General features: G+C 45.0%; 1 protein-coding gene across 4 annotated transcripts; it reads left to right on the top strand.

Annotated features, from left to right (window-relative positions):
• Positions 1-23,505: 23,505 nt before the first annotated feature.
• Tet3 (tet methylcytosine dioxygenase 3) lies at positions 23,506-124,846 on the top strand. 4 transcript variants are annotated; one of them, XM_046432192.2, is made up of 12 exons: positions 23,506-23,637; positions 25,621-26,359; positions 39,909-39,965; positions 76,702-78,949; positions 96,174-96,264; positions 102,361-102,454; positions 108,003-108,211; positions 109,446-109,596; positions 111,491-111,580; positions 112,090-112,227; positions 116,204-116,540; positions 117,163-124,846. In XM_046432192.2, the coding sequence occupies exons 2-12, from the start codon at positions 26,057-26,059 to the stop codon at positions 118,947-118,949; spliced, it is 5,505 nt and encodes a 1,834-aa protein (XP_046288148.1). In that variant the 5' UTR covers positions 23,506-23,637; positions 25,621-26,056; the 3' UTR covers positions 118,950-124,846. The 4 variants fall into 4 exon arrangements, with proteins under 4 accessions (XP_046288148.1, XP_046288147.1, XP_046288149.1 ...); XM_046432191.2 differs by lacking the exon at positions 23,506-23,637 and adding an exon at positions 24,704-24,836; XM_046432193.2 differs by lacking the exon at positions 23,506-23,637 and adding an exon at positions 25,175-25,312.
• The last annotated feature ends 2,598 nt before the right edge of the window (positions 124,847-127,444 follow it).

Raw genomic sequence — 127,444 nt, 5'->3', positions numbered from 1 at the left:
ACTAAAGTTTGGGAATACTCTCCTCTTTCAAATTTTGAGTCTTGAATCAAGCATTTATCTATCTATCTATTTATCTATTTTTCTACTGGGGATTTAACCCAAGGCCACTTAACCATTGAGCTCCATCCCCAGCCCTTTTGTTTTTTATTCTGAGACCAGGTTTTGCTAAGTTGCTTAGGGCCTCACTAAGTTGCTGAGGCTGGTTTTGAACTTGCAAACCTCCTGCCCGGGCCTCTTGAGTTTCCTAGTGCTAGGATTGCAGACAGGTGCCACCATGCTCAGCCAAATTCAGTATTTCCTTCTGTAAGCATTACCTTTTAGAATGTCAGTGTCCTCTAGGATAGTCAGCATCAACAGTCTCACTTGGGTGAAATAATTTGTTGTTTGCAAATTGGTAGTAGATCATTTGGAGATAAGCAGTAATTTTGAATTATAAGCATGGAGAAGAGGGGAAGATCTGAGTGGAACCCTAAAATATGGGGAGAACTGCATGGAGACAGGCTAAAACCTTCAAGCACCTCAAAGATTAAAAGGGGTTCCTGGGGATTGTAAATTGCACTGGAATAGACAGAATCTGCTAGCATTTTACCTAATGGTCTCTACACTGTCAGGTCAGCCTGAGTGGCTGTTCTCACTCTTGATTTGGACTATCCCCCAGAGTCAAGTAACTTGGATTAACACATAAAAATAGCTGCATTTTTTTTTTCTGGCTTATAATGTGGCAAAACCTGCTGTTCTAGAACCTGTGGTTTATAAGGTGGATCAAGGTTGTGAAAGTTCTAAGTGAGGCAGAAGGTGATAGTTTCTGGTGAAAGAGACTGTTTGTTAAATGCAAATGCTAGAATCATGGGGAGTGGGGGTGGGGACTTAAAATGCACTTTAAAATGTAAAAACTGTTCAACCTCCTTCAGCCTTCTCTTTAAATAGTAAGCAGTTTAAATACTCTGGCCCACTTTCTCCTTGCAACCTTTTCTGTTTGTTGATATCTTTGACTCTTCTACCTCCCTTTCTGTCTCCTGGGCTGACATCTTTTTCTCTCCTTTGAAGTGTTGTGTCCCCAAGGCACCCTTGGTCATTTCTGACTTTACTCACTCCCCTCAGTGATTATATTAGCTTTCCATGACTGACAAAATTCATGGGAGAAACAATGTAAAGTTTTTTTGTGTGTTTTTTTTTTTTTTTTGCAGGGGGGGCGGGGGGAGGGTGCTGGTGCATATTTTGGCTCATGTTTTTAGGTTTCCATGGTCATTTAACTGTTATTTCTAAGCCTATGGTGAGGCAGAGCATAAGGGCAGAGTGCATGTAGGAGGAAAGCTGCACATCTCTTAGCAGCTTGGAAGTAAAGAAGCAGAGAGGGGCCCAGGGACAAGATATAGCCTTCAAAAGCATGCTACTAAGGACTTAACTTCCTCCAACTAGACACTGCCTCCTCTAAGTTTCCACTACTTCCTAATAGCCCATTAAATTATAAACCCATCAATGGATTAATCCATTGATGAGGTTAGAGCCCTCATGACCCAATCACCTTCCAAATGCCCCACCTCTGAACATAGCTGCCTTGGGGACAAGCCTATAACACATGAGCTTTGGGGGGATACTTTAGATACAAACAATAACAGTGATCTTACAGTAGTTTTTGTTGTTGCCACATCAAATGCATAGATACACAAGCATAAAGCAGCACAAATTTATAACCTTTCAGTTCTCTAGATCAGAACTTTGGCATGGGTCTCAGTGGTCAAAAATCAAAAGTTATCAGTAGGGCTGCTTTCTTCCTGGATGGTCATTTCCTTACCTTTTCTGTTCTCTACAGGCTGCCTGCATCCTTGGCCCGTTCCTTCATTCTCAAAGCCGATAACATTGCATCTCTGACCATAGTCAGGAAAGTTTCTCTGTAAGGACCCATGTGACTACATTGGGCCCACCCCAATAATCCAGCCTAATCTCCCCTCTTCAAGGTCTTAGCCTTCACTACATCTGTGAAGTACCTTTTGCTTTATAAAGCAATGTATTCACAGGTTCCAGGGATTAGGATTTTGGTTTGGGTGTAGGGATTGCTATTCTACCTTTTCCAGATCTCAAACACTCCCATGGCTTCTACCGTTAGCATGGAGTAGGCCTTTTTAAAAACTTGAAAATGTTATTGGAAATGTATAAATGACTAAGGAATTAGCATAAAACATTCCTGTATCACTATTACCCTAGCCTGTGAGCACCAGGAAGAAACTTGAACTTTGACAAAGGCAGATTTATTAACTTGAAGGAGGAAAAGCTTTTCATCCCACCCACGCTGAGGCACCTCACCAATCAGAAACAGTTGTAGGGTTTTGAGGTAGGGTAGATTAAACAGCAGTGTTTTAATAGATACAGAGCAAAGCAGGACTGTATAAAAAGAATCAACAGCTTGTTCCTACGTGCCAAGCAGACCCATGTTTTTTAGAAAACAAAGTTAAGAAAAATGTGGAATATTATGTCCAGAAGCCCCTTCTCTGGGCCTCTGAAACTGGGTTGGAAATCAAGACCATTTCTTTATGTCAAAGTGACTTAGATCCTCCTGTGATGCTTTATTTTTACTGATAAAACTTCAGTCAGTGATAGTCTCCCATTTTATTTTATTTTTTCCATTACTAGGAATTGAACTCAGAGAGCTCTACCACTGAACAACATCCCCCATCCTTTATTTTGACACAAGGTCTGTCTAAGTTGCCCAGTCTGGCCTTGAACTTGTGATCTCCTGCCTCAGCCTCCCAAATCACTGGGATTATAAGCGTGTTCCACCACAGCCAGATCTTGTTATGACATTTCACCCCTACTGCATGTCCTGAGGAGAACTACTATTTCATAGTAACTCTGTAGCTGGCTCTACCTCTGTCTCTCCCCATAGCCTGATGAGTGGCAGGGCAACTTTTGACTTAGTATGAGCTAATTAATTTCCTACCTACTTCAATTATTTACTCAACCAACTTTGATTCACCTGTAGCCTGCCTTCCACGCTCAGCTTATTTTGAAGCAAACCCCAGACAGGAAGATGACTTTTACAACGAGAGCCTCACAGAACTCTAGATGCCATAACCCAAATCCTTTGTGCTCAATGAGCACAAAACAAGTTTCCATAAACCAGGCGTCGTGGCGCCTGTAATCCCAGCAATTTGGGAGGCTGGGACAGGAGGATTGAAAGTTCAAAGTCAGCCTCAGCAACTTAGCAAGGCCATAAGCAACCTAGCGAGACCCTGTCTCTAAATAAAAAAAAATTTAAAAAGGGCTGAGGATGTGGCTCAGTGGTTAAGCGCCCCTGGGTTCAATCCCCAGTTTAAAAAAAAAATGTATAGAAATAGCAGAATGACGATTACAAGGAGATGAGGGAGGGAGAAGAGTTCTTGTTCAGTGAGCGTAAAGTCACAGTGAGATGAGTATGTTCCAGAGATCCACTGTACAACAGAGTATCTTTAGTTAACTATGAAGTATTATGCACTTAAACATTGTTTAAAAAGTAGACCATGTTATGTTCTTAGCACCAAAAAGGATAGGAGGAGACACAAGAAACTTGGAGGTGATGGATGTATTTGTTTCTTGAGTTGTAGTAAAACAGGTACATATATATGTTCAAACTCAGCCATTTATTTGCAATAGCCATGCACAGTCTTATATACCACTTACACTTTAATAAAGCTGAGATAAAGGTAAAAAATTAAAAAAGTTTTCATCCCCACCCACACACCTACCACCACACCTACCCAGCCGAGCCAACAAAACCATTTATTCTGTTTCCCAGTTCACCTAAATGACATTAGAAACCTTGGTGCTGTCTTTACCCCTCCTACTCTTTTCTAATACCCATTCTCACCAAATTCTGACCATTCATCTCTGAAATCTTCTCTGCACATCAATTTCTTTCTCTCTTTGAAGGTGTACTGGACACTGTAATTGACCTCCCAACATTCATTCATTCCACCTCTCTTTTTTTAGCAGTCATGTGGCTTTTGCAGCTGTGACCATGCCTTGGAGCAGCTAGAAGCCCACTGTCCCCCTGCCTCCACATTCACTACTACCCCAAGCTAAACAGCATGCAAACTAAACAGCATGCAAAAAGAACTGTGGTTGCTATGCAGAAGCACAGGTTCAAGACTGTTCTTCTGCCCTTCAGCTCCACCTGTGTGGAAATGCTAGAGTCACCATGTATTTAGAACTTTATCTCCCACACAAACCCCACAAGAGGCCAAGAGCAGTGGTGCATACATATAATTTTAGCAACTTGGGAAGCTGAGGTAAGAGGCCAGCCTCAGCAACTTAGCAAGACCCTATCTCAAAAAATAAAAAGGTTGGGGGATGTAGCTCAGTGGTAAAGCACCTCTGGGCTCAATGCTCATGAAGAAGAAGAAGAAGAGGAGGAGGAAGAGACACACTATTAAAATTCTGTCAAATCTGTTGATTTGTTTGGAGCATCTCTTTGATGTCCTTGGCTTTGACCTTCTCAACACAGTTCATGTCTTGGTCATTTGGCACATTTATTTTTTTGATATTTATTTATTTATTTATTTTTAGAAAGAGAGAGAGAGAGAGAATTTTAATATTTATTTTTTAGTTTTTGGCGGACACAACATCTTTGTTTGTATGTGGTGCTGAGGATCGAACCCGGGCCACATCCCCAGCCCCTTTTTTTTTTTTTGATATTTAGTAAATGCCTTCTGTGTGCTAAGAACTGTAAGGATATGCAAAAAAAAAAAAAAATGTTCAACATCTTTAGCAATTAGAGAAATGCAAATCCAAGCTACTTTCATCTCACCCCAGTCAGAATAGCAATTATCAAGAATAGCAATTATCAACAACAATAAATGTTGGCAAGGATGTGGGGGAAAAGGTACACTCATACATTGCTGGTGGGGCTGAAAATTGGTGCAACCACTATGGAAAGCAGTATGGAGATTCGTTAAGAAACTTGGAATAGAACCACCATTTGACTCAGCTATCCCACTTCTTGGTTTTTGCCCAAAGGACTTAAAATCAGCATATTACAGTGATGCAGTCACATCAATGTTTATAGCAGCTCAATTCACAATAGTTAAACTATGGATCCAATCTAGGTGCCCTTCAATAGATGAATGGATTTTAAAAATGTGATACACACACACACACACACACATATACATACATATACATATAAATAAACAATGAAATATTATTTAGCCTTAAAGAAGAATGAACTTATGGCATTTGTCAGTAAATGGATAGAGCTGGAGAATAGCATGCTAAGTGAAATAAACCAATCCCCCAAAAAACAAAGACTGAATGTTTTCTCTGATATGCAGATGCTAATTCACAATGGGGGGTGGGCTAGGGAAGAATAGAGTTACTTTAAATTAGGTAGAGGGGAATGAAGGGAGAGGAGGGGGTATGGGGGTAGGAAGGATAGTAGAATGAATCAGACATTATTACCCTATGTACAGATATAACTATATGACCAGTGGGATTCTACATTATATATAACCAGAAGAATAAGAAATTATACTCCATTATATATGATGTATCAAAGTGCATTCTACTGTCATGTAGAACTAATTTTTAAAACAAGTTTTAAAACCAAAGGAAAAAAAAAAAAGGTTTGTATGCACATGCAAAGTGGCCTATTGGATTGAATTCCTGAACAGAAAAAGGACATTGTGGAAAAACTAGTGAATCCCAAATCAGGTCTGGAATTTAGTTAATAGTAACATATCAGGGTGGGCTTCTTAGTGTTTGGGTTTTGTCTTTTTTTTTTTTTTTTTTGGTATCTGGGTTGAGCCCAGAGACACTTTACCATGGAGCCACATCCCCAGCCCTTTTTATATTTTTTATTTTTGAGACAGGGTCTCCCTAAGTTGCTTAGAGTCTCACTAAGTTGCTGAGGCTGGCTTTGAACTCGCAGTCCTCTTGCCTCAGCCTCCCAAGCTGCTGAGATTATAGACACACACCATTACACCCAAGTCTTGACATGTGTACCTTGTAACTTAAGATGTGAGCATTAAGGGAAACTGGGTGAGGGTATATAGATACTGTGCCATCTGTGCAACTTTCTATAAATCCAAAATTATTTCAAAATAAAAGTCCATTTAAAAATGGTATCCCAAAGCTGGGGATATAGCTCAGTGGTAGAGTGCTTGCTAACATGTTCAAGAATCTGGATTCAATCTCCAGTACTGAAGGAGGAGGAGGAGGAGCCTCTCAAGATGACTAGCTCCATTACCTGGGCTTTTGGAGTCTCCAGTCCTATCTTCCTCTCTCTATGAAAGAAGCATCTGTTCTAGCTAAATGATTTTACTTGTCCTTTGAACAAAGTCCTCTGTCACCAAAGAATCAGTCATGGTCCTTTCTTGCAAATTGCAAATAGATGCAAGTTACTCTGACCCTAATAAGCTTAATTTTCAGAGCCTGTCACTTGCAAGGCCCCAGGAGGGCCCACCATGGCTGTTATGAGAATGTGATCTCTCTGCAACTATTGCTGCTGTCACAGGAAGTTCCTGATGGACCAAAACTCTAGTACATATATCTGGTTTGCAAAGCCTAGTCTTCGTGCCCTTGACATATCAAGGGAGTCCAGGAAGGACTATCTAACTCTCCATATTTCCTGTGGGATGTGGGCTCCGCCTCCAACCAAGGTGAATCAGTCCCCAAATATAGGAAGGAGATTTATTCACTGTTTCTCCCCAAAGAATGGCAGGTGTTGACTATGGATGAGTTTTCCAGAGCCAGGGTTTCCACTAGGCTCCATCAGGCTCAGGTGACATGTATGTACTCCAGTTGATTTGAACTGTGTTCCTTTGATTCTCTAGACTAGGGTCAAGGGGACTTCATCTCCAGAGGGCACGTTACTTCAAATCCTTAACATGAAAAGAGCCCATGTCATGCCTTTAGGACCAATCATGCAAAATTGAAGCACAAGGAGGTTATATTCTGTGAAGCTGGGGGTATTTCCAAGGCAAGAAAGTGCTGGGTGGTTGGGAGAAGACCCTGTATTCTCTATGTCAGTGGTCATCCCATCCAATCCCTCCAATCACCCCACCTAAAAAACAGAGCCTCTCACTTCTCTCTCTCTCATCCCCACATCCAGGCCATTATCTGGTGCTACCAATTTCCCTTAGGATTCTCAGACCTGCCAGCTCTCCCGCTCCTCTCCTGAGTCAGGTTCCCATGCATCGCTACCTGACTTCTCCTAGATCCCTGCTCCACACAGCAGCCATACCGCTCTCAAGAACACCGACTTTGTGGGGCCATTGGCTGTCTCCAGAACGTGCCTTTGGGTCCCCTGAGTTGGTGAGTAGGCATAAGTCCAACCCAACCCTCCTCTGCTCCAGTTTACATCAAATGGTCATTGTTCCCCTGTGCTCCATTCTACTCAAATTGTATTTGTCACTCATTCTGGAATGGCTTCATCCTCTAACCCTGCCTTCAGTGGCCATCTTCAGGTAGCCTCCATTGACTCCCTCCCCAGCTGGCTCAGGTACTCCATCTTTGAGTTCCAGTTGAGTGCATTTACCTCACTGTTGCACTGACCAAATAGCATTAAAATGATCTCTTTCTAGACTGGGAGTGGGTTCAGTGGTAGAGCACTGGCTAGCATGTGTGAGGCCCTGGGTTAGAGCCCTGGGGTGGGGAGGATTTCTTGTCTCTCTCTTAGAGCATGGAATAATCTTATCTCTGTTTATATAGAACTACAACATGGCCCTTAACTTCTTAAGACTCCCACCTCCCCCAGTATTGGGAACTGAACCCAGGGCGCTTTACCATCGAGGGACATCCCTAGCTTTTTTTTTTTTTTTTTTTTTGGTACTGGGGATTGAAATCAGGGGCACTCGATCACTGAGCCATATCCCCAGCCCTATTTTGTATTTTAGTTAGAGATAGGGTCTCACTGGGTTGCTTAGTGCCTCACTTTTGCTAAGGCTGGCTTTGAACTTGGGATCCTCCTGTCTCAGCCTCCCGAGCAGCTGGTTCTTTTGTTTGTTTGTTTGTTTTGTTTTTTTGGTACTGGGGATTTAACTCAGGGGCACTCGACCACTGAGCCACACCCCCAGCCCTGTTTTATATTTTATTTAGAGACAAAGTCCCAATGAGTTGCTTAGTGCCTCGCCTTGCTGTTGCTGAGGCTGGCTTTGAACTTGTGATTCTCCTGTCTCAACCTCCTGAGTCTCTAGGATTACAGGTGTGTGCCACTGTACCTGGCCACTGGTTCTTTTTGTTTTTATTTATTTATTTATTTATTTAGAGAGAGTGAGTTAGAGTTTTTTTAAATATTTATTTTTTAGTTTTCGGTGGACACAACATCGGTATTTTATTTTTATGTGGTGTTGAGGATCGAACCCAGCTCCCCGTGCATGCCAGGGATCCTCCGAGCGCGTTACCACTTGAGCCACATCGCCAGCCCTCTTTTTATTTTTTATTTTGAGACAAGGTCTCCCTAAGTTGTTGAGGCTGGCTTTGAAATTGCCATCCTCCTGCCTCAGCCTCTGGTGTGACTGAGATTACAAGCATGCACCATTGCACTCAGCTCTTCAGACTTCTTGCACATGAGAAAGCTGTAACCGTTGTTTAGGGTTTCTTCACTGTCTACAGCTGAGCTAATATATCCTGTGGCTTTGAGCTGTGGCAATATTCTCTCTTGCCTAATTTGAGGCCCTACTCGAAGTGTGCCAGATGGCTTACAACTAGAACCCAAGGCAAATGTCCCTGGTACTGGGAGTCTCTGCAAATGATAGGTGTGCCTGGGCCACCAGGGCTGGCATGTAGGAGAAACCAGGTAAAAGGATTGGGAGAAATTATATCACCTTGGGCAAATCAGTAGGCCTCCACTGTCCTTGCTTTGAAAACAAGAAAGATGATCTTCAAAGTCCTCACTGTCTTATGCTCAAAATGTTTGCTTTTAACTGATGTGAATCTGCAATCTGTGTATGGGGTGAAGGTGGGAGTTCATAACCCACTAGAATCAAAGTGTGGAATATGATATGTCAAGAGATTTGTAATGTTTTGAACAACCCACAATAAAAAATTAAAAAAAAAAAAAAAAAAAAAAGAAATATATTGAAAAAACAAAAAAAAAAAAAAATAAATAAATGAATAAGTAGCATGAATGGATGGAGAACTTGAGTTTGGGCATCAGAACAACCTAGATACAAATCCTGGCTGGGCCCCTAGCCAGTGGTGTAACTTGGACAAGTTCCTTCACTTCTTAGAGCTTTGGGTTTTGGTTTTTTGTTTGTTTGTTGTGGTACTGGTGATTGAACCCAGGGGCACTTTATCACTGAGCTATATCCCCAGCCCTTTTTATTTTTATTTTAAGATGGTCTCACTAAGTTGTTTAGGGTCTTGTTAATTTGCTGAGGCTGGCCTCAAACCTGTGATCCTCCTGCCTCAGCCTCCTAAGTTGATGAAAATACAGGCATTCCCCACTATGCCCAGCTAGCTTCTGTTTTCTTTAAGCTGAAACTAAAACTAGTTTTGTACTAATTTTCAGCATTGTTCCAAGGATTAGAAACACTGTAGACCAGAGATATGCTTCAGTGGTCGAGTGTGTTCTCAGCCTGCTTAGAGGCCTGAGTTCAGTCCCCAACACCAAAAGAGAAAACAAATGATATTGTAAATAAACTTGGACACAGAGTAGCACAGTAGTTCCATTCAGTAAATGGAATTGATAGGTATGGGTGAGTGGAAAGATGAGAGAGTTGGACAGTTCTTCACTGAGTCTCTTTGAGCTGAGCTTTGGAAGCTGAGGTGAGGAATGTTCTGGCAGTCAGTAGGAAGGACATTCTAGGTAGGTATGGAGCTTGGACAAAGGAGGGACTACACATGATGTGATGGGGGAGTGGAGGGGCACCATGGTCACACTTGGGGAGACTGCACACCCCTGGGTGGGATGCACAGTGGACTGGAACACGTGCTGCTTCCAACTAAGGCATCTTCATGGATCACACAGCATTTGAACTGGGCATCAAGTGACAGCAGGATTTTTGGAGCAAGAGTTGAGGTGCAGATGGTTTGGAGTAGACACCATGAGAAAGGCAGGGAGCTAAGAAAGGGGTCTAGGTGTCTGGGGACCGGGAGGCAGAGAGGCTGGAGTGGGCAGCAGACATGAATGAGAAATATGCGAATGTTTTAAATAAACTGACTTGGTCTTCATTGCTGTTCTATTACCTGCCTCTTTCAGTGACTCTGGGCAGGCTGTCTTTGAGACCAGTCAGAATGCCTGGGTCTAGAAAGAGCCTGTGAGGTCTCTTGGGTGACCGGGCAAAGGAGCGGGTGTGGGACTTCTTCTGCTAGGAAGGTGGAGGCCTGGGCAAGCAGACAGGCATTCACTGCGGCTTCCTTCCCGCCTGGTGGCTGGCTGCAAGCCCTGAACTCGACCTTAGATGACCTGTGTGTTGGAAACCGTTCCATGGCCAGAAGCAGTTGGGCTTCATCTTCGACTTTTTTTGTCCTTCAAATAGGGACTCTGTCTCAGCTCCAACTGGCTTCTGCTGCTCTGAAAGTCTCCCTGTTCCCTGGCAGGACCTTGCTTTCTTTAGCACTTGCCAGTGGGGTGTCTACTGTTAGCAACCTGCTGTCTTTGACTCTTTTCAATTTAGAATGTCTCACTATTCTGGTGCTAAATCATTGCATAGATAAGGAAATCAAGACCCTAGGGGCTGTGTTCTGTTTTCTCCAAGGTGGCACAGCTAGTTAACAGCAGTGCCAAACAACCCACGTGTTGCTTGGGTTGGTGATTCTTGCTCTCCTGCTGTGAGCTGCTTAACCTGTACACCTCAAACGCATCAAGGCCCATATACCTCAGCTCCTTTTGCATGTCTGGATTAATGTCAGTGTCTTGAAATCCTCATGTGAAAAAATGAGTTCTGCCAGGTGCTGTGGCGCACACCTGTAATCCCAGCAGCTCCAGAGGCTGAGGCAGCAGGATCGAATGTTCAAAGCCAGCCTCAGCATCTTAGCAAGGCTCTAAGCAACTCAGTGAGACTGTGCCTCAAAATCAATCAATCAATCAATCAATCAATCAATCAATAAATAGATAAATAAATAAATAAATAAAAAGGGCTGGGGGATGTTGCTCAGTGGTTAAGCATGGCAGGGTTCAATCCTGGTTACCACCTCCCTCCCAAAATGAGTTATGATCTGGTGTTGTTGTTATTAACAATACCATGTTCAGATGTTCTGTGGATTGAGTTGACATAAAAAAAAATAACTCCCTAAATGCCTAGATTTGTCCAGTGTCACTGACTAGTGGTTGCCTTAGGAAAGAAAATCCAGCTATAGCTTCAGTAAGGTAGCGGGAACTATATTTTCTGCTGGGTCAAATGCTTAAGATAGAGATGTAGCATATTTAAAAAAATTTTTTTAGTTGTAGATGGACACAATATCTTTATTTTATTTATTTTTATGTGGTGCCAAGGGTCAAACCTGGTGCCTCATACTTGCAAGTTAAGCACTCTACTACTGACCTACAACCCCAGCCCCAAGATGTAGCACATTAATCAAGGAAAGGGATTGACTAGAATTTATTAGTCCCAAACTGTTGCTCAGAGACCTTGTCAGAGTTACCTTTGGAGCCAGTTTGTGGGTCACAATAGAACGAGGTTCTGTTCACCGTTCAACAAGGACATGTTGAGCATCTGTCTGCCCAGTACCAGGAGTATGGGTAGCAAGACACACACATGTGTGCTTCCAAGTGACCTCTTCACTTTAGAAAATAAAATGTCTTACCTAATGGAACACTACCTTAATCATCAGGTTTGGTTCTGAAAGATATTTTTGGCTGCTTTCTAAAATTAAGCTCCTCTTTGAAAGATGGAGAATGAATTCACTGGTTGAAAATATTCAGAAAAAAAATTATGTAGCTTAGACAAAGGCAATCTCAAAAGAGGTATTCCCAAGACATTTTAAGCTATAGAAAGACAATCTCCCAAGGAAGCAATTTACATAAGAATTTTTATTTGGAACTAGACATTGTGAAGTGTTTGTTTCAAATGCAGAGGCAGATTTTCATGAGAAGGAGGTTTTGGCTCCTGGACGAGAGCCACTTAAAAGCAGGAATGACCAACTGGTCTGAATCAACCCAGATCTATTGGCTCTTGTCCACTATATGAGCCCTCTGGCTAGGGCTGCCCCAAGCACCTACATTTGACAGCACCTGCCTACTATAGGCATTCCAAATCAAATGAAATCACAAGGTGGATACAGTTTTCAAACAGACCTGCTTATTTGCATGTTACCAAGGATATTCCAATGAGCAAAGATAATTGTTATGTGAGTGGCAGACTCTAACAAGAATACTTTTTTTTTGGGGGGGGGGGTACCAGCGATTGAATTCAGGAGCACTCAACCACTGACCACATCCCTAGCCCTATTTTGTATTTGTATTTAGAGACAGGATCTCACTGAGTTATTTAGCACCTCAATTTTGCTGAGGCTGGCTTTGAACTCATGATCTTCTTGCCTCAGCTTCCTGAGATGCTGGAATTACAGGCATGTGCCACTGTGCCTGGCTACAAGAATACATCTGTGTTTCACATAGTGCTTCCTCCTATCCTCTCCTTGAGGCCACAACACAAGCAATAGGCATTAAATATTCCCATTCTATGGATAGACAAACTGAGGTTCAGTTAAGCAAGTTATCTAAATCACACAGCTATAGAGAACCACCTGTGTAGCCAGAAAACAGGTCTTGCAGTTGCTCCTCCAAGGCCCTCTCCATCAGACCACAGGGACCTAAATGCTGAACTCAACTTCTGGTCACTCCTGCAGGCAGTGGTTCCCAGCCTGGTTGCACTTTAGAGCATGTCTCACAAACCTAGAATATGACTGGATGTTGTCAAAGACACCCTGAGGTGGGACATCCCAGTCCTTTCAACCAGAGTCTTTGGGAGTGAGGTCAGGGCATCAGTATTCCTCAAGTTCTCCAGGTAATTTCCATGTGTAAAGTGTTCATCACTCCATTAGAGAGTAATCAGAGTTTGCTTTTTTCCCTCTCAAGGACCTATTTAAAGTTATTCATGGCCAGGCATGGGGGGGTCACACCTGTAATACCAGCTACTCTGGAGGCTGAGGCAGGAGGATTATAAATTCAATGCCAGTTCTACAGTTTAGTGAAAACTTGTCTCAAAATAAAACAAAAAGTCTGGGAATGTAGCTAAATGGTAGAGCATTTGCCTAGCTTTTGTGAGGCTCTGGGTTGGATCTCCACTACCACGAAAAATAAATAAGAGCTGCTGGGTGTGGTGGTGCATGCCTGTAATCCCCGCCCCCCACTGGCTTGGGAGACTGAAGCAGGAAGGTTTTTTTTTTTTTTTTTTTTTTTGGTGGTGCTGGGGAACCCTAACCCTTTTGCATGGTAAGCAAGCACTCTACCAACTGAGCTATATCCCCAGCCCCAGGAAGATTGCAAGTTTGAGGCCAGCCTCAGCAATTTAGTGAGATCCTGTCTCAAAAAAAAAAAAAGCTACAGAAGATATGGCTCAGTACCAAAATAAAGAAGTGTTGATGCTTCATTTCTCTCTCTCTGTCTCTCTCTGTCTCTCTCTGTCTCTCTGTCTCTCTGTCTCTCTCTCTCTCTCTCTCTCTCTCTCTCTGTGTGTGTGTGTGTGTGTGTGTGTGTTACTTTTTATCTTTTAAATTTTGAGACAGGGTTTCCCTAAATTGCCATTTGGCCTTGAACTTTGCCTCAGACTTCCAAATTGCTGGAATTACAGGTGTATACCACCAAGCCTAGCTTCATTTCACAAATTTTTGTTAATACTTCCGTAATTTTTTTCATTTGATTTCATATGTTCAATATTTTCCAATGTTAGCAAATGTTTTAAACATTTTAATATTAAAACATTTAAAATGTTTTTGATAATGGTCTACTACAAACAGTGATTGTCATTGGACTACAGATTCTTTTTAGATTTTTCCTTTTGCTTATTTCTATAATTATCCAGATTTGCTTAATTTTATTTTTTGTGGTTCTGGGGATCAAACCCAGGACCTTTGCACATGCTAGGCAAGGGTTCCTTCACTGAGCTACATCCCCAGCCTTAATTTTTTTAAATATATTTTTAGTTGTCAAAGGGCCTTTATTTTACTTATTTACATGTGGTGCTGAGAATTGAACCTACTGCCTCATATATGCTAGGCAAGTGCTCTACCACTGAGTTATAATCCCAGCTTCTCCCATCCTTAATTTTTAAATTAATAAAATTATTATAATGATTATATCATATTTCAATGTGCTTATATTCTATGAGATTATTTAATTGTTCTTTAATGTTGAACATTGAGGTATTTTCTTTTTTTTTCTGTTATAAATTAGTCTTTCATGAGGATACTTGTACCAAGTTTTTTTTATTTTTTATTTTTGGTACTGGGGATTAAACCCAAGGGTGCTCTACCACTGAGGGACATCCCCAGCATTTTTTTATTCTTTATTTTAAGTCAAGGTCTCCTTAAGTTTTTAAGGCTAGCCTTGAACTTGTGATCCTCCTGTTTCATCTTTCCTGTGCCATTTATACCCAGATTTTTACGTACTACTTTTCTAGAAGTGCAATCATTTAATCAGAAGATATAAAATATTTTAAGGTTATTGATAAGCATTGCTAATTTTCTTCCCAGAAAGAAATACAAATTTATGGTTCTATCAGTGGCATATCTTGGAAAAGAAAAATGGTCCAGTCTTTGCTAAACTTTGTATTTTCATTTTATAATCTGTCAATTTATTATAATTAATGAGGCTGACCTTTATATATCTTTATTAGTCATTTGTGTTTTTTCTTTGGTGAATGTTCACCTATTGGGCCTTTTTTCTCTCCTGGTGGGTGTTAATTTTCTTTCTTATGTATTAAGTAGATAACATTTTTATGTTCATTTATTTTGTAAATATTTTACAATTTGGTTTGTTGACATACAGAAGAATTTTATTTTATGCTTGGAAATATTTTTGATCAGGTAAATAGTTACATCATTTTCTTTTGCAGGTCCCAATGAATAAATGCCTGCTTACCAAGCAGCAATTTATCTAGTCAAGCAGGATCATGTTGTTTTGGACAGAGAAATAGTTCATCTCCTACTGGAACCCAACTTGGAATGATCAAAATTACATTACTGTATAGTGTACATTCCTTAAACTACCCCATCTGATGCAGAATAATATGAAAAACATGTTGGTAGTTCCCACCTTTGCAGGGCAAAACATTTTACAAAGCAAACAATATAGCATGGCCTCTCACAAAAGATTGTCCCACCCCTAAACTAACATTGCCCAACCACATTTCCGTCCTAAGTTCAAAAATAGGGTGGGTGTTAGGTTAATACTGCTGGTTCTCTCCAGCCCATGTGGAGACTTGCATTCAACCCAAATTTCTCCTGGTCCACTGCCTTGGGGTCAGACTGATCCTGAGCAGAGGGACTCTGGCATGTAATATTTGGTGCATATGCATACTAAGAAATTATTTGCGGTGTATCTGACATTCAAATTCAACTGGAAGTCTTGTATTTCTATTTGCTAAATATGGCAACCCTAATCCTGAGGTTTTTCTCTGTGTTGATGTTGGTGACCAAGTCCCAGGAGTGCCCACGTCCCAGAAGTACTCACAGGAGAGCAGACTTCTGGCATCCCACATCAAGGATTTTACCTGCCTGCTTCCAAGAGGTCCCTGGAGCCAAGGAACAGCCTCGTCCTTGAACCCAAGAAACATTTTGAAAACCCCGACTGCATTACCTATTGCACAGATGAGCATATACTTAGAGACTAAATTCTTCAGCCAGGCCTCATGGTTTTTTCCCAGATTCCTGCACCTCTTTCTTCCTTTTTCTAACAGACAAAACTCCTCCCAGGCCTGTGGGCTTAGGCAGGCCCTGTTGAGTGCCCACCAATGCCTGGCTCAATACCCTGAGTCCACCACACATTCCTATTTGAATGGCTAATTTGTTAGTTTCCTCTTTCGGCCTTTGACACCAGTTTTCTGTCATACAAATTTTTGATTAGTTAATAATTAGATTAATTTTCTTGAAGCTGATGTTCAAATTCAAGTCTGTGGTTTGAGATGACCAAATGTCACCTGGATGTGGGTCATAGCCTAGTTGTGTCACCATTAGGACAATCCTGTGGAATGACAAGAAAACAGAGATATTCCCTCCCTTGCTTAAGCTGATAGAGAATACAATGCTGGGAATACAATGTATCTCCCCAGGAACAATGTTAGAGTGACCTCATATGACTCTATGACTCTGAATCCAGGTATTCCCTGCCAGCTCCACGAGGGATGCCTATGTGCTTTTTATCTCTACCCTAACTAGCCCTGTTCCCAAAAGGCTTCTAAAGCAGAGCTTCTTCTTCACTAGGGGGCCAATGAATCACCTGGAGGTCTCGTTAAACCAGCTTCTGATCAGTAGTTCTGGGACCTGCTGAGATACTGCCGTTCTTCAGACTCTCAGTGTTCCCACTGCTGGAAGCCCATGGCCGACACTCTGAGTAGCAAGAGTCTGAAACTGTAATTCCTGATTGGTTGCAGGAAGGCCTAGGTGTCCCATCAATTTGCTTCCAAGACATTGGTGGGACTGCTCATTCCCAGGAAGTCAGAATCAAAGGCAGTGTAATTCTTGTCAGTGAGAAAGGAGACCACAGGAGAAGGGAGGTAGGCTGGAGTGGTGAGTGCAGGAACCCTAAGAGAGGAGTTGAGCAAGACAGATTAAAATGGAGCTCACAGAATGTAGCATTGATTGAATGTAAAGGGAGGAAGGTGGTTAGTGAACTAGGGTCTACAACTGGGAAGGCTGAATGGGGCTCTTACTCAGTGCCACACCTCATGCTGGGCATGACACCATTATATCCCTTTACCTTATGTAACCTATAGTGTCCTCATGATTATTGTGTATATTTTAACTCTGGTTGTCATGGTTACATATAGTTAAAGTATTATAAGATCATTTCTTCTGTGAAGTGGGAAGAGGAATCAAAGGATTGGGTGGGAATGGAAGAATGGGACAGTTGGAGCACCTACTGTATACCCAGGACTGAGATAGGACTTTACCATAAAGTGGCTCATTTGATCCTTCTGCAAAGGAAGTAGCATTAGTCCCATCTTTACGAAGGATGCAGAGTGGATGGGCCTTATGTCACCCACAGTCACAAACTAGTACATGGATGGGCTGAAATTGGAACTTAGGCATCCAGAGGAAGTATTTCAGTGTACAGGAGAAGGGGAGATGTCATGGGTGGGGGACATAATGTCCAAGTGGGAAGCATATGGTTTGTTGTGAAGGCTCAGAGGATGGATACCTTTGCATTGGGAGGTTTCTACAAATGAGGCTCAAAAGGATATGGGGAGGCCTGTCGCGGTGGCACATGCCTGTAATCCCAGCAGTTTGGGAGGCTGCAGCAGGAGGATCATGAATGCAAAGCCAGCCTCAGCAACTTAGCAAGGCCCTAAGCAACTCAGTGAGACCCTGTCTCTAAATAATAAAAAAAAAAAAAGTATGGGGGACAGGACTGGGGATATGACTCAGTGGTTGAGTGTCCCTGGGTTCAATCCCCAAAATTTTAAAAAAAAAGGATACGGAGAGGGGGAGCCTCAAAATATAAAAGAGGTTGATACATTCAAGTCTCAGATGGGGCAAGCAGATTTTTCTGCTCAGCAGGATATGGGACAGAAGCAATGTGGAAAGCAGATCATGGAATAAACCAGTGAAGCTGAACAATTTTTAGGGATGTGCATTCAGTTCATTCTATAAAGTCCATTCAATGTACTGAATGAATGGATTCTTGTGGGAGACTTAACTGAGTTTCCTCCCTGGCTGGGTGTGAGGCGCTCAGTCACTTTTAATGTGGCAGAGTTTCCCCACCCTTCTTGGCTTTGAGAGCTTGTCCGTGTGGAGGCTTGTCTCACCACTGCCCCAAAGATCCAATCATTGCACCTAACCTTGCCACATTGCCCCCCTTGACCTTCATTGGATGGGATTTTCCCCAGAATTCTTTATTCCCCAATAAATGCCCCCTCCCTAGCATGCTCGCTCTCTTGCTAGCCTCTTCAGTAAAACCTCACTGTCCCCCTGGGGAGCTTGAGGCTGAGGAGCCGTCCAGGAGCTGGTTTAAAGGTAAAATGGTGTCTGTGTCTTTAACTTAAACTCCCTGAGGATTTTCCCACGTGACTGAACTGTTCACACCGTCTGCGCTGGCCACGGACTAAAGATTCTTAGGAATTTATAGTTCAGAAATGTCACCATTTTTTTTTTGCTACATATATTTTTCTCTGCCCCCCCCCATTCCAACCCCCCCCCCTCCTTTTTTGGGCAAGTCTCTTTGAAAATGGAGGATTCAATGTTGAAGTTTAACCAAGAGGCAAATCATAGGATCTGGTCCCAGTTCATTTCTCCCACCTGAACCTCAGGCCCCTCCGATGCTGCTTCCTGGATCTCTCTTTGTGAGCATGTCCCATAGGCATTTTAAGGGGAAATGTGTCTTAGCTGACCTCATCAAATTATCTCTGGGCCCCTGGGCGCCACTATTCACCCTGTTGCTCTTCCAGAAAACTCCTTCCCTTTTCTCTTGTCCAATCAGCTCTCATCCTGTTGATATGACTCCCTAAATATTTACTCATACTTCTCTCCATTCTCATCTCCACCACCCCAGTGGAGACTATGTCCTCCCCATCTTGATTTCTGCAACAGCTTTCTGGTTGGTCTCTGCTTCCATTCCAACACTCTACTTTAGTATAGTCCCATGCAGAAGCCAGCACAAGGAGTCGTCCCTGTCCACAGCCCAGTGGATGGGACAGAGCCAGGCACCACTACGATGTAAAAAAAAAGTGGTGGGTCCCTTACCCAGTCTTGAGAATCATCAAAGGCTTCCTGAAGTATCATGAGTTAACCAGGGAGGATGAGTGGGAGTTAATGGCAGGAAATGCCTCTGCCAAGGCTTGCTGTTTTAGGAGTTTTAGCAGGTAAGCCTAGGTATCACATATACCTTTGCTAGATATCTTTCTGTGTTTATAAATTACTTTCCACTGAGCTTGTCCCACAACCACTCACCTCCTCTTCCATGCTTCCCTCAACTTAGATTTCTTTCACCATCATTAAATCTCTGAGTCTGCCCTAGTGCAAAGAATGATAGTCTATTAGAGTGGGAATCTCTATTATGTGTCCCCAGGAGGGAGAAACACCCTGGAAACGGACAGAATCATTTGCACTTACACATAACTCAAATGTACATACACATGTTTCCTGTGTATTAGTTAATACTGTTAGCCAAGAAGTTTCACTTCTCTCTCTTCCAGGCACATGGCAAGATTGTACTTATTGTACTTTCTTGTCCCCTTGTGACTTTCTTTGGCCAGTGGGATGAGAGCAAAAGTGATGTGTGTCATTTCCAGGTAAAAGCTGTAATAATCAGTGCTTGATTTGTTCCATCCTGCCTTCCTGGCTTCCAAGTCGAGGAGATACATGTCCATCTGCAGCAGCCTGGGTTCCTGAGCTGGTTGCCAGAACTCCTCTTAACCCCAGGCCCGGTGGTACGTGCCTGTAATACCAGTGGCTTGGAAGGCTGAGGCAGGAGGATTGAGAGTTCAAAGCCAGCCTCAGCAAAAGTGAGGTGCTAAGCAGCTCAGTGAGACTCTATCTCTAAATAAAATACAAAATAGGGCTGGGATGTGGCTCAGTGGTGGAGTAGCCCTGAATTCAATACCCAGTACCTGCCCCCTACAAAAAAAGAAAAAAAATCAAACAAATCTCCCTACAATGGCCGTGTTTTGTAATTGAGAAACACAATTTTGTTATGTTAACCCATTGAGGACTGGGGATTGTTTACTATGGTAGCATGACATCACTGATCCTGATTGATTCATCCTGCCAACCAAAGTTTAGGGACACTCAGGTCTTTATCCCTGTTGGGCATTCAGCAATTTGAGTCTCTGAATCAAGCAAATCTTCTAACTTCCTGCCCAGTCTCACTAGATTGGAAGATTTCCAATATTTTACCTCTTTGCTATTATGATGGGTTCCCTTGCATATCCTTTGCTAGTAATAGAGACTATTTGTTTCAATCTAAATCCAAAATGCATTTTCCATAAAAATAGTTATAAAACACAAAGGCATTTGGGCTAGGGTTGTGGCTTAGCGGTAGAGCGGTTGTCTAGCATGTGTGAGGCCCTGGGTTTGATCCTCAGCACCATATAAAAATAAATAAATAAAATAAAGGTATATTTTTTAAAAAACTGTTTAAAAAAACCCCACAAAGGCATTTGCTGAGCTACTCAGAAACATACACATACCCCACACACTCATGCATTGTCCAAAAGCAAGTCACTAATGAATCTCTTTGTCCCCAAGAGCAAAATGCCAGTGTCTGCTCTGTATCAGCCCTAGCAAAATTAGTAGGCCCATTTCAGGGTCTTAGATTGTAGGCCTCATTCTGCCACTCAGTAGTGAGTGACTTGGGCAAATTACCTCTCTGAGTCCCAATTCCTTTCTCTGCAAAATGGTGATGATGATAATAAGAACTATGTCACAGAAAAGGAAAGTAACATTTGCACAATTGCCATCTCTGTGCAGATAGAACGATGTGTATGGAAGTGCTTTGAAATGGGAAAGCTCCATGCAAATGTCTACTGAGTGTATTTTTAATATATATGTGACGAAAGAAATAACATATCCAAAAAAATCAAATAAATCTCCCAATGTCTTCAGTCTTTAAAATCAAACCCAGGTGCATATTTACATTTCTGCAAAAAGACACTTACTACAAATCTCATTCTTCACACAGGGACACAGCGCTTATTAGCTGAAGTCAAGGAGTGGGGTCAAGTACCTCAGAGGAGGTTAGTCACATTCAATCATTTGCAGGTTCAGCAAACACCCAGCAGTGTTGGTTCCAGGCATCAATTCCCCAAGAAGAACATGTGACACACATCCAATAATGCTGCTTGTCCTTTTCCTTTGCCCACTGCTGAATCAACTTTAGTTCATCAGTGGAGTTGTAAAACCTCCTTGTTGCTCAGCCCCATTTCTATCCTTAACCCTATCCAGGGAAATGCCCCCTCTCTCACCCCTGTCATAGGCGTAGTGCTTCGTCCTTCCTTCCCTCAAGAGGGCAGTTTCTTTTCTAATGTCCTTGGGGTAGCAGCGCAGCCAGGTTTGACCTCCCTGATGCGCAGTTGCCTGCACAAGGCTCAGTCCCCAGCCGCTGGGGGTAGGCCCGCCAAGCCTGCTTACAAAAGGCACAGATGTAGCTGTCTACACTAAGCGCCTCGGGGCCTGACCCTGGCCTCAGCAGAGGCGCTGAACTTGCTTCCCGCAGCTTCCTCTAGTCCAGTGCTTCTCAAACTTGACTTCGGCTAAAGGGCTTGTTAAAACAGACTGCTGGGCCCCACCCCCTAAGTTTCTGATTCAATAGGATGGACCGGGAGCGTGACATCTCACTAGTTCCCAGGTGACATGATGCTGTTGATCCGGGGACGCACTTAACGGGAACCGCTGCGGCTTTCTTCTAAAGCTGCTCGGAGATAAAGGATCATTCTCCCGCTGCACGTCCTTCCCAGCCGCTCTCCTGTCCTGAGCACCGTGTGACTACGGAATAACCCCTCAGCACTGGAAGTCGGAGACTAGAAGGCAGGAGGGTTTGTGCTGGTCGGACAGTCGGCAGAAAGAAACTTGGAAGCCTACGGGTCTTGGGTGTTAATGGGGTATTTAACTGATCGGGCTCTGATGACCTGTTTTTTTTTTTTTTTTTTTTTTTTTTTTTTCATTCAACACACCATGATCGGGTGTTAGGTCTAGGGTTTCAATGGTAAAAAGACCGAAACGTCCTAGCTGCCCCGGAGTTCGATACTGGGAGGGAACTATGCAAACGATTTCAAGGCCCTTAACTGTTCTCTGGAGGGAGCATCTAACTTTGGTGCAGGGTGGGTGGGGCTCTGGAATTTGTGAGAGAAGCTGGAGGTATCATGAAAGAATTGGCATTTATGCACAGACCTGCAGTACTTTTGGGAATTTGGCAGGTGGATGTAGGAAGGATTTTCCCCAAGCAGAAAGAATAAGCAATAGGACTGCCCAAGGGTGAGGTTCCAGGGGCAGTGACTAGGAAGCTTGCATAATCAAGCTCTCCAGCGCAGCCTGGTTTCTCCTACCTCTCTAGTGGCTAGTCTGTGTCTCCTCAGCTGTTCCTTGTGAGCTGATGTTCCCCAGGCCTGGTCCTGGAGACCTTTCCTTCTGCTCTCCTTGTTCACTTCCCTGTGAGCTCCTTCATACCTGAGGCCTCACTTACTCCTTGCTCATGAATAGAGTCCATGTCTGTCTCCAGTCGGGGCCTCATCTCACACAGATGTCCCCAGGCATATTTCCTCCTATACTGTCCCAGTGAATGGAACCAGCATCCACTTACCTAACTTATTCTGAGAGCTTTATGAAATGACCTTCTCATAAGTTACTGATGGAGAGTAACCTGGTCCAATATTTTGCTGGTGCTATTTATAAGGCAGAAAATAGGAGGAAAAATGCTTGGCTCACATTTTTGAGTCCACAAAATCCTGACTGAGTGAGCTTGGACAAGTTACTTCTATTTTTAATCTGTAAAATGGGTCTGAGAATACCTACCTCACATGGCTGTTCTATGGATTAAACAATAATAATCGTCATTTATTGGGCCCTATGTTAAGTACTTCTCTCAGGTTGTGAGTACCTAGGTCAAGGAAACACTGTTAAAAAGTACTGAGCCCAGTCTAGAACCCAGAGTTCTCTGGTTCTTAAACCATCTTCACCTCATTGTCACACTATCTTTCCAGAGATTTTATACCAAATAGGAAAATATATATGATATAATGTTAAGTGAAAAGGGGACCATAAATTGCATAATCAGTATGAGTACAACTATGTTAGGGGAAAAAAGAGAAACTAAGCTACAACTAGAAAAGGCTAGCAGGAAATATAGCAGATCATTAAATACAGGTTGTACTGGGGTGATTTAAAAAAAACTTGTAATTTCCTATACTTTCCACATTTTCTTTAATATTTAAAACACTAACAATTTATTACATTGAAAGCTACAAGCCCACAACTTTCCATGTTTGAAAATAACACTTTAGTGGCATTTCCTCTCAATTCTAGTCTTACTTCCCTGAACAGAAACTCTTTGGTCTTTCCAAAGGCCATGCATGGTAGGAAATAGGTATTTCAACCATGTTCACAACCCACCTGACAGCTGACAACCTAGCCACTGGAGCCAGCTGTCAAAATCAGGCCTGTGAGAGGGAAGTTCCAGACAGAATGGGGGCCGCTTCTACCGCCTAGGGCTTTCTGGATAGCGCTACTTGAGATCTGTTACTTTTTTTCCCTTCTAAATAGCCAGCCAAATGCTCTTTTTCCAGTTCTGACTGAGTAGTTTGCTTCAGCGGGCGGGGACCGCTGCAAGGTACCTGGCTTGGTGAGCACCGCCCAAACTGGTCAGGCTAGTCCGCTCCGTGGCTGTTTCTGCCAGGACTTGCCCGTGTGTGTGTGTGTGTGTGTGTGTGTGTGTGTGTGTGTGTGTGTTAGAGACCCACCCTTCTCCACAGCAACCCAGGTAGGTGGAAGGCAGCTGCGGGCACCAGTCTGGCAGTCAGGCCAGATGGGTGGAGCTGAATCTAACCTGGAATTTCAACTTGGCCTGCACAACAGGTGAGGGGAAGAAAGCAGCAGAGAGAATGGTTAGTTTGGCAACTTGGAAGTATTCTTGCGGCTTTGCCCCTTACCCCCTACGTGGAACATAGCCCAGGGTGACTTTTTAAAGTCACCTGTTTGCTCCAGGTTTTAGGGCTTGGTCGCTCCAAGGTCTCTCGGAGGCTAACCAAGCCCCTCCTGAACCCTGTCCTCCTCTGTTACCCTCCGCGACGCGCCCGTTCCCCCTCCTCTGGGAGGCAGGGCGGGGGTATCGGATTAGTCTTTGTTTTCGACGCGAAAGAGCCGAGCGCCGCTTGGGGGAGGCTTGCGATGGCAGGGCCCTGGGTCCGCCTGGGCAGGGCGCTCGGTTGTGACCCCCGCGAGGGTGCTCCGCAGCCGGTCCACGGCCTCTGCCTTCGGGCACCCTCTTCTTGCCGCCCGGGCTGACTCGGTACGCAAACGCGCGATGTCCCCTATTGTCCTGCCTCAGAATGAGAGAGGCAGCCGGGGAAAAGGGGGTCAGTCTGGTCCACAGCTCAGGGTTCAGAGGGGCGCTGAGGCTGTCCCGGACCGCTCGAGCCAATAGGGAGTGGCAGGAAGTGGGGACACCAAGGCCCGTTCGGCCGAGGGCCTAGGTTGGGAGGTCCGCGTGCCCCACCCCGCCTCGCCAGCCTCGGCAGTAGTACCGCCGGAGGGCAGGAGCGGTCAGTCCGAGGGGGACGGCCGAGTACCGGGAGGGCCGGCCAAGGCGCTGGGGAGGTACTGCAGGTGCAAAGAAGCGGCGGCCGGGCCTGGCCCTGCCCCCACCCGCTAGCCGCCTGCCCTCTCCCATTCCTCTCCACCGCGGGAACTCCCCTCTCGCGCGGCCCCGGGCCCGGCGGCGGGCCCGGCGGGGCTCGGCGGGGCCGCACGTGCGCGCCCTCCCGGGCGGGGGAGTCCCCGGGCGAGCACGTGCCGCGGCGCGCGGGGGGCGGGGAGTCCCGCGGACGCCTTCATTGCTGCTGCTGCTGCCGCCGCGGCCGCCGCTGCCTCTTCCTTCCTCCTGCGCCGTCTCCTCCTCGGCCCGGGCGGGGGGCTCCGCGCGTCGAGCGCTGCCGGGCCGGGCGCTTCGGGAGGCGGATGCCCCAGGCGGCGGCGGCGGCCGCGACGGTGGTGGCGGTGGCGCGGGCCGAGAAACTTTGCCCCTTTGTGCGCTCCGCCCCGGAGGCGGCGGGCAGGTCGGTGCAGTCGGTGCCTTTCCGGCTCCGGGGTGGGGGAGGGGAGGCGTGGGGGACCGACCCGGGGGGAGGGGACGGCCCGGGACCAGCGGGAGAGCCGCTACTTTGTTGCGGGGGTGCTGCGGGTCACAGTGTAGCTGAACCGGGTGGGGGCGGCGGGGCGGGGGCTGCGGAGCCACCGGAGCCCAGCGGCCGAGGCCCCAGAACAAAGGAGCCCGAGCGGCGGCGCGCGCGCAGCCCGGCCCTCGCCCCGAGCGCGCCCCCCTCCCCGCGCCCCCTCGGCTGCGCGGGCCACCCTCCCCCTTGGGGCCAGGCTTTGGCCGCAGGCGCGGCGGCCGGCGCGGGCTACCCGCGGGCGCGCCCCCACCTCCAGGCCGCTTCCGTGCAGGGGGCGCTGGGCAGCTTGGAGGAGCGAGGCTCTCAGCAAACTTTATTTTGAAAGCTTTGCTCTCTTGGGGAGGGCCCTGCGGCCTCTGGTGAGGGGGTGTGGGGGAATTTTGGTGAAACTCTCACAAGCCCGCGGGGGGAGGGGCTCAGAGGACAACTTTCTCAGAAATCCCCCCTTGACCACCCCCTTTAAATTCGTCGTCCAGGCACCCCCTAGTCCCCGGTCTGGCCATAGGCCACCTCCCTGGTGCGTCCCGCCTAAGGTTCTGGGCAGGACTTCATTTGAGCAAGCCCCTCTCTTCCCCCATTTTCTCTCTTCCCAGAAGCAGGAAGAGGTAACACGTGAAAGTTGTCCATGAGCCCCGAGTGATGCGCTTCCCCTTTCTGTCTCTTTCAGGCAGCGCAGCAATCTCCATCATCCTGATCCTGGAGGAGAAATACCCGAAGGAGACACCTCACACTGCTGTCCCACCACACACCCATCTGCTCACCTCATGCCCGGGTCCTGGGTGGGTGAGGGTGAAGGACCCACCCAGCCAAGATGATCCCTTCCCTGGGGGCTGCTGCTGCTGTCCTCCCCCAGATCCTGGGCCCCAGCAGGTGGGAGAGTGGCCCCAGAAGGAACCCTGTCAGACTGCTGCAGAGGAGGTGAAGAGGGCTTGAGAAGAGGCACCCATCCCAGAGACGGAAGCTCCTTGTCTTCACCCTTGTAGACTTCTTCACTGTTTTAGGAGAGAAGAACCAGTTGGTGGCCTTTGCAGGAAGCAGGAAACTGGACTGTGGTTCTGCTCCGCACCTATGCCCCCACCTCTGGCAGCATCAGCATCAGCGTCATGAGCCAATTTCAGGTGCCCCTGGCGGTTCAGCCGGACCTGCCAGGCCTTTATGACTTTCCTCAGGGCCAGGTGATGGTAGGGGGTTTCCAGGGGCCTGGGCTGCCCTTGGCCGGGAGTGAGGCCCAGCTGCGATCTGGTGGAGATGGGCGGAAGAAAAGGAAACGGTGTGGTACTTGCGAGCCCTGCCGGAGACTGGAAAACTGTGGGGCTTGCACCAGCTGCACCAACCGCCGCACCCACCAGATCTGCAAACTCCGCAAGTGTGAGGTGCTAAAGAAAAAAGTGGGGCTTCTCAAGGAGGTAAGCTGGACCTTGCTAGGCTCCTCATCCCTTCTTTGAGAGTGTTATAATCATGAGGATCTTGTTAATGATTTGCCCAGTTAAGCCCATTCTCCCAGTTCCCATCTCTTGGTCCAATTTTGAGTGGGGCCATGAATGGGAGCTTAACTGAGGTTGGAAGCCAGAGTGGCCTCCTTTGCTGGGCTGGGAGTTTGATATGGGAGTAACTGAATCGCAGAGGGTTGGCACCCTCATCTATGTTTGCATTTAATACAGGTCGGTGATGTCTAGCTTTATCTCCAGATGTTTCTTGTCCTGCTTGAAGCTTCATGTGTTGTATTTCTAGGTCCCATTAAGTTCTGGGTGATGTTGGCAGTGATGGGTGCCAAGTGAGGGATAAAGACTTATGGATTTGGAAAGCTGTAGAGTGACAGAGTGGTTTTATGCTACCCTGATGGAGTGGAATGTTTCTTTCCCTAAATCTTTTCTTGGGTGCCATCATTTTTCTCAGACAGCAAAAGAGCCATTTGAAACTGTTTGGGAATTTAATGGAAAGCACATGATTTGGGTTCCCCTGTGGTACTGAGTACTTCTTGAGACCAAAGACTATTTTTTAATCTGTGTTTTCAGGACCTGCCACAGTAGTACCTTGACAGGTAGTAGGCACCCAGACACTAATTCATGAATGAATGATGTACTTTTGAACCACTCTCAACCCCAAGGAGTAGTACTCCCTTTTTGGGGGGTAGGAGGATAGAGGAGTGAGGTTGATATTGGGATGAGACAACCAGGGTGAGGGTTAGGGGAGAAATGGAGGGGCAGTGACCCTGCATTGCTGTCTTTCCCTTCCATTCTGGCAGTGGACTGCCGGTTCAAGGTTGGTGGCAGCCTCAACAGCAGAGAGTTGGCAGAAGTAGAGACTAGCGAAGTTGAGCAGCTTAGGCGGAGCGATGTAGCGGCTGAGGTCGCTCCAGGCAGCGGAACTGGCGCTGGACAGAGACACAGGCCTGCGCTGTCTGTGGGGCTCCCCCAGCTCTGCCACTGATCTGTCCAAGGGCCCAGACAATTTAGGTCTCTCTGGACATGTCTTCTCCTTATGGAGGAGTTGTACCTCATGGCCTTTGAAGCTCCCCAGCTGTGTGCTCCTGAGGGTTGGGCACCTGTGGCTGTGATGGGCTGGCAGTTCACACAGGGATTTCCCTGACCGCTGAGAGCAGAGCTGAACTGCAAGCTGGTAGGGCTGTGGTCCCGTGGATAGGAAGAAGGATCCAAGTGTTGGGGGCAGAAAAGTGGGTGTTGCTGGGATGTTTCTATCACTTCTTACCTTCCCTTGTCCGTTCGCTGTGGATCCTGTATGTTAAGACCAGGAACCACAGACTTGGTGCCCTATTTACTCTGTCTCTGGTTAAAACAGACATCTGGATCACATCTGCAGTCCCCCCACCCCAGCCTGGGAGCCAGTGTCCAGTCCCTTTATATTGCTGGGTTTTGAGGGAGTTAACATCCTGCTGGTCTGTTTCCTTGCAGGTAATTTTTGAAAGTGGGCAGGATCAGGTATAGGCTTCATTTCTGGGAATGAGATTTGGTGTTTTGGTGTGAGGAGAACTTGCCCACTATACTTTGTAAAACTTGATTCCTTCACTTCCTTCTGATGTTCATTTCCTTTCCCACACCCCTGTATCTCATTCTGTTCCTCCTAGTAGCAAACCCAATGGGTGAGGAGACTTAGCTTTGTGGGCTTGATGTTCTTGGAACCAGTGGCCCTTGTAAATGATGTTAAGTGCTGCTTTTGGCAACATGGGGGCATACCTGAGTGAAAGGGTCTGGGAATGAGGCCAGGGCCGTGTCTTCCTTGTGTGTAAGCTGCTGGCCGAGGCTGCCGGGTGGTCATGGTAAAGATACTGTGGCTCTGGGTCAGCTGAGGCTCAGAGACGACCGTGCTGAGAGACATCTAGGCCCTGTGGACATTGCTGGCTGAGCCTCCAGGGTCTGGTAAACCGTGGCTTGATGGCCTGTGGAATTCCAGAACAAGGTCCACATGCTTGTTTGTGGATCAGTGCTGTCCCACAATGGCATTCTCCTAGGTTCTGGAGAAACAGTGGGCACAATGGAGTGAGGTTGGTTTTTTTTTTTTTTTTTTTTTTTTTTGTTAAAGCTAACTTTCTTTGACTTAAAGAGCAGTACTTTGTTCCAAGGATAGGTCCTTTCTGCCTTTGATATTCAAAAACATGCTTGCTTTTATGGAGGTTTAGATTTTTTTTTTAAAGCTGTCTTTGCTTAGTAAAACAAAGTGGTGTAACTAGGGTCTTTTTTTTTTTTTCATATTTATATAGTTTTTATTGGTCTGTGAAGGCTGAAGGCCTGAGAACTACCATCCAGGCAACACTGTATTTAATGGGCATATCTCTGGCACAGACACAGAGCTGAGATGTGCCAGAGAGACTCTGCCTGAGCAAAGTGTTTAGCAGCCCCAAGGGACTGCTGGGACATTAACCATTAGATTTTAGCAGGACAAAGCAGAAGGAACATGTTCCAGGACTGGGGTGGTTGTTTTGCCCGTGACTCTTCAGATGGGGCAGGACCCAGGAACTTCAGAAATTAGACCATCTACTTGTATCTCTGCTTGCTGGTATTTCCTCCTGTTAGAGTTGTGTCACTCCCTTGGGCACCCTTTCCTTACTTCATCCTGATTCCATTTCTCCCAGCTGCTTTTCGGGCTTCCTTTGAGCTGTCTGCTGACAGCTGCTTTGTATCATCCTGTAAGGGAAGAAGATTATCTTGGGTTTTCTGTCTGCCTGCCCTACTCCTCATCCTTTGTCCTAGTTGGATTTGAGGAGGAAGCTAGGAATCCCTCAACTCAGAAAAGTAGTTCCTCATTTAAGACTAGAGGATGCAGGGCTGGGATTGTAGCTCAGTTGTAGAGCTCTTGCCTAGCATGTATGAGGCACTGGGTTTGATTCTCAGCACTGCATATAAATAAACAAATTAAATAAAAGTCCATCAAGACTACAGGATACTTCCCAGGGGCAGATGGTTACTTCTCTGGGTCCTAACATGAGGTTGGGGCAGGTTGGCAGCAGCTGTAGGGTATCATACCTGAAGGGGTTCATTCTTGTACCTCTTGTTGCCTGGAGGATGACCCAACACATTTCTTCATTCTGTAAGCCAAAATCCTTCCTAGTTCCGGGAAGGATTAAAATCCTTGACAGAAGCTGTTTGACTCACGTTCTTCTTGACTGAGAGGTGACTTGACACAACAAAAACAGCTGATTAAAAAAGTAGGATTTGGTGGGAATAGAGGCACAGTAGGACTCATAGTAGGGCAACAGGGTTAATCTCTTGAGCATCAGTTTTCTCAACTGTAAAATTGGGTTAACCCGTCTTTTCAGGGTTGTTGTGAGAATTAAATGAGATGCATAAACATGCATAGTGTCTGGCACATAGTAGGTAATCAGTGCCCCATGACAAAACATTCCTAGAATGTGTAGAAAAGAATCTTTTTGCGTAAACAACTGTGCATTAGTCTGACTTGTAAACATGCAATACAAATTAAATGTTTATTTCAAGACATTCTCTAGCTTGCTCAAAGAACTATGATGCAGAACCTTGGGGCCAGGCATCAGGGTGGGAGGCAGCATACCAGGAGCAAGAAGCCACCATGGTCCTGGGCCTGACTGAAAAATTGCCCATGGGTGAGGAAAGTAAAGACCTGATTGTGTAGGAGAATGACCCTTTATGGGGGAAAAATTGGCATAGAATATATGCATCAGGTTGGAGGCATGATTGAGTATTATGGTTGAAAATTAGATAAATGAAAAAGGTGGATGGTTTGAAAACCCTTTCTAGCCCTCTGCCAAGTGGATTTCATGGCTGAAACACATCTTTCTGCTAGGGTCTTTCAACATCAGAACACCTGATGAATTCTTGCCCAGGTAACTCTTTCTTCCTGAAGATAGAGGATGTGAGGAAGGGGGCTCTCAGCAGTAAAGGGGGAATTGATCTATAAAGAGGAAGTGATGAGACCCTTTAGAAAAAGGGACCACATTTTGGCATTTGTGAGGCCTGAGAAAAGTTGACCTAAGACTTTGTCTTTCAACTGCAAGCAGAATTATGGTGAGTGAAAGAAGACCAAAAGACTGATGAAAAGCCCAGTTTTTCAGAGATTTTGGAAATTAAATGTGTTTAATGTTAATTTTTTATAGTTCTAGAACAGGCTATTTGAAAGGTGGTTTGTGAGACTTTAGAAAGTGAAGTGGTGAACTATGGGAGTCCCCATGGTTCTTTAGGAAGCAGCCCAGACAAGCTAAGTTCTGGATTTTGACAAAGAAGTCATGGTGTCTCTGGCCAGCTTTTTGACAAATCAAAGGTCCATTGTTTGACATGTCATGCTGAAGGGAGGTCACTGATATAATTGCCCTGCTCCACTATGTATATCAGGGTTTCCACACTGGGATCATGGGGAGGACGAAACAGTGCCTGGGACCCACCCCACAGGGATTCTGACTTAACTAGTCTGAGGTGGACTGATCGGTCTGGGGCTCTTTGGGTGTATCTGATGTGTGGTTAGTCTTTCATCTGCATCAGAGTCTACATGCTAAGGTGATGGGCTGCTGCCTGGACTCTGCTACTGCAGATTGAGTTCTAGGCCCTCCTGAGTGGTTGACACCTTCACTCTCATCTCACTGCTCAATAGACCCATCAGCATCACCTGGGAGTTTGTTAGAAATGCAAAATCTCTGGCCCTGTCCCAGACTTTCTGAATCAGAATATGTACTTCAACCAGATTCCCAAGTAAGAATTTGAGGGGCTAGTCTGCAGCACTTCTGTGATTAGAAGCAATGGGACATAGAAAAGGGGGCACAAATAAGTCATGAACAGGCAAAAAATTCCAGTGGCTAACCAGATACGAAGAATGACCCAACACATTTCTTCACTCTGTAAGCCAAAAAAATGCAAGAAGTCATGAGATTTACTCCTTGTTTATTCTTGTTCTTTTGGAGTTCTAGTCTTTCTGGTCTAGTAGATTATCAGTGCCTTTAAGAATGTGTGTTCTGAGAACATGTTTGCCACTCAGCAACCTGATTCAGGACATTGGTGCCCCCACAAGAGTAAAGATAGTGGTGCTTATGCAGAGGAGGAATGTGTCCATGGAATCTTGGACCTCTTAGAAGGATATGCAGGCTTATGAAGCAGAAGGGGGTGAGTGTGTGTCTGTTTCACAAGAAGTAGGTAATATGTGTGTTAGAGCCACAAGTGGGTCCTGGTAGTGAGGGTGCGGCTATTAAATTGATAGAACAAGAGGTTAGGGTGATTGGGGCAGCCTGAACAATGACATTTAATTAAGATAATGCAAAGTCCTGCATTCCTTTTTTAAAATGAAAAGAAACCTTGCTATCTAGCATGTAGAAAGAGCTGAAGTTTTGTAAGGAGTGCTGAGCGGTCATATGCAGGACAATTGAAGGAAACAGAGCTGTGCAGCTTGCAGATGAGTAACGCCGACCAGGGCTCGTCTTGTGTGGAAGAAGGAATTGGTGTCTTCACATGGAGGAGTATGGACAACTTTGGTCAGTGGGCAAAAATTATAAGCAGGCCAACTGAACTCATGTTAGAAAAAAGAATGTCTAACATTTACAGCTATTCCTACACTGAAGAGCTGGCCCTGAGAGGCACTGTTTCATGTGTCTGGATAGGGGCTAGGTGCTGACTGGTGGGGATGTTACAAGGACATCCTCTGTCAGGTGGGGGCTTCCTGGTGGGTTCTCGATAGGACTATGTAAAGTATATTCCTTAGATCTGTGTTGTAGTGAAAACATTTATTTGGGGCCACAACACTTTTGGTCAAGTTCTAGACTTACTTATTTTTGTAGTGCCAAAGATCAGATTCCAATTTTAGACTTAATCTTAGAGCTAGAGCTAGCCTCAGACCTGGGTTGGGGTATCAGCCAACTGTTATGTGAATGTATAGGGGTATGTTTTCTTAGGGGAGAAGGTCCATGGTTTTTAGAAGATTCTCAAGAATATTCATGAGCTCTCCAGATTTAAAAAGCATGCTGTACCTGAGCTGTCCAGTTTGATAGCCATAAGCTACAAGTGGCCATTTTAATTTAATTTAATTTAATTTAATAGCTCAATCACTTTATCTTTCAAATACCTGATAGCCATATGTGGCTAGTGGTTCACTATTGGATAGTGCAGATAAAGAATGTTCCTATTGGGCTGAGGCTGTAGAGCACTTGCCTAGCATGTGTGAGGCACTGGGTTCGATCCTCAGCACCAAAAATAAATAAATAAAAATAAAAATAAATAAATAAATAAAATAAAGGCACGCTATACATCTACAACTGTAAAAAAAAAAAAAAATTAAAAAAAAAGAGTATTCCTATCATTGCAGGAAAGGTCTGTTGGACAGGGATGTGGGCCAAACATATGATATCCTTTGTGGTCCCAAAGCATCTTTCTAGGCTGGGGGACTAGTTCTCTGGGTTGGCTGCTCTTTGATGAATTTTTTTTTTCCTGGTTTAGGATCATGGCCTCCATTCCAGGTAAGTGGTGAGGTCTGTGGTAACCCATGGGTAACCCACCACAAAGCTCATACTTCTTGAAGGTGTGGCCATGTTTTACTTACCTGTTATGGGGAGGGAAATAATAGTGGGAGTGAGGTGTGGCTCCCACACAACTCCCTCATGGGGAAAATGAGTTCTTTCTACCCATAATTCTGATCAGTAGCTCCAGTGAACCTTGTTCTTTTGGACTTCTAGTACCAAATGTATTTCTTCATGGGTCCTACCCAGAATTGTCCCTATGTCTTGGGTTTTCTCATTCAAGAGAAGGCAGTGTGGTGACTTGGTGGGCCAGAACATCATGTGCATGGCCTTAGGATTTGTTACCAATTCCACCCATTCCCCATCAGCACTTCTTGACATCTGCCTTGTGGAATGCTGGTAGGAAGCTCAGAGATGAGGTTGGCAAAAAAAGACACCCCTTCATCTTGCTCTTAAGCTCACTGTAGCCTAGTTGGCTGTTCTGGAAAAGTCCTTAGGGTTGCTGTGGTCCTCTGCCCATGTGCATCTATGCAGAACCAAGGCTGTTGCCATACCTGGAGTACAAAGATCCCTTGGTGGCCTTGTCTCTTGTCATTTGAATAAGAAATTTGATGACCTAAGTTTTTAGTAATCACTGAGGGAGAGGTAAAAAGACAGCCAGCAACCCAGTGTGGGATAACTGGCTCATCTTCAGGTGACCACAGGTCTTAGGGTTGCTTGATTGTTTCATGTTACCTTAGTTACCTCTGGGCCTCTGTAGTCCAGCAGGCTGGACACTCTTGATGACTGTTCCTGCAAGGCTGTCTCTGACTTGTACAATTTCTAACTCTGTCTTATCCCATCTGCCCTAAACCCATCTGGGAATTGGTGGACAAATAATAAATCTTCCCCTGCTATTAGAGTAGGAACTCTAAATTCTCAGGATAGGATGGGAATTTCTTGGGATAGCATTGTTTTGGGGAACATTGGCCAGACTGCAGATGACCCTATAGCCTCCTGCTCCTCTTAATTACTGCTAGGGGAAGCCTCAGGAAGGGAGCATGTGGAAACTGGGTCAAAACTGGTGAGAGTTGGGTGTAGTGGTACATACCTGTATTTGGGAGGCTGAGGCAAGAGAGTCCCAAGTTTGAGGTCAGCCTGGGCAACTTCATGAGATTCCGTCTCAAACGAGAGTGGGGCTGGGGATGTAGATCAGTGGTAGAACACTCCTGGGTTCAATCTGGGTTTAGTACTGGGGGAAAAAAGAGTGACAAAGTACTGGACTAGATAAAAGTCTGTTCCACTTCTGAGCCATCCTTATGAGGAGGATATTTGAGTTGTTCTTTCCTGTCTTTGTCTTATTTTTCATTCATCTGACCTTTCAGGGTAAGCTCTGGGTGTCCCCGTTCCCCCAGTGTTGCTGTGGATGATTCTGGATTCTGAAGCTGTAGAAGAGAGAGGGATGGCAGACTCTTATTGTGAAGGCCAGGGCCACACTGTATTGTGTTCAGGCTGCAGATTGGGTGGAAGGTGGTAAGGGTCTTGCGGGGCAAGGGGAAGAGAGCTGGTGCTAGGAGGAGATACACCTCCTTCAAATGTTTTTTGAATCCCCGGACCTTCAGTGTCCCTTGTACTGAAAGAGGGCATAATCTCCTTTTGATGTCTCTTCCGTTTCCAGAAACAGGGTGTTATCTGCTTTGACCCGCAGACATTCAAGCTGCGTTCCCAGCCCCATTCAGCTAATGTTGCCCGGGACTTGGTGTGGGCAGGGTTGTGCGCTGAACCTGAGCTCTGAGTGAAACGGAGGCAACGTTAACTATGTCCTTAATGAGCCTGTGGTCTGGGGAGGGAGACGAGCATGAAAACAAATAATTATAGCACATTCTGGTAGGCCTATGAGGGAGAGATGCCTTGAAAGCAGAAACCAGCCTTAGTTACCTCTGGGCCTCTGTAGTCCAGCTGGCAAGGGAAGGAACATATCCTGAGAGTTTCACTGTAGCGATGTGTGACATGTGAGGAGGGCAGAGTCTCCTCTCCCCAACCTTGCGCAGGTAGAAGTGCTGTTAAGAGTGCTCGTGGCTGGTGGCAGGGGTGTGGAAGACGCCGGCAGGCCACTGAGCACACCCAAGGGTGTTCATGGCTCTTTGATGTGAGAGGTTAATGCTTTATGTTAATTCATCTTGGAAATCTTCCTCCGGGGCTGCCCCAGGTTTCTAAACTATTAAGCATTTGTGTCCTGTCTTCTCTACAGTGTCATATAGTCCCTTGTTACTTGATTGGATTCTGGAACATTTGGTGGCCCAAAATTGTTAAATTTGGGGTGAGGAGACCCTGTTGAGATTCATAGGATATAAAACCTTCTCACAAGCATCCAAGAGGGCATGTGGGGTGCAGGCAGAGTGGTGAGTGCTGCCTGTCAGAGGTTCTGTGTGTGTTCTACTTGTTGGTGGAGAAGTGAGAGGGTGAGTTGTTGGCTGCCTCTTGCTGGCTTCTGCTGGTCATCACTGGGTACCTTGGTTCAGTCTGGTTTTGCTGCATCTCCAGGAGGGGCATCTTTTTTCTTCTGTTGTTGCTCCTGCTCCTCAGCTTCCTCCTCTCTGCAATTGCCGTTGACACAGACTTCCGCTGCCAAAGCTAATTGTGAGGCCTGATCAGTGAATGAAGGCAAAGGCAGTTCCCATGACAACCACAAAGAGTTTCAAATATAGGGGATGATGTGTGTGTGATGGGCTGCAATTACTTGGGTGGAAATTGATGCGTGGACACCGGGGACTTCAAACATAGGCTCTGAAGGTGGAGGGGGTGTTAGGTTTCTTTGGCAGGATCCTTTGTGTGATGGAGAGGGAAGGAGGTCACAGACTTCCCTCACAGTCAATTCTAAGTGCCTTTAGCATGTACAATGGTGGGCAAAGCCCCACAGGGGCTTTGGAGAGGCACGACTCCAGTCATTCTGTTTGGGGACACAGGACACACATACAGAAAGGCAAATTCCAAGTGCCAGATGAGAAATGTTAGAAGTGCTGTCAGCTGGCAGAGGCTGGGGTAATCGGAGAAAGCTTCCTGGAGGAAGTGGGGCTTGAACTGAGTTCTGAAGTGAAGCCCAAAGGAGAGTGACCTCATTTAGGACAGCCATGGCACAAGAGAAGCCTGTCTTCCTGTATCCCCTAGTGGCTCTAGAAGAGGTAGGTGGACTTGAAAAGCATAGAGCTACTTGTAGTAGCTCTGACTGTGCTTTTGCAAATGAAGAAATAGCAAAATCCCTGCTTAGATATTTTCTAGCTGTGACCTTGGCAAGGTGCTTAGCCTTTCTGTATCCCAGTTTCTCCTTCTGTAAAATGGGCATGAATAATTACTGTTTCGTTGATTTGTTTTGACGCTTAAATAAGATGCTGTCTGTTGTGCCTCAGGTGTGGGGCACTGCATGGGTTGGTGCTTGTTTGCTGTTCTTGCATATCCCCCATGAATGTGGGTCTGGATCTTTCCACCTTCCTTGGTTTTAACCTGTGTGGGGTCTGGTCTGCCTTGGGGTATCCATGTTTCAGAGGTTTTCATTGTGTGTCCTGAAAATTGGTGAATTATTACACTTCTCCCCAGTGGGGAGGATCGTGGCCCATTTCTCCTGCTGAGAGCCCAGTGGGTTGGTGATGGAAGGTGGGGAAGGGACCCTCTGCCCTAGGCACAGGGATTCCAAGTACCGCTGAGTTGGTCACTGTGAAGACCCAGATGTATTAAGAGGAGAACATAGAGATGGGAGGAGGATTGTGTGGGGAGTGTCTCAGTTGGAGGCAGAGCTGCCCCAGCCTGTGCCTCTGTGACTCCCTCCACTGCTGGCATTCCAGATACCTCAGAAGAAGGAAGGAAACCAGGGTGGGTTGAGGATGGAAGCAGGTAGACTGCCTTGGGGCTCCTTTGGGGTAACTGAGGGCAAGATAGAGATTTGCACTTGGTAGGGCTGACTTAGCAGGGGGAGAGGGGTTTGAACAGGAAGTTAGTATGGAAACTTGGCTCCTGCAGGCTGGTGAGGAAGATGTGTGCTGGCTGAACAAGTCAAGCTCTGCTTTGGTTCAGTTATGGCAGGTCCTGCCCTCCCAGGAGAGCAAATGTGCCCCCCAGATCTTTGGGGACCTCAGAGAGAAGGCTGACCAGGAGAGGGGCCTCCCCATCTCAATGCCCAGCCCCTGCCTCTCTAACCTCCCATGCAGAAACTGGGCTCAGCACATTCCAGCTCTGTGCAGAGCCTAGTAAAGTGGGGAAGACAGGGCCCCCGCCCACGTGGAGGACTGCCATGTAAATAAATAACTGTACTTGGTTGTGGTTGGTGCCTAGAAGAGGCAGTACACTGCTCTGTGAGGACCCGGCAGGAGCCAGTGATGCTCATAGAGGCTTGCTGACTGAGAAACTGGCAGAGGGGAGGCACTGTTTGGATTAAGCCCTGTATCACATTAGCTTGCCGGGATCCAGAGGGGAGGGCAATCCAGGCAGAAGGAGAGTCATCAGGAAGTCTACGAAGCATGAAAAAATTACTATTCTCAGATCTGCAGCGTAAGGGGAAGTGGTCAGTTCAAGAGTTCTATTCCTCTTCCTCTCTGTAGGGTTGGTGGGGCTTTTGTTTTTGCGTGTGTGTGTGTGTGTGTGTGTGTGTGTGTGAGTGAGAGAGAGAGAGAGAGAGAGAGAGAGAGAGCGAGTGGGCAAGCGAGCATGCATGAGCGAATTGGAATAAGAAAGGGCTGAGTTTGAATTCCAACCTACCATTCACCAGCTGTTTTGACAGGCAAGTAACTAAGTATCTCTAAGTCCTTCCATTCCTGGGAAGAGACAAGGTTGTGTGTGGAGTAAGTCAAATGAGATGATCCTACAGTGTGGTTGGCACAGGTCCTGGTATGTAGCAGGGCCTTGATAAACTGTGGCAGCTGTAGCAGCAACAATATTAATTGATACTGACCAAGCAGTGTTAGTCTCTCTCATCCAGTAGCAGACTGTGTGTGTGGTAGGAGTATGGGCCAAGGGCTTTGGGGAGGGTAGAAGAGGGACTCCATTTAACCAGGTTAAAGTAAGAGTTGACAGGTATGCCTGTCAACAGGTAAAGCCCAGTTTTCCATTTAGTATCATAGCTTGGGACATGGTTTCTTACCTTGCTTTGTCACTGGCCTCCCTTCTTGCCCTGGGAGAAGCCCAGTAGGACTGTCCTTTGTCCCCTAGGGAAAGCAATATGGGCCCTGGTGTTTCCTGGAGTCTCCTTACCAGGGGTCAGCTTTGCTCTTTCTCTTAAGATAGCTCTTCCTGTTCTGGGTATCCCCTTGGGGCCCCAGGGAGGGGCAGCAATTAGGCATCTGTGATGGAGTGGGTAATAGAACGAATCACTGATCAGGGGCCCTCACACATCCTAACTAGTCCTATGAGTCATATCTCTTCTCTGGCCTTGGCTTATTCATCTGTGAGAATAAGAAGTAGCATCCAGTGAGCTCTTCCAGAAATGAAGAGCGCTGGTAGCTAGCAGCCTCCACAGCCTGACAGGCAGTGTGCTGCATGCGTTTCTCCACGGGAGCCCCTGCAACTGTATGAAGGTAGCTGCTAATTCCATTTTACAGATGAGCAAAGTGAGGCCAAGACAGGTAAGTTACCACCAGCTAGGTAGTGATGGAACAGGGTACCGGAATGTGTGAGAGTTGGAAGATCCGGAGTGTTCAGCTACAGGGAGGGGATGGGGTAGAGAAGGATATGCTTCGGGATGCAGGTAATTGAATCCAGGATGGACTGCAGGGTCTTCGTCTCTCTTTTCTTTTCTTACCTTTCCTCCCTGCCCTTCAATTTCCTGGCTGTCACCTTCCCTCTGCCTCCTCCCGGAGCTGGGAGAACCTAAAGTCAGGATGTTTGGGGGGGCATCACCTGCAGCTTTTTCAAAAGAAGAGAAACCATGGTGGGGTGGGGTATGTTCAGGCATCAGCAGGAGTGATCCCAGAATAAGGTGTTTGAATGTTCCTGGAGGGCACAGCTGACTTGGTAAGGCTTGAGGCACAGGCAGTGGGGGCTCCCAGAAACAGCCTGTTTTCCGATGTAGGCGCTGGAGAGGGAAAGACTGGAACTGCAGAATGATTAAGGATATGGTCTTTAGAATGCAACAAACCTGGCCTGGTGTCCCAGCTCTGCTGTGTCCTAGCTGTGTCATCTTGGCTGAGTCTTGCCTTGTTTCCTCATTTGCAAACCGGGGTAAAGGTTCCTGCAGCCCCTGGCTTTTTCTTCTGGCTATTTATTGTGTCTCATGCTCTAGTGTCCTGCTACCACCAGGATAAAGCGGCTAGAGTGGTGAGGATCGGAATCCCACTGGCGTCTGCTCTATCCCAGATGCAGTCTGTCATCTTTGACCCTGGAGGAGCAAGAAAACGCCTTCTGCGAATTACCTTAGGGGTGCCCTCAGGAATAAGCAGGGGGTGCCCCGGGATCCCCAGCCTGCCGAGGGAGCCGTGACAGGCCTGGGAAGCAGCCCTGGCGGCGCAGCAGCACCCTCGGTGGCGGCCCCCGCCTCCTGGCTGGGCAGGTCCACCGGCGGGGGCAGGGCCGACTGAGGGATTGGCTGGCGCGCGCGCCGCCCCCTCGCACACCAGCCTCGCGGCGGGGAGGGGAGCGCAGCCGGCAGCTGGCCGCCGCCTCCTCTGCAGTGCCTCCCTCCGTGCGCTCCCTCCGGCGGGGATAATGGGAGGCCCGGCGGCGGCCAATGCACCAGAGGAGGCCCGCCGAGGTAGAGCGCGCAGGGCCAGGAGGGACAGGCAGGCCGAACACTGGCAGGGGGGCAGTGTCCTCTTGGGTCTCAGGAAGGTTCAAAAAGGAGAAATGAAAACAAAAACACACTGGAAAGGCGAATGAGCCCATCAGCACGGGTCTGGGCGGCAGCTGGAGGCAGGAAGATGGTCCCTGTTAGCCTTTCTTCCCAGGCCCCTTCCTCTTCCCCTCCCTCCTTCCCCTTCAGTGTGGAGCGGGGGTTCTGTAAGAAGGACTTTGCTTCTTTTTCTGATACCCGCCTGGCTCATCAGTCTCTCTGGCTTCTTTTGCAGGTGGAAATAAAGGCTGGTGAAGGAGCCGGGCAGTGGGCACAAGGGACAGCTGTCAAGGTACCTTGTGTGTATGTGTGTGTGTGTCTGTGTGTGTGTGGTGGGGGTGATGTGTTTGGATTGGATAAAAATAAAGGGTCTCCTCTGGTGATCCCTTAATCTCCCACTGTGTGTGTAGCAGCAGCTGAGGGGGAGGGGCGGCAGGAGTGTGGGCGGCCAATGAATTCTCAGGCCTGTGTGGGTTTTGTTTGGATTCTTTTGCTTTCTCAGCTGGATGGTTTGGGTGCAGTTGGGGTTTGGTTTGTTGAACTGTTTTTTTTCTTTTCTTTTCTTTTCTTTTTTTTAAGACATGCAACCCACTCCCCACCCCTGTCTCTGAAAATCTCTTGAGAATGTCCCTGGCACTGTTGGTTAGCATCCAATCTGCAGAAATCCCTGGGGGTGGGGGGGTGAGGGTAAGGGGGAGGGGGAATTGCACTCCTGAATCTGAAGCTGATAGGGTGTCATTAGTCATGCTGCTGTCACCATGGAGATGGCTGTAGAGGAGAGGAGGTGGTGGGGGTGAGGATATTTTGGGTAGGGTGGGGGCTGATGCAACATTATGACTGGGAAGCCAGCAGGCATTGCTGCTACTCTGTGCAGCTTGGTGTCTGGGAGACTGGGAAGGGAGCGTTTTCAGGTGTGTGGGAAGCAGAGAAAGGGGCACTGAGTTGCTCCAGGAGGTTGTCTGAGGGTGGGGGCTGGGGTATTTGGGACAAGCAAGTGGAGATTCTCATAAAGTATCTGTTATTACTAGGAAACCATGGATAAGCCTCCCAGGTTGGCAAGGACCAGATGAATTAGGTTTCCTTGGGCTTTGCCCCTGTTTTCAGGGCTGGGGACCCTCCATGAGTTTGGGATTACTCAGCAGTATCCTCTGCTGGCTAAGGACAGAGAAAACGGGAGGAGGCAGCTTGAAGTGGCTGCCTTTCAAGACCTGAGAGACTGGGAAGGTGTGTGGGGACAGGTGGGCAGGGGCAGGCCAGTGGGACTTTTCCTAGCAGGGAGGAATCTGGGGGAGCCTGGCTGCTTAGATAGTAGGTGGGTGAGCTGCTAGTGTCCCTGTATGCTCTTAGTCTCTCCTCTCTGGAAATCCTCCTCCTGCTTCCTGTGAAAACTGTGGGAAGCTCTGCGGAGGTGCTGGAAGTGGCACCCTGCCACCTTGCTGCCTGGGTGGGGACATTGGCAGGGAGGGGCTCTACTTCTCCACGTGGGATGGGGGCTCTGGAATAAGGCTACAGGGTGGATCAGGACGCCAGGGTGGTTCCTTGGCTTTGTCCCAAGGAACTTGATTCAAGGAAGTGCTTGTGGGAGGGCATGGATTTTTGCTTTTGGAGCAGCTTCTAGGAGAAGAAGAGCCAGGTGGCATTTGCTTCTCTGGGGATCTGGCATGTCTTGGTGAGACTGGGAGTAGTGGGTGATCACCTGGATTGAGACTGTGGGAGGCCCCTAGGAAAGCAGAGGGTAGTGTGTACTGGAGATAGTGTGGGTGCAGAGGAGAGAGCTGTGAGCTCACCTCAGCTCACACTGGCTCTTACTCTGTCTCTTCTCTGGAGCAGAATCCCCAGGTTCCTCCTCTGCTTCCTTACTGGCTGCCCGCTGCTGACTAGAGAAGTTGTAGTCACGTATGTGCTATTGCAGGGCTGCGGGCACTGAGATCATGGAGTAGACCTGTTCTGCCCACCCCCAGCCTGGGGAAAACAGGGCAAGGAGATGGGGACAGATGGAATCAGAGGGGGAAGCTCCCTCCTCCCTCTGTATCTCCAGCTTTGTCAGCAGAGCTTCTCTTTCTACTGGGAGAAAGGATGGCTGACAGGTCTGTTTACTCCCAAAAGCATCCCTCTTGCCTGCTGTACTGATGGCTCTCTCTGGCAGACCTACTTCCCTTCCACTGTTTCCCAGTGTGCTCTCTAGTTCTCCTGCCCGCATTCTGCTGACCTGTGATGAGGCCAGTTTTCTGCAAACCTGCTGGAAGCTCTCAGCCTAATACTCCAACCCTTCAGCCTTTCGTGTTGTGGTCATGTGGCAGGGGCAATTTGAAAATTCAGAGGAAACCCTCCAAACAAGTCTTCCCCCTTCCCTCCTCTCAGTAGAGGCTGAGCTGACTGTGTTCTGACAGCTTGGAGGTTATGTTTGTTCTTGTTTTTGTTGTTGAACTGTCTGTCTGAGAATCATAACTTCCTCTTAGGATGACACTGCCAACAGGCCCTCAGGTTTGAGCCCCCTGTTCTTGGTTCCATCTTAACTCCATATAGGGTTTTCTCAGGTGGCCAGTCGTGGTGTGGCTGGATGAGACAGTTTTGCCAAATCTTCTTTTATCATCAGGTCATGGCAGAAGAACTGGTGTGTGAACTTGTCTGAGAACAGGTCAAGATGCTGAGACATAGGATAGAGGGAGTGCCACAGTCTGCATTTTCATGGGATGGGTGCAGGAGGGTAAGCCCCATTGGTGAATGGTGTCCAACAGCCAGAGGGAATCTGAACATCTGTGTGTTGTCTTGTCAGGGTTTTAGAGAATATTGTGATGTATGAGTGTACATAGAGGCACAGAGCTGAGGTTCATGAACACAAGTTGTCATTTTTCTGTTTATTCCATGTCTCCCCACGATATCCCAAGAAACATACCATAGCGCACACTGTTGTCACCTCCTCCCCCTTGGCAGCTTGGACAGGAGCAAGTGCCCAGTGCTGAGAGCATTAGGCAGCCCTGCTTTTGGGCTCCCACGCGGCTCCCACGCTCTGCCCCATGGGAACACTCCACTGGCTAGGGATGTCTGGAAACTATTTTGGGACTGTGCCCAGGATCTCTGCCTTCTGTCTTTCCTTTTGACCACTGCAGAAATGCCCTCATCAAGAATCTGATCCTTGGCTTTCTATGCACTGAGAGTCACTCTTGTTAGTTCTTTCTTCTTGTTCTTCCAGCCTTTTGTGAGGGACCAGGAGCAGCCCCTCCTCTCCGAGCTGAACTTGGAGATATGGAAGCAGGTGAGCTTGACAGGCTAAAGCAGGAAAGGAACCAAGAGTTGAGTTAGAGGATGGAGGGAGAGAGGAGTTCCCTGTGTATGATAAGAACTGGAGTTAAACCCTAGAGTTGAGCTCCATCTTCTTGGTGACCCCAACTTTTGTTGAATGTCATCAAGGGAGTGGGAGAGTGCTTGTCAAGATAGACAGGAGAGTGAGCTGAAGGGAGAGCCTTCCTGTCCACAGTGGTGCAGGGGTCCTGGGGCTGTATGCAGGGACCACCATAATGGCTACACAGCCCTCTTACTACATGAGGAGGGGCCTGGGTGCTGGGCTCCCTCCAGCTGTAGTTGGACATTTCTGCTAGAAATGGGCTTTGTGGTCTTGCCAAGTCCCCTCCCATACCCTGGAGGCTGTAGCAAATGGTTTGGCTGGCTGGGGCTGGGGGCAGGGAGTGTGGGGAGGGGCTTTGGTTTGGCTCAGCTTTTGGGTCTCCCAATCCTCTTAAGTCCTCTTTTTCCCACTCCTGACCTCTGGGGCTTTTGGCCTCATTTCCTCTCACACCCAGACATCTGGCAGTCAGCTGAGGACTCCCCCTGTTCCCAGCATCTCTGCAGCTTCTAAGGAGGAGGTGGCTTCCTTGTGGATAAGTTTAGGGAGTCTTTAGGCAAACGGGGGATAGGGATGGCTTGGATGCTTAAAATGTAAGATTATTGTGCTAACTAGGGCTGTGACACCATCCTTTCCACTTCATCACTCTGTCTGTCCCTTTATTTTTCAACATTTACTGAGCTTTTATCACGTTCTGGGTATAATTCTCAGTACGGGAAAAATAGGAGAAATCATTATTTCAACCTCATAAAACAGTTGGAAGGTAAGCGATGTTGACTAAATTACCTAAAATCATAAGTGGAAAACCAGCCCTGCCAGTTTTTGTTTTCATGCATTGAAAGCTTTTAATGGCGAGTTTGTGTTTGAGGTGGTGAACTTTACACATGATGGACAAAACCTCTCATCCCATACATACCTAGCTCATTACCTTTCTCTCCAACTCAGTGAACTTCAAGGGACTTTGAAAAGATCAACATGCCAACCTCATTTTTAGTAAGTTAGCGTTTCCAAGATCTAGTAGGTTAGGGGATCATGGCCCCAAATGGACTAGCTAGATTTTGAAAGGAAGGTGTTGGCCTTAGGTGTGTTGGGCTTGAGATCCTGAGATCTGTTTAGTTTGTTCCAAGTCTCCCCATGATATTCCAAGAAACATATCATAGTGCACACTACCCCCCACCCAACTGCCCTTGGCAGCTTAGACAGGAGAAAGTGCCCAATGCTGAGAGCACCAGGCAGCCCTACTTTTAAGCTCCTACAGCCCTACTTTTGAACTTGCTTTGGGGAAAGCATAATGATCTCCATTTCGATGCTTTCCTACCCTTTCTGGACAGAGATCTTTCCATCCCAGGCTTTCTCTTGGAGTGCCCCAGAAGATTTCCTTTCACCTCTGTTTCTGTAGATAAAGATGACTTCTGCTTTCCCTTCAGCTTTGTAAGTCTGGAAGTCTGATGGCAGAGCATCAGAACCTGAGGAGGAGGTCCCTGAGGAGCAGGACTGTGTGTGTGTGTGTGTGTGTGTGTGTGTGTATTACGTGACTTGGAGGAAGAATGCAGTTCAGGATAAAGCAGGTCTCCTGTAGGTGCTGCTGTAGAACTGGGCCCTGAAAGAAACTAAAACTGCGTTGCTACAGGCAAGACTGCTTGACTTATGAGCTTTCTCTGGTGACTCTTGATAATCTAGAGGTGTAGTCCTTTCCTCTTGGGAGCTAATCACAAACTGCTTTGATTTCTGTAAGGATGGATATCCTTATCATTTTGACTGCTTGCCCCTACTTCTTCCCTCTGAGATCTTTGGCTCTGTTGTTGTTTGTTTGAGATGTGAAAGATAAGACCCCAAAGTGAAAATACCAATTTCCTTCTATTCTAGCTGCCCTACCCTACAGGGAAGGAGGGGGCTGAAAGGTAGGTAACATCGTCGTGCCACGAAATATTCCTTAAGCCACGAAATATTCCTTAAGAGGCAAACATGCCAAGGAGCCAAGGATAGGAGGATTAGGGTCTAAGTAAATCCTGGTCATTCTGTGGCCTGGAACTCTGGTGCCCTTGGTGCTTAAGTAATTGGATTTCTCAACCCCGCCTCCAGGCATTTTCACGTGTAATCCTAGCCTCCTGGGCTTTGCATGGAAACAAAAAGGTTTGAAAGGGTTTGCAACTTGTCCCTGACATTGAGCTCCTGAGCTCCATGCCCAGTTGACTGACTTCATGTGCTTGGCCTCTAGAGCATCTTCCTCCTCCCCCCCAGATGCCCCCATCCCCTGTCTTTCTAGCCTGCAGCCTTTGGTTCCCAGCCCTGCTAAGCAGATGGAGTTTACAGAAGGAGCCGTTTCCTGCAGGTCCACCTTCCTGTACCTCAGGGAGGTTCTGCCTCTGATGCTACAGGCTACTCTACTGAAGGGGAAGAACCAGGGAGGCCAGTAATGCCTGTCAGAGGCAGAGAGAGAGAGACCCTGGGAAGGGTTCTGGCCTGAGAACTCTGTTTGGATTCCCCAGACCAATTTCATCTGCTACACAGAGGAGTCATTTCTCTGCTGGCTTGAACAAGGTCAGACAGAGGTGCAGAAGGCTCTCTGACCACAAGAGGACCCAGAGAGGGGAGAATAGGCCTTCACAGCATGGATCATTGTTGTCTCGCACCAGGAGTCCTAGGGAGATAGATTTTCAGTGGAGCTGGAGGTCATGCCCAAGAGACGCCCACCCTGTTTTTCCTGGTATCCTTCTCTCTCCTTCCTCTATCCTCTCTATTCTAGACACTCATCAGGGCCTCAAACCATTCCCACTCTCACCCCTTATGCTTTGAGCTCAGCTCTGCATGCTAGACAGCCGAGAGGGCCTCTTAGGGCATGCTTTTTGTAAAGTATGGGCCAAGGATTTCTGGGTCAGAATCATCTAGGGAGCTTATAAAATGCCCCAGGGCTTGCCTAGCCAAGGTAGTCACACATTGGGTCAAACCCATAAGCTCCTGTTGCACCGTTAGGTCAGGTGGACATAGGATGGGGGTGGCACAGGTCCCAGATATTATTAGTACTGGCAGCTCTGGGCAGGTAGGCCATATGGCATCTCCTTTCTCTCTGGCCTTGCTGCTTGTCCCTGAGCTGGTCCTACCTGATGGTTGAGCTCTATGCTGACCTTTGCCCTGTGGCCTTTTTTTCTACTATATTTCTCCTTGGTTTCCTGTTTTCCAGATGTGGGTTCCCAGAGGCATCATTTGGACCCTGAGTAGTAGTTAGGGCTTAGCTCTGGGCTTATGTGGTTGGTGTGGCGTGTGTCTTGGGGCTGTCCTGGCAAGTGGTCTAGAGCAGCCTGAATACCCGGCAAGGAGCCAGGAGCCAGGATTCTGTGTCTAGCCCTGGTGAACTCCTCCTTCCCACTTTGTAGGTGCTGTACCCTTCATGTGGGGGGCATCCATCGTTCCTCACTGGGACTCTGCCTGGGGTCTGGGGGAAGGGCATTGTGGAGAAGGATCTGGATGGGTGCCAGGACACTTCATCCCTAAACACTCCCACCTCATAGCTTCCACCAGGGCAGGCAGGGGCCATGCTTCAACTTGCCTAGAGAGTTAAGAGAGTTTCCAGTGACCAGTTCCTCTGGTTCAACTAGTCTAGTGGTTCACAGCCCCCACTGCCTATTAGATCCATCCAAGGAGTTTTTTTTTTGTTGTTGTTGTTGTTGTTTAAAAAAAGAAATACCAGTGTGTAGGCCAGCCCCAGAGAACTGGGTGTTATTGGTCTGGAGTAGAGCTGGGCCCCAGTGTTATTTTTCCTTTTGTTACCAGGGATTGAACTAAGGGGCACTGAGCCACATCCCCAGCCCTATTTTGTATTTTATTTAGAGACAGGGTCTCACTGAGTTGCTTCGTGCCTTGTTGTTGCTCAGGTTGGTTTTGAACTCGAGCTCCTCCTGTCTTAGCTTCCCGAGCTGCTGGGATTACATGCGTGTGCCACTGTGCCTGGGTTAGCACTTTTTTAAGCTCCCCAGGTGATTAGAACGAGCAGTCAGGGTTGAGAGCAGCTGCCTTGTCCAATTTGGCCCTCCCTGTGTCTCCTGTACCTGAGGGCTGCCCCAGAATTCATTTCTCATCATTGATAACTTTAGTGATAATCAATACAAGAGTCTGAAAAAGTACAGACAGACACGTCACACTGTGTTGGATATTCTGTTCCATGAAACTGATCCATGAATTCATAGTTATTAAAACCAGAATTTCCGAGGGAAACTGTAGCAGATAATAGAAACTGAGTTTTCTCTCCAGGCTTTTTATTTGTAAAAACTCAATTGAACCATATACATAGTAAAAACCACGTTGTATATACAGTGTGATGAATTTTCACAAACACCAGTGTAACCAGCGCCTGGATCAAGCAATGTGTACTTATACTTTGTTCCCAGTGCCCAGAATTTTCTGTGGCATTTGGGTAAATTCAGTCTGTAGCTTAACAGTGTTCCGAGGCTTTAGACCTGGAGGGCTTCAGCTTGACTTGGTCAGGAATGCCTTTCAGTATTTTCTTTCTTGTGTAGGTGTACCTGGAGTAAGTGACAGGTGTCACTGACAGGACACAGGGCAGGGGACCCTGTGAGCCTCTTCTTTATGTTATCTTCTTCCTTATTATCCCCTTTAGTTTCTTTTCCATTTGGGCCTTGGTTGTTCCCATTTGTGGATAAATCCAAAAATCTATATTCTTTTTTTGGCCTTTGGGTTTCTTTTTATTTATTTTTTGTGGTACTGGGAATGGAACCCAGGGACACTGTACCACTGAGCTACTTCCCCAGCCCTTTTTGTTTTATTTTGAGGCAGGGTCTTGCTGAGTTAACCCAGGCTGGCTGCAAACATTCGCTCCTCCTGCCTCAGCCTCCAGAGTAGCTGCTGTTATTAGTGTATACCACCATGTCCAGCTAAGTCTCTTTTTTGGTTATACAGGTAATATATTCTTTGGAAAATATGAGTAGACAGAAGAGGAGAGAAGGAGAGGCATTTGCCTATGATTTCACAGTTCAGTTAATCACTGTTAACTGGAGTGCTTGTCCAGATTTTGTGATGGACAGACACTCCATATGCATGCTGTATACCATAGTGTTATTTATAATGGAGTCATGCTGCGTTATAGCTTGTATATTATTACATATTTACCCTAAATGATAGCTAGTAGTCAAATCATTTGTTGAGAGCTTCCTATGAGCAGGGTGGGCACATGGGCAAAGTTTTCACATTTCTCTTCCTTAGTTCTCATGACAGCTCTGGGGCAGATGGTAGTAGCCCTACTTTTAGATAAGGAAACTGAGACTCAGGCCAGGTGCTTGACCAAGAGCTGATGTTTCACTATAGGTGGAGCTGGAATGGAGATCAGGGATGTCTGTGCTTCCATGTTAAATCACTTGCAAATATTTATTGGATAGGGAATATCTTTCTTCTTAGTGATTTCTTTCACTAGTATGGATGACTCTAGCGTTTTACCCTTAATTAAGCATGATGTTGCTTGTTGAGTTCTGATGTTATTGTTGGATTTCTTGCATATCAAAGAAATCTTATTCCATCTTATGGAGATTCTTTCAGTGGGTGTTTCATTTTGTCGTGTCTATTTAGCATGACTTGAAGATCAATGGTATTTCACTTTTGCCTGTTAATAAGATGAATTGTGTTAATATTGAACTATCTTTGCATTCCTTGAGTATACTTGATAGTGAGGTGGGTTTTTTTTTTTTTTAACATGCTATTTGATTTATTAACATCTGTATCTGTGGAATTGACCTGTAATTTTGTGTTTTCATTGTCAGATGTTAGTAATTAGAATAATAGTAACTTCATACAGTAGATTGGAAAGCTTTTATTCTGTATGCTCTGGTAAAATTTAAACAATATAGCTTAAATAAAAAGTTTATTCCTTGAAGATTTGAGAAAATCTGATGAAACTATCTTAGTTTGGTATTTAATCTCTTTCTCCGTCTCTCTGAGTTTGGTATTTTTTTTTTCCTCTCTCTCTTGGTACTAGGGATTAAACCCAGTGCTTCACTGCATTTGATTGAGGCAAGTCCTCTACCACTGAGCTATGTCTCCAGCCCTTTTAATTTTATTTTGAGACAGGATCTTGCCAGGTTGCCCAGGCTGGCCTCAAATTTGGCAATCTTCCTGCCTCAGCCTCCCAAGGAGCTGAGATTACAGGTACATGCCACCATGCTGGGCTCTAAACTTGCTTCCTTTTTTGAGAGATGGGCCTTTGTAGTCTTCTGGGTTTTTGCCCCCATCCCTTGTAGCTATTGGTATAAAGTATTTGCTTTGTATTTTCCATGAAAGTGATCTACTTTCAAATTTACTAGCCTAATGTATATTCAGTTAATTGCTTTTCACTTCTCTCAGAACTGACTTTTTTCCTGCATGTCTACTGTATGAAATTTATTTATTTTTTATTTATTTATTTATTTATTTATTTAAATGGAGCTCTTTTTTTTTTAAAGAGAGAGAGAGAGAGAGAGAGAGAGAGAGAATTTATTTATTTTTTGGCGGACACAACATCTTTGTACGTGGTGCTGAGGCTCGAACCCGGGCCGCACGCATGCCAGGCGAGTGTGCTACCGCTTGAGCCACATCCCCAGCCCTACTGTATGAAATTTAAAAGCAAATAGATTTGTTAGTTGTCCCGTTTTTTAAAGCATTAATTTCTGCTTTAAATCATATATTGTCTTCGATTATTCAATATGTCCTTTCTCTAGATTCTCTATTGGACCCTTATTTATGTTGGGTTTAATCAATTGTACCAAGAGAGAAATACCAATATTTTCTTCTTTGATAACATATTTTAAAAAATATGACTTTCTCTAAGTCTGACTGTGGGCTCCTTCTATAGGTTTTTGTTTTGTTTTGTTTTTTTAAAATATTTTTTAGTTGTTGATAGACACAGTACCTTTATTTTATTTATATGTGGTGCTGAGGATCGAACCCAGTGCCTCACATATGCTAGGCAGGTGCTCTGCCACTGAGCTACAGCCCCAGGTTCCCTTCTATAGGTTTTGGTAATTTGTCTGTTGGGGCTTCTGGAGAGAACCAGCATGTGAATACCAAGTCCCTGTTCGGCCTGACCACCTTCCTCCCAACAGGGCCTTGAGGACAATCCTTCCAGTGTAGCAAGAGCAACCCTAGCAGTACAGCTCTTGGTTATTACCTGGGGCTTTGTCTCCAAACCCCCAGATGGGCACCCTAATAATAGCTTACCAACTTGGCAACCAGGACCTGGAAAACATTTTTTAACCTAACCAGTCTGTTTGAGTTCATTGCCTAGGATATGTCCTAAATTCATATCCCAAACCCACATGGAAGTCTTTAGTAATGGTGTTTAGAAAAGCCTTATGCAAAGGGGAAGTAAAGCTAGAAGCTAGGGACAGTGAGAGAGGACATAAAAGTATTTGTCCCAGAGCTCATGGCCTGAGGTAGGCGAGGCTGGGGGTATAAGTCTTGCTCCTTTCATGCACCCCCTAGAAAATATGGTCCCATTAGTGTCTTTCAGGCTCTGACTAATGTCCTAGAGAGGAAAATGGAAGATGAAAGAGGGATACTAGGAAAAGTGGGGTGGGTGCCTCTTGGGCACAGCCATCTGTATATCCATCTCTGTATTCCTGTTCTAGAGCTCAAGGTACAGGGCATCAGTGATGGACGCTGTCAAGGCTCAGTCTCTTCTTTCTGTACTCAGCAGGGCCTGTTGTTGTCCTGAACTTGTTCAGACCAGTGGAGAAATGACTTAGCCCAAGGGAGAAGGTTTTGAAGAAGAATCTTCTTGGGGGTGGGGGGGAAAGAATCTTGGGGAAAGATTTTCTTGCCCTTAACCCGACTCAAGGGATGAACTTTGAGTACAACCTAGAAATCTCAATAGTAGTCTTCTTTTTTTTTTTTTCTCAAAATGAAAATTGTTTTGAACTTTAAGGTAATACGTGCCAATTTAAAGAACTAAAATAATATGAAAGCCTAAAATTGGAAACTGAGAATTCTTATTTCTTCACTAATCCAGTGTAATCATTGCCAATTGTTACATCTTTCCAGGCTTTAAAACAAGGACATTATCTTTACTACTTTTTCCACAGTTATGTGTTTGTACCACAATGGTTTGGAGTAATCTTTTATTTACTCACTAATATGTTGAAGACCTCTTTCCATGTCAGCACATCTGCCTTAGCTTTTTAAATGGCTATGAAGTATTTTTTTTTATAGGCTTATTGTAATTTAACTTGTTTCTCATTGATAGACATTCACAGTTCCAACTTTTTTCACAGTTATAAATAATGAAGTAATGAGCATATTTGTATATAGATTTTTTTTGGTTGTTACTTGTTCAGGTGATTGTTTTTTTTTTTTTTTTTAAATTTTTTTTATTGGTTGTTCAAAACATTATAAAGCTCTTGGCATATCATATTTCATACATTAGATTCAAGTTGGTTATGAACTCCCAATTTTACCCCAAATACAGATTGCAGAATCACATCGGTTACACATCCACTTTATAGGACAAAATCATAACAAATGAAATTTTTAGTTGCTATTGCCAAGTTACCTTTTCTACAGGTAATTTGATAATACCTAACAAATTATCCTTCACTATCACCAAATAAGCAATTCAGTCCCTAATTTTTGCCAATGATAGGTTAAAATATCTCATTTTAATTTCTTTTATTAGTGAAGTTAAGAATGTTTCAAAATGTTGGTTACTTTGATTTCATTCTGTGTATTACCTGTTATATCCATTATCTACTTTTAGATTATCTTTTTATTGATCGACAAAAGTTCTTAATATATTATTTGTCAATTTCTGTTGTATATTTGTTTTTGCAGCATTGGAGATAACCCAGAGCCTCTCACATATTAGGCAAGCACTTAACTACATATTAAGCCCTTTTTATATTTTAAGACAGGGTCATTTGCGGGGTGGGGGGGTGTATGGGGCACTCAACCACTGAGCCACATCCCCAGCCCTGTTTTGAATTTTATTTAGAGACCAGGTCTCATTGAGTTTCTTAATGCCTCACTTTTGCTGAGGCTGGCTTTGAACGCGGGATCCTCCTGACTCAGCCTCCAGAGCTGCTGGGATTACAGGCATGTGCCACTGTGCCCAGCTAGACAGAGTCTTGATAAATTGCTGAGGCTGGCCTGGAACTTGTGATCCTCCTGCCTCAGCCACCTGGGAGCACACTGGGATGATTACAGTTGTGTGCTACCATACCCAGTTTATTTTTGTTTTTGTTTTTTTTTTTGGTGCTGGGATTGAATCCAAGGCCTTGCACATGCTAAATGTGTTCTCTACCACTGAGCTACACCCCCATCCAACGTCTGTTTTATTTTGAAAAACATTTTTTGGCCTTCGTAATATCTGTCTACAGAGATTTGATTTTTGTACACTTGGAATTTATCAATATTTTGGCTTCTGAGTTTTTACTATATAGTTTTATTTTAGACATTCAGATCTCCACGGTGACACATATATTTTTTTTATATAAGATAGGATTGAACTTTTCCCAAATGGAAAGCCTGTTATTTCCATTCTCTTCATTGAGTATTTATAGTTTCCCCAGTGGTTTGCAATTCCAAGGGAAGTATTTCATAAATATTCTTATTCACTAGTATTCTAGGACCTTGTTGCACGTCTGTTGAATTCTTAGTCTGATTCCGTGTACTCCATTGGTTTAATAACCACCGTTTTTATTTAACAGTTCTGTTCTGAAAACTCTTTTTCCACAACATTGTTCGCCTTTTTTTTTTTCTTCCTAGTTTCTTTCTCCAGATAAGCTTATTGAACAACCTGTCAAGTTCTGTGAGAATTGTTGGGAGTTTCCAATTGGAATCACATAGAATTTAGAGATTTTGGGGGAGAATAGACAGCTTTGTATTGAGTTTTCCCTTCCAGAGGAAGGGAAGTATATCTTTCCATTTTTTCTGTTCTTTTTTTTGGATGTCCATCAAAGTTTGAAAGTTTTCTCCACTTGGCTGTTACACATCTCTTATTAAATTCATTCCTAGGCATACTATAGTTGTAAATGACTGTTGTGAATGGGTTAATTTCTGTTGCAGTCCCCAGTCCCCATTCAGTGCTGGGTGAATGCCAGGTAAGGGTGCTACCACTGAGCTGTACCCTCCGCCCCAGCTCTTGTTCTCCTGTTGCACTCTTTAACCTGTCTCTGCAGGTTAAAGAGTGCAACAGGACTCTTTTTTTTAGTCAATTGCTCTGTGCTATTGTTTCTGACACTTCCCTGTCCTCCTCTGTCCCTCAGTTCTGGAAGCTCACTGCACCTCCTTAGCAATACTGCAGTGTGTGGGTATGGGTTCCTCATGGTGGGGTGCTCCTCTTATCAATTTCATGTTTTCGGAAACTGGCACACAGCCTTGCACGCAGTAAATCCTTTTAATAAATGTTTGTGAAATCAAATTGGTGAGAGAGTCAGTGAGCATCACATCACATCCCTTCTTCAAAGTGTACCAGCCTGGGCCAAGGCGAGGAGAAGAGCCTAAGGCAGCCCTGGCTCCAAGCCTGGAGGCAGTGATCCAGATAACAGATGGGGCACCCACCCTGTCCCCACAGGAAGAAAAAAGTCCTGGGACATTTTCCCACATGTAGACATCAGGGAGGAGCCCATACCTCATAATTACCCTGGGACTGCAACTCACTTGTCATTAACCTCATTATTAATATACTAACTAGTAGGGAGGACTGCTTTCTGGGTTTCCAAACACTTGAAGCTAGTACAAAACAAACATGCAACTTCTGTACAGGGAAGAGGACTCAGCAAGGCTGGAAGGAGGACTTATAAAGACCACTGGTGAAACTGGCTCCCCATTTCCATGCCCAGTCTCCTGTCTCATGATAGCATCTTTCTTTTCCCACTGCTGTCCTCTCCAGAGTCTGTTCCCTGAAGCGTTTCCTAGGTCAAGTTAATTCCTGTGGTATTTGCCTTCTAAGCTTTTATTAGTAATTGGGAATCAATTGATGGGGTTGTTGGGGTGTGCTTCTCCACTCCGCCTCTTTGGTGGTCTTTGCAGACCCTCAGGACCCTGGTCTCTGCCTCCCCCCCAACAGGAGATGCCTGCCTAGGAGGGCTGGCTTCACAGAGACCCAAGAGCCTAGGGGTATGGACTTGGAGTTTGGGAAACCCTTGCTGTTCGTAAGAAGGCGGGGGTGGAGGACAAGAACAGGATGACAGTCCCTCTGCAAGAGCTGTGCGTCAGTGTGTCACCCTTTTTTGCTTCACTGCTACAGCAAACTGTTACTCATTTAGCTGGTGGTCTGGGCTCGCCCTCCTTTTCCACTTATCTCCCAAGCTCAGGGCATCAGAGGAGATCGAAACGCTTCTCTGGCTTCTTTGCTAGTTTAATTCCCCAGAAGCAGGGGAAGCAAGGGTGTACCCAAGAAATGCTGTGGGTCAGGGAGGGAGGTGGAAATATTGTTCTGGGCCCATTTCATGTTAGTGCATCTCCCAGCTCCCACCTGGAGTGGGTGAGGCACTGTGTGCCAGGTGGCCCTGGGGCTGAGAGAAGGGCCCCTCCTGGCAGCTACTTCTGTATCTCTGCCAGCTCTGGAGGAGCTGCCTTCTCGGGGTGCTGAGCAGAAACTCTGACAGATGGACCTCTGTGAACTTGTGGAGTTGTTCCAAATGCCTCTCCCAGAGCAGAGCCCATTCCGGCAGTGAGGCTGCAATGCCAGGCTGCCCAGGACTTCAGCTCACCTGTTGGACAAAGCCTGTTCCAACCCCTGCCTTTCCTGTCCATGTGATCTTTTCAAAGAGCAAAGGCACCGACCACTGACTTCTCAAGCGTGTGTGCACCTGGGAGGTAGAAAGAGAGCGCTGTCCCCATCAGCCTGCAAGAGTCCCAATTCTCCCAGCTTCTGAATCAGGTGGGGCTCCTCCCCATGTTTGCGCTCACCCTCATCCCTGCAGGGTTATTGAAAAGGGGTTCTCAAAGGGTAGTTTGGGGACCACTTGTGTCAGGATCCCCTTTGGGGGTGAGACCTGGCTTCAGCAGCAGTAGCCAGTTTTCTGCAAGGTATTCCTAAGCACACTGGAGTTTGAGAACTGCTCCACTGGGGACTAATATAACAAAAAGAGCTCTGTTTATTTGGGCTCCCAATACTTGATCAGGACTAGAAAGACATGCCTTTAAGTGCTTGTGATGGTTTGTGAAAAGGCCAGGCATTATGCATACACTTGTGAAAACACAAGGGAGCTTAAGTGTAAAAGCTATTCCGTTTCTGATATGACCAAACTCTGGAAATAGTTAAAACTTTTTGCTCTTGTTACAAAGAAGGCAAATTCATCACAGAAAAGATAGTTTAGGTTAGGGTTAATAGTCCTTAATTTTCCACTTAAACTCCTGTTAATATTTTGCCTTTCTAGAATAGTCATTTTTGAAAAATTTTTTGATGTCTGTTTTTTACCCTAATTTAAAAAATAATACATGTTTATTAAGAAACTATTTTCTAAATGATATAAAAAATGATGTAAAAGGTCTTGACCTACAAATCCTTTATTGCTATGTTTAGTTGTGGTCTGTATCTTTTTCTCTGTGAATATATACTGATTTTCCTTGCCTCCTTTAGAGTTTTCTTATTCATGAGAGCTTCTATATTAGTGGTATTAACTTTTTTTTTATACTTTGGCAAATATTACATATTTCTTTTATTTTATTAGTGTTTTATTTTGTCTCATGCTCACTGTTCCTCAGTTGGAAAACCTGCGGCTGGTGGAGGGGACGGACCTAAGTTAAGTGAGAGAACCTGAGTTCTGGAGCCCCTCTGCTGACCACACACTTCATCCTGTTTCTTCTTCCTCACCTGTAAACTGTGGAGAATGTCACCTTTTCACAGAAACTGGAAGACCCTTTGAGATATCCAGCAACAATCACTCTTTAAAAAAATTTTTTTGGCATAATTTCAGAGTTTCAAAAGTTACAGGAATTTTTTTTCACCCGGATTCCTAAATGTTAACATTTTACCACATCTGCTTTGTTCCCCCGCCCCGTCTCTCTTTATCTGTGTGTTTCGTGGGGGATTGAATCCATGGTTTTGTGTATGCTAGGTATAGCTATACCATTGAGCTATACTTTCAACCTTTCTTTGTGATTTTTATTTGAGCCATTTGAAAGTTAGTAGAAAACATGATGTCCTGTACTTCTAAATACTTGAATGTGAATTTTCTAAAAATCACATTGGTATCCACAGCTGTGATCAAAATCAGGAAATTCATTGTAGATGCAGTGTCACTAGCTGATCTGCAGACCTTAATCATATATTTTTTTAAAGAGTCATCTTTTATTTTTTTAGTTAGTTGTTGATGGACCTTTATTCTATTTATTTATATGCTGTGCTGAGAATCAAACCCAGTCCCTCACACATGCTAGGCAAGCGATCTACCACTGAGCTACAATTCCAGCCCCACTTAATCATATTTGGCAGTGTCAACAACCTCTTTTGTGGGAGAAAAACCCCTGGATCACACATCACATTCAGTATTTGGTGGTCATTTTTTTTTTTCTGTTTCTTTTTTAAAATTTTTTTATTGGTGCATTATAGTTGTACATATTGATGGGATATGTTGTTACACAGTCATGCTTGCATACAGTCTGGTTTTTGTAAATTTTTTTTTTTATTTTAAAGGTTTCTTTTTTTAAGTTGATGAGGAACTTAAGGCCCTGGTAGATTAGAGCAAGACAGGTTTAGCAAAGCTGGGCAGGAGTCTGGTCGCCGAGTCCATAGGCAGAGAGGTGGAACAGGGCCAGCTCCCCAGGGAACTGCCTTCCTTCCTTTCTCCTTTTGCCCTTCTGTCTTTGCAATGCCAGGCCACAGCCCACACCCTACCCTGTCCCTGGCTGGTTTGGTGTTGGCCTGGGATTAGGGCCATAGCTGGAGAGAGAGGGACTTTAAAACTGGTCCAGCCACTGCCTGTCCCTGAGAACAGTGCTGGGGAACGAGATCACCACCTTGGGTGGGGCACAGCTGCTGATTTCTGAGGAGGAACGCCCTCAGGCTGAGTGTGGTTTAGCACCCTGCCACTACTTGGGGGTTTCAGCTGGGCCTTCTTCATCCCTAACCAGAGGTGGTGGCCTGAGATGTGTCCCAACTGAGCTATGTCCTCAGATTGGGTCAGAGCAGCTAGTTGCTGCTCCGTTTTCCAGTGCAGTACTTCTGGAGTGGTCATTTACATTACAAGGAGGATGCTTCACAGGTAATTGACTATTAGATTATTTTGCATATCAGGCTCCCTGTTGTGGGTATTAACATGATTTTTTTTTTCAACTAATGATTTGCATTTAACTCTTTAAGGACATACTTACTACTTAATATACATTCTTGCCACTACCCCTGACACCCGAGGGGTTATCTGTTTCAGAGACTGTCAATGAGGTGCTGGAGGTGCTCTTCTTGTCTGCCTTTAATACAAAAGGAACTGCTGCCACCAAGGTCCCTGGGATAGGATCCTCCTGTTTTCACTTTCACCTATAACCTAATGGGAAAATGCAGAGAGAAATGCTTGTGAGGGAGTTACAAGATGTGCTTTCCTGCTTCAGTTTTTCCTCTGCTTGTGTCTCCATCTGTTTGAGGGTGAGCTCACCAGCCCGGCCCTCCCCACCACTCCCCTCCTTGAGCAGGTATTTAGCTTCTGTGTTTCTTATAGCTTCTTGCAGAGTAAGGTTTTCTATATTTTTCAAATTATGGTTTTACTGAGATATACTTCATCTAACATAATTCACCCAAAGTTCACAGTTCAGTGGTTTTAGTATATTTAGAGTTACACAACCAACACCATTCTATTTCATAAAAATTTCATCAACCCCAAAAGAAACCATAGCAAATAGCATTAACCTCCCTTTGGTTTTCCCCAGCCCCCTCAGTCCCTGGCAACCACTAGTATACTTTGTTTCTGTGGATTTGCCTAGTCTGCATATTTCATATAAATGGAATCATACAGTATGTGACCTTTTGTGTCTGACTTATTTCACTTAATGCAATGTTTTCAAGGGCCATCCATGTTGGAGCATGTGTCAATACTTTATTCCTTTTAGTAGCTGCATAATAATCTTTGGTATGACTGTTTCGTTTATCCATTGATCAGTTGATGGACATTTGGTTTATTTCCCCTTTACAGCTATTGTAAATAATGCTATCATGAATGTTCATGTACAAGTTTTTGTGTGAATGTGCCCATTTTTAAATTGGTTTATCATTTTATTATTGTTTTCTATGAAGATAGAAATCTCTTAGGAGTGTTAACGATTTGCAAATATTTCCCCCATACTATGCCCCCACCTTTCTTGATGGTGTCATTTGGAGCTGAAGAGTTTTTAATTTTGGTAAAATCTGGTTATCTTTGTTCTGTTGGTATCACATCACAGAAACCATTGTCTAATCCAAGATGAGGAAGATTTATGTCTGTTTTTAAGAGCTTTACAGTTTTAGACCTTTTACAGACCTTTTAGTTTTAGACCTTTTTTATACTTTTTACACTTAGGTCTTGAATTCGTTGTGAGTGGATTTTTGTATGTGGTGTGAGGCAGGTGTACAGATTCATTCTGTTGCATGTGGCTATCCAGTTGTCCACTACTATTTATCAAAAAAGACATTTTCCCCCAGTGAATTATCTTGGTGTTCTCTAAAGGTTTGTGAGATGTTTAAACCAAGTGAGATAGCTAGATTTATCATTTCAACTTTTTTTTTTAACTAATTATTTATATGAATTGACTGGTGTTAGCATTTAAATGATGTATATCAATGCTGTTCAGATTTTCTGGTGAAGGGACTAGGTTTTATAATTGAATCATAATACATGTATTTTTAAAAAATCTTTATTTTTATGTGATGCTGAGGATTGACCCCACTAAGTACCTGACACATGTGAAGCAAGCACTTCACCACTGAGCCACAAACCCAGCCCCCATAATATACACGTTTATGGGAAATAGACATTTCAATACGTGGACACAGTGTGTAATGATCAGGATGATTGGATATCCATCACCTCATTCCTTTATGTTTGGAACATTCACTCTGTTTTGAAATATACAATTAATTGTTGTCAACCATAGTTACTGTGCTATAGGACTTAAGAAATTACTCCTTTCCAACTGTACTACTGTACCCATTAACTATCCTCTCCTGATTTTAAAATTTCTAATCCATCATAGGCTGATCATTTTGTAAAATACAGTAAAAGTGAATTATGTGTTTAGTTGCCACAACATTATTAAATTGTGATGCAGGTTCCAAAGTTGAGTTGACTCTCAGCTTTGGTACTTAGATTGTCCTGGACTGATGGAGCTTGCAGAGCAGCCCTGGTACTCAGTGGGGAATAGTACAGGCCAAGACCCCGTGGCCCGTGCTCAGTCTCCTTATTGCTTGATGGGCATGTCTTAAGGGGCCTTAGGGGACCTCATCAGTGTCACCTATGGCACTAGACCAATAGATACTGCCGCACCAATTACTCCCTCTCTAGTCTTGGAAGGGGCGTTGTCCCCAAGGCTTGCTAGGGACATGTTTTTAAATAGTCACTCAAATAAAATAAAACCCTGTGCTAATCTGAGTAAAACCCCTTGTTGTTACCATGGTTGTTGCCTGTTGTGTTTGGGGTGAGCAGTCTGTCCATTCAGCCCTGTCTTATTGCCAGTTTTCATGCCTGTCCTTGGGAATGATAAGTCCAAATGGATGTAGGAGGAAGCAAGAAATGACCCCGACAGTCACTATATGCTATAGGATTGTAGTGAACCTAGAGATTTGCTGCAAGCTCTGTGTATGTCATGCACATACCAGGGAGAACAGTATGTGTGTCTTCTACTGCAATTGTCCTGTGAGAGATTCAGAGATTGAGCCAATTGAAAGAAGGCATATTTCAAAATTAGAAGTGAAGTTCTTAAATAGTTAACAGTATGGAGAAATGCTCATGATATAGTTAGGGAAATTAAAAAAAAATTTTTTAGTTGTAGATGGACACAATGCCTTTATTTTTTATGTGGTACTGAAGATCGAACCCCATGCCCTCCACATGCAAGGTGAGCACTCTACCACTGAGCTACAACCCCAGCCCCTAGTTAGGGAAAATTTTAACACATAAAAACCCACTGATGAGGCTGAGGTTGTGGCTTAGTGGTAGAGTGCTCGCCTAGCACGTTGGAGGACCTGGGTTTGATCCTTAGCACCACATAAAAATAAATAAAATAAAGGTGTGGTGTCCAACTGCAACTAAAAATAAATACATATTTTTAAAAACCCCACTGAATATACTGAATTTTGAATTTTGTAAATGAAGTACATGTGGCATAATAATATATATATATATATATATATATATATATATATATATAAATAAAACTATATGTGTGTTTATACACATACACACACAAACCATGGTCATTTCTTGCCAGTGGGAATCTCATTGTTTTTATCTGGTTATTTTTCACTTTCTAGTGAAAAGAGCCCCCTGTTCTTCTATCTCACTGAGCAATTTCTACTGAAACTATTCCTTTTCTTCCTTATCATTCTGTTTTTCTGACCTCTTTTTATTCTCTTGGGTCATCCACCAGGGTTTTCCCTGGCTCTTTAATGAATTTATGATGTGTCTTTGATATCCTATCAGTAACTACACAAAAGGTAGCTTCACTTGGAGATAAACTCATAGTTAATATCAGTTTTCATTGCTTTCATTATATATTCAAAGTCTCAGTATGTGATATAGGCTTATACTGCTACACACATTTTAGTGACACTGGTACAGTATAAATTCCTGAAGGAGCTTAATTTTGATCAGGATCTAAGACAGATTCAGACATCTAACAAGTCCCTGTTCATGAGTCGGGACTCTGCTTCTTCACCACTATGTCCTCAGTGTCTAAAAGTAATGCTGAATACATATTTGTTAGAGGAATAAGCGAACGGATACTTAATTAGATTGTTACAATGTGCTGATAGCAATAGTAGATAGAATTTCATAGTTTTGTGAGGATTTTCATTAAAAACAAACAAACAAACAAAAAAAAAAACTATCGCCCGGCACATAGTGGACATGTCTATAACCCCAGTGGCTTGGAAGGCTGAGGCAGGAGGATCCAAGTACAAAGCCAGCCTCAGCAACTTAGCAAGGCCCTAAGCAACTTAAGAAGATTCTGTCTCAAAATTAAAAAATAAAGAAAAGGACTGGGGATGTGGCTCAGGAGTTAAGTGGCCCTGGGTTCGATCCCTGGTACGAAAAAACAAAACAAAACAAAAAAACTATCTTTTTATCATTTGCATATATAGATTTACATTGTTCCAATCAAAACTTTTATACAGTATGGTATTTTGCTTTCATTTATTTATTTTGCTTCCTGTTTCATCCATCTTTTTCCCTTAGTGTTTATAGTAAAGGGTTTTGACAAGTGCATAATATTCCATTGAGTTGTATCATAGTCTACCAGAACATTCCTCTCATAATGAGTTTTCAGTTTTCATTAAGTGTAGAAAAGACTTTTTACAAATGTAAGTTTTAAGGTCTTAGGAGAATCACTACTTGATGGAAAGACCTTTATTACCTGTGATTCATTCATTCATTCACTTATCTACTGATTTTTTTTTTTAACCAAAAGGGAAGATAGTTTTTTTTTACTGTTTGAACCAAAAGAGAAGATTAAAGTAATGAATTAGAGGGGACTGTGGTGGGGTGGGGGATGTGATATAGAGGTTCTAGGCTCAGTAGATTGAATGTGAATCTAACAGTGGTCTGCTGGGATGAAAGCAGAGGTGGGCTGACCAGTCAAGGAACCTTCTACTGTGATTGTCCTGTGAGGGATTCAGAGAATAGTCAACTGAAAGAAGGCAGATTTGAAGTGCTCTCAAGAGGAGCATGTGGCAGGTTTCAGTTTTGTTTGCATATGGAAATGTAAAGATGAGGACACTGAAGGTGATGGAGGGTTTGAATAGGGTACCCAGGAGAATAGCTCTTTTTTTTTATTTTTTTATTTTTTTAGTTATAGATGGACACAATACTTTGTCTTATTTATTTATTTTTATGTGGTGTTAAGGATTGAACCCAGTACCTCACACGTGCTAGGCAAGTGCTGTACACAACTAGCAACTCCTCTGAGCTATAACTCCTCCTATCCCTTAACATGATTTTTTTTTTTCCTAAAGAAAAGTATTGTCCAAGCGGCATGGAGGTGTATATCTATAATCCAGGTACTCGGGAAGCAGAGGCAGGAAGATCACGAGTTCAAGATCAGCCTGGGCAACTTGGTGAGACTGTCTGTAAATGAAAGATCAGTGATACTGGTTCTTGCCTAATGAGGCCCTAGGTTCATTCCCTTGTACTGTCAAAAAAAAGAAAAGGAAAAAAAAAGGCAGTGGGAGGGATTGTTTAGAGGAGGAGTTGCTGGGTAAAGGAGGACAGGTGCTAAGTTAGGTTTTACTTATTTAGTTTCTTTATTTAGAGGTATTGGAAATTGAACCCAGGGCCTTGCACACACTAGGCAAGCACTTTACCCCAAAGGGTTACATCCCAGCCCCTGAGTTATGTTTTAAATGTATGAGCTTTAAATTGCATCCACGTGGAATCATGTCTGGCAGCTGGAGGGCAGTGGAGGGAGAAAGAAGCTTTTGGGTTATTGGTGTAAGCTGGGGTGATGGAGTCTTGAAAGGAAGTGAGGTTTCCAAGAGTCGGGGGAGAGGAGGAGGAGAGCAGCTCCTTGAGAGGATGAAGGAGGGAAAGGAGAATGGAGGAGGACCAGGATTCAGCAGGATCATAAAAACAGAAGGAGGGAGGGAGGTGTGAAGGTAGGCAGGAGGTTGGGTGGTCTGCCATAGAGGCCAAAGGAGTGGGACTCCTAGGACCTTCCTCACCCCTCCTGAACCTTAAGGAGCAGGGATGCGGCTGGGCTAAGGTGCTGTTCCCTCTCCCACACTGCAGACAGGACTTACAGGTGAGCATGTAGAAGACCCTGATTACTGGCATTGTTCAGTTACTGGAGGTAACAGACCAGCAGTGACTATGGAAAATGAGGCTGTGGAATGCGTCTTGTGAGTTTTGTTTGTTTGGAGTTATGGTTTAGGGTAAAGAGAATTTATTTGCACTCCTTCATTTTTTTGGGTCGGGGGGTACTGGGGATTGAACTCAGGGGAACTTGGCCACTGAGCAACATCCCTAGCCCTATTTTTTATTTTATTTAAAGACAGGTTCTCACTGAGTTGCCTATTGCCTCGCTTTTGCTGAAGCTGGCTTTGAACTTGTGATCCTCCTGCCTCAGCCTCCAGAGCCACTGAGATTACAGGCATGCGCCACTGAGCCCGGCTATTTCCTGCCTTGTGAACAGCAGCAGGGTCTCTTAACAGGCATATCTGACACATAATGCCCCTTTGCCACTTCCCAGCCCAGTGTGTAAAGTTGGCCTTAGGGCTTAGAAGTGGATACCTCTCCACTTAATTTTCCTTCAAATTTTGGGGTGGTTGAAGATTGATTTATTTTAATGAAAAAGGTGGGGGAGGACTTTTAGTCTTCTTGAGTCCTTGGAAAAGGAATGAGGAAGGGATAGATTTGTTTGGCAGGGGTTTGAGGAAGAAGCTGAAATCCATTAGTAATTACTGAGCACTTCCCTCAAATTTAGGAGCTCATTTTCCAGATTCTGAATGATTAGAATCGTGGTAGCTGGGAGGCCAGGGGCATCCACATCAGTTGCATTGATATTGGATTCAACTTTTGCCCTGCTGTCAATTTTGAGGAGTAGGTCAGTTACCCTCTCTGTGCCTCATCTGCTCACCTGCTGAAATGGATGTGGAGTTGTGGGAACTGGAAGGTTATATTTAAATGTAAAAGTGCTTGCTTAGTGTAGGTGGCACCGGGCACTCAAAACTGATAGCAGCCGTCTCAGCGCTACTCCCTAACACCACACCTGAGCTGGGTTTTGAAGGCTGTGGGGGCCCTTTAGGGAAAGTATATGGGGCTGTTAGCCAAGGGCTGGCTCTCTGTCAGCGAGCCGTGGTGCCAGCAGTTTGCTTTCTTGTTTGCTTGGGAGGTGGTGCTGGAACTCGGTGTGAATAACCGGGTGGGCACGCTGTGGGTTGCCCCGCCTCCCGGGAGCTGCCAGGGGCTTTTCTGGCTGCAGACGTGCGCAGCGTGGCCCTCGGTGGCCCAGCGCTGCCGGGCTGAGTGTGCGCCCGCACGCGCGTGCTGGGAGCCCGGCTCTAGCTGCGTCTGGCTGAGGAGCCGCCTGCACGTCATGACCTGGTTCTTGTGTGCTGGCGGCTGCGGAGGCAGCCACTGCTGCTTTATGCCAGGCCTCAGATGTGGTCGGGCTCGATTTCCTCCCTGCTGGCCTCTGGCCGGTCCGCCACCGGCTGCTTGAGACAGGGGCTTCCGTCAGGAGGGCTGGATCCTGCTTCCTGGCTGCAGATCAAGAGGCTGGCGGGGGACTCTGCAGAGTGGCTGCAGCTCTGTTCGCCCTCGCCTGCCAACCCTGCCACGGGGTGCTTTGGGGCGGTGAGCTGGGAGGGGACGGTCCATCGCTGGTCACAGTGACAAGGCTTTAGTTTGGAATTCTCGTTCCACAGCAAGTTGCAGAAATCCTTAATGGGTGGGAAGTTCCAAGCTAAGCACCCCTCCTCGGCCACACTCCTTCCAGAGTATTCTTCGTCTTTTTAGGCATTTTCCTTACTTTGCGTGTGTGATCTCTGTGTGCTGTGAACAGCTCTCTAGCAACAGAAATAGCACAGAAAATACCTCACCCACAAATTCCTGTCCCAGAGATTAACAGGCACGCAAGGTTCGCACAAACTTTCAGTTTGTGTTCTAAAACCTTTCCCCCTAAGTAAAATTGAAGTATAATAAAATTTGGAGACTATAAATAAGAAAATATACCCACTCAGTACCACCCAGAGGTAAGCAGTCTTCATGGTGCCATGTATTTCTTCTTGATGTTTCATGTGTGTTAATGGAATGAAATTGTTAAATTAAGCAATATTTTGAATCTTGGTTTTTGTTTTTCTACCTAAAATAGTATTCACTTCTCCAACAGAAAAACCTTCGAAGTATCCATGTAAGAAGTACATTCTTGGCCTTTCTTCATTTAACACATTTCCTTATACGTCATGTTCCTATTTTAAACAATTGTGAATCTACTGATGAAATGTCGTAATTTTTATTATATGTGTGTAAGCTTATTAAACTAGTGTTTCATATGTTCAATAGATAAAGCTAATGATAAAAGACACATGTGAATTCTCTAACTAGAACATGGACAGCATCACTGACCCCACTCTGGTGTGTTCTCCCAGCCCATCCCCCTTCTTCACTCCAGGAGGAGTGAATTTTGTGTTTTTCTTTCATTAGCCTTTTAAAGTTTTCGTTTTATATGTTTATGTTTTTACACATCTTAATTTTGTTTATTTGTCTGTTAGAGGTTTTTAGGATCAGCAGAGCGTATGTAGTCTTTCAAAGCTTGCTTCTCCCCCAGCCCCAGTGCAGTTTCTGAGATTCATTCATGATCCTGTAGTTCATTTATTCTCACTGCTCTGTAATATTCTATTGTCCATTCTGTGGTCGATGGGCAATTAGAATATTTTCACACTTCAGTGTTTGAGTAATACTGCTGTGAACATTTGTATACTTAATTCCTGATGTGGAATATGCAAGGTCGACATTAAATGTAGTGCCATAAACCTTTCCAGAATGTTTGTCCTATTTTCCTTATTGCCAGTGGTGTATAAGGAAAAGTAAATGCTAAACTGTAGTCACTTGGTTTTGATCTAAAATCCTTTCTCATGGTGCTTACGATGTATCTGGTGCTGTTATGAGTGTTCTTTGTATAGTTATTAGTTTAATCATTGTAACAGCTTTGAGGTAGGTACTGTTATGAAGTCCTAATTTACAGATGAGGAAAGGGAGACAGATTAATTTTCTTAAGGTCACAGTTTGTAAGTGGCCGGGGGACAAGAGTCAACTCAATGTTCCTCTTGAGTCCTATATGATAGGTATAAAATGGAATCTCACTACGGTCTTACTTTGTATTTCTTTGATACTGATAAAGCTAAGTATTTTTCATATGTTTATTCCCCCATTTCATTTTCATAAAAAAGAAATATACCTTTTAGACACCACTTCCCTCATGTTTGGACTCTTGGGTTATTTGTAGTTACACACTGTTAATGCTTCAGGGGATATCTTTGGCATAGGTAACATTAATTTCATATAAGTTTAAAATGGACAGCCTCTTTTGGATTGCTTTGTGATCTTGAGAGAGTTACTTAACCTTGTGGGAGTTTGTGATGATTAAATGAAATAAGTGTAGAATGATTAGCAAGATGCTCAGCCTATCAGAAGGGTGTTCCATCAGCATTATAGAGACTTTTCCTGGTGCTGCTTCTTTTCCTTTCTTCCTCAAAGCCGCATTAATTATTATTAGGTCAGAGGGCAGGAACAGTCATAGCTCTGCTTTTGCCAGATATGATGACCTCAGGGAGTTAAGCCCATTTCAGCATTTTCCTGTGCATTATACCCCAGCCACTGAAAGATCTGTATTCATCCATTTTGTAGTAGAAAACATTAGATTTTAAAATGTTTTACTGATACGTAAATAGTAACCACGAGAAACACGTCTCCCCCACCACCTCTCACAGGAACACCCTCTGCCGACATGTGATGGCTTCAAGAAGTTGTAGATAACCCTCTTTGGTTTGCTGTCTGCAGAGGGCCAGTTTTGATGTGGATGGTGCACACGTTCAACTGGGCTAGCCCACGTACATGTATACACTCTCCTGCAAAAACAGGCAGATAAGCACATCTTCTGCAGGAGTCCCCTAAAAGTCTCTCCACTCAGATTGGTTTCATCAGTAAATCCCAAGAGGGCAGGATCCTCTTAAGAGATGAATAATTGATCAACTCTAGACAACGTGCCATAAATACAACCCATGTACTGTTCAAGGGAATGGGGCCATCTGTTTGGGAGGTGGATGCTGAGCTCAGGGACTGAGGGAAAGGGTGGGGCTGGGAAGGGTCAAGCCCTCAAACAGCCGCTGACAGAACAGAGGCGCAGAGTCGTGGTGTGTGTGGTCAGGAAAGCACTGGGTGGGACTTACTGGCCCTCTGGCAGGGAAGCAGCCACCACTGCCTTGGAGTCCCATGAGAGTCCACTCTTGGAGATTCCACCGTGGAAGAATCTTGTGGAGGCTGATTACAGACATGTTCATTCTGGCTGAAAACATCTTAGACACGTTTTTCTAACGTGGCATGTCACCGCTGATGGTCAAGTCGGCCCTCTGTGCACATCTTGCAGCTTCCCCTTTCTTAGAGGCCCTAAGAAGATATGGCCAGTGAGGACTTTGCTCCTTCCAGATAATGTCCTTCATCTTCTTTTACTCTTCCATTTCCTTTTAGTAGAGAATTGCTGATGTGGTTTTGCAGTGTGTTGATACTCAGAGAGACAGGAAAGACTTGGGAAACCTATGTCGTGTCTGTACCTCTGTCTGTATTGGTGACCGAAAGTGGTGTTTGAGTGGAGTTCTACTCTTTTCCTGCTTCACCTGGCACCTGGGGGTTCCAGAACCCCGTGGGTGGAGAGGGCAGGCTGCGGCTGTTGAATACCTGCAGATACCTGGGGATATGGGAGTCCAAGAAGGGAGTTTGCTGTAGAAGAGGAGATGGGCAGGGCCTCTGCAGTCTTAGCCAGGCAGGCTGCAGAGCCACATCCCAGCACAGGTTCCTGGACCCCTGGGGGAGAGGCAAGTCTTTGGTGGGTGAGATCCGAGACTGCAGGTGGCAATGCAGTGCATGCACAGCAGTGTCAGGAAGGAGAATGGTAGGTTAGGTCTCTTCTTGGATCTGAAAAGGATGTTTTCTCTGCCTGAGTAATTTTTTTTTGTTGTAGTCCCCCTCCCCCCAGTACTGGGGATTGAACCCAGGGACACTTTGACTTTGTCCACAGTTCTTTTTGTTTTTGACACCCGGTCTCACTGGGTTGCTCATAATCCTCCAGCCTCAGTCTCTTGAGTCGCTCAGGTTACAGGTATGCACCACCATGCTTGGCTCTGCCTGAGTAATGTTTACTACCCCTGAATCGTCTGGTAATAAATCCTTGCTGCCCCTGGAGGAGGGAGCAAGCCCCCAAGCTGGGGAAGGCCTTGCCTAGGGTGGACTGGAGCCATCTACATGATAGTGGGAGGCAAGGAACCTAATAGGGGGTGGGTGGGAAGGTCCCAGTAGGGCTGGGCAGGGTTCTGTACCTGGAAGGGGGCAGCACTGGTGCCATTGGTGGGCCTCTCTGGAGGGCGGATGGGAGTGCCAAGCTGTTCTAGGGTCTGTGGCTGGATTCCTGGGTCCTTTGGGACCAAGGCATTCCCAGTGGCATTCAGCAGCCTTTGCTGATTTCTGCCATCTATGCATGTGACAGTGCTGTCATAGAGGAGAGATCACTGACTCTGCTTGGAGTCTTCACCGATCTTCCTTTGAAAGCGCAGGGGTGATGAGCTGTGCACCAGCCAGGTCCTTCAGGAAACAGAGGGGGCAGATCTTTTAGAACACATCCTAGAAGTTTTCTGCTAGATTCCAAAGGTGTGATGGAAGTAAGGTGCAGTTGGTCATATGCTTTTTTTCCCCCTTGTTCTAATTAGTTATATGTGACAGTAGAATGCATTTTGACACATCATACATAAATAGAGTATAATTTCTCATTCTTCTGGTTGGACATGATGTAGGGTTTTGTAATCATATATGCACATAGGATAATAATGTCTGATTCATTCTATCATTCCTACCCCCATACCCCTTCCCCTCCCTTCACTCCCCTCTGTCTAGTCCAAATACCTCTGTTCCTCACCCCTGCCCCATTGTGAATTAGCATCCGCATATCAGAAAACATTTGGTCTTTGGGATTGGCTTATTTCACTTAGCATGACATTCTCCAGTTTCATCCATTTACCTGTAAATGCCATAATTTCATTCTTTTTTATGGCTGAGTAATATTCCATTGTGTGTATATACCACAATTTCTTTATGTGTTCATTTGTTGAAGGGTACCTAGGTGGGTTCCATAGTTTAGGTATTGAGAATTGAGCTGCTGTGGACATCGATATGGCTGTGTCACTACAGTATGCTGATTTTAAGTTCTTTGGGTATAAACTGAGGAGTGGGATAACTGGGCCAAATGGTAGTTCCATTTGATCATACATTTTTATGAAAAGATCCCCAGTAGAACAAGTTGTTCTTGGTGACTGTACCTGTAGTCTGGTGCAGACCCTGTGGCGGGTCAAGGAAGACCTCCTAGGAGGGAATTGATTCAGTTCTTGTCTCGCTCCCTGCAATTGATCATATACCTCCATGACCACATTTCATCCCTATCTCAGCCAGTGCTTTGGTTCTAGCCCTCACTATTGTGGATTTGAGCAGTAGCATTAGTGTAACTGGTGTTTCGATCACCAGCCTTGAATCCTGTAGTGCATGCTCTGTGGGGACACCTGAATGTCCCGAATTATAAATCTGCTGTGTTCATGCTGTAGCCCATGCACCTTCTGCCTCCTACTTTAGGATAGATACACAAACAACTGCTGGATGAAGTGGCCTGTAATTCTAGCGACAGAGGAGGCTAAGGCAGAAGGATTGAAAGTTCTGGGCCAGCTTCAGCAAATTAATGAGACCCTGTCTCAAAATTTAAAAACAAGTGGGGCCAAGACCTTAGCTGGGAATGCCGACTCCTACTTGTGGGCTCTCCCTCAGTGGTAGAGTGCTTGCCTAGCATGCATAAGGCCCTGGGTTCAGGCTGGGTCAAACACACCCACAGCAGCTCACCCAACCTCAAGCCTTTGCATATGTTTCCTTCATTGTTTCCGTCTAGAATTCCTCCTCCTGCCCCTCTTTCAAAATACTGCCCATATTTCCAGCCTCATCCCAAAGGTTATTTTGAGATGAACCCTTTCTGACTCCCACGTACTCACATGCATTCCTGCGTAGGGAGAACTGATCTTCCCCCCACAGGCCTAGGTATGCCTTATTTTCACAGCACTGACAGGCTTCTTGGCATTATTTCTATAGACCTCACCTTTCTTCTGTATCTTCTTGAGGTTCTTGAAATCTATAGTCTGGTCTATTGTTGAGTAACAAACCGCCCAAAACTTCGTGGCATAGAACAGCAGTCATTTTTTTTGTGCTCTTGGATTCTGGATTGGGAAATCAGAAATGATTTGGCAAGGGGTAGCTTGTCTCTGTCCTTTGATGTTTAGGATCTAACTGGAAAGGTTTGAGAATCCCAGGTTAGTCAGTCCTCAAAGAGTTCCTTCACCCTCGTTTGGTGACTAACCATAGCTTGGCCAGGACCTTAGCTGGGAATGCTGACTCCTACTTGTGGGCTCCCACGGGCCCGAACTTCCTCATATCATGGTGGCTGGGAGTGACTGTCCCAAGAAACCCAGGCTGGGTCAACTTTTTGATCTATCTTTGAAGGTCATTAAGGTGTCACTTTGAAAGTGTCACTTCTATCATATTCACAGCCCACCCAGATTGAAGGGAAGGGAACAGACCCCACCCATCCCTGAGAGAAATACCAAAGTCACAAAACAAGAACTTATGGGATGAAGGGATTATTGTGGCCATCTTTGGGAAATATAGTCAACCACACACACACACACACACACACACACACACACAGCCCTTGATATGCAACACGTCATCCTTAAAATCTGAAGCTTGAAGAAGAGTAAAATATGAGATTTTTTGAAGTTTGACTGGGAGTCCCACAGAACTATGTTCAGCAATAGATTTCAGGGTGGAGAAAAGAGAAGAGTATGCATGTCTCTCTCTCTCTCTCTCTCTCTCTCTCTCTCTCTCTCTCTCTCTCTCTGTGTGTGTGTGTGTGTGTGTATGGTGGGATGGGGGACTAAGGGTGCATAGAGTTGTTTAAAGAAGCCACTGTTGCTTAGGATCAGTAAAAAGTGCATGTGCACATAAAGACCTAGACTGGAGAGCAGGAGTGCAAAGTTAGACTGATAGAACAGAGAGACAGTACACATTCAAAGTTGTCTAGATCTGATACCCAGGCACGATGGAGGGACATGGGTAATGTTTGGCCTGGGAACGTGAAGTGCAAAAATGGTAAAGTTGGGAAAGGAGTTACTGGAGATGGAGAAGGAGAGTTTAGTTCCATTTTAGACAAGCTGACTCTCAGTGTGGAACACATTCCAGGGTTTAGAGCTGGCTGGAGGGCACTTGAGAAGTCTAGGCAGGAAGCAGACATTTAGGAGATTCCTCACATGGTGTTTGCTGGAACCCAGAGGACAGTAAGAATTAAGAGGCAAAGTATGGAGAGTTTAGAGTTGAGGAATGTCTGAGCTGGGACTTTGAAAGGGCTTAAATTGGAGTCTGTCCTCCAACATTGCCCTCCCTGCTAGTAATTGCCAGACAAGTCTTGGGTTTCCTTGTCTAGAGTCTCCATTGATAAGAACTCATTACCCTCTGGCTGTTTGGGGGATTGGGTTCATTGCAGTATTAGGAAAATTCTCTCCTTAAAAGGAGCCTAGGTTCTGTTTATAGCTTTACCCTTAGGGCTACTCAAAACTCTTAATTCTTTTCCCAAATGACATGTTTAAAGACCTTAAGTTTTTCAGGACCAAACGGGACGTATTTATTTTATGGATTGCTTGTTTTTATTGACAACATAGTTATACTTGTATGTATTTATGGGGTACCTACCCTCTTATGGTTTTGAGCTGTCCTGCTCACTCTTCTCTGTGCTCTCGGAGGATGTGTCCCTAAAGGGAAGTTCTGTGTTCAGGTAGGGACTGTCTGGGCAGAGTGGCGCCATCTCCACCTGTGCTACAGATCCTTTTTAGGTAGCTGTGTATGGGACCCTTTAGTAGATTGTGAGATAGACTTAAAAGATATCAGTCAACATTAAGAAAGGAAGGAAGGAAGAAAGACATATTTATCTAGTAAAGGGAAGTAGTGTTTTGTAAAACATTGTTTATAAATTCATAAAGGATTTGTAATCACAAAGTTTGAAAAAAACTGTGGGTCATGAGACCCTTTGATGCTACCATATCATGTCATACTGAGTATACCTCCAGTTAGCCTTCAGTCTTTTCTCCCTCTCGATTCCTGAGACAGTCGGATGTGCTCTGCTGCCATTGCTTCTCCCATTTTTAATCTGTGTAGATGTGGTTTGGGGTGTGAGTACGGGACCCTGCTTACCCTGTTAGATTTTTTCTCTCTGGCCTGTTGAAGTTTTCACTCCTGGCACTGTCATTCAGCATAGGTTTATCCCTCCTATTTTCTTTTCTTTTCTTTTTTTTTTTGTGGACACAATACCTTTATTTTATTTATTTATCTTTATGTAGTACTGACGATCGAACCTCACACATGCCTCACACATGCTAGGCAAGCACTCTACCACTGAGTTACAATCCCAGCCTGCCTCCTGTTTTCAACATCTGCCTGTTTGATAAGTGTGCCCTCTCTATTGTTATTGATAAACATGTTGAACTGGACAGTTCTGAGAACAAAGCCCTGTGGTGGACTTCTAGAGATTCATCCCCCATCATTTGACATCCCACTTGTGCTCTTGTCTCCAGTGGTGAGCCAGCCTTTACAGCTGTGATGCTCCATAGCCAGCCTCAAAGGGGCCACAGCAGACCTTGTGAAATTTGAACTTCTGCAGACTGAGTTGCATATTCAAAAGCCTTCAGGGGCTTGGCAGGTAACACAAGTGAATGAAATGATAATTAATTCAGGCAATTAGTAAGTAATCCCTGACCCCTGACCTTGGTTTCGAGGCAATACAGAGTGGTGGAACTGAGTATGAGCTGGAGCACTTACATTTTGTGATTCTGCAGTCACCGCTGCTGTAGAGGTGTGGACCATCAAGGAAATCCCAGGTTTCGTGTGCAGTTTGATTTTTAAATGTTGGGAAAATAAACAAAAATATGAATACTGTGTAGGCCTTCCAGCAGATTGGTGGCAGATTTGGCTCACAGCCTTCGGATTTGTGACTGGACCGCCATGGGATCTCTCCATCTGCTGGCCCACTGACCACGTGACAAGAGGAGTTAGACTAGTTGGGTATGCACAGGTTGAGGTCCTCTGTGGAACCTGGCTCCTGTGGCTCCTCTGGGAATGCATTCAGGGGTCTTACCCGGCATGGTTCTCAAACTGAGGCGACTGGAGGCTGGGAATGGTGTTGCCCTTTGTGCCTGTTGGTGTCCTCCCCTGCTCCAGGACCATTGGCAGGTGTTGAAAAATATTTCAGTGGGCTTCCTGACTGGGAAACTAGAATTTAGGGTTTCTTAAGATCTCCCCACCCCTGCTGGCTTTGTTTCCTTTCCCTCATATCCTTACCTACTTTTCCCTTTCTTCTCTTTTTTTGGGACAAAAAGCATTTTACTTCGCAGGGAATTCTAAGGCACGAAACTAGCCTAGCCCTTCCTTGTTCTTATTCACACACCAAAAATAACTTTTTAAATCCCTTTTCGTTGTTGTGACCATTTTGGGAAAGCCTCAGCTCGTGTAGCATTAGTCTTCCTGACACTGTTTTTGTAAATCCATGCTACACTCACGTTTTTGGTGAGTTTTTTTGTTTTGTTTTGTTTTGGTACCAGGAATTGAACCCAGGGGTCCTTAACCACTGAGCCATATTCCCAGCCCTTTTTTAATATTTTATTTTGTGACAGGGTCTCACTAACTTGCTGGGGCTGGCTTTGAACATGGAATCCTCCATCTCCCGAGCTGCAGGGATTACAAGAGTTCTCCGCTGCGCCCACCTCATGTTTCTTTGTGGTTATGCGTGCTCCTTCTGTCCTTTATATACAAGCATGTAAATTTTGATTTCCTCAGACTTTGTAGGCTTTGTCAGCTCACGTTCATGTAGGTCTATAAGAAGGAAGGGAGTGCGGGGTCATCTGCCATACTCCTGGGCCTTTCCTCTGAAAAGTGGTCTTCCTCCAGGGTTAGAGAGATGCTGGATTATTCCATGGCCAGTGGGGGATGTGATGCCTCTTAATCTCCTGGGATTATGCTGCTGTACCAGCTGTGGACAGGAGGCACAGAGTCATTAAGATTTGGACATTGGCTGGTAGGGCAGGCAGCTGCTCGAACATGTGATAGTCATGGCGTATGATAATGATAATAAAGGTTCTATGGGAACCTAGGGAAGAAGCCACAGTGTACAAAGTGTCATTAGATCCCAGGAGAAGGAACCACAGATAACTCTGCCAACTGGGTGGGAGAGGAGGTGACGCTAGCTGGTGCTTGAAAAATAAGCCAGAGTGACCCTCTCAGTGCCTGAGGACTGGTAACTCCATGTACAAAGCTTGTTGACATCAGAGAAAGTGGCCCATTGGAGAACCCTAAGGGTCCCTTGTGACCAGAACAGGAGCAGTGATGAGGATGAGGCAGGAACTGAAGGCTAGGGCTTCACCTCTCACAGGTCTGATCTGAAGTCCTAGTTTCTGCCACCACTTTGGAGCCTCTGATGGCCCTTTCTGGCAGTCTTGGAGCTAGCATCATTTTAGCAATCTGTTTAAAGTGCTTTGTATTTTGTTTTCTTTCTTTTTTAAAAAAAATCTTTATATTTTAGTTCTAGTTGGACACAATAACTTTATTTTATTTATTTATTTTTATGTGGTGTTGAGGATTGAACCCAGGGCCTTGCACCTGCTAGGTGAGCGCTCTACCGCTGAGCCACAACCCCAGCCCCAGATTTCTTTTTTAGCTTTTTATTTTGATGCAAGTTTAAAACTTACAGAGAAGTTGTACAGGGATGGACATATTGGTACATGCCTATGATTGCAGCAACCGGGAGGCTAAGGCAGGAGGATCACAAATTTGAGGCCAGTCTGGGCAACTTAATAAGATCCTGTCTGAAACAAAATAGAACAGGTTGGGGATGTAGCTAAATGGTTATTGCAAACAAACAAAAAACATTTGTAAGAATAATGCCTGGGTCTCCTGTATACCCCAATTGTTTACATTTTGCCTCATGTGCCTTATAGTTTTCTCTGTATATAGTATGTAGGTATTTTTTATATACACATATAGCTTTTTTGAAATCATTTGTAGATAAGTTGGAATTACTGTGTCCCTTTACCCCATTACTTCAGCGTGTGTGTCATAACAAGGATATTCTCTTATGTAACCATAGCCTAATGATCCACATCAAGAAGATTAAGTGCACTCAGTATTATCTTGTCCATGTCCACATTCAAATTTCATGAATTGTTCCAACAATATACTTTATTGATGGTTTTTCTTAGTCGGAGATCGAACCTGTGAGCCTGCATTTTTGTCCTTACAAATTGGAAGAGATTGTTTCTTGACTGAAATATTTAAAGAGAACATTTCAGGTACTTTGTAGAACACCCTGCAATTTTGGTTTCCTGACATTTCCTCAAGAGTAGATTCAGGTTCTACATTTTGGCAAGAGTTCTGTGTGAAGGGTGTTAATCCTCAGTGTATCATAGGCAGAGGCAGGCCCATGATGTTGGTCTGTCTTAATATTGGTGATGATAACTTTGGTCATTTGGTTAAAGTGGTATACATCAGATTTCTTCACTACAGAGTTCCTGTTGTAATTAAGTGATCTGCAAGGAGGTGCCTTCAGACCTTCTATCTTTGTATACTACTTGCAGCATCCACTGTGACTTTCAAAATCTGTCATTCCTTGGGTGTTCTTTCTTGGCATTTGATAGTAAAGAAGAACTTTTCTTTCCTGAAGGATGAGTTTCGCAGACTCAATTTCATGTCTTATTAGTATTGGCCTTGCTGGGTGTTCCTGGTCCCCTTCCTCTCGTGCTTTCCCTTTTGTGCTTCTGTAGATATCAGGTGTATAATGGTGGTTCCTGGACTTGGGAAGTGGCCTGAGTCTTTTTTTTTTTTTTTTCCTAAGCAGCAATTTTCTTGTCATCAGCATGATTGACTTGGCACGGGCTAAACACACACCATGTGGGATCCAGTGTTTCCCTCCAGCCTGGGGCTATGTAGGGAATGTGGTCTGTCCCTTGCTGTTTGACAGCTCAGCCTGGGCTTAAGTGAGGACAGTAAAGGAGAGAGAAAGGAACTGTGGATTCCTTCCTGATAAGTAGCAGGGCTGACTGCTGGTCCAGGCTGAGTTTATGAAAGGGCTTTTCCCCACTGACCCTTACATGTACATGCTTCCCACTTAGAGCACATAGTTATGTGCTGGGCTTGGCTAGCTTTCTTTACCTCTTGGGGAAAAAAAAAGTATGGTCCTGGTGTGACTTTGGTGATTGTGAGTTAGACTTTTTCTTGGTGCCCTTGGTTTCGGGGAGCTTGTCAGTATGATTAGTCTGAGACTGTCACAGAGCCTGAGCAACACTGAGGACTCTGTTAGGACCTCCTTGTTGCAGAGTGTGGTGGTGTATGCCTGTAAACTCAGCTACTTAGGAGGCTGAGGCAGGAGGATTGTGAGTTTGAGCCAGCCCCATGCAACATCAAGACTCTGTCTCAGAAATGAAAAAGCTGGGGATGTATCCCAGTGATAAGTCACCCCGAGTTTAATCCTCAGCACTAGGGGGAAAAAATCTTTCTATTGCAGCTGGTGAGGCTAACTAAGGAATAGAGACATGGGAGGATGAACTGAGGCTCAGGAAGTACCAGGAGAGGGTTTGTAAGAAAAACAGGATTGGGAAGTACATCGGAGTTGTGTGAAGAGGGTGATGCCTTTCAAATAATGTGGTTCATCTTTTTTCCTTTTTTGCTTTCCCCTCTCTCTCCAGACAGGCCCAGAGCTCAGCCCAGTTGATGGACCTGTTCCAGGTCAGATGGACTCAGGGCCAGTGTACCATGGGGACTCAAGGCAGCTAAGCACCTCAGGGGCGCCGGTCAATGGTGCTAGAGAGCCCGCCGGACCCAGTCTGCTGGGGACTGCGGGTCCTTGGCGGGTAGACCAGAAGCCCGACTGGGACGCTGCCCCAGGCCCAGCTCACACTGCTCGCCTGGAAGATGCCCACGATCTGGTGGCCTTTTCGGCTGTGGCCGAAGCTGTGTCCTCTTACGGGGCCCTTAGCACCCGGCTCTATGAAACCTTCAACCGTGAGATGAGTCGCGAGGCTGGGAATAATAGCAGGGGCTCCCGGCCAGGGTCTGAGGGCTGCTCTGCTGGCAGTGAAGACCTTGACACGCTACAGACAGCCCTGGCCCTTGCACGGCATGGCATGAAACCACCCAACTGCAACTGCGATGGCCCAGAGTGCCCTGACTACCTCGAGTGGCTGGAGGGGAAGATCAAGTCTGTGGTCATGGAAGGAGGGCAGGAAAGGCCCAGGCTCCCAGGGACTCTGCCTCCTGGTGAGGCTAGCCTCCCAGCCCCAAGCACCAGGCCACTCCTTAGCTCTGAGGTCCCCCAGATTCCTCCCCTGGAGGGCCTGCCCCTGTCCCAGAGTGCCCTGAGCATCGCCAAGGAAAAAAACATCAGCCTGCAGACCGCCATCGCCATCGAGGCCCTCACACAACTCTCCTCTGCCCTCCCCCAGCCTTCTCACTCCACCTCCCAGGCTTCTTGCCCCCTCCCTGAGGCCTTGTCCCCTCCAGCCCCTTTCAGGTCTCCCCAGTCCTACCTCCGGGCCCCCTCATGGCCTGTGGTTCCCCCCGAGGAGCATGCATCTTTTGCTCCTGATAGCCCTGCCTTTCCTCCAGCAACTCCTAGAACTGAGTTTCCTGAAGCCTGGGGCACCAACACCCCACCAGCCACATCCCGGAACTCCTGGCCTGTGCCCCGTCCAAGCCCTGACCCCATGGCTGAACTGGAGCAGTTGTTGGGCAGTGCCAGTGATTACATCCAGTCAGTATTCAAGCGACCTGAGGCCCTACCCACCAAGCCCAAGGTCAAGGTTGAGGCACCCTCTTCCTCTCCAGCCCCAACCCCATCACCAGTCCTCCAGAGGGAGGCTCCCCCACCATCCTCGGAGCCCAGTACCCACCAGAAGGCCCAGACCGCCCTACAGCAGCACCTCCACCATAAGCGAAGTCTCTTTCTAGAACAGGCCCACGATGCCTCCTTTCCCCCTCCCTCAGAGCCTCCTACTCCTGGCTGGTGGGCCCCACCAAGCTCACCTGCCCCACGGCCTCCTGACAAACCACCCAAGGAGAAGAAGAAGAAGCCCCCCACACCAGCTGGAGCTCTTGTGGGAGCAGAGAAAACCACCCCTGGAGTTAAGCCCAGTGTCCGAAAGCCCATTCAGATCAAGAAGTCCAGGCCCCGGGAAGCACAGCCCCTCTTCCTGCCACTGCGGCAGATTGTCCTGGAAGGGCTGAGGTCCCCAGCTTCTGAGGAAGTGCAGGCACATCCACCTGCCCCTGTCTCTGTCTCTCTCCCTGCCCCTGTCTCTCTGTCTCTCCCTGCCCCAGTCTCTGTCTCCCTCCCTCCCCCTGTTTCTCTCCCTGCCCCTCTCCCAACCCCTCCCCCTGTCTCTCTCCCTGCCTCACAGGGCTCTGCTGTCTCCTTGCCCCCAGAACCTTCTCTTGCGCTATTTGCACCTAGTCCCTCCGGGGACAGCCTGCTGCCCCCTACTCAGGAAATGAGGTCCCCCAGCCCTATGGCAACCCTGCAGCCAGGCTCCACTGGCCCCCTTCCCCCTGCCGATGACAAGCTGGAAGAGCTCATCCGGCAGTTTGAGGCTGAATTTGGGGATAGCTTTGGGCTTCCCGGCCCCCCTTCTGTGCCCATTCAGGACCCTGAGAACCAACCAGCATGTCTCCCAGCCCCTGAGAGCCCTTTTGCTACCCGCTCCCCCAAGCAAATCAAGATTGAGTCTTCAGGGGCTGTGACTGTGCTCTCAACCACCTGCTTTCATTCGGAGGAGGTAGGCCAGGAGGCCACACCAACCAAGGCTGAGAACCCACTCACACCCACCCTCAGTGGCTTCTTGGAGTCACCTCTTAAGTACCTGGACACACCCACCAAGAGTCTGCTGGACACACCTGCCAAGAGGGCTCAGGCTGAGTTCCCAACCTGCGATTGTGTCGGTAAGTCCACCCAGGTGTCAGGGAAGAGCAAAGGGCCATGGCCTGGTGGCTTTGAATCTCCAGGCTCTGCCTTTTCATTTGGAAAACACTTATGAGTTTCCCAGCAAGCTGAGTCCTGGGAACACAGAAGTGAGCTCAGAGGTGAATGAAAAAGATTGATGGGAACTGATTATGATGCCATGAGGTGTGTGCCATGTTAGTGCAGGTAGGACAGGTGCTGTGTGGTACAGCTTGAGCTAAAAGCACCTGAAGGTGGCTCCGGTGCTGAGCCCCTCAGGGCCAGCAGGCAGAAAGGAGACATTCTAGGAAAAGGGAACAGATTGAGCTATGGGAAGGTGGAACTTGTTTGGACTGTTCTTGGTCTGGCAAGAGAAGAGAGGAGAAAGAAAAGGTGGCTTGAGGGGTAGGCAGGGGCCAGATGGAGCAGAGCCCAGGGAGCCAAGGTCAGCAGTTGGACTAGGTGAGCTCCTAAGAGGTCAAAAGCAACTAATGCCCTGCCAACTTATGCTTTGAAAGACTGTTCTGGCTTGTGAGGAGGAAAGATTGGTGGAGGGTTCTATAAGAAAGGAGTTGTGGGTTAGGAAAGGACAAAGGGTCCTAGAACCTCTTAAGAGGAGAAGGCAATGAGGCCAACTTGGGTCTCCACTGTGATGGTGGTGTTTGCTAAGACCACAGGTTCGAAGGAGAGTTTGTGAGTTCTGTTTGGATGAGTGGGTCTGAAGTGGCTGAGAGGCCAGGGGATGAGTTAGGGGTTTTAACAGAGGTACTTGTGGGGTAATGCGTGCAGCAGTGCTGTGGGGTCAGAACACTGAAGAGTTAGCTGGTATGGTAGGCCTTGCTCTCCAGGGTAAAACATAAGACACGTGGATTCTGTTTAGAGGAGGTTGCTGGTGCGGTGGTAGGCTCCAGGCTCACCCTGGGCTCCGAGCTCTGCTGTTGATAGAGATTCTCTGAAAGACAGGTGTTGACAGAAGAACACTGAGGCTGGCGATAAGCATGTTGAATTACTGTGACTTTATGGTACACAAATGGGTATTAGGAAAGGACAGTCCTGTCCTCTTGACTTGTCAAAATACATAAATAGCAACAAAATTGTGTGATTTGTTGGGAAGCCGAGTCACAGCCTGTGAGAAGGAGCTGTCCTTCCACTCCAGCTACCCCAGAGTCCTGTGTAGACACCAAGGGACCAGGGACAAGGATTCTCTTGCAGTGCAAAAAATGTTGGCTTCTGTTGGAGCAAGCAGACATGTAGGGTCCTGCTGAGTGTGCACAGACATGTCAGCATCACGTTCCGCTCACCTTGCTCCTTAGGCATGACTAGTGTTGACAAGGTCTCGAGGGCCACCTTATCTCCCAGTATTTGGGGGAATCTAGTTCCAATCATAGGAATTGGGCCCCCTCCCCTTGCTCTTTTCTGTGTTTGTACACATCTGTCCCTCCTGCCTGGGTTTAGTGCTATGTTAGGTGTTTCCCTTCCTCCAAGGTCAGAAATGTCCTTACCAAGTGCTTAGGGCATAGTTGATTCTTAATAAATGTTCTAATTGTTGCATTCAATTGCATAGGTATTAGGGTTGGTCAAATTAGTTTCTTTTTTTTTTTTTAAATTTAAATTTCAACTGCCATGCTTACTAGTGCGGAGAGCTTAGGTACTTTCCCAACCTCCAATATCTTGTTTCTTCAGTGTACAATGAAAATGGTAATAGCACCTACTCACCAGGCTGAGGGTTGGGTTAGTTCATCTGTGCAAACACTTAGAACCACATCTGGGTCATAGTGAGGCCTAGAGGAGCACCAGCTGGTCTCACGCCTGTCAAGTCCAATCAGCAAGAAAAAGAAATAAAAACACATGCATTGTAAAAGAAGGACAAGGTTGTTGTCCTGTATCTATCAGTCATTCATTGATCACCTAGCCCTGTATCCTTAATCACTATGAATAAAAATGAAGACAAGTGGCTCAGCAAGGAAGGACTTTGTGGCTTGCTTGAGGAGACAGAATAGATGATAAAATACATAGTGGCCCATTCAGTGGGATCTGACCCTGCACTCCACCACAGCCATGCTTGCATGGAAGTAGCTGTGCTATAAGAGTATGTGGAGGACCAGGTTTGGTCATCATTAAGGAGATACATGTTTTATTTAGGAAACTTGGCCAAGCTGAGTTTTTAAAAAAATGTAGAGAATACAGATGGTGAGAGGTGAGAAGGTGGCCTCTCCAGACACAGAAATACATGAGCACAGGGTTGGGGCAGCAGGGAGCACAGATCCAGGTGGAAGCCCACTAGTGCAGGGCTGGACCTGAAACCTTGGTATTCTGCTGTGTTCCTGGGACTTGAGGAGCTCCCAGGGGGGATGTGTACCAGCTTCAAGTGTACCAGCTTCAAGCCAATGAGCAAAAATGTAGGCAATAGACACTCAGCATCCAAGAACCCCAGCAATGCAAAAGTGGCAGCTACTGCCTTAGCAGGCAGATGGAGGGCATCGGCAATGGGCAAGAGGCAAGGGGAGCAGAGTCCCATCATTGCCAGCCACTTACTCTTCCAGGTTGTATTTTATCTGTATCTAAACAAAGAATTAGAACCAAACCTACCTTATGTTGTTTATTGTTCAATCATAGGAAAATGCTTGGGTGAAAACAGAAAATATAACAGTATAATATATATGGGCACGGTGGTACATGCTTGTAATCTCAGTAGCTCAGGAGGCTGAGGCAAGAGAATAGTGAGTTCAAAGCTAGCCTCAACAATTTAGGCGAGGCCCTAAGCAATTTAGCAAGACCCTGACTTTGAGTAAAATATAAAAAGGGGCTGGGGATGTGGCTCAGTGGTTAAGTGGCCCTGGATTTAATTCTTGGTGACTTTTCTCTTCCCAAAAGAAAAGTATATAAATGGTAATCTTGTTTGGTTTAAAAGAAAATAGAGAAAAAGACTAGCAGGCACTTTGTCAAGTGATTGTTTCTATGGTCAGACTACAGGTAACCTTTCTGAATTTTTTTCTATGACAAAAATATGTATTTTATAATTGATATTTTAATTTTTAAAAATATTTTTAGTTGTAGTTGGACACAATACCTTTATTTTATTTATTAATTTTTTTTTTAATGTGGTGCTGAGGATTGAACCCAGCGCCTTGCGTGTGCTAGGCGAGCTCTCTACCACTGAGCCACAGTCCATTATCTTATATTAGACAAAGGTGCCAAAAACATGCACTGGGGAAAAGATAGCATCTTCAACAAATGGGGCTGGGAAAACTGGAAATCCAAATGCAACAAAATGAAATTAAACCCCAGTCCCTATAATCGATATTTTTAAAAGTGCACCCTAGCAGTAACATGGAAGATGGGTTGGTGGAGGGTGGTTACCCTGTGGCAGGAGACTGGTGGCTGTTGAGAATAACAATATTGGTATTTATGAAACACTTGCTCTGATCCGGGCATTGTGCCAGGTACTTTACAGTTACCACCTCGTTTAATCCTCGTAACATTTGTATGAGGTGAGGACCATCAGTGGCTCCATTTTAACAGCAAAGAAACAAAAGTCAGATTAAATAATTTCCCAAGGTCATAGAAAGTTGGAAGTGAGATTTGAGCTCAGCAGCAGGACTCCTGACCACGTGTCATTGAAATTGGTTGAGAAACAAGCCCTAACTGTACCAATGGCGGCAGAGTGAAGAGAGCACAGTAGAAGGGATTTTCCCTGAAACAATTTTTGTGGGGACTGAGGGTTTGTGATAGGGAAGCTATCCTGGACTCCAGAGGTGTCTGGAGCCCTGCGTCTGCTCAGGTGCTTCATCAGCTGGGGGGAGATGGGAGTGGGGAGAACTCTGCCATTGTGAATTCAGGCTCAGGACAAGGTTTAGAGATAAAGGTGCTCACTCAAGGATTAATTACAGATAGGGACCATCCTGTATCCCCCAACTCATCCCCTCACCCATGGGAGGCAGAGAGGTACACATGGTAGGTGCATGTAAGGAAGAATTTGCCATGGATGTGACAGTAGCTGAAAAATGAAGTCTCCATTAAGCATTCAGGATAAACAATTGATGACAGACGGTGAGAACAACTTTATAAAAGCATAACTAGTCCCTACTGCATAGCAAAGAAACCTGTTAGTCAAGTGTATTGGTTAAGTCTTGCCAATACACAATTTTGGCCAATATGGGCATCATATTAAAACCCTGAGCACCGAGAGCATTGTTTTACCCTTATGTAAAACTTATGAGTTTCCAAGGGTTTGAAGGGGATTCATCGAAGTACTAGAATTCAAGGCACCCTTGAAGCTTCAACAAACTAAATTTAGATGATATGAGAAGGTAATGTTTTCCTCCAAAAAGCATGTGATTTTACAGTTTTGAGAAAACTTAAGTTGAAGCTCTGTATTGCGTTATTGCAGGGGATGCATGGCTGTTGATATAGTTCTATTACGTTGAAGCATGCATTCAAATGCCCCTGATCCCCTAGTGATCCTATAACACAGGGGCAGGATGTGTGCAGGCCTCTCTGCATTGTATCCATTCTCAATAATGTGGAAATTTCCCAGAGGAGCCACTAGGGTAGAGAATGAGTCCAAATGACTTTTTAGTGGGAAAAGCATCCTTTGAGATCTAGTCATCATTTTATAGACGAGGAAACAGTCTGTTAGCTTTTAAATGTTGTCCTGATATCTCTGAGGAACAGCTGACAGGAAGCTGCAGAGACTAAACTCCTAGCCAAAGCAGGAAGCTGGGAGATGCAGATTTTAGGGGCTGCTATCCTAAGAAATGCTTGAATTTTTAATCAGTTGATTATCCTGTCCTAAATAAGTGGTCATATGAAAAAAATCTCCTTTCCTGGATCATGGTGCAAGTCCAGGTAAGGGAGAGGTGTTGTCCAATGGATGTGGCTGATTGCAGTATCTGTCAGTTAACCTTGGTAGGGACCACAGTCCTGAATGGGATGACACAAAGTTATTTCTGTTTACAGTCATGTAAAGTCTATTTTCTGTAGTATTTTTGAGAACTTATTCCCCCTCCCTTGAATTCAGAGGTAAAGAGAAATGTCATATGAAGTATTTTTCAAGATGGTAGACTATTTGGATACCAATATAAAGGGAGTAGGTGGGTATCAGAGAGAACTTCCTGGAGGAGGTGAGATCTGAATTTTAAAGGATCAATAGAAGTTTAAAATTGGTCAACAGGGAGAAGGTAACTATGTGTGCCAGGCAAAGAGGTATGAAGATTATGGAGGAGAAACACGTGTGTGGGGGGAGTGAGGGGAGTGAAGATGTGGAGATCACAGAACAGGGGGAAACACAGGTGGTTCTGAGGTGGCTGGTGTGTTAGACAAAGGACCAGGAGTAGCTGGAGAGGAGAGTTCTGGGGAAGAAGGGATGATATTCAAAGGCAGAGAAATCAGTTTGCAGGTTCAGGTGTCATTCAGGCAAGAAATAATGGGTGTCTGAACTAAGAGAGTGATGCTGAGGAGGAAGAGGAATAGATAGGAGAAAGAATAAGAAAAAGAATTTCTGCTTCATTAACAGTTGGATGCAGAAAGAAGAGAGAAGGAGCAGGCACAGGCTCCTCCTAGGTTCCTGGATTGGCTGATTGCATGATGGTGGTGTCACTTGCTGAAACTGCAAAACACTGGAGGAGAGTGAGTTTGGCCCTCCAGCCTTGGAGACTTCTGTGAGGGGTATCCCTGTCGAGTCTTGTTGGATCTATGAAATGGAAGTTCTTCAGCAAACAGATGGGAGCTGAAGTTACAGTTTGGGTCCTTTCACTAGGCTAAATGTGTAGTCTGAGAATGGAGGAGACCACAGTTTAGAGGAGAAGGCTCAAACAGGAGGCTCTAAAGGACAAGTAGATGAGCCGTGGGAAGAAATGGAGGAGATGGTAGGTGGAAGATCCAACAGAGGTTGGATTTCAGGGCTGAGAACAGAAAATAGCATCGGTGCTGGGGAAGAGTCAAGTTATAATGCTTTGTCCTTCTTTGTCTGACTTTGTACATTAGTCTTTGCAGTTAGTTTCCATGTTCCTTAGAACAGAAACTGTGTTGTATTTTTTAAAGCATTGTACTGATGTTGAACACAGAACAAATACTCTACATATTTTTTGGTTACCTAGTCAACCTTACTCTATTTCTGTATTTCACTCTACAAGGATGTCAGGTTTAGGCATGATCTTATTTTTAATTTTTGTTGTTGGCAAATGGGCGCATTTTTATGAAGGTATTTATATCTATTACCAGTAAGCCCAGCATGCTGCCCATGGACTCATAAGTGACCTGAGATTTTAGTGTTAAAAAAGTTGTCTAACATACCTGATCCAAGGTAGGTCCTGACCATCTACTCATCCATTGCTGTGTGCTTATGACTATCAGGAGGCATCATGCTAGTGGTCGGTTACTGACCGTCATTGAAGTGGAATCTAATTAGCTGTATATGCTTAAGATGTTCAGATTTAAGTCTGCTAATTACATTAGAAAACTGAGGCATTATAAAGGATTGCTTGGAAAGAGAAGATAGGTACAAATAAAACCCTTGTATGATTTAAAAAAATAATAATTATTTTTTAGTTGTAGGTGGACACAATATCTCTATTTCATTTTAATGTGGTGTGAGGATCAAACCCAGTGCCTCATGCACGCTAGGCGAGCGCTCTACCACTGAGCCCCAGCCCCAGCACCCCCTTGTGTGATTTTGACATCTGTGCATTTATTATCTCTGTGGACCAGTGTCATAAAAAAGAAATGCCTCAGCTGTGCTCCCATGTACATTTCTACCCTTGAGTTTTCCTACTGGCAAAGTGTGGATACCCTGGTCTCTGAGAGGGAGGGAAAGGTGTAAGTTTCATTTAGATCTGAGGATCCCTCTTCATGTTAGGTAGTCATGAGTAATTTCTTATGTTTAGTAATCTCTTGCTGATGGCAGAAAAGATCCATTTCATTCTCACCCCAACCTAGTGCAGAATAACAGAGCATATTTTTCTATTTTAATGAGTGTAAAATTAAGTGCACAGGGTTCAGAAAAACACCTAGAGCCATATGATCAGCATTTTTTTAAAAATTGAATTTTGCTCTTCTGAGCTGTCCCCCAGAGCTTTCTATTGAATATTTTAGGAAAGAGAACTCAATTCTTGTCTCTCTGCTCAAAGTAAGACATAAAGCAAGTTTTTTCTTTAAGAGAGTGGAGTCATTTCTCTGCTCTGTCACTTTACCTTTATGGAGAAGGAAGAAATATTGCACTGGGGACTAAAAGGAAGAACCAGGACTTAACAGCAAAATAACAAAAAACTCCTTTCTTAGAACCTGATGAAAAGAACCAAAAGAAACAAAATTAGAAAGAGAAAGTCTCATCAACTGAAATTTGGCCAAAGCTACCATCTTAAACCATGAATTTCAAGGGCTGTCTGCCAGTATAAGATCAAGTTAAAGGATACTAAGGTATATAGTTCCAGTGTTGAGAAGATGATTATGGAGGCTCAGAGGGAACCTACATCTTAGGGAATGGGTTGGAGACCACCTGTCTAGAAGGCATGCTCTGTGCAAAGTTGGGGTGCAAGCAGTTGACTGAGTCCCTCTAACTCCAGCTTCTGGTGCAGTAAGGTGTGGGATAAGGACAGTTGGCAGGAGAGAGGAGAAACCATATAGTAGGAGCCAACTCTGTAGCTGAAGGCCAGCAACATCAAACAAAGGCCATTGTTCAGTATTTGCTGAACCACCAAACAAAAATCCTGCCAAATGTAAGGCTTTATTTTAACTTGATGTCTTATCAGAATGACCAGCTCATGCCCTTTTGAGGGAATAAGCCCAAGTCCCAAAGTGTTTGTCCCCATTAGGACAGAGTATATAATCCAACCCTCAACACACAAACACACATACAAATTCAGAGGCATTGGCTCCAGCAAACGGAATTCTCAGAGATGAAATTTCCCACTTGCAACTGTCCACAGCAAGCCACAGTTCCTCCAGCCCCTCTCAGACTGCTGAGCTTTTGAACTAATAATCAAAACCTCTACAACATACAGTTCTCTAACTTAATGTCTAAGGGAAGAATTTGAGCAGTGGTCAGGCAACCAGGAGTAGGATTCTACCCACTCTATTTTTGGATAAATGAGTCTAGATCAGTGACTTCCAATGAGGGGGGGACTATTTTTCCCCTCTTAATTGCCTCAAACAAAATGTTTGAGAATATTTTTGGTTGTCATAACAGGTGAAATACTGCTGGCATTAGAGGTTAGGTATGCTGCTGAGCCTCCTACCATACCCAAGACAGCCCTACAACAAATTATCCACTGCACAGTGTCGGTCATGCTGAAGGTGAGAAGCCCTTAGAAATAAACTTTCCTTATGAAAGAATGATTAATGTACAAAAATCCAATATGGTACCCATTAAATTCTGTGGGAAAAGAGAGGAATTAATATAACACATAAGATGGAAATTTACCCTAGAAAATAAAAGAATCATTCAACCAATTTATACTTTAAGGGAGGCTGAAGAAATGTTCACCATGAAATGAGAAATGAAAGGTGAGGTACTGAAGTTACAGAGTGACAAGAGTTATGGATTAAGTGCTAGGAGAGCACCATTACAAAGCACTTAAGACTGCATTAGGAGCTGCAAAAAGTAGAACGAAAGCTACAGGAAAAGCAAATCAGTGAGGATGGGGGACAAGCATGAGGGAGGAAGACAGGGAAAAAAAACAGGAGTGAACATAACCAGTGCAGATGGGGGGCTCAGAAGAGAGACCACATTTTATGGGAAACATGGGGAACATTTGTTGGTGTTCCCAGTGAGGAGCCTGGAATAAATCAATGGAAGATAAGAGCCAAAGGCAGCGGAAGACTTCAAAAGCTTTGATAAGAAATGATCATAAGAGATCCCAGGAAAAATGAGTAAAAATAAGCAAATAATGATTCTGATGAATTTAATGAACTTAATGAAGAAATGCCTACAAATTAACCATCAGGTTGGTGACATATACTTGGTTTTTCAAAGTATTTTTTTTCCTAACTTTTAAAAAGTTTTTTTTAAAGTTCTTTTTATTGAAATATAGGAAAGAATATAAATCTTAAGTGTACAGCTTAATACAGTTTTATAGCAGTTATACCCTTATGTAACCAGAACAGAACATGACTAGCACTCCACAGTGCCTCTCATCCCCTTCCCCTGTGACTTACCACCTGTGCCCAACAGCATGGGCTGGCAAACTGTGTCCTGAAGAACAAATCTGGCCCACATCTGTGAGTAGAAATGTTTTTATATTGGGCTGGGGATGTGGCTCAAGCAGTAACACGCTCGCCTGGCATGCACGGGACGCTGGGTTCAATCCTCAGCACCACATAAAATAAAATAAGGATGTTGTGTCCACCGAAAACTGAAAAGTTAATATTTAAAAAAAAAAAATTCTCTCTCTCTTCTCTCTCTCTCTTAAAAAAAAAAAAAAGAAATGTTTTTATATTTTTAAATGGTTGAAAGAAAACCAAAAGAAGCATACTATTTCATGACTCATAAAAATTATATGAAATCCAAATTTCAGGGTTCGTAAATAAAGTTTCAGTGAAACATAGCCATGCTCATTAGTTTATGTATCATATAAAGTTTTTTTTTTTTATTTTTTTGCACTATAATATCAAAGCTGAGTAATTGCCCCTGAGGCTGCATGCCCTGCAAAGCCTAGAATGTTTACTATCTGGCCCTTCACAGTGTGTGCTGACCCCTATCCCAAGGCTCTTTTCTAACTTCTGACCACACTGATCAATTTCATCTGTTCTTGAACTTCATATGTATGGAATCATGCATACACATGTATGTACTTTTCTGGTTTTCATTCAGTAGCATGTTTGTGAGATTGATCTATGTTGTATGTAGCAGTGTTGTTCATTCTTACTGTTGCACAGTATTTCAGTTTGTGAATATACCATTGCGTAGCTACTGGATCACAGATGGTCTTTTGGATTGTTCCCAATTTGGGGTTATTATAAATCATGCTGATATGAAACATTCTTATACATGTCTCTGGGTGCATTTATGTACACATTTATGTATTTCTGCTAAGCTTGTCTCTAGGATTGAAATTGTGGGTGTTTAGCTTTAGTAGGTACTATCAGTTTTCCAAAGTGGTTGCAATGATCTAAACTCCCACCAGCATTGCTGCACATCCTCACCAGCAAATACTGTCATCAGTTTCTTTTGCCATTTTAGTAGGTATACCATAGTATCTCTTTGTGGCTTTGACATTTCCCCTGTTGACTAATGAGTCCCATCACTTTGTCATATGCCCTTTTCTATAGAGTATCTGTGTGAGTCTGCTTGCCTGTTTCTCTGCTGGTAAGGATTATTTATTCTGGGTCTGAATTATTTGTTGAACATATATATTACAGTCCTCAGAGTAGAATGTTGCGATAAAACATTTGATCCAAGAAGTCTATACCCAATTAAATTACCATTCATGTTTGTAAAGGCTTCATTAAAACATTTCCAAATGCACAAAAACTCAAGTTTTGTGGAGATGCATTAAAATGAATAATAGATGTCAAAGTTGTGGTATGAATTGGTGCCAGCAGTGAACATTAAATCTGTTCAATAAAAGAAAAGTCTATGATAATTATTTTTCTAAAACAAAAGGTATTTTAACTCATTTGAAATAAATTTATTTTTATGTTAAGTATCTTATAATAGAGAAGGGGAGACATCTATGAGCAAAAGGCAAAGTAAAGGAAAAGATGGGAGAAATTGCAAAGGTGCTTGCTTCTGTTCTTCTAAAAGTCCCATTAGCTTTACCAGAAACATACTCTAGATTTTCCAGATTGCCAAAGGAGGTGCTGGTGAGAGGAAAAAAGAAAATACAATACCTATGGCAAAAATAGGAAAGAAAGAAAACAAGGAAGCACATAAACTTGGAAAACATAAAATAACAGAAGACTAAATATATAACACTAAACATAAATAAATTCACCTATTCAGTTGAGGATTGATAGCATTAAACAGCACTAAGGTGAACAAACTATTTCTCTATGGGAAAACATGCTAAGTGAAATAAGTCAGTCACAGAACAGCTGTATATATAGTACCATATATTGATCTGTGATTCCGAACACAAATATCTCATAGAACTTGCCCCAAACTGGTTGTATTGGTTCACACATGTAATCCCAGCAACTAGGGAGGCAGAGGCAGGAGAATTACAAATTCAAGGCCAACCTCAACAATTTAGCAAAACCCTGTCTCAAAGAGCGATGAGAATGTAGCTCAGTTATAGAACTCCTCTGGGCCCAATCCTCAGTACCAAACAAACAGAAACACAAAGCACCCCAACTTCGCAAAGTGTCCTCTCCTCTCTGGCACCATAACTGAGTTCAAGCCCATTGATGCCTTTTGTTAGCTGCATAGTAGATCCAATTGCACTTCTGTGCAAGGTACACATGGTGTTGTGTAAGTTCATGGTGGTGGTTTGGCAGAAGGGAAGGCAAAGCCATACCCAGAGCACATTGTTGATGAGCACAGGCCTAGTTGGCCTCTATGTTGCCCTTTCACCTTTCTGGGTTTGTGATGTTGCCTAACTTATTCCTGTTTCTCTGTGTTTCCTGTGGGCTGACGGTTAGATCTGAGTACTTGATTGGGTTCTGGTGGAGAACTTTTTTTAAGTGGATGATGCCATGCTCCTCATTACATCGAATCCAGAAGTATGCTTGTCCCAATGTTAGTAATGACAGTTGATCAGGAAGTTCAGCTTTTCATTGCTGTGACCAAAACACCTGATCAGAAAAACTTAAGAGGAGGAAAAGTTCATTGGGGCTCATGGTTTCAGAGGTTCAGCCCATGGTCAGCCAACTCCATTGCTCTGGGCCCAAGGTGAAGCAGAATGTCAGGCCAGAAGGGCATGGTGGAGGAAAGCTGCTCAACTCATGGTAGCCAAGAAGCAGAAAGAGAAAGGGAGGGGCCGGGGCATACCTCCAGAAACCTTCCTCCTCCAGCCTTGCCCCTGCTGCCTACAGCAGCCACTCAGCACGGTAGTTCTTCTAAAGTATTTATCCAGGATTAATCCACTAATTAGGTTACAGTTCTCATAATCTAATCACTGCACCTCTGAAAATTCCTGCATTAATACAAGAGCTTTTGGGGGCACTTCATAGCCAAATCACAGCAGTCACATGCTTATCCAGATCCCTATATTCCTTAAGTAAATTAATTTTTCATTAGAGATGACAAAGTGATAATTTTCTATCATTCCTTGTATATTTAAAAAGTGACACTTTTCTAAACATGGATGGATCTTGAAAACATGCTAAGTGAAATAAGTCAGTCACAGAACAACACATACTGCATGATTCCACTTATGTGAGGTATTTAAAATAGACTTGCAGAAGTAGAAAATAGAATGGTGGTTGCCAGGGGATGGGGGGAGAGAAACAGGAAGTTTGTTTAGTGGGTGTAACGTTACAGTCACACAAGATGAGAAAGTTCTGGAGATCTGCTGTACAACATAGGGCCTGTTGTTAACAGTGCCATGTTGTGCACTTAAAAATTAACAGGGTAGGCATTACATCAAGTATTATTACCAAAAGGTGGCAGGATTTGTCTTCATCATTTAGTTAGCTTCTACCAGAAAGCCAGGATTATGCATAATTTTCCTTTAGTTATCAATTATCAGAATATAAAAGGTGGCTTAATATCACGTTTCCTCATACTCGGTGTGAGTGTGCATGTGTGTATACCTTTTAAAAACATTTTCAACATTTCTGAAATCAGCCTGTGGCTTGTACTCAGTGATGTCTTGTGCAAGTTGTTGGCCGGGTAGCCGTTTTGACACCAGTGCACACATGAGCTGTACTTCTGCCTTAGGCCTTGAATTGATCGTTTCTTTGAGGATGCCTATTCCTTTTGGTGGATAATGATATTTAGAAATCAAAACTGGTCAGCTAGGGGTGCTTAAAGTTACTAGAGTGTCATTGCTTTTATGCTCTTTGAGTAGAACCCAAGTTCATAGTGATTGCTACAGTTTAAAATAGAACTTGAATGTCCCCCAAAAACCCACGTATTGAAGGCTTGTGCTGAGCCAGAAACTTCTGGGAAGTGGTGGAACCTTTAGGAGCCCGGGCTAGTGGAAGAAAGGTCATGGGGACCTGCCCTCGAAGGAGATGTTGGTACCTTGGCCCTCTTCTTCCTCTCTCTGCTTCCTGGCTGCCATGAGGTGACAGACCTCCTCTGCCATAAACCACCCATGATGCACTGTGCCATCTCGGGCTCAGAGCCACAGGGCCAAGCAACCATGGGCCAAAACTTCTGAAATCATAAGCCCGATGAAGCCTTTCTTCTTTGTAAGTAGATTATCTCAGGTATGTGTCACTGTGATATTTATACTTCAAATTTAACAGAACAGGATTTTTACTTAATTTTTAAATTGTTATGCTTAACATCTCCTTTATCCTTAATATGTTAGTTCCTAACTCAGGAACCTTTAAGCACCCTATATAATATTGAATATACTAAAACAGAAACTATATGAACGTGAGATTTTGGGGCGTCAGAGTGTGCGTAGTATATACACACCAGTTTCATACTAGATGTCCCTCATTGTCAGATTTCTTCACAGATCTTCCCCCGACACAGACACATACTGGGGCAAGGGATGCAGTGAAAAGAAGCATGCTGTTGAGACACTCCTTGTTTTGCCTTGTAAACTGCTACAAGTGGCTTTGGTTTCGTTTGGCTCTTGGAGCGTGTCTGCCCTGTGTGTCTCACTGGCCCTCCCAGAGAAACCCGACCAGCCGGTTTCCAGGTTGGCTTGGTTTAGGATCCTCTTTTTGTCTGTTCCAGTTGCTGGTTTGGAGTTGCCAAGATTTAGTTTGCATCTTCTCCTTGAAAATTCCCTTTCTCTGCCCTTAACCCTAGGAGTTTTGAGTTTTTCTAATGTGGGGCAGAGGGTAGTCACCAAAAGCTATATTAGGTTCTAGTTCCAGTGTAAGACCCTGTAGTCAATTCATAACTTTGCATTTTCTCCAGACAATAGAAACTGGAACAGAGCCCAGAAGTTCTGGCATGTTCTTCTATTCTATTTTCTGTAGACCATGTGGTCTCCTAGCACCTATAAAGAGCTTCAGACTACTACCCCAACACCCACGACTTCACACTGTCTTTCCCTAAACCCCAGTCTCTCCCAGCCTCTCCCCTCCTCCACTCTTCACTAGCAGACATCTGTAAAATCTGTTTTATGGTTCAAAAAATGTAAATTTGGAGCAGGTAGCTTTTAACTCTTTAGTTGAAACCATTCATTCTTTCAGTGTTAAAGCCCTAGTACCTTACATCTCATCTAATCCTCTATAATTCTATCATGTGTAAATATTATTTCAACTGCTTTAAGGCTTACAAAGGTTGTGCAACTTGTCCATAGTCACACAGTTTGTCAGAGCCTAGACAATAGCAACCTATTGAGTTCATATTATGTGCCAAAAACTGTGCTAATAAGCCCTTTATGTATTTTACACATGAAGGCATGAGGATTAGAGAGGTTGGAACATAATGCATTACGGCTGCCCAGGTCTCTGTCTGCAAGATCTGTGTTTGTTCTTCTGTGCCCCATTAACAGTTACATAATGGATTGTGACCCATGCCTGATAGTGCTTTGTGTATAAAGTGCTCTGAGCGAGTCCAGTAGGGCATCACAGAAAGGACAGCACTTAAACTAGGCCTTAAGAGATGAGTTTCTCCAAAGGGAGAAATAAAGGAAGGCACTGTTGTCAGTGAGAAAACATTTAAAGACACAGGGATACTGTGCAGGAGCCTTGGTGGCCAAGGCAGAATGCAAGGTCAGCAGGTTTGTAGAGATGCCTGAATGGCAGGGACCTGAGGACAGAGCTCTGGAGTTGTTGGTGGTGGTCTTTCTTTTATCTAGTGTGGAGTTGTCAGTGGTAAGTTGTGTGAGCAGATTTCTGTTTGGAGAGCATAACTGGTGATGTTGGATAGGATGACTTTAGGAGGGAGGGGACCAGTTAGGAGACCATGGTAATAACTCAGGTAAAGACTGTCCAAGGGCAGTGGGGAGGAACGAAGTGCCTTCATGAGCAGATCATCTGCTGGGTTGTACACATTGCTAACCATTAAAAAAAAAAAAAAAAAAAAAAAAAACCTCAGGAATACAAGTGAAGTCAGTTTAAACTTGCTCTTACTCTGTTCTTAGTGTTGGTAATAATGTATACACCTTTATCTTATGTCTGTGTACGAACGTGTATGTGATTGTATATGCATATTACACACGCTATACTGAGAGTCTGAATCTCCTTCTACTTAAGATACCTTAGAAATCATTTTCTCAGTATATTTGGAGCCTTCTAATTTTAGCTACTTAATATTTTATTATATGGGTATGCCATAATATTTTTAACCAGTTCTTAGTAATGAACATTTAGTTCTTTCTGATATTTTCCTGTTACAAATGATGATACAGTAAATATTCTCATACTCTTATTTAATACATATGCAAGTATAACCAAACTCTAGAAATAAATGTTTTTAAATAAATTATTTGAAGTTGCTGAGTCAGATTTTGCATTTCTAGTTTTAACATATTGCTAAATTCCACGCTACTTGTTTCCTGTAACCTTGCCAACACAGTGAGTTATCTGAAAGGAGAAAATTATCTTATTGTAGTTTCATGTGTGTTTGAACCATTTGCTTTCTCCAAGATTCTTTTTTTTTTTTAATCCTTTTTTCCCCCCAAGTTTTTCTTATACTATTGACCTTATTTAGCTGTCGTAGCTCTTGATGTATTAAGGAAACCCAGTGCAGTGATGTTCACCTGTAATCGCAGGGATTCAGGAGGCTGAGGCAGGAGGGATTGCAAGTTCAAGACCAGCCTGGGTAACTTTGTGAGATCCTTTCCCAAAATGAAAAGGACTGGGGATACAGCTCAGTGGTAGAACACCCCTGGGTTCAATCCCCAGAACCACATACAAAGAAAAAAAGCGGGGGGTGAGGATAATATTAAGGAAATTATCCTTTGAGGGTTTGGGGGAGTGGGGAAGGGAGAAGAGCTCTCTGGGGCCCTTCTTGTAAGGGCACTAATCCTAATCATAAGGACTGCTTTCATTACCTCTCAAAAGCCCCACTCTAATACCATCATATTGGATCAGGCTTCCGCATACGACTTTGGGAGGGCACAGACATTCCACCCATAATGGGTTGTTTCCAGTTTTGACTGTTGCAAATTCTTTTATATGTGTTTTGATATATGTGACCATAATTTTTTAAAAATATTTATTTACTTGTATGTGGTGCATATTTATTTGTATGAGCGTGCCTCATGCACGCTAGGCAAGCGCTCTACCCCTGAGCCACAATCCCAGCCCCTGACCATGATTTTTTTAATAGACACAATCACAAATTAGAACTCACTGCCTGGTTTGTTTTATTTTTTTAAAAAAGAAAAACAACTATTTTGAAATAATATTACATTTATAGGAGAGTTGCAAAATGGTACAGAAAGTTTCTGTATACTCTTTACATAGCTTCCCTTACATACTTATGGTACATTTATATATTTATTTTTTTATACTGGGGATTAACCCAGGGATGTTTAACCACTGAGGCACATCCCCAGCCCTTTTTATGTTTTGAAGACAGGGTCTTGCTAAGTTGCTTAAGGCCTCACTAAGTTGTTGAGGCTGGTTTTGAATCCTTCCCCAGCTGCTGGGATTATTATAGGCATGAGCCACTGCACCCAGCTAGAACTTCATTCATTTTTAAGGCTGACTAATATTTCATTAGATGATACATACATTTAATTTATCTGTTCATTTATTGATGGGCACGTGTGGTGTTATCATTTTTTGGTTGTGAATGATGGCTATGAATGCTGGCATTTGTGTCTCTTTTGTAGTCCCTTTGGAGTAGCTTGCTGACCCCTGGTCTAGAGTGTGTACATAGAAGGGGAATCACTGGGTCACACAGTGTGCAACACTCCAGCTTTACTGGGTGTTAGTGAGCTTAATTCCAAAGAGGTTAGTCCACAGTCTTGATGACACTTAGTTTTACCAGATTTCTAAATGTTTGCCCATTTGGCGGGTGTGTAATGATGATTTATTATGATTTTCTGGTTTCTGAAGGGATTGAATACATTTTCACATGCTTATAAGTCATTTGCGTTTCCTGTTTTGTAACATGCCTATTAATTTTCCTGTTGGTGGCTTGCCTTTCTTAATTGGTGTTGACTAATTGTTATCTTCAAATAATGCTTATTCTTGGTGTTTCTGCAGAACAAATAGTGGAGAAAGATGAAGGTCCTTATTACACTCACCTGGGATCTGGCCCCACGGTAGCCTCCATCCGGGAACTCATGGAGGAGCGGTGAGTGATGCACAGATGTCCTAGAAGAAATGGACGTGTTGACAGAATATGCCTCCCACTAGTCAATGTGCAGAAAGGAAGCCCTCACACCCATGTTGTGGCAGGTCAAATGTGGGGTGCTCACTTCCAGGAAGTCCTGGGTTTCTTTGAATCTGTCGGCCCTCCATATGCCCCCTCATTCCTGAAATATTTTTACTGAAGGAACATGGTTATGTGGGTGTATGTCCTGCAGAGTTTGTTTCCCACAGTCTGAGCTGTTCTTATCACTTTCCTGTGATGTCATTTAACATGCTCTTCCTCTGTAAGTCCTATGGTATGGTAATCAGAGCTAAAAGGCTGATTGGAGTCAGGTTGATTTTTTTTTTCCCTGTCTTTATTCGAAACTACTTTATAGGTAATATCAATTTATTTCTGAATGAAAACATTCTGGACTCATGTCATACAATTATTTAGAAGTCCTGATTCCTTTTTTGGAGGAAAAGTCATTGAGGAAACAGACTATCAGCGTACCAAGGGTGCTCATTGCTAATAGTAGGTTGTTAATTGTTTTTATTTTTACTTAAAAAAAATTTTTTTAAAAACTGTGGATTGAACCTAGGGGTGCTTTACCACTGAACTGCATCCCCAGCCTTTTTTATTTTTTATTTGAGATGGGATTTTGATAAGATGCTGAGGCTGGTCTCAAGCTATGATCCTCCTGCTTCAGCCTCCCAAAAGTCTGGGATTATGGGCGTACACCACTTCTTTGTTCATTGTTTTTAGGTCATTTCAGTAGAAAAGCCTAAGTTGTATCTGTGAGTTTTTAATTTTTGTTATTTGCTAGGGGTTAAACATCTTGAGTTTATATTGACACTCCCAATTCAAATTCAAGACTATAGAATATTTAATAGTTTTTTTTTATTAACATGCAACTCATGTAGATAGAGTATTTAAATCTATGTACATTTCATAGCAGTTAGTAAATACCAAGTTCCAGTCTGTGGAGAGGTAATACATCGTGGTGGCTGAGAGCGTAGATGCTGGAGCTATTCTGGGTCCAGTCCTGGCCTTGCCACTTACTGCTGAGTCCTTGGTAAGTTGTTCTCCTGTATGACTCAGTTTTCTCAATGACAAAATAGGGATGATGACAGAAGCACATACAGAGTGGGGGTATTGTGAGGATAAACTGAGCTGACGTATGAAAAACAGTGTCTGCTGCAAGCACCACACGGTGGGCAGTCTTTGTCCGCCTCGTGTACTTGTGCACTGATTGCAGTTTCAATAACAAGCATGAGCAGTGTAAGTGAAAACAGAGGTGACGTGAACCTGAGCATATGTTTGCTCACACATATACAGCAGTTTTTGTGGAAGACTTGAGCAGCCTAGAGTTTCCACAGGTTTGGGAACCAGATTTTATCTGAGCAGGGGAGCCAAATGAGTCCTGTTGGCATAGTAGGGAACATGATTTTGAGCTGAATTTCTGTAAGGTGAGATGGATGGAAGTCTGCGATCTGCTGTGGTTACTGTTAATTTCTTACATCATCTGGAAACATTTATATTCAAAGTAGATCAAAGACCCAATTGGTAAATTCCAGCCCGATGTGAAGGGCACTTCTGAGCCCATGAGAGCACAACAGATTTAAAACCGTGTGTATTGTGCATGCTTGCTTCCTGTGCCCACAGGCATGCATGCTACAGTTTCTATATTGGAATAAACATCATTTGACCAGTGGGTTTTTTTTTTTAATATTTATTTTTTAGTTGTAGCTGGACACAGTACCTTTATTTATTTATTTTTATGTGGTGCTGAGGATCGACCCCAGGGCCCTTGCCTCGCATATGCTAGCGAGCTCTCCACCACTGATCCACGACTCCAGCCCTTGGCCAGTGGTTTTTTTTGGTAAGGAATCTCAACATTATCCTTTGCCGAAGGGTAGAGAAATGTACAAGTTTGATCCAATATGGGTATTTGTTTTTTGCTTTGGCTTTTTGGGGGGCCTAGGGGGTACCACTTTTATGAGATTTCCAGGTAGTTCCCTAAATAACTTCTAGTTATGGAAGAGTACATTTCAAAAATGGATTAAGAGAGAGAGAGATAAAAGTTGAGATTTGTATATTTATTTTCCCCTCTTTGTTTTAAAAGTAACAGCCAACTGTAGATTGTTCAGAATCTGATCCAAGGGAGGAATTCCTCTTAAGACCAGGAATACTTGTCTTTTTCCTCAGCGATTGGTTTATTTTTATCTTAAGGACCTTGTCAATCATGTAACGGATTGCATTTCCATCTTTATGTTGGCTGCTAGTAAGTTTAGAGCCAGATTTTTGTACCCCCACCACTAGGAGAAATGTGATGTCCCTCCTTTGGCCATGGGACCTATTCAGGTTGCTCCTGAGTCCTTTTGATATAACCCTAAAGAGTGTCCAAATGTTTTGATTCTTCTTCATATGACAAAATGTTCCAGACTCATCTCAAAAGTACATGTAAAACCCCGCTGATTGTATTTTCTGTACCAAGTAGCTGTTCTTTTCATCACCTATTATTTTTATCTTAGAGGAATGTTATTAAGATCCTTTCTGGAACAAGGGAGGGGAATGAATGAATGATTCCCTGACTGGGGGCCAAGTTTATGAATCGTCTTTGCCATCTCTCTAGAGTTCTTTTCCCTCCACCCTTTCTCTGCAGAACCTTTGAAATTGTCAGGCATTGGCCAAAGTCAAGGAGGGGAAATAAACTGAAATCATCAAAGAGATGATGCTGTTAGTTTCTCTGGTACAGATTTGGAGAAAGGAGAGGGCGGTTGAAAGCAACTCCTTAAAATATCTCAATTTATTTATGGGCTTTATACCTCCTGGGTATCCAGGTCCTCATTGTCATAGATAATTGGAGTCAGTTGTCAAACTCAGATCTGAGAATGGTACGTTGCCCAGAGCCTTGTGTGTTCTATCTGGGAAAGGGATTCCCTGCAGCCTAGTTCATTAAATGCTTGTTCTAGAAATGAAGAACCAAAACTACACTAGAGAGTCCTCTGAGCTTTGGAGGAATTGATCTCATTAGTGTGGTAGAGCTGACCCTGAAGAAATACAGCATTAGAGCAGTGGTTCTTCAACTTGTGCAGGCATCAGAAGCTCCTAAGGGCTTTTGAAAGCACATTTCACTGGGCCCCACTGAGTTTATGACCTAGCAGGTCTGGGATGTGATGTAAAAGCCTACTTCCCATTCCTACCAAGTTCCCAGGTGATGCCAATGCGGCTGGTCCTGGGACCACCCTTGGAGAACCACTGGCTAAGATTATTAGTTTCTCTTTAGAATAAGGTTCAGCCTGTCCTTGTTGGCTTAGTTTATGGTCTGGGAATTTATGTAGTAGAAGGGATGTTCCATGCTAGGACAGAAAGTGAGATGTTTAAGAAGAAAGAGTGAAGTAAGAGTTGATTGGTTGTATTTAAACACAAAGAGACACTCAATTCTGTTTTTATTTTATGTATTTATTTTAAAGAAGTGTAACTGTTCAGGCAGTGCTTGGTCTTTTTATTTGATCTCTAATATGAAGCTTGCTGCAGGATGCGTTTCTCACAGGGGTGGTGGGGAGGACCTGGGTGGAAAGCCAGCATCCGTGTCCTTGGCTCACCCTCCTGTGAGGAACATGATAGTCCTACATTTTAGAGAGGTTAGTGTGGTCACCTCGAGTTGTTCTCCCAACAGAGATCCCCAGGACACACAGAGGCCCAGACCCTAAACTTGTGGGTGGCTTCCTGATAAATGCTAGTTCAACTGAAAGTTGTTCAGGAGCCAAACAAAAGCAGCACTGTGTGATTTTTAACTCATGATCCAGACCACACTATAGAATTCTCAGTGTCCTGACTAACCGAGCCTTCAAATTCTAATGCTGTAATGACCAGAAGCACTTCTCACCCCTTCACTGAGAACTCAGTGGAAGAGACAACATGAAACTCAGAAACCTTCAGTTAGCATTAAAAAAACAACAACAACACCTTTTTGAATTATGAAAATGAAAGAAGACGCTTAAAAAGTCTAAGTACAGAGTGAATAAAACCCTCCAGCAGTTATTCTTCCCAGAATAAGCTTTAAAGGTTTGATGTTTACCTTTCCATCTTTCTAAACATTTACAAAAATACACATACTTATACAGAGAAATTTTGAGCCAAATGGGATCATTTCTACCCACTATTATACCACTGGGCCCCAACCCCAGGCACTGCATTTATGTGGTTATTTTGAGGTAGTGATTCCTAGAAATGGAGGAGAGGAGATTAAAAAAGTGGTATTTTAATCACTATGATAACATTATGCTTTATTAAATAGTATGTTAAAATGTTTGCTCAAACTGAATTCATTACAGAAATACAAGAAAAGTGTGATTTAGATAGTTATGAAGTAGGTTGGGGTTGTAGCTCTGTGGTAGAGCTTACCTAGCATGTGTGAGGCAATGAGTTCGATCCTCAGCACCACATTAAAAAAAAGAAAGAAAGAAAAAGAAGAGCATACTAGTCAGCTTCAGTAGCACACACCTGTAATCCCAGTGGCTCAGGAGGCTGAGGCAGGAGGATTGTGAGTTCAAAGCCATCCTTAGCAATTTAGCGAGACCCTGTCTCTAAATAAAATATAAAAAGGGTTGGGGATGGAGCTCAGTGGTTAAGTGTCCCTGGGCTCAATCCCTGGTACCAAAAACAAAACATGTTAATTGGTCAAAGAAAAAAAAACTAGCCATATGTCTCCTTAGATGTTAAAACTGTGTTGGATAAGAGTTAAATGATTCTTAGAGTTAAAAATTCTTAATAGATCTTTAGTAGGACTCTTCAAAGCAAGGAGTCTTCCCCAGCACCAGCTGACTTCATGTTCAGTAATAAATTACAAGAAACATTTTTGTTGAAGTGGAGAAATACACAAAGGTGTCGGGGCGCATCTGTCATCCCAGCAACTTGGGAGGCTGAGGCTGGAGGACCACAAATTTGAGATCAGAAGCAACTTAGTGAGACAGTGTCTCAAAATAAAAAGGAACTGGGAAAGTAGCTCAGTGGCAAAGTGTCCCTGGATTCACTCTCCAGTACCAAAAAAAAAAAAACAAAAACAAAAAACAAAGATGGCTGTTGGCATGTCAGAAACATGAGGTCAGAGAGACAGAGATTGGAATAGAGGCATCGAGAGTAGAAAGGAAGAGGTGGCAAGTGACCATTATCTGCAGATGTTATATTTTTCCTGAAATTAAAATGAGATGGTTCAGTAAGATGAACCACCACCGCTCCCCTGTGCGCTGTGTTTATCAAGCCTAGGAGGTAGGAACAATTTTCATCTCCATCTTACAGATAAGAAAACTGAGATTTAGAGAAGTCAGTCAGTGGTCATTATAGATGTAGAAAGTGGTAGGACAGGCATTCAAACCCAGTCTGTCTGACTTCCCAGGCTGTAGGTGAACCACTGTTTCTCCCATATAGTTGTGTGGACTTGGATGAGTCACTTCAGCTCTGAGGCCAACTATGATCTTGTCACCTCTGAACATGATATAGTTGATTAGATGGTCTCAGAGACCTGCAGCTCTGCAGAACTGTGTGTGTGGACCAGGGCAGTGGGTGTGTGCGAGAACCAGATGTATTTACTGTCCAGGGGAACCTGAAAGCCAGTGTGTGTGTTTGGAAGGGTCACTTCCCCAGAGGTCAGTTGGGGTGGCTAAAAGAGAAAAGTAAGAGTTTCCCCATTTATTTTCTTTTGTGCATTGGATTTATAAATCACTAATTCTGAGGTGGCTAAGCTAACAGGACAGAGTACAAGTGTCTGTGTTTAGCCTTTGGTTTCAGGACCCTTCTTGGAGGCTCACAGGTAATAATCAGGGATATTCTACTTGACTATCCCTCTGCCCTCGGACAGAGATGGGCCACATGGACAAGAGCAAAGAAGAAGCAGGTGAACCAAAGCCTGGGAACCTGGAGGTAGCCACTGTGTCTCCAGAGCCTCGAAGCATTGAATAACGTTCAAACCTCTCTCCCCTTTCATGCCCCAACAGTAACCAGAAAGCCAAACTGAAGCTCCTGGGGGCCTGCCTTCTTACCATGAGGTGTTTGGCATTCCACTGAGCTAATGGTGGCCTCTGTCTCCTTCTCTAGGTATGGAGAGAAGGGGAAAGCCATCCGGATCGAGAAGGTCATCTACACAGGAAAGGAGGGGAAGAGCTCTCGGGGCTGCCCCATTGCAAAGTGGGTGAGTGTTGAGTCCCTGTAGCCAAACTGTTCCTTGCTCTCCTCACCCCTTCAACTATTAAGAGCAGCTTCCCCACTGGGCAGGGAATGTAGGAAACAGGTATGTTGACCATTGGGGGAACTCTGGAGCCAGTGGTTAGGGTCATTTTCCTCCAGCATCAGCTGTTTGTCTTCATGTTGTCTAAATGCCAGCTCCTGGCATCTGGGCTGTCTGAGAACTGTTGAACATTATCTTGGTTCATATGGTCTTTGGTTCAGGGCTACAGGGTAGGAAAAAGTGAGCTGGAATAGCTGTCATTACCTAATGCCGGGCCCCACTGGGGACTCTTCGATTCCTCTGCCCTCTCTGTGTACTCTGGAGTGGCCAGTACTCCTGTCTCTCACTGGAAACTGAAGACTGATCTACTGTAATACAACCTGAGGGACTAGGCTGAACCTCTGAGCAGGGTCATGACTAGCCTTGCAACTGCCCGACTTCTGAGTTGCAGTTTCCTCCCAGGAAGCCTGGGTGTCTCAGCAGGGAGAATGTCACCAACTGAGACCCCGGTTAACCAAAGCAAAATTCTCCTGGTCTTGTCATGGTTGTCCACAGGGAGATATGTCAATAGCAGAGCATCTGTTTCTGCAGAACAAGTTCCCAGGAGCTGCAGCAAGGCCCTTCTAGTCTTGTGAGCTCAGCTGGGGGCTTAGTAAGGGTGCATGTGAAAGATGCTCAGTTTTGGGTGGAAGCTATTTATACTTAGAGACAAGCAAAATAAAGCCATGGAGGCATGAATAATAGAGGTTTAATATGAGAGGCAGATATGGTGCTATAGGAGTTCAGGGATAAGGACCTAGAGTGGCAGAAGGAGTGTTCAGGCTAGGTTTTCCCAAAAGTGGACACGCATGGGGCCATGGGTATTGGCCCATGTTTGGACTGGGGAGCAGGTTAGAAGCATTCCCAAGCAAGAGGGTCAGGTAGGCAAAGGCAGAAAGGCTGGGTGGACAACACATGACTGAGAGAGGGAGGTTGGTAGAATGACCTTGGTCAGCTTTTGTTCATCTGCACACATGCCTGTTGTAACTGTCATGTGCCCCAGGCCCCTGCATCTTTGCATTTAATGAAAATCAAAGGCATCCGAACTTCCAACTACCACATACCTATTTTTAGTCACTATTGTAGAAGTGTATGCAACAAAATAATCTGGAACTACTTAGCACATTCACAGGTATGAGAAACATGTTGTCCCCACCTTCGTGAGAGATGGTTGTTGCAGTGGGAGGTCTGATGTGGCTGATCCAAGGTGAAGGTTCTCTTTCAATAAAACCCATCCATGAAATTACATCAGCCATAGAGTGACAGTTGCACGTTTCTCTTGCTAATTCAACTGATTGTTGAGGAATTCCAACATTTTGGGGAGGAAAGCCTCTCAGGGCACAGGTAGAGGGAGGGATTTTTCCAGCTTCAAAAAAGTTGTCATGTTAAAGATGACAGCTGGCTATGTGGATATTCCTTGTCTGTGTATGTGGGGGGGGATGCCAGGGATTAAACTCAGGGGCACTTGGCGATTGAGCCATATCCCCAGCCCTATTTTGTATTTTATTTAGAGACAAGATCTCACTTGAGTTGCTTAGGGCCTCGCTTTTGCTGAGGCTGTCTTTGAACTCTCGATCCTCCTGCTTCAGCCTGTTGAGCCACTGGGATTACAGGCCTGCTATGTGGATATTCTTGAAGGAGAGAATGTGCACTTCTAGAACCTGGAATGGGTGGTAGAGCATTAATTCTTGACCAAGCTTGTATGGCTCTGCCAAGGATTAGGAAGAGCCCGTTCGTTTGCTGCAAGAGGGAGGCAGAAAGGTACAAAAAAAACCCTCCGTCCTCATTACTTTGGTCTTCATGGAGATCTCCAAGCCCTGGTGGACAGCGTAGGGAATACATAGTGACTATTCCCAGAGTTAAGGAAATTCCCATCTGTGGAGTGAAGATAAAAGAAATTATTTCTTATGAGTAGAGCATGTGGGTGTTAAGGCACATTGCAAGTGTGCAGAAAATGTGTTGAATGATCTGAGAACACAATGGGTCAATCCAGGGAGTCCTTGAGTAACCTCTGATCTTGTTCTTTTTGTTTCATTCTTTTTTTTTTTTTTTTTTTTTTTTGCAATACTGGGAACTGAACCCAGGGAACAACTCTACCACTGAGCTACATCCCAGTCCTTTTTATTGATTTTTTTCTTTTGGTTCCAGGGATTGAATCCAAGGGTTCTTAACCACTGAGCCACACCCCCAGCCCTTTTTATATTCTTTTATTTTAAAACAGAGTGTTCTAGGTTGTTTATGGCTTTGAACCTGCGATCCTCTTGCCTCAGCCTCCGAAGTTGCTGGGATTTCAGGCATGCACCACCACACCCGGCTTATTGTTTATTTTGGGACAGAATCTCACTAAATTGCATAGGCTGGCCTTGAACTTGTGATCCTTCTGCCTCAGCCCCTAAATTGCTGAGATTATAGGCATGTGCCACAGTGGCCAACTGTAATGTCTGATTTTAAGATATCCTATACCAAATATGGAAGATGCCAAACCTGAGAAGGAGGGAGTGCCCAGGGAGCATTCAAAGGCTTAGAATAAACACAAGCACACAGTGAGGACAGCAGACAGTTTTGATAGAAGAACCACAGAGATGCTGGTTGGGCAGGATAAAGCTAGTGGAGATCAGAAGGCAGGTATCTGAAGTCCCATCAGGCATAGTGGAGCAGACTTGACTCGGGAAACCCCAGGAAATGAAATGAAGACCCTCCTCTAGGAGCGGACACTTTGCTTTCTGCTGGGCGTTACACTGCTCTTGGTTCAGTTCTTAGGGATTGCCTGCCTAGAAACGAAGTGAGATATTCATGATGCTTTCACAGAATGTGAACCACCACTTTATAGTGCTCAGTGTTTGTGTGTTCATGTCTTCCATTCACCTTTGACTTTTACACTTTTGTGCATTTCATCCTGCTGGGTTTCTTTATGGGAGTGTGGGCAGGGAGCAACTCCTCTTTTTTGCTTTCCTAGTTTTTTGACCATATCCATAGACCTGTGAGGATGTGGCCATTGAAAGCTGTCTACTTGTGCTAAGACATTTGTGTGTTTGCCATTGAGGAATCCAGAATGACACAGCTTCCATCACAGCTTTGGCTGCTTGGGTCTTGCTGTGTGCTCTGAGTACATGACCCATGAGTGTGATTAGCCTGTGCGGTGCCCAGGTAGTGAGCAGAGGTTTACCATAGTGCCTCACAAATCTTTGTAACAGGGACCACTGTCATATTAGATTCTACAGATGCATGTTGATGCCCATGATATTCCCCAGCTCATTCTGCAGAAAGCCAGGTAACTACACAGGAAGTTCAAACACAGTATGTGACTTAGTATCTTATTCATGTGTTACTGGTTTCCAAAATACAATTTAAAAAATAAACATAATTGATGCTTCAGTAGGGAGGAACCATTATTGCCTTGCCTCAAAGCAAGAACTGGACAGAGATGTATTTTGTTCAGCATGCAAAGTATCCCCTAAAAGTTTGAAGGAAATTGTGGTACATGCTACAACATGGATGAACCTTGAGGACATTGCACTTAGTGAAACAAGTCAGTCACAAAAGGACAGATTTTGCTTGGCTTCACTTTTATGAGGTACCTAGAGGTGTCAAATTCATGAGTGGAGCAAATGGAATAGTGCTTGGCAGGGTCTATCAGGTAGGGAAAACAGAGTTATTGTTGGAATAGTTTCAGTTTTGCAAGGTGAAAAGGTTCTGGAGATGGTGATGGTTTGGATATACCCAATTCCACTAAAGTGTACACTTAACGTGGTAAATTTTTTGTATATATTACCATGACAAAAAAGTTGAATGTGGTATCCACGTTTTAAAAAATCACGTAAAATTGTAAATTTTCATCTTTTTTCCTGCAATAAAGTATCAGAAGAATTGGCTATGCTCGGCCAGGATCCCCCAACTGCAGGCAATTGATGGAGCCGAAACCTTGCTTCCCGCTTTTGATCGGCAGATGCCTTCACACTGCCATGGTCCCATCATTCCCTGGCCTTGGATCAGGCCCACTTTCCTTGTTAGTGTTATCTGCTTGGCTACCCCTTTCTTCATCTCCTGCCTGGGCATACTGGTGACCATGGCCATCTGCAGCCCAGACATCGACCTCCAGACCTGCAGGCCTGGTGGAAATAACCCCTGAGATCTTCCCAAGTAGCTTGACCTCTGAGAACTCCCAGTTGACATGCCATTCAGCACCACCACTGCTGCCTCCTAAGCCACAAAACTTGGAAGTCACTTAAAGTATTTCCCTGTCCGTCAGCCCCCATAGTCCCAAACTTTTCTCCCCACTAGATCCACTCCTTTGCTGGTTTCCTTCCCAGTTGCTATAGTTCAGGACTGTGTGCATTTTTGCTTTGTTACATTGGTGCCACTTAGCTCCCCTCTGTCTGCCTTCATTCCACCCCTGTTTACAGGCCCTCAACCTTGTATCTCTTCACAGAACTGCTTGGGACCCTTTGGGGAAATTCAGCCATCTTGTTCCCCAGCTCCCAGGATGCTTTGCCCTGATGCATCTTTTTGTGTGTGGAGGGAGGAGATGAAAAAACCTGGATGAGGAACAGCTGAATCCTGAGTTGCAGAGTAGTGTGATGCCCAGGGCCCTTGCTTTTAAATTTTTTAACAGCTTGTTTTGGGTATTTTAGGTATTCTCCCCAATTCCCTCCCTACTCCCCCTTCCCTGGCCCCTGATAACCTGTAATCTGTTTTCTGTCTCTGTGAATCTGACTATTCTAGGCACCTTATTTTAGCAGAACCCTGCCATGTTCATCCTCTGGTGTCTGGCTTATTTCTCTTAGCTGAGTGTTTTCAGGGTTCATCCAAGTTTGTAGCAGGTGTCAGAATTTCATTCCTTTTTATAGCTGAATAATATTCTATTGTACATATATGCCATACTTTGTTTATCCATTCATCTACTGATAGAAACTTGAGTTGTTTCCTCCTTTGACTGTTGTCAGTGTGCTGCGTAGAACATTTGTGTGCAAGTATCTGCCTGAGTTGCTGCCCCTGATTCCCCAGCATGTACTCCAAGGCATAGAATTGCTGGATCATATACTAATTTTGTTTTTAGCTTTTTGAGGGACAATGATCTGTTTTCCACTGTGCTAATCCTCTTGCTTTTAACTAAAAACACAGGTATGCTGTATTTTCACTAGAAATGTTTTAGGACAATGTAAAAATTTCTGTGTCTTAGAATTTTATCTATGTCTTTTTACTTCAAGGCCTATGTAAGTCATCAGTATCTTAAACTACAAAGTCTAAGATACTGTAGTGATCGTTCTTCATTCCACTCTTAAAAGACTTTTTGTGTGGTTTATGCCCTAATTTTAATAATCTCTTAGCCTGTGGGGTTGCTACTGCCACATTGTGACATTCATGGGTCTATACCTTATAGACGCTATGTGACAAGGAGGGATTTGTGGCACTGTGTGGAGGGGTTTTACTGTTAAACTCCCACAGTTTACAATGTGGCCTCACGTCCCCACAGGTGATCCGCAGGCACACGCTGGAAGAGAAGCTGCTCTGCCTGGTGCGGCACCGGGCAGGCCACCACTGCCAGAATGCCGTGATTGTCATCCTCATCTTGGCCTGGGAGGGCATTCCCCGCAGCCTCGGAGACACCCTGTACCAGGAGCTCACTGACACTCTGCGGAAATATGGGAACCCCACCAGCCGAAGATGTGGCCTCAACGATGAGTACGTGGCAGTAGGGCAGGCTCAGGGTGCCAAGGTCCCCTGTAGGGCTCAGGGCATCAGGTGCAGGGATTCTGGACAACCCTGGGCAAGCTTATACCCTCCTTGGGTGCTGTTGTCCTGCAGAGTTGGGACCAGGGTTGAGAAATGCTTCCCCACAGATCCTGACCTGGGTGCTAGCCCGGCTCCGGGGATGCTGTTGACTTGACTCAGTTTCACTGTTAAACTCCAGATCCGCGCTGAGGCGCTAAGGATGTGAACAGTGTGAAAAAAGTATGTGCCCCACAAACATAAATATTTTACAAAACCTGCCTTTGTTTTGGATTTCCTCATTTTTGTTTTTGTTTTCTATTAAGTATATTTATTTTCAGTGAGATTCATCCTTTCAGGTATATAATTGGGAGACTTTTGATAAATATTTACAGTCATGCAGCTGCCACCACCACAATCAAGATAGAGATCAGTTCCACTACTTCCCCAAACTCCCTGTGCTGATAAAATGCCCCTTTATCAGTATCCCTTTTCACATCCCTTGGCAACCACCAATCTTGTTTCCTGACCCTGCAGGTTTGCCTTTGTGGGAATGTCACCTTCCAGGATCATATGGAGTGCAGCCTGCTGAGCCTGGCTATGCACTGAGCGTGGTGTTTTTGAGGGTTGTCCAGTTGACATGTGTCAGTGGTTTGTTCCTTTTTATTCCACTGAGGGGTCTTTCACTGTATGGATGTATCACAGTTTATCCATTCCACAGTTGAGGGGCATTTGGGTTGTTTCCACATTTTATTAAGTGTTGAATTTTTATATCAACATTCTTTAGTTTCAAAGCCTTTCAGCTGGGTTATAGGAAACGGGCATGTTCCAACCCTGGGGTCCACATCATTCCCTGCTTGGGGGTCTGCATTGGAGCTGGTCAGGATGTTAGAGTTAAAGCCAAGTGTAAACCATACTGGGCCTTTATTAATTCATCCTCCTACCTTAACCCACATGCCTCTCCTAACAACAGACTCCAGGTTAGCTTTTCATGCTCAGGTGGGGGCAGAGCGGGCTGCTGAGAGCTGGTCATCTGCTTAAAGAAATTTGAGAAAGGACTTGAGGTGGGGGCAGGGAAGGATGAGTCCAAGTCACTGGGAGGCTAGTAGATGCCAGGCCTCAGCAGGGACTTCCCTCATGGGAGGAAAAAGATTCCAGAGCAAATTGGTATTGCATCTGTGTGCCTATTTTGTGATATATGTTGCAGCCGGACCTGCGCTTGCCAAGGCAAAGACCCCAACACCTGTGGTGCCTCCTTCTCCTTTGGCTGTTCCTGGAGCATGTACTTCAATGGCTGCAAATACGCCCGAAGCAAGACACCTCGCAAGTTCCGCCTGGCAGGGGACAATCCCAAGGAGGTGAGCACAGCTGTGCAGGGAGCACAGGGACCCTTCCCCTTTCTCACCTGGGGGGGGGGGCATGAGTAGGACTCACATACCACAACAAAGCAGGCTTAAGCCTTCTGAGCCATCACTTCACCTCTGCCTCCTTCCCCCTTGCCTGAGCTCCTGAGCAGGCAGGTACTGAGTCACTCTGCTGGAATCCAGGCACAGCGTCTTGATCCCAGTCTTAACCTTCCAGCTCCTCATGCTGAAGTACGGACATCCATTTGGGCACCTCTTCTCTGCACCACAGCTCATATGAACTTGTGTTTTCCAACTTCCAACATAAGGAAGCAACTTTAAAGCATTAAAAGCAAAAGGAAGCATTTTCAAATTCAGAACTCCCCCCCCTCAAAAAAAAAAAAAAAAAAAACCTGTCTCTTAGACTATTTTGTTTGTTAGCTTACAATAGTTTAACTTGGTACTAGACTTTTAAGAGAGGATCCATCCTTTCCCTGAAGCAGCAAATGCAGTTGCTTTGGTGAATGGAGGTGCCTCAGAGCCACCAAGACCTAAGAATTCCCAGGAATAGAAAGACTGGTTTAGTCTCTTAAAATACTTCCCCCATGCTGTCAGTCATCATTTCCTGGTACTTTTCCTTTTTTGGTACTGGGGATTGAACCCAAGAGCACTCAACCACTGAGCCACATCCCCAGCCTTTTTTTTGTATTTTTTATTTAGAGACAGGGTTTCACTGCGTTGTTTAGGGCCTTGCTAAGTTGCTGAGGCTGGGTTTGAACTCTCAATCCTCCTGCCTCAGCCTTCCCAATCTCTGGGATTACAGGTGTGCGCCACCATGCCTGGCCAGATACTGCGCTGAGCTCCTCACAGGTATCTCAGTTAATTTCAGATACCACCCCCCTCGATAATGTGGGCACTGTTACCTCACTTTACAGAGAGGCAAAGGCCTTGCTGAAGGTCTTCTGGCTTATGGTGAAGGCAAAATTCAGTCCTCGGCCTGTTTCCCCAGATCTCATGGGCCTTTTCTCTATGCTTCACTGGCTTCAGGCCCACTATATAAGTGGCAATGTCTGGTAGCAGCCAGGGAGGTGACCAGGCCATCCTACTGGATGGAGAGATGAGCCATTGTCTTAATTTCCATTTCTAATCCTGTGTGTATACTTCTTTCTCTCTTCCCTCTTCCTCCTGCTTCTTCATAGGTTCTTTGTGCCTGTGCTAAAGGCCTTGTAAAAGCCCCTGATAGTCTGACTTTCTTCTCTGTGAGGACCAGAGAGAAATCTCTGAATGTTACTAGGTGACCACTACTTTGTCTAGAGTGGTACCATCCAGTGGAACTTTCTCTGATGATGAGCGGGCAGGAGTTGCTGGGCATTTGAAATGTGGCTAGTGCCCCTGAGGGACTGAATTTGTACTTAGGTGGTGTGGGTTTAGCAGTCAGAACTTGGGAGTTCATCTGAACACCTGGCTCATAACAGACTCTGGGCTAGGCTGGCCATGGATTTTCTAGCACAGAATCCTGTCTGCTCTGCCTTCCTGTCTCTCACATGATTAAGAAGTTCTCTACCTGTTGCTCACAATTTTTCTATGCCTGTGTTATCACATCTTTGACTCGGGTTGTTCAGCACTGAAAACGAGAACGTGTATTGTGTGTCCTGGGCTGAACTGGGCAGTAGCATAGTAGTCGAGATGACTGGACCTTCTTCTGGCAGTGGCTTTTCCTGGTGTAAGCCTCAGTGCCCCCAGCTTTGAAGTGGACATGGCAAAGGGAATACAATAAAATTTCACTTGCACCTGACTTTCCATCTTGCCAGATACACCTAGCTGTGGTTCTGGATGGTGGCTCATTCCTAGCACACAGTTTGCCATGCAGGGCCACTCTGGATATGTATGACTGCTCTTCTTTCCACAGGAAGAAGTGCTACGGAAGAGTTTCCAGGACCTGGCCACTGAAGTTGCTCCCCTGTACAAACGGCTGGCACCTCAGGCCTATCAGAACCAGGTACTGGGGCCTGCCTTTCTCTGCCCACAAACCGTCCACATCTCTCCCCACCCTGGGCTCCCTAAAGTTGGGAAGTAGGAGTGGGCTCCTTTGTGCTCGTAAAGAGCCCAGCCCAGAAGGAAAGAGGTGATACAGTTCTTTGATAAATCCTTTTTATATCAAGCTAACTGCATCACACACCATCTCTACAGAACCCCTAGTATTTGTCCCCTCTCCCAGTTGTCCTCTGTCACCTCTAGTCTGTTTTCCACTGCTGAGGCCTGAGCTCTTCCTAGAACCTGCACCTCCCAGATGAGGCAGGGGTGCTGGAGATAATCTGGGAGGGAACCATTTCTACAGGGATTGGAAAGTAACTTTTAGGAACTGGGGCCTCTCAGCCAGTCCAAGTTGAAGCCAGCTGTGATCCTTAACCTCCCTTCCTCTAAGACCTTGAGGTTCCTCAGGTGCAGAATCAGGATAACTCACCTCTGGGTCCCATGGGCAGCTCATTCTCCTTGACATTCACACAGGTTACCAATGAGGAAATAGCGATCGACTGCCGCCTGGGGCTGAAGGAAGGGCGGCCCTTCTCGGGGGTCACAGCCTGCATGGACTTCTGTGCCCACGCCCACAAGGACCAGCATAACCTCTACAATGGGTGTACTGTGGTAAGGAAGCCTGTGTTCTGCGACAACCCCACCTGCCTAGCTGTGGACTCTGCAGAAAGTAGGCCCAGGGTCAGGAGGGACAAGGAGGCAGTATTTTGAGAATTCTGGGTGATGTCTGGCCAGACTGCCTGCTCCTGCTGCTTCTCTGAGAAAACCCATAATGATAGGCTGGCGGGGTGTGTGGGCTCTGTGTCTTAGGTGGATACTGTAGGATGCCGTGCCTTGGACACCTGGAGTCCCTCATGGGGTTCCAGGTCTCTGTGGACCTTTGGGTATAATTCCAGACAATCCCTTGATTCATTAATTAAGCAATTGTTTATTGAGTGTTGACTGTGTTCCTGAGTACTGTCTAGATGGTGGGGAATAAAATGGACAGAGTCCCCCGATACTCTGGTAGCAGTAAAAGCTGAAGGAGAAGTAAATAGTGTGAGGGACAAAGGGACGGGAGACACTTGAGCAACTGGGAGTATACTGGTGCCACTTAATGAGAAGTAGAGTAAGAGGGGAAGACCAGGTTTGGGGTAGAAAATCAAAAATTTGTTTTGAGATATCTACTAGATGCACAGAAGAAGCAGTTAGAGGAGAGGGCCTGGTGCTGGCAGAGCTCTGAGGCCGAATGGCTCTCCAGGGGCATATTTGTGGATGAAGAAGGGAAGAGGCTCAGGTGGGGAATCCCCCTCAAAGAGATGGCACCAGTGCTGTGCTATGCTCTTTAGCTAGGTCCTGTGCAGGCAGGGCTCCTGGGCGGCTGTGGAAGAGGCAAGGGAGCTCCCAGATTCTGACTATACTTCTTGGCCATGTGAAGTAGCCCCATCTCAGGATTTCATTCCTCCACTATGTCTCCTGTCTCTGTGCCTCAGATTGATAAGCAAGATGGGGCAGGCACCTGTCTACACCCTAGTGTGAGGGTTTCTAGTTAATCTCTCCATCCTCTTCTGTGACTTGCTATTCCTAACTCAGGGATAACTCAGATTTTATATCAGTGTAGATGGCTTTACGTCCACGCTTGCTGAGGCTGTGGGTATGGCTCTGCTGTCACTTATTTCACCAGCCCCTATGGATGGACTGTAGGTACTTTCAGAGTTTCTCATCTATAAGCTACAAGGAGGATCCAGCCTCACGCAGCTTTGTGCAGCTATGTGGTAGTCTCTTTGAGGTCCCCAGGGAGGAACGTTTACTTGTAGAGGCTTGGAGAGCATCTGTTCTGCCTACTGGCAGCATTGGACTTTATCAGTCTTTTAGTCTTTGCCTCCCCCAGTGGCCAACATGCAGTCTCACTTTGATTTGTGTCTTTTCTACTGAAGAGGTTGAACATCTTTCTCTATTTTTCTTGCCCATTTCAGCTTTGTGCATATTCCACTTATGTCCTTTACTACTTATTTTTAAAATCAGGATTGCCATTCGTTTGTCATTTGTTAGGTGTCTTTTATGTGCTAGGACAGAAACTTTGCTTCTATCTCTGTCTCATCCTTCATTTTACCTTCTTCCTGTTTATAACATTGGATCAAGCTAGAGTTTGAAGCCAAAGGAGAAAGTCAGAATGAAAGGATTTATAAAACTGACCCTGAAAAGTGTAATGTTTCTGTTCAATAAATAAAACTGAAATAAAATGAAATGATACAAAAATGAAAAGGCAAATATAAAATGGATAACTGGAATTATCTTTGAGTTAAAAAAAGTAGGACCTCCCAGGTACAGTCAAGCTTGATGGTCATCCCAGTATCTTGGGAGGCTGAGGTACAGGAGGATCTCAAGTTTGAGGCCAGCCTCAGCAGCTTTGTGAGATCCTCAGCAATTAGCAAGACCCTGTCTCAAAATTTAAAAATAGGGTATAGCTCAGAGGTAGAGCTGTGTTCAAAAAATAAAAGTAGGTCCTAGAACAGCAGGGATATATAACATGAGCTCATTTGTGTCGAAGTGTCTAACTGCACATGTGCACACTCATTCAGCTGTCTGAGCAGTCATCAGAATGCCTACAATGACCAACAGTGCACAGAGCTCAACTGCAGTAGCATTTGTGATAAAGGAATGATAACATGAACATACAGAGATGACTATATGGGGCTGCAGCTGTACTTCAGTGGTAGAGCACTTGCCTAGCATATGTGAGGCACTGAGTTCAATCCTTAGCACCACATAAAAATAAATAAATCAAGGTATTATGTTCATCTATAACTAAAAAATACATATTTTTTAAAAAGAAGACTGTATGAAACAATGAATAATATAGAATAAAATTTGGCAAAAGGTATAAGATGCACAAAAGAAGGAAAACAATTCTACAGAGTTGTACAACTTTATTTTAATCGGGTATCATGAGACACATGAGGCCTGGGGTTGTAGCTCAGTGGCAGAGAACTTGCCTCCTGCACGTGTGATGCACTTGGTTTGATCATTAGCACAACATAAAAATAAACAAAATATAGGCATGAAAAAAGAGACACATGAAGTGACTGTCATCAAGGAAGAAATTCATACAGATCCCTAGAGTCAGAAGACATGGCATACCATGGGGTAGAGGTAGTACCAGGATAGTGGGGAGCTGGGGGAAATTTAGCCAGAGCCTTTATTGTGGTTTCCACAGGAAGGAATAGCAAGGCAGGGGTAGGTATGTGGAGTCTGTTCGGGTTTGGATAATTTCAGCAGGCTTTGGACTATGCAGGTGGTCCATGGTTGCTTGGGACCTGGCCGTAGGGCGATTTAGAGTGGAGAATGTTGGCTTGCTATGTGAGCTTGATGAAGGAGGTGGTTGGGGGATGTGGGCTCTGAATTGTTTGGTTCTGTATCAAAGGCTTATTCTCAGGGAGTCATGTGCTATCTCCGGGAATTAGCTAGCTCTGGGAGGGGCCAGATCTCCAGGGTCAAGGCCTCAAATACCAGCATCAAGAATACAAAAAATAAGAAAATACAAAAGGAGAGAGTAAACTGGGGGGGCGGGGGAGGGAAATAAGCCTCATTGGGAAATGTAAACCAACAATAAGATACATTTTAATGAACAAAATGTTTTTAAAGAGAGCAAAGACGAAATTATCAGCAAAAATGTGAAAAAGAATTGAAACTCACATTCTGTTAGTGTGAGTAAAACAATAATTTTGGAGGGCATTTTGGCTGCATGTGGTTGGTGTGCTTCACGGCATTTATTCTAAGGAATTAAGTTTTTTGAAAAATACTAAAAGGAGATTTTGAAAAAAAATTGTTATGGTAGGAAAAAATTAGAAACAAGTTGAAATGTTTGATAATGAGGGATTAGTTAAGTAACATTGGTACCATAGTCATATGTACCATGTATGATATAAATCATACAGGGATGAATATTTAATGCATAATATTCATACTGTGTTAAGAAAGGGACTTATTAAAATATGTAGTATATCCCTATTTAATTATCAAAAAGTAATTATGTGTATGTGTATGCACAAATGACCCAAGTGTTTGCAATGATTGTTTCTGGGTAGTGAGATTATGGAGATAGTTTTTATTTCCTTGGGTTTTTTTTTTTTTTTCCTCATCTAATTTTGTATAACCAATACATAGTTTTTAACAAAAAGGAGAAGTGTCTCAAGAGCAAAAGGAACTTGAATGTTCAAGACAGGGGCTGGAAGGTCTAGGCTCAGCCAAGTGCAGTGGCAGCAATGCTGGGCACAGGGCAGAGCAGGTTTCCTGTTCTTGGCAGCCCCTTGCCAGCACTGATCCTGTGCCACATCAGGGGCATGTGAGGTAACATGAACAGATCCGTTTTGAAAGCTGTGGTGCAGGCTTATAATGTTGGCAGTACTGGTACTGTATGGACCAAGATGCTTTTTAGAAACTCTGGGAAGCAGCAGAGAGTGGTAGGGCTGGGTGGGTGGGTGGCATTTGGATTGCATGGGGATGCTTACACATCCCCCTGGAGTCTGAGGAAAGGTCATCTGGGGATTTAGACCCTCCCTGGCACTTGGTTCCCAACCCCATGTCTTTCTCTCCCCGTGTGGGTCAGGTCTGTACCCTGACCAAGGAAGACAATCGCTGTGTGGGCCAGATTCCCGAGGACGAGCAGCTGCACGTGCTCCCCCTGTACAAGATGGCCAGCACAGATGAGTTTGGCAGTGAGGAGAACCAGAATGCCAAGGTGGGCAGCGGGGCCATCCAGGTGCTCACTGCCTTCCCCCGCGAGGTCCGGCGCCTCCCTGAGCCTGCCAAGTCTTGCCGCCAACGGCAGCTGGAAGCCAGGAGGGCAGCAGCTGAAAAGAAGAAGATTCAGAAGGAGAAGCTGAGCACCCCCGAGAAGATCAAGCAGGAGGCCCTGGAGCTGGCTGGGGTTCCCACTGACACAGGTGTGTGGAGAGGGCACTGTCAGGGCTGGCCTGGGCCCCTTCCTAGAGGGCCTCACCCTCCACCCCCATTCCTGCATCATGCTATCAACCAGACAGAGAGTCTTGGGGCCTCTGCTTAGTTGGGTCAGTAGCAAAGTTACCTGAGAGGAGGCTCCTGGGGAGGGAAATGCAGAGAGGGCTGGTTATCTCCAGGGAACAGCTTGGTGGATGGGAGCATTTGGCTTCTCTCGCATGCTCACACATCCCCCTGGAGTCTGAGGAAAGGTGCATTGCCCTAGGGCTTGTGGGCATGCTACTGCAGGGGGTTGTGGGCACTTGGGTTCTTGTGTCTGGCGACCCTGATCCAGCATTGGAAGTGGTGATTTGATGAAGACTCAGGGAGTTCACTGGGGTAGAATGAGGACTGCAAGCCACCTCCTGGAACCCACAGTGGGGCTGGGGCCTGTGCTCAGGGACATCCAGGTCCTGAATTGGGTAAGTCTCAGAATCTCACCTGTCCTGTCTTTCCCACCTGAAACAGGACTCAGGAAAGGAGGGAGACCCCTTCCCCTGTCCTCCCCCCCGGCCTTGCCAGGCTGCGGTGTTCTTGGCTCCTTCCCACCTTGCCCTCTGTTCTCCCCAGGCCTTTCTCTGAAGGGTGGATTATCCCAGCAAAGCCTAAAGCCCTCCCTCAAGGTGGAGCCACAGAACCACTTCAGCTCCTTCAAGTACAGCGGCAACTCTGTGGTGGAGAGCTACTCGGTGCTGGGCAACTGCCGGCCCTCCGACCCCTACAGCATGAACAGCGTGTACTCCTACCACTCCTACTATGCACAGCCCAGCCTGACCTCCGTCAACGGGTTCCACTCCAAGTACGCTCTTCCCTCATTCAGTTACTATGGCTTTCCACCCAGCAACCCCGTCTTCCCCTCCCAGTTCCTGGGTCCTGGCACCTGGGGGCACAGTGGCAGCAGCAGCAGTTTTGAGAAGAAGCCAGATCTCCATGCTCTGCACAACAGCCTGAGCCCAGCCTACGGTGGTGCTGAGTTTGCCGAGCTACCTGGCCAGGCTGTTCCCACAGACACCCACCACCCCACTCCTCACCACCAGCAGTCTACTTACCCAGGCCCCAAGGAGTATCTGCTTCCCAAGGCTCCCCAGCTCCACCCAGCATCCAGGGACGCTTCTCCCTTTGCTCAGAGCTCCAACTGCTATAACAGATCCATCAAGCAAGAGCCGGTAGACCCACTGGCTCAGGCCGAATCTGTAACCAGGGATCCTGGTAAGCTGGGCAAAACACCTTTGCCTGAGGCATCTCAGAATGGGGGACCCAATCACCTATGGGGACAATACTCAGGAGGCTCAACCATGTCTCCCAAGAGGACTAACAGTGTGGGTGGCAGCTGGGGCGTGTTCCCTCCAGGGGAGAGTCCTGCCGTTGTCCCCGACAAGCTTAGTTCTTTTGGGACCAGCTGCCTGACACCTTCGCACTTCCCAGATGGCCAGTGGGGGCTGTTTGCTAGCGATGGGCAGCAGTCGGCTCCGCATCCTGGAGGACGGCTGCGAGGCAAACCGTGGAGTCCTTGTAAGTTTGGGAATAACACCTCAGCCTTGACTGGACCTGGCCTGACTGAGAAGCCATGGGGGGTGGGGACAGGTGATTTCAACTCTGCCCTGAAAGGTGGTGCCGGGTTCCAAGACAAGTTGTGGAACCCCATGAAAGGGGAGGAGGGAAGGATCCCCACCCCCGGGGCGAGCCAGCTGGACAAAGCCTGGCAGGCCTTTGGCATGCCTCTGGGCTCCAGTGATAAGCTGTTTGGGGCCCTGAAGTCGGAGGAGAAGCTATGGGACCCCTTCAGCCTGGAGGAAGGAACAGCTGAGGAGCCCCCCAGCAAGGGAGCTGTGAAGGAGGAGAAGGGTGGTGCTGGCGTGGAGGAGGAAGAGGAGGAAGAGCTGTGGTCAGACAGCGAACACAACTTCCTAGACGAGAACATCGGCGGCGTGGCCGTGGCCCCCGCCCATGGCTCCATCCTCATCGAGTGTGCCCGGCGGGAGCTGCATGCCACCACACCACTCAAGAAGCCCAACCGCTGCCACCCCACCCGCATCTCGCTGGTCTTCTACCAGCACAAGAACCTCAACCAGCCCAACCACGGGCTGGCCCTCTGGGAAGCCAAGATGAAGCAGCTGGCGGAGCGGGCGCGGGCCCGGCAGGAGGAGGCCGCCCGACTGGGCCTGGGCCAGCAGGAGGCCAAGCTCTATGGCAAGAAGCGCAAGTGGGGGGGTGCCATGGTCCCTGAGCCCCAGCACAAGGAGAAGAAGGGGGCTGTCCCCACCCGGCAGGCACTGGCCGTGCCCACAGACTCAGCGGTCACCGTGTCCTCTTATGCCTACACGAAGGTCACTGGCCCCTACAGCCGCTGGATCTAGGTGCCAGGGAGCCAGCGTACCTCAGCGTCGGGCCCGGCCCGAGCTGCCTCTGGTGCTTTTGCCCTCACACCGGGGGCGGGTTGGGGGTGCAGAAGTCTTTCTATCTATACATACATATATGGATATGCCTATCATATATATGTATTTATGGTCCAAACCTCAGAACTGACCCGCCCCTCCCTCTCCCCCCACGTCCCCAGCACTTTGAAGAAGAAACTACGGCTGTCGGGTGATTTTTTCCGTGATCTTAATATTTATATCTCCACGTTGTTTTATTTTTCCCCTTGTTTGGGGGGCTTTTATTTTGTTTTTAAAACTCTATCCTTGTATATCACAATAATGGAAAGAAAGTTTATAGTGTCCTTTCACAAAGGAGTAGTTTTAAATTCCATTTAAAATGTGTATTTATTGGATTTTTTTAAAGCGACAATAGTAATGGTAATGGAGGGCAGGAAAGGCCCACAGTGCTCGCTCCTGCCCGGCGAGCCCGGCCTCTTGGGAGCTGACAGGTTCTCAGTCATCTGCCCCTTGTGAGCCAAGTGCAGCGTGTAGCCCCCCAGTTCATTCATCCCTCCCCACGGGCAGGGAGCCCTTGGGACAGCCCCGTCCTCTCTGGCAGGATGGGGAAAGCTGTAGAAAACCATCTGGGGCCCCTTTCCAGTTGGCGGCAGGGCAGGGGCACCCCAGGCCCAGCCCCAGAGACCCTGGTGTCAATTTTCCCAGAAACCAGGATGGAAGTAGACAGCTTCAAGCTTGCTAGTCTCCACACTGAATCCTGTCTGTCCGTTATTTACCAAGTCATCATGTCATGGTTTGCTAGGCAGCACCTCATGCTGGAGCTGGAGTTGAGAGGCTCCCAGGAGTCCTCTCCACCACTTGATAAGCCAATGAATACTGGGCTGAAGGAATTTGTCTTAGTGGCAGTTTTTCAGAATCGCCCCAAAGTCTATGCTGATGCTGCAAAAGGGCTACTGTTCTAAAAACAAGTTGAATCCAAGCAGTGGAGAGCCAGCATGGCTCTGCGCATGGTGCTGGGCTGTGTGGAACCAGGTGCTCTAGTATTGTGCTGGAACTTTCTTGACTCTTGGGCAGGTTGTGTCCTATGGGAGCTCAGCAAACCAGTGTAACAGCAGTTACCACATCTGTCCTTACTCTTGGATCTCCACATTGGACAATGGTGCATGCCCCAGTCTACCCCCTCTCCATGCTCTGCGGGGGTGAGGCCTCCACTTAATTTTAAAGTGCAAGAGTCAAACATTTTCAACAGGTTGCTATGATTTTCCTCCCTCATTGGTGCCAGTTCTTCATTTTCTCCATTTTCTTTTTTTCCTTCCTCCTCTCTCTACCCCCTTGTAACACACCCGTTCTAAAATTCTGGTGCATTTGTTCAGTTCTTTGAAATGAGAATGTGGTGCTTAATTTTAGTGACATTGTTAAGAGAGGTTGGGCCTGACAGGTGGAAGTAGCCCTCGTCTATGGCAAGTCACACTTGTTGGAGTGTTCGTTTTTCCTGTGGTATTAGCAGAAATGATCTCAAGCTACCCACATGGATGTGTGTGGCAAGTGAAGGGTTTCGTCAGGACATGGTCAGGGGTAGGGGGATGTGGCCACATGGTGAATGACAGCCAAGCCCTGAAATAAACATCAGATATTATTAAGCAGTTTTATTCAGATGTAGGTCTTCATAAGTCAAGTTTAACAATCAGATGACAATGCGAAAGGCAAGCTCCTGAGCTTCCAGGTGCCTTGTGGAAGAGCTGAGAACCGACCCGCCAGGTGTTCACTGTAGCCCTTGGGAAGCACCGGTGGAGAGTCGCTGTGAGACGTCCTGAGCATTTGTGTGGTCTGGTTTTAATTGTAAATAGTGAAAGATTTTTTTAAGCACTTTTGCCTAGATTTAAACAGCAACTTGAAAAAAAAAAAAAGTACGTTTTAACATGTAATTGTGGGAGAAATTGTAAATAGTAGCTGAATATTTAACGTGCTTTGTCTATCCTCCACTTTTACCATATTCTGTAAAGTTGCATTTATTTTACAGGACAAAAATGAAATATTATTGCTTTTGAAATAAATACCCAAGAGCTTATCAGGATTTAGAATTATTCAGAACTCAGATTTATAGGAAAACCTCTGACCTTCAGTTTGACAAGCTAAAGGAAGCAGAGTCTTTAATGAGCATGCTAATTTTCTAGTTTTGAGGAAAAGTTGGGTCCTTTAAATGCTATTTTGCTTATCGCATCAGTACTTTTATGCAGGTCTCATTTGACTCCGTGCTTAGGTAGATGCGGGGGTGCCTTGAAAACTTCATTTTAAATGATCTTAAGCAAGAAATATGATATTTTACGAAACATTTGGAGAATGTGACCGTCTGTATGACCCGTGGAAGCCCCAGGTTGGCTGTTGGTTTGGAAGGTACCGAGTGTAACCCAGGTGATTTCTGATACTTGGCATGTGTGGATCTCTCTGATGTATGTTAAATATACTCTTCCCCTCGTCACCCTTTGGTAGCAAAGCCATTAGATGAAAGGAGAAAACAATACAAGCTAAAAGCATGTGACGTCTGTCCCCAGCCCACACAGCCTTGGGTCATAAGCCTCCTGGCTAGGAGCTGAGAGGCTGGCAAGAGGCAGTCTCCGTGGGACGCTCCCATTGCCCTCCAAGCGTGTTCTGAGAGTTAGGTGGTGCTGTTGCCGCGCTCAAGCCCATTGCTGATCTTTACACACTACATGTATAACCTACCTCAAATCTCAGTCATTGAAATTAGCATGCTTTAGACATATATTTTAAAAGTAACTATGCACAGCTCTTTATCCCCCCTTGCTGCTGAAGGCTTCTTAAAGAGAAAAATCAAATTTTTATTTTTTACTGGCACTATCATTTTTTTAAGTCCTAAAGATGATTGACATTTTTATCATGAGAAGAAAAATTAAAGCCATTGCAACTAAAGAACCTAACAGCATGACCAAGTTTTAAGAATGATAATATAGCAACAGAAAATGATGGAGTCTTACTGTCATCTCCCCAGTGTGCCCCGTCCATGGACACCATCCACATGCAGCGCAAATGTTCGGTTCCTTTTTTTTGCTTTGATGCATTTTTCCCTTCCTGTTGCATGCAAGGGAAGTACTTGCAAAGTTCTATGCTAAGAGATTTTTTTTTTTTAAAGAAAAATCACTTTGCAGCAGGTTCTTATAAAATAACTGGTGCTAGCTCAAGAAATCATCGTCTTGCCATTGGCAAGCTTGATTAAAGGTGTTGCGTGGATTTGGGGGGTTTTGTTTTGGGTCTGGCTTTTAGCAGGTCCTAAGTTCCCCATACCCCCAGCTTCCTGGGTGCTGCTTTGCCTTCTTGCTGAGCTGACGATGGTGTGCATGGAAAGGGATGCTACCTGTCCCCTCTAGCCCTTCCACCTGCCTCTTTTGAAAACAGTAGTTTGCAGAGCAAGGGATTTTTAAAGTGCTAATGCAAGGAAAGAAGTAGCAGAGCTTAATTGCTTTGTATCAGACAGCAGCAGATGTGTGAGGATAGTTGATGATGAGTAGACGTGACCTGGCTTCACTGAGAGATACCCAGCCAGACTTTCCTCTTGAAGTTTAATCACCATGAGATCGCAAACCAAGGCAAAGCTGGTGGAAAACTCTGATATATCCCTGACGTGCCTCAACCAATATCTCTTTTCCTTTTGTTACTGAAGTGTGTTTTATGGACTAGGAAGCATTTTTATGAATTGAAATAGACTAAATAAAATGGTGCTATGGTGTTTTAATGTGACTGTCCCTGATCCTGTCTTGCTGAGGTGCTATCAACGTTCTGAAACCACAACCAACCAAAAATAAGGTGGGCTCCAGTCTCTCTCGGCTTTTTCCCTCCCCCTCCTCGTTTGGTGCTGTCTTCTTAGACCTCTGTTTACCATGCTGTAATCTGCTCTGAGCAGATTTTGTGTTTTGTTTTATGGTTCTTCCCTTGGTGGCCAAACTAACCCAAGGTGAGAAAGCAGCTCGCTCCCTTGCTGAGGGTGGTGATGCTCAGCTGGTGCTTTGGTTTCATGCCTGTCTTCTCAGGCCTGATGAGGAAGAACATGGGGAGGGCTTGGGAGTGATACGTTTGAGGAAAGGGAGTCAGATACTCCTGCCTCTCCCAGCATGGCAGGCGTCCTCAGAGCCAGGACCGCACGTTTTCCTCCTATGGCCCAGGGTGCTAAGCAGATTTCCTGGGAGTCTCGAAGGGGCACACTGAGGGGTCCAGAGGGAGCTCCTTCCTCTTCTGATACCAGCTGGGGCCACAGTAGACAAGGAGTTCTTTCCTTTGCTCTTCTCAGTCTGCCCCAGCGTGGCTTCTGTTGCCGTCATGTTCAGACTACAGGCAGGAGCTTTCTTTGTCCCTCAATGCCACTGAGGCTGCTTTTTAGTTGGTGCTAAATTTCTCCTTGGGTCCACAGAAGTTGATATTTTAGAACTCAACAGGAAGCTCCATTTTGCATCATCCACTGTCACAATTTTTTTTTAAATACCTCAAAAACAGGACATCATGACAACTTCAGTAGATTCCATGAGGGTCTGAGACCTGCAAGTTGTCCATTTGATGATATGCTTGACCTTGAAGAATCTGGGGTCATTTTGTTTCTTCATTCTTTGGCAGTTAAGATGGCAGAACGCCTAAAGGAAGGAGCGTGGTCAGCTTTTTTTTGTTTCCTTTAAGTTTTGCTTTAGATTAAAATGTGAATCTCCTATGCCCATCTCATCATGCTTTCTCAGTCATCGTTGCTGTCATTTGAAATGACTCCTTCAAAACCTAGCTTCATTAGCCAACTGCCTCTGCTGTAGTACATGGCCAGCTTCATCATACCCTGGACCAAAATGACATCGAGGTGCATACCCCAGCATAGGTTATACAGTCCCGCGCACACACGTGCGTCGTTTTTTCCTGGAACATGGGGCCCTTCTGGTGTGCCCAGCCCTTCTGCAGAGCTGCCGGCAAGAGCGAAGCAATAGGCTTCTCCCCTGAGCAGAGACCTCAGCGCAGAAATGCCAGGTCTAAAGTTGAGTTTTGCCTAAGAATCAGTGAGCTATTTGGCCTACTTCCTCCTACGCTTCTATTCTGATATCAGGGATGCTTTTTGTAGTGGTATTGTTTGTGCTCTCCTCGTTTTGACTACCCACCCGTGGTTCAGGGGAACTCATCACTCTTCACATGGGGACTTAAAATACCAATTGGCTCATTTGAACATTACAAATTTCCTCCCTTCCAGTACCTTTCCTTTTTTCTTTTGAGGGGAAAAGGGGAGAAAAACAGGAGTGATGTCATTTCTTTTTCATGTATTAAAGAAACAAGGACAGGTCGTCTTGTGGCATATTATTAACACGTTAGACTTAATCTAGAGCCCTTGTAGCTTTCTGATGTGTTTTATTTCTTATCTCTTTGAATTCCTGTTTGGTTACTTGGCTTCCAATGGAGGTGAACTTAACAACCATACTTGAATATTCCGTCTTGACTTTGTAAACTGTGGCTACTTGAAATGAAGTTTATCTGGGGTTGATGGATGAATGGTAGATTTTTGCTATGTCTCAAGGCAATAGGATGTGTATTAAACTGTAGATATTCTTAGTACAGTAAATTTATGCTGATAATTTTATTTTGTATAATTTTTACCTTTTTGTTAATATTTTTTTCCTTCCACTTTATTGGTTTGCCTCCTGAGCTACCCCTCCTTACTCTCCCTTCTCCCCCAGTGTTTCAGTAAATTTAATTTAGGGTGCCTAGAAATTGCAAGTATGTATCCTTTTTTGATTTGTATTTTATTATAATTTACACAAACAACTGGGTTTGTGAACTGTATTACTCCTGGTATCTTTAAAATATTGTGGGTGTTTTAATAAATTTTATATTTATTTTTTGCACTCAAATTCATTGTGGATCCTTTCTTTCCTCCTTGAACCAGGATTTAATTTTGACCCTTATGGTACCCTGTAACCTCACCCTTTCAGCCTGTGTTGTAGATGCACAAATGAAGTCCTTGTTGCTCACAGGGACAAAGACTGTCCTTGTCCACTGTGCACCCAGATAAATAAAGCCATGTTCAAAGACTGCTGTTAAATCTGGATATGAGATGGCCTTTCCCACATCTATTTCTCCTATTTTCTTTCCCTTTGTCCCCCTTTCCCATCCAACTTGGCAATCTGTCCCCCCCACCCTCCATTAAAATTGTTACTGTCCAGAGTTAACATTTGCTAAGGATCATGGAATCTGACTTGGGTGTGAGTTTAATAGGGAGGGGCAAAGGTGGGACCCAAGATTCTGCTGTCCCTGGTGGGAGGAGGTTCCCCTAAAGGCCTGTGCCTGGAGCTACTCTCCTTATTTCACATTGCTGGTTCTGATGGTGGCTGTTCTTATAAAGGGGGAAGCCTGTACTGGGGAAGGAGGAGAGGGAAGGATAAATGGTGAGGAAAACCTCCCTTCTAGCTTCTCCTTCCTCCTGCTTGAAACAGCACTGTAATCAATCCGGTGTGTGAGAGAAGCACCCAGCCATCCACAAAACTTCCCACAACATGAAAGCACATCTCTGAGGGCATCTGACTAAAAACTCCATAAGTCTAACTGGTGACTAGGTAGAACCTTCTAGAAAAGCCCCCTCACTCAGTATACCCAGTAATCCTCATATCTCTTTGTATTCTCACAAAAGCAGGAACACACTGTGTTTTGTAATCTGCTTTCCTACAAGTTGAGAGGGACCCTTCCCAGGTCCCAATCATGGTGAACATGTCTTTCAGAGCCCAAGGGGAGGGCGGGCAAGTCCTTCTTCAGCAGGGGCTGATTTCACTACTGGGTAGCTATAAATATGCGTATTTCTTCTTATACAAAGTCCATGTTAAATATAGAATTAGAAGACAAATTTTTAAAATTATCTGAAATTCCACACAAGAATACCACATTGGTTGCAAACGTTTTCTAAGTACGTAAATATGATCATATGTGTGTGTATATGTATATTTTAAAGTGGAATACAGTAATACTATATCATTTTTTTCACTTAATATATATTCAAAAATTATATGGAGCTACACCTTTTCAAATATGGTTTGGATATGAGGTGTGCCCCCCCCACCCTGCCAAAGCTCCTGTGTCAATGCAGAAAGTCAGAGGGAAAAAATGATTATAGGAACTATGACCTAATCAGACTCTCCTGGTTTGAATGGACTTGCTGGGTGGTAACTGTAGGCAGGTGAGGCATTGCTGGAGGAAGTGGGTCACTGGGGCCTACCCCAGAGGGTGCATATTCCCATGGGAACCTTCCCTTCTCTGCTTCCTGCTGCATTGTCCTGAGCAGCTTCCCTCTACCATGATGTTCTGCCTCACCTTTAAAGCCCAGAGGGCTGAAGTCAGCCAACCATGGACTGGATCTCTGAAACTGAGCCAAAATGAATTTAACTTTCTTTATGGTGTCCTTGTTGGGTATTTTGGTCACAGTAACACTAAGATGACTAACACAAAACAGTCACCTAGTGTTTCATTGTATTGATACAGAAGCACTTAATCATCCCCAAGTTTTCAAGCTCTTTAATATCCCACCTGCTGCAAGTATCAATTATACTAAACCAAACCTGCTTCCAAGCCCACCCACTGAATTTCTTTCTCCCGTAGCAGCACCACAGTAAGTCCCCCTCCACTGCATGACTGCATCCTTCATTCTCCAACCCTCCTTGGAACAGTCCCAGATCCTATCCACCATGCCCCCATCTTGTCACCTAGAGCGTCTTTCTTCATATTGGACCTCCAGATATAAACGTCTTCATCCAGTTGGTCTCCTGTTGATCCAAGCCAAGCAGACACACCAAGGAGCCCCATGATTTGCTTATGGCATCTTTATAAATACAAACCAAGGCTTATTAATTTTTTAATCGGCTAAACCATCCAGGCTCTGGAGAGAAGTTGGCTCCCTCATTTCCCAATTGCATTATATAAGCTGAGCACTTCTGTCTCCCTATGCCGTTCACTTTGTCTAAAAAACAGGCTGATGATATGGCATAAAGTTGATATGAGGACCAAACAAAACTACAGAAGTAAAACTGCCAGGCATTAGGAGCATGGAAGGTAATAAAAGCCAGTGTCACTCTTTTTTTTTTTTAATTGATTTTTTAAAAAAATAAATGACAGCAGAATGCATTACAATTCTTATTACACATATACAACACAATTTTTCATATCTCTGGTTGTATATAAAGTATGTTGATACCAATTCATGTCTTATACATGTACTTTGGATAATGATGTCTATCACATTCCACCATCCTTGCTAACCCCCTGTCCCCTCCCTTCCCCTCCCCTCTCACCCCTCTGTCCTATCTAGAGTTCGTGTATTCCTCCCATGCTCCCCCTCCCTACCCCACTATGAATCAACCTCCTTATATCAGAGAAAACATTCGGCATTTGTTTTTTGGGGGGATTGGCTATCTTCACTTAGCATTGTCTTCTCCAATTTACCTACAAATGCCATGATT

This window comes from Marmota monax, unplaced genomic scaffold (genome assembly GCF_021218885.2).
Source record: "Marmota monax isolate L192 unplaced genomic scaffold, Marmota_monax_Labrador192_F-V1.1 WCK01_AAM20220418_F8-fsc00106, whole genome shotgun sequence".
Taxonomy (NCBI): Eukaryota; Metazoa; Chordata; class Mammalia; order Rodentia; family Sciuridae; genus Marmota; species Marmota monax.
Note: the sequence above shows the minus strand (reverse complement) of the source record. Positions and strands in the feature narration are given on the sequence as shown.

What these genes read in the sequence shown, in the direction of transcription:
- Tet3 (XM_046432192.2), top strand. Translation starts at nt 26,057, where the DNA reads ATGAGCCAATTTCAGGTGCCCCTGGCGGTTCAGCCGGACCTGCCAGGC. An exon ending in TCTACAATGGGTGTACTGTG is followed by an intron (nt 112,228 to 116,203) that starts GTAAGGAAGCCT and finishes CGTGTGGGTCAG; the next exon opens with GTCTGTACCCTGACCAAGGA. An exon ending in TGGGGTTCCCACTGACACAG is followed by an intron (nt 116,541 to 117,162) that starts GTGTGTGGAGAG and finishes TGTTCTCCCCAG; the next exon opens with GCCTTTCTCTGAAGGGTGGA.